This window comes from Coregonus clupeaformis, unplaced genomic scaffold (assembly GCF_020615455.1).
Source record: "Coregonus clupeaformis isolate EN_2021a unplaced genomic scaffold, ASM2061545v1 scaf0199, whole genome shotgun sequence".
Classification (NCBI taxonomy): domain Eukaryota; kingdom Metazoa; phylum Chordata; class Actinopteri; order Salmoniformes; family Salmonidae; genus Coregonus; species Coregonus clupeaformis.
Window position 1 is genome coordinate 1 of NW_025533654.1, and position 142,723 is coordinate 142,723.

At 44.8% G+C, this 142,723-nt stretch overlaps 5 protein-coding genes and 1 pseudogene across 7 annotated transcripts; 4 read left to right on the forward strand and 2 right to left on the reverse strand.

Moving 5' to 3' along the window:
• Positions 1-348: 348 nt before the first annotated feature.
• On the forward strand, positions 349-31,429 carry LOC121541965 (annotated as a pseudogene).
• A 6,665-nt stretch (positions 31,430-38,094) lies between these two features.
• On the forward strand, positions 38,095-42,746 carry LOC121541964 (40S ribosomal protein S14). Its single transcript, XM_041851376.1, has 5 exons — positions 38,095-38,187; positions 39,085-39,235; positions 39,429-39,590; positions 39,873-39,949; positions 42,637-42,746. Exons 2-5 carry the CDS (start codon positions 39,087-39,089, stop codon positions 42,702-42,704), a joined length of 456 nt encoding a protein of 151 aa, XP_041707310.1. The 5' UTR covers positions 38,095-38,187; positions 39,085-39,086; the 3' UTR covers positions 42,705-42,746.
• Positions 42,747-46,186: 3,440 nt separating this feature from the next.
• LOC121541961 lies at positions 46,187-49,337 on the forward strand. The gene is made up of 7 exons (XM_041851373.2): positions 46,187-46,380; positions 46,953-47,122; positions 47,314-47,384; positions 47,493-47,520; positions 47,651-47,860; positions 48,815-48,856; positions 49,018-49,337. Exons 1-7 carry the CDS (start codon positions 46,304-46,306, stop codon positions 49,023-49,025), a joined length of 606 nt encoding a protein of 201 aa, XP_041707307.1. The 5' UTR covers positions 46,187-46,303; the 3' UTR covers positions 49,026-49,337.
• Positions 49,333-61,928, reverse strand: LOC121541963 (SLC35A4 upstream open reading frame protein-like). Of its 2 annotated transcripts, none has more exons than XM_041851375.2 (4): positions 61,910-61,928; positions 53,668-53,745; positions 51,177-51,275; positions 49,333-50,947 (listed from the first exon to the last, which is right to left on the reverse strand). In XM_041851375.2, the coding sequence occupies exons 2-4, from the start codon at positions 53,680-53,682 to the stop codon at positions 50,750-50,752; spliced, it is 312 nt and encodes a 103-aa protein (XP_041707309.1). In that variant the 5' UTR covers positions 53,683-53,745; positions 61,910-61,928; the 3' UTR covers positions 49,333-50,749. The 2 variants fall into 2 exon arrangements, with proteins under 2 accessions (XP_041707309.1, XP_041707308.1); XM_041851374.2 differs by lacking the exon at positions 61,910-61,928 and adding an exon at positions 54,211-54,281.
• A 1,173-nt stretch (positions 61,929-63,101) lies between these two features.
• Positions 63,102-105,992, forward strand: LOC121541960 (amyloid-beta A4 precursor protein-binding family B member 3-like). 2 transcript variants are annotated; one of them, XM_041851371.2, is made up of 13 exons: positions 63,102-63,301; positions 94,970-95,157; positions 95,284-95,357; positions 97,166-97,217; positions 99,278-99,427; positions 101,137-101,264; positions 101,895-101,900; positions 103,653-103,767; positions 103,882-103,969; positions 104,073-104,156; positions 104,964-105,079; positions 105,302-105,481; positions 105,755-105,992. In XM_041851371.2, exons 1-13 carry the CDS (start codon positions 63,253-63,255, stop codon positions 105,980-105,982), a joined length of 1,458 nt encoding a protein of 485 aa, XP_041707305.1. In that variant the 5' UTR covers positions 63,102-63,252; the 3' UTR covers positions 105,983-105,992. The 2 variants fall into 2 exon arrangements, with proteins under 2 accessions (XP_041707305.1, XP_041707306.1); XM_041851372.2 differs by lacking the exon at positions 101,895-101,900.
• Positions 105,993-129,970: 23,978 nt separating this feature from the next.
• On the reverse strand, positions 129,971-142,708 carry LOC121541261 (vascular endothelial growth factor C-like). The gene is made up of 7 exons (XM_041850244.2): positions 142,147-142,708; positions 139,313-139,526; positions 135,227-135,417; positions 134,849-134,979; positions 133,556-133,659; positions 133,026-133,362; positions 129,971-130,667 (listed from the first exon to the last, which is right to left on the reverse strand). Exons 1-7 carry the CDS (start codon positions 142,243-142,245, stop codon positions 130,553-130,555), a joined length of 1,191 nt encoding a protein of 396 aa, XP_041706178.1. The 5' UTR covers positions 142,246-142,708; the 3' UTR covers positions 129,971-130,552.
• Positions 142,709-142,723: the final 15 nt, after the last annotated feature.

A 142,723-nucleotide genomic window follows, 5' to 3' on the forward strand; every position in this document is an offset into this window, starting at 1 on the left:
CGCTGAATGCTGTCGGGACCTGGGCCTGACCAGGTTACTGACTATGATGCCTGAAGTCTGAGATACTCAGCAGATATGGACTCACAAAATTTGGTATGGCCCAAGTAACTTTCACAGTTGGACCTTCCAACCAGACCAACCTCCTCGAAACACTCAGATGCATGAACATCCGAATATGAAATGGCTGGATCGCAGAGGAATACAGCAGCGGCGGTGGTGGAGGCCGTTGTGGTGGATCGTTACCTACAGCCCTGCCTTATGAGGCAAAGCGGTTCATCAGTCAGCAGGCCTTGGCCGCGGCTGATCTGACCGTGGAAGCTGTGAAGAAGTGCCAGGCCACAGCGGGAGATGCCTGAATGCTTCGAAAAGACCCCCGGTGCGGCCCCTGCCACAAATGGGAAGGACCCGTCAAGGGGCCCACAAGGTCTCGAACCCAGCCCGTCAGGACTTATCCCGGCTCAGAGGAGGTCAGAAACCCAGGCGGGTCCAAGAGAGTACACCAGGAGGAGGGAAGCTCGAGCAGTGTTACCGGTGTGGGAGATGGGACATATCTCCTGGCAGTGTGGAAACCAGCCGATGAACCTATGCCCTGCGATCCTCCAGCTCAGCACCCCACACCGGGGTTGCCTCGCCTCTTGGGAGTCGCCGATGGCGGCCCAGATCGACCCCCCCACCTGCCCGGTAACTGTGAATCACCATGATGTGGAGGCCTTACTGGATTCTGGTAGCCGAGGCACCCTGGTGCGTAAGGATTTGGTGGGCCCAAGGTGTCTGACCCCAGAAAGTCTCCCAGTTTCCTGTGTCCATTGGGGACACCAGAGAATACCCCATTACTGAACTTACAATGACCAGCACACCGGGAACCATACACACGGCGGCGGGGGTGGTTGATTCCCTCCCCGTTCCCTGTCCTAATTGAATGAGACTGCCCAACCTTTACCCACTCTGGAGAGTCTCAGGAGAGGATAACCCGAGTACCTCGGAAACGGAGAGAGCAAGACTCATCCTGGGAAGGCTCCGGTGCAATCCTCAGTCCTGCTCCCAGCCGGAGCTCTGATAGGGATGGCAGGTGCCCAGACAGAAGCACAGAGGCGGAGCTACAGAATCTGGACAAAGAACTGTCTGGTCTGAAGAGAGGGGACCGCTGAAGTATCGTTTGACAAAGCAACAGTTAGACATGAAGACGAGTTAGATATCCTCCAGGCTAAACTCCAACAGGGCTCCTTCCCATAAGCAATGGGAGGAGCTGGAGAGGCTGCGCAGGACCATCGAAGAGTGTGAGGAGACCCTGCGCAGTAATGAGAGGTCAGAAAGAGACGGGGGAGAAGTACAAGGTGTTGGAGAACAAAGAGATGAAGAATGCGGAGGCAGAGAGAGAAGGAACTGAAAGCTGCTCAGCAAAAGCTAAACTCTGCTAAAACCAAGGCTGATGCGTTCAGTAAGAAACTCAAGGAGAGACAACAGGAGGCTGAGTCCCTGGTCCCTGAAGGTGGAGGAGTTGAAGAGAGAGCAGGCCAGCACTTCCGCGGCAATGCAAGGGCGCCCTCTTCCGGTGATGCAGCTAACCGCTGCCTTTACCCAGCGGACGTCGGTCGAGGAAGAGGATGTGATATCACGAGAAGGCTGTGTCCTGGAGGGAGCGTTACATTCCCTGAGTGGCTGCAAACCCAGACAGCTATGGCTCCATCTGCTGGTATGGTAGGAACTCCCACCCCTCTATGGCGAAATCTTCCCACGCAGCTGAAACAAATGAGAGCTGATGACTGAAGGTTTTTGGGAAGGAAGAACCACAGTCTCCAAGCTGGGCTCTCTGGAGGACAAGAGTGCTGCACGTCCACTTCATAGGAATATAAGGATTTGGAGATACTTACCTTTGGGAAATACTCACCTTTGGATATATGCACCTGTGGAAATACGTGAGCCAGGACATTTTGGGGCGTTTTGCTGGGTTGGCCACTGGCTGCAACGTGGAAGACAGTAAGACTGAGGAAAAGTTATTTAGTAGAGAGGTATGATTTTGGATGTGGAAGACATCCCTGAACTGTCTAACCATAAGGAACCCGCAGAGAACAGTATTGTATTATACTGCGTTGGATTTCCCAAGACCTTTAATAAAATCCTTGTTTTGGTTGAACCTGGTCTCCTTGCACTATGAGCAATCCCGCTGAAAAGCTGTTTAGCCTCTCGTGGCGTCACAATACGTTTGCAAACATTTCACCACAAACCTGTTTTTGCTTTGTCATTATATAGGGTATTCTGTGGGAAATTGATGTGGGGAAAACATTTATTTAATCCATTTTTAAATTAAAGGCTGTAACGTAACAAAATGTGGAAAAAGTCAAAGGGGTCTGATATATTTTCCAAAGGCACTGTAAAGCTAAACAGATCGTTCTGCTCCCGTGATTGTGTGCTCAGATGCAAATCGGGTGTGTGTTGTTGTATTGTGTGTTTCAACTATGTTCGGATTAGAGGCTTTATATTTGGCTCCGAGCAATGGGTTCGCTGACAGACTACAGAAGTTGTGTGCACATTTTATTCTCCACAGTGTGATCTCTAGTTTAGGGGATAATGCCATTTAATCGCCTGAGCTGTCAGTGAAGTGGAAACAATGCATCGGAATAAAGAGTGTTCGTCATAGAGTGTCACCGAGCATTTATGACCCGGTGACGGTGTTTGGACGTTTGTGTATTTGATGAGTTGTTTGCTAAACTCCACTCCCCCATGTGTGTTGATATGTAATATGAAGTGTATTTATGTGCACGAAGTTGCTGCCCAGGCAGGCGTGTGGCTGTTTACTCACACCATCTTCTACAGCGAGCATCCTCGGAGGACCCAAGGAGCTGGACAAACTCGTTAACGGAGGGGAGCTCTTCCTCTTGCTCCCTCAACGGTGAGACCTGACAGCATCTCCAGGACTAAGCATCTGGAGAATGCTTATGGTTGCTTTAACCCTTTTTCCCCCTGAAATTAAATTTTTGCAACAGTTGTTGGAAGTGACATTTCAGACAGTGCGGAACCCGACTAGAGTGTTTTTTTCTCTGAACATTTTTCTGTGTTCATTTCCTTTCCTCACAGATCCAGCATCTTCGCATGGCCCACCCTGTCCAACTACGGGAGCGACCGTCTGGGGTCTGGTACACCTTTCAGAACCTGGTAGAAGTTCCTCCAGGAGTGGACCAACCTCACGGCTGGAGACCCTGGGCGCCTGTGCAGCTGGCTCAGCGCTACTTCAGATCTTCCCGAGGAGAGGGACCCCATCTGGCAGTGCATGCGTGTGTGTGTGTGAGAGGCCATGGGAGCTGTGGGTCACTGGGGTGTGGAACTCGGGGACTATCGCCGGCCATTGGGTGTGTGGAACTGCGGGGCTCTCATAAACCATTGGGTGTGTGGAACTGGGGACTATCATAAACCATTGGGTGTGTGGAACTTCGGGGACTATCATAAGCCATTGGGTGTGTGGAACTCGGGACTAATATAACTGTGGTCTCTTAGCTCAAGTGGTAGAGCATGGCGTGCGCCATGGGGATAGGGGAGTTCGATCCCGGGACTACCCATCGTAAATATGTATGCACACAAGACTGTAAGAGTCGCTTTGGATAAAGCGTCTGCTAAATAGCATATGTATTAGTATTATTGTGTAGAAACCATTGGGTGTGTGGAACTCGGGGACTATCATAAACCAGGCTGTCATTTGAGTTAGGCAGGGAGAGACTTTGATTTTGACTCCATTTCTTCCCTGCAATTGCAAGTCACTTTTGATTCAGACTCTTTCGTACAGTGCAAGTCCTTTTGACTCCAGACTCTCATTCGCCTTCTCACAATTGCAAGTCCCTTTTGACTCAGACTCCATTGCTTCTTACAGTACAAGTCCTTTTGATTCAGACTCCATTCTTGGTGGTTGGGTAACAGCTGAGGCTTCCCGCTGTTTCAAGGGTTTTGTGGAGTCTGCTGCCGCCAACCTATATCCTCAACACAGAAAAGAAGACCGGTTTCTTCCTAAGGCGACCAACTGCCATCTTGGCAGTTCACTCTATCCAATTGAGTTGTGCACAGAGTGTGAGTTAATATAGAGTTGTCACAGAGTGTAGAAGTTAATATGGAGTTGTCACAGAGTGTATAAGCGAGTGTGTGCCAGCGGCTCCCTTTGATGATCAGAGTAAACTGGTGCCTGCCTGGTCAGAGGTCTGCATCATCACAGCACTGTTGCCTTATATGTACCGGGATTAGTATGATACGCTAAGAGCCTCGCCTCATTAGCCATGAGCAGATGGGAGTGGGAGAGGGAAGGAGACAGATTGATTTAGGGCAGTTGGCAGATGCTGGACTTTGCCAGGGCTGCTCTGGACACTCTTCCACATGGTTGACACTGAAGGCTTTCCTCACACCCCAATGACAGCCTGCATCCGCTAATTAGGGTTCTTTCGTATCCCTTCTTGTACAAGCATAACTGAGCAAGGGGTGGTGTGGGAAAGCAAATGTTTGAGTCTGCTCCCCAAAGCTCTGTTAGACTAGACTAGTTGGGTTAATTTGAGCTGAATTAAAAGCACCCCTCCCCTTGGCACATTGTTGGTCCCACAGGGTGGATGCAGTTGCCTGGCTGGCGTTGTGCCACATGTTAGCGCCACTGGCCTCACTGCCCCCCACAGGCCTCACTGCCCCCCACAGGCCTCGCTGCTTCACCACAGTAACAAGTCCCCCTGTGCCAAGTCAGTGGTAGACTTTAATTACAAACAGACTGCACGCTAGATATGATACTATGAAGTGTGTTGTGTATGGAAGGGAGGAATAATGCTATATATTCTGAGCTGGCCAGGGCAAGTCATTACCTTATGGCAGCTCATCCTGAGGCATGCGTTCCTTCCCATGTTTACTGGGCGGGACTTCCAGGTGAACTAATTCTGCCCACCATGTGCCCTACAGGGTCCCCTGTGAGGACTAAAGGCACAAAGACATCTGGTCCAAGAGAAGACTATCGGCGATTCCCTACCTCATCATTGGACCACAGAAGACAGGTGAGCCGTAAACAAATATCATATTGTACAAAAAAACTAGCTATTTCATAAACAAGATTACCTGAGTTCAGTGATGCAACTTCACTCACAGCAATAGCAAGGATTTGAACCTAGCGACAGAGACATGACCTGAGCTCATCCCAGGTGCTAGGGCAGTGGTATTCAAAGTTGGAGGAACTGCAGTAGGGTGGAAAATTCAAAATAAAACAAATGTAACGTGGGGGGGGACAAAAATTAAGTGTATTCCAAACTGTATATTGTATGTGAAAATATACAGTAAAATATTTTTAAGAAGGCTAATTTGAAAAATAAAAATGTTATTGATAAATATTTCTTTGTTTACTTTTCGTTTTGATAAGAGATGAAAATGTATTAAATTTGAGGTTTAATACATTTAGGGTGTTGATGTAAAAATGTACCAATTTTAAGATTGTGTCATATTTTGGGTTTGGTCGTGAGAAAGTCTATGGAAAAAAATTGGGTTATTCTGGAAAAAATGGTCCCTACTGTAAAAATGTTGAACACCACTTTGCTGGGGGTTATAGATACTGTATGTCTGTTGTCCCAAATGGTACCCTATTCCCTTTGTAGTGTACTACTTTTCCTAAATAGGAATAGTGTCCCATTTACAGGACCCCAACTATGCTCCCGGTTAAGGCGTCGGCGTGCTTCGGTTCGGCTTAGGCCTATGCCTACTCCACTATAGAAGACCTCGCTTAAAAAAACGAGAAAAAGTAAGTGTCAATATACTTTTTGTCCATCTAGAGATACCTTAGCAGTATCCACTTCCTCCAAATAGTCAGAGTTAATCTGTCATAAATTGGCGTTTTTTTACAGAGTCGCGCGCAGTTCTATATCTTTCTAAGATGTTTGGTGCCGTGTTTCTCAAGTGAAAAAAACGATGCATGAAAATGAGCCGTCTCTTGTTGAATGACAACAAACACTTCATTGAAAAATCCCTACTGTTGACAATCACAGACAAAGGGCGTAGACTGTTACCAACTTTGGCTTGCCTCGAGAATAAATGTTGTGTGCACGAACAGCTGGGAAAAAAACCTAGACCAAAATCTAAAATAGAAAACGTCACAAAATGTTACATAATATATGCACAAACTGTTCCGAACTGCCCCGGCTCTCTCGGACACGGACACCAGGGTGTGGCTCCGGTCCCTAGATCCACTGCAAGGAGGAGAAGTTATTTCTCTGCACTGGCATGGAGCAACCTGACCTCTGTTTATTGACAGCCTGAGAGAGAAGGGATGGGAGTTGTTGTTGGCAGGGCAGCCATTTTACAGAGTGTCACACACTTTATTTCATTTATAGGTTCACGTAGGCAGGCAGGCCAAGGCAGCTGGGTTTTGTTGTAGCCTTGACTGCTCCCAAGTAAATGGGAATTCCAGGTTTACTCGTAGCCCTAATTAAACTTCTTGATATAGGTCTTAAGGGTGATAGCCCTCCTTACTGAGAGTGCTGTGAGCCAATGGCCCTGTTATCGTTTCAATAAAAATGGATTGGAGGGGTTGGGGCTGAGAGTAAATTTTCACTTCCACATTTTGTGACCTAATTGCACCAACATTCACTAGCGTCCTACGTCAGCCATCTTGTCTGTCAACTGGCTGACAGACAAGATTTCTGGAGTCATGGAGGCCGATGGCCCAATAGTATTAGGCTGATATTCAATATCTTAAAATTTGACATTTTTTGTGACAAATTTCCCAATTTATATCAATTTTAAAATAAAACAATGCATTAACTTTTGTTTTTATCAATCCTAACTACGTTAACATTGGTGGTAATGTTATTTGAATGGTAAATCTCTTGATAAACTAAGTCAATTAAGATGGCACATAACCTACTCACAATACAGGTGAATGCATATTCAATATGAGTGTGTGTGTATATATTGAGTTGAGCTTGTTTTGGCTGTTCAGTAGGATCTTAGTACAACAGATGACAAATACTACTGATTGCCTTCCAATTTGGGACTTACACTACATGGCCAAAAGTATCGTGGACACCTGCCCGTCGAACATCACATTCCAAAATCATGGCCATTAATATGGGGTTGGTCCCCCCTTTGCTGCTATAACAGCCTCCACTCTTCTGGGAGGGCTTTCCCACTAGATGTTGGAACATTTGCTGCGGGGACTTGCTTCCGTTCAGCCCACAAGAATTAGTGAGGTCTGGCACGGATGTTGTGCGGTGGGGCAACTTGTCGCAGTTCAAATTCATCCCAAAGGTGTTCGATGGGATTGAGTAGAGACTCTGCTTTTTGGGAGTCAAGTTAAAAAGATTTCAAATAGACATTTCTTGATATAAAACTTTTTAAGTTGCATGTATTTGAAAAAATATTGGTCAGTCCAAAATTGCTTTATAATTCTGTCACGGAAATAAATGTATTTCCTGTTGCAAATAAATTTACAGTTTCTATGCGCTGTAGTTTTCCATGTGGACCAATGTATCTGTGAATTCTGAAAAGCTATCCAAGGATTGTTCCATAGGGTTGTGTTTTTAGGGAGTGATATTGGTTCTTGTAGAATCCGTTTCATTTACTTCCATGTAGTTATAGTGTTCTTAACTCCCAAGTTAATGTTCTTAGCTTCATCTTTAGACATGTGAAAAGATTCTGGGGATGAGAATTTGCATCTTCCAATATGTACCAATTGTTCTGCTTTGGTGCATTTAACTACACTAGTGGACAAAACATTAGGACACAGACTGAACCAGGTGATCCAGGTGAAAGCTATGATCCCTTATTGATGTCACTTGTTAAATCTACTTCAATCAGTGTAGATGAAGGGGAGGAACAGGTTAGAAGGATTTTAAAGCCTTGAAACAGGTGAGACATGGATTGTGTGTGTGCCATTCCAGAAGGGGTGAATGGGCAAGACAAAAGATTGAAGTGCCTTTCAGCGGGGTATGGGTAGTAGGGAGCTAGGCGCACCGGTTGGGTCATGAACTGCAACGTTGCAGAGTTTTTCAAGCTCAACCGTTTCTTGTGTGTATGCAGAATGGTCCACCACCCAAAGGACATTCAGCCAACTTGACCCAGCTGTAGGAAGCATTAGTCAACATGGGCCAGCATCCCTGTGGATGCTCTCAAGCTTGTGCATCCATGCCCTGACAAATTGAGTCTGTTCTGAAGGGGGGAGGGAGTGACTCAAGGTGTTCTTAAATTTTGGTTACTCGGTATGTCAAGCCAAGTAAAAGCCCTGGTTGGCGGTTGAAACAATTCCTAGTCTGGAAGGTTAAAACCACCCTCTGGAAGATTTTTATTCTATCAGTTTTATTTGCCCATATAAAGTCTGTTATGACCTGAGTATACTTTCTTAAAACAATGTCTTCGGTCGGGGTGTTGGTATTACTGAGAAATAAATAAGTAACATTTGGAGCCATGCCATTTTGAAAAGGTTTATTCTACTTGTAAGATTTATGGGAAAATTGTTGTATTTAATTAGATCTGCTTTCATATTGTTGATAATGGGATTATGTTATCTTTATAAACTTGTTATTTGTTGTTACTTATTAAGCATCCTAAGTATTTTATATTTGTTGTGGTCCACTTAAAGAATTGCTGTAGATCATGAGTTATTATTTTCCTATTGCCATTATTTTGTTTTTTTCCATATTCATTTTATATCCTGAGATTATAGGGCATTCTGAAAATATTTTTAGCAAAGGCGGGCATTGGGTTTTCAATATTGATCAGGTATATCAGGAGATCATTTGCCAAATAAGTTTAGTTTATATTCATGTTTACCAATATTTAGGCATTTTAAAATCATCTAATCCGACTATCAACTGTCCAATTTCGGAAATCATCTAATCCGACTATCAACTGTTCAATTATACGGATATGATTGTGGCTGGTCAATCAGCACCCAGTAAATAGCTAACGTTACACGCCAAGTCAGTGGCTCGTGAGCGGAAAATTGTGCATGTTCAAAATGATGACTAGCTTCGCGTTAGCTGGCTACATGGGCAATTAGCTCTTATCTGATATCTTAGCACCATGTTTATCTAGCCGCTGCTAGCGTAGTAGCTAATATAGCTAGCTAGCTACTACCACCCCAACAGATGAAGGGTTAGTTATCCTTATTTTGCTAGCGGGTCACTAGCTATCTGCATAGCTAACTAGCTTATTGCATGCACGTCGACACAAGCCTTGTTATTAGTGAATTAAACTAATATTTACAACAGGAGTTAAATGTTGGTCTCTGTGTCAATTCAACCGTTTCTCAATACTATCCAATCAATCAATCAATTTTATTTTATATAGCCCTTCTTACATCAGCTATATCTCGAAGTGCTGTACAGAAACCCAGCCTAAAACCCCAAACAGCTAGTAATGCAGGTGTAGAAGCACGGTGGCTAGGAAAAACTCCCTAGAGGCCAAAACCTAGGAGAAACTAGGGAGGAACCAGCTATGAGGGGTGGGCGGTCCTCTTCTGGCTGTGCCGGGTGGAGATTATAACAGAACCATGCCAAGATGTTCAAAAATGTTCATACGTGACAAGCATGGTCAAATAATAATCAGGAATAATCTCAGTTGGCTTTTTCATAGGCGATCATTGAGAGTTGAAAACAGCAGGGTCTGGGACAGGTAGGGGTTCCATAACCGCAGGCAGAACAGTTGAAACTGGAATAGCAGCAAGGCAGGCGGACTGGGGACAGCAGGAGTCACCACGGCCGGTGGTCCCGACGTGTGGTCCTGCGGGCTCAGGTTCTCAGTTGGCTTTTCAGCCGATCATTAAAGTTGAAAACGCAGGTCTGGGACAGGTAGGGGTTTCGTAACACGCAGGCAGAACAGTTGAAACTGGAATAGCAGCAAGGCCAGGCGGACTGGGGACAGCAAGGTGTCAGCATGCCCGGTGGTCTGCGCGTGTGGTCCTAGGGCTCAGGTTCTCAAGAAAGAAGAGAGAGAATTAGAGAGCATACTTAAATTCACACAGGACACTGGATAAGACAGGAGAAGTACTCCAGGTATAACCAACTACCCCCCAGCCCCCCGACACATACACTACTGCAGCATAAATACTGGAGGCTGAGACAGGGCGGTCCGGAGACACTGTGGCCCCGTCCGAAGAAACCCCGACAGGCCAAACAGGAAGGATATAACCCCACCCACTCTGCCCAAAGCACAGCCCCCGCACCACCAGAGGGATATCCTCAACCACCAACTTACAATCCTGAGACAAGGCCGTATAGCCCACAGGGGTCTCCACCACAGCACAAACCAAGGGCGCCAGCCCAGACAGGAAGATCACGTCAGTAACTCAACCCACTCAAGTGGCGCACCCCTCCCTAGGGACGGCATGAAAGAGCACCAGCAAGCCAGTGACTCCCAGCCCCTGTAACAGGGTTAGAGGCAGAGAACCCCAGTGGAGAGAGGGGAACCGGCCTGGCAGAGACACGCTTCGTTGCTCCCAGAGCCTCTCCGTTCACCTTCACACTCCTGGGCCCAGACTACACTCAATCATATGACCTACTGAAGAGATAAGTCTTCAGTAAGGCTTAAAGGTTGAACCGGGTCTGCGTCTCTCACTGGGTGAGCAAACTGTTCCATAAAAATGAGATCTATAGGAGAAAGCCCTGCCTCCCGCTGTTTGCTTAGAAATTCTAGGGACAATTAGGAGGCCTGCGTCTTGTGACCGTGCGTACTTATTGGTATGTGCGGCAGGACCAACTCGGGAAAGATCAGGTGGAGCAAGCCCATGTACCGCTTTATGGTTAACAGTAAAACCTTGAAATCAGCCCTTGCCTTAACAGGAAGCCAGTGTAGGGAAAGCTAGCACTGGAGTAATATGATCAAATTTCTTGGTTCTAGTCAGGATTCTAGCAGCCGTATTTAGCACTAACTGAAGTTTTTTAGTGCTTTATCCGAATGCCGGAAATAGAACATTGCAGTAGTCTAACCTAGAAGTAACAAATGCATGGATTAATTTTTTCTGCATCATTTTTGGACAGAAAATTTCTGATTTTTGCAATGTTACGTAGATGGAAAAAAAGCTGTCCTTGAAACAGTCTTGATATGTTCGTCAAAAGAGAGATCAGGGTCAAGAGTACGCGAGGGTCCTTCACGGTTTTATTTGAGGCGACTTTACAACCCATCCAAATGAGGTGTCAGATTTAACAGAAGATCTCTTTGTTTCTTGGGACCTAGAACAAGCATCTCTGTTTTGTCCGAGTTTAAAAGTAGAAAGTTTTCAGCCATCCACTTCCTTATGTCTAAACACAGGCTTCTCGCGAGGAGCAATTTTGGGGAGCTTCACCATGTTTCATTAAATGTACAGCTGTGTGTCATCCGCATAGCAGTGAAAGTTAACATTATGTTTTTCGAATAACATCCCCAAGAGGTAAAATATATAGTGAAAACAATAGTGGTCCTAAAGCGGAACCTTGAGGAACACCCGAAATGTTACAGTTGATTTGTCGGAGGACAGACCATTCACAGAGACAAACTGATATCTTTCGGCGGTAAAGATCTAAACCAGGCCAGAACTTGTCCGTGTAGACCAATTTGGGTTTCCAGTCTCTCCAAAAGAATGTGGTGATCGATAGTGTCAAAGGCAGCACTAAGGTCTAGTAGACGAGGACAGATGCAGAGCCTCGGTCTGACGCCATTAAAGGTCATTTTACCACCTTCACAAGTGCAGTCTCAGTGCTATGATGGGGTCTAAAACCAGACCGAAGCATTTTCGTATGCATTGTTTGTCTTCAGAAAGGCAGTGAGTTGCTGCGCAGCAGCTTTTCCTAAAATTTTTGAGAGGAATGGAAGATTCGATATAGGGCGATAGTTTTTATCTTTTCGGGTCAAGGTTTGGCTTTTTTCAAGAAAGGCTTTATCACTGCCACTTTTTAGTGAGTTTGGTACACATCACGTTGGATAGAGAGCTGTTTATTATGTTCAACATAGGGGGGCCAAGCACAGGAAGCAGCTCCTTCAGCAGTTTAGTAGGAATAGGATCCAGTATGCAGCTTGAAGGTTTAAGGCCATGATTATTTTCATCATTGTGTCAAGAGATATAGTACTAAAACACTTAGAGTGTCTCTCCCGATCCCAGGCCCTCGCAGCGTCTAACAGATCCAGGACAGCTAAGCCCTGGAGGAATGCGCAGATTCAAAGAGGAGTCCGTAATTTGCTTTCTAATGGTCATGATCTTTTCCTCAAAGAAGTTCATGAATTTATTACTGCTGAAGTGAAAGCCATCCTCTCTTGGGAATGCTGCTTTTTAGTTAGCTTTGCAACAGTATCAAAAGAAATTTTGGTTGTTCTTATTTTCTCGATTAAGTTGGAAAAAGTGGGATGATCGACACAGGCTCTTGGTGCTGCACGGTGCTGTCTTTCAAGTAGTCGGAAGACTTCCAGTTTGGTGTGGCGCCATTTCGTTCCAATTTCCTGGAAGCTTGCTTCAAAGCTCGGGTATTTTCTGTATACCAGGGAGCTAGTTTCTTATGACAAATGTTTTTCGTTTTTAGGGGTGCAGCTGCATCTAGGGTAGTGCGCATGGTTAAATTGAGTTCCTCAGTTAAGTGGTTAACTGATTTTTGTCCTCTGACGTCCTTGGGTAGGCAGAAGGAGTCTGGAAGGGCATCAAGGAATTTTTGTGTTGTCTGAGAATTTATAGCACGACTTTTGAGTGCTCCTTGGTTGGGGTCTGAGCAGATTATTTGTTGCGATTGCAAAGCGTAATAAAATGGTGGTCCGATAGTCCAGGATTTTGTGGAAAAACATTAAGATCTACAACATTTATTCCATGGGACAAAACTAGGTCCAGAGTATGACTGTGGCAGTGAGTAGGTCCAGAGACATGTTGGACAAAACCCACTAGTCGATGATGGCTCGAAAGACTTTTCGGAGTGGGTCTGTGGACTTCTCCATGTGAATATTAAAATCACCAAAAAATTAGAATATGATCTGCTATGACTACAAGGTCTGATAGGAATTCGGAAACTCAGAGAGGACGCTGTATATTGGCCCAGGAGGCCTGTAAACAGTAGCTATAAAAAGTGATTGAGTAGGCTGCATAGATTTCATGACTAGAAGCTCAAAAGGCAGCGCCATTTTTTTTGTAAATTGAAATTTGCTATCGTAAATGTTAGCAACACCTCCGCCTTTGCGGGATGCACGGGGAATATGGTCACTAGTGTAACCCGGGAGGTGAGGCCTCATTTAACACAGCAAATTCATCAGGCTTAAGACATGTTTCAGTCAGGCCAATCACATCAAGATTATGATCAGTGATTAGTTCATTGACTATGACTGCCTTTGAAGTGAGGGATCTAACATTAAGTAACCCTATTTTGAGATGTGGGTATCACGATCTCTTTCAATAATGGCAGGAATGGAGGAGGTCTTTATCCTAATAAGATTGCTAAGGTGAACACCGCCATGTTTAGTTTTGCCCAACCTAGGTCGAGGCACAGACACATCTCAATGGGTATGGCTGAGCTGACTACACTGACTGTGCTATTGGCAGACTCCACTAAGCTGGCAGGTTGGCTAACAGCCTGCTGCCTCCTGCACCCTATTTCGCTGTGGGGCTAGAGGGAGTGAGAGGCCTATCTATGTTGGTAGATAAGATGAGAGCACCCCTCCAGCTAGGATGGAGTCCGTCCCTCATCAGCAGGTCAGGCTTGGTCCTGTTTGTGGGTGAGTCCCAGAAGAGGGCCAATTATCTACAAATTCTATCTTTTGGGAGGGGCAGAAAACAGTTTTCAACCAGCGATTGAGTGCTGAGACTCTGCTGTAGGCTGTCACTCCCCCTAACTGGGAGGGGCCAGAGAAAATTGTCTCGGTGCGACACATCTTTCTAGCTAATTTACACGCTGAAGCTATGTTGCACTTGGTGACCTCTGACTGTTTCATCCTAACATCTACACCTTTCTGTTGGAGAATGAGCTGACTTTCTGCTTGCTGGGCATTGTACAGTGCTCGTGGCTCAGGCGGTGAGTGGGGGCTGGCATAGCAGCAGTTTTGATATGTGGACGGTGTATCGGCAAAGCAGTTAGAGAAGGGCCGATAGGCGATAGACTAGAAAAGGCCAATATCGGCCCGATATATATCAGCTCGGCCGATCAACGGTCGTTCTCGGTCAACTTTACATCCACCACCCCTCTTTAACTGTCACTTCATCTCTAACTTAGTTGAGTGTTTTGGTCTTTATTGCTATTTAAAGCTTTGGCACATTTGAGATCGGTAGTAAATAGCTGTTCTAATTACCCAGAAATATGCACGTTTAGCATTTACATCAAATTGTATATTTATATTAAATCTATATTTGCATCACCTAATAGTAGCTATCTACATTTTGATATTAGTATGAGCAATACTAATGAAAACGTGTGTTCTCTGTGCAGGCACCACAGCCCTGTATCTGTTCCTGGGGATGCATCCTGATCTGACCAGTAACTACCCCAGCAAGGAGACCTTTGAGGAGATCCAATTCTTCAATGGCCACAACTACCACAGAGGCATCGACTGGTATGTGATTCCCCTTGTCCTACCCTAACATATTCATTGTCACCAGTCAGTTGGGCACTAATTCCTCTTCTCCAACACGTTTACAACATTCCTGGTTGTATTTTGGGGGGCAGCATGAATGAATGGAGACACATTGCTCCTGTAAACCACCATGCTTTTCATAGTATATTAAACCAACTGAGTTGCCCAGTTTTAAAACATATTCCAGTTAGTATTATTGGCTTTAGGGGAACATTTCATCCTTCAAAGGGAGAGGATTTAGTTCAACCCCCTCTGAGCTCAATCATTGATTAACAGAAAGCAGACAATTTGGATTTATGAATCAGACATGAATGTGTGTGGTGGGCTCAGTTGTGGAAGATCTTTCTTGTCTGCCAAGTCTGTGTCTGTCTCTTACTCCTGCTCAGCTAGTGACTGGTTTATGCTGGTGCAATCATATGTTTTATCCATTAAATTGCATAGTTATTGATGAAAAATGAAAGTAGTTTTGTGTTTAGGTAGGACTAGGCTGTTACGGTGACCGTATTACCGCCACACCGGCGGTCACGAGTCATGACAGCAGTCAAATTCCACGTGACCGTTTAGTCACGGTAATTACGCTTCTCCAAGCTCTGATGCTGCTGATGGTCATTAGTAGCCTACCAAACTTGCTAACTGCCTGGTACTCAGCACTCTATTGTCCCTCTAATCACTCTGACATCAATGCAAATGTTATCGAAAATCTAATCAAACACTTCATGAGAGCCCATAAACTCATGTTGCGCAACATTTCTATAGGCTATGCAATTGTGTGAGAAAACAGAGTGATGGCCTCTACTAAAAAGAGGAGGATCCCATCAGCTTACTATAAGCTAGGCCTACTATACAGTGCATTGGGAATGTATTCAGACTCCTTGACTTTTTCCACATTTTGTTACGTTACAGCCTTATTCTAAAATGGATTAAATATGACAGCCCGCTTTGAGTTTGCCAAAAGGCACCTAAAGGACTCTCAGACCATGAGAAACAAGATTCTCTGGTCTGATGAAACCAAGATTGAACTCTTTGGCCTGAATGCCAAGCGTCACATCTGGAGGAAACCTGCCACCATCCCTACGGTGAAGCATGATGGTGGCAGCATCATTCTATGGGGATGTCTTTCAGCGGCAGGGACTGGGAGACTAGTCAGGATCTAGGGAAAGATGAATGGAGCAAAGTACATAGATCCTTGATGAAAACCTGCTCCATAGCGCACAGGACCTCAGACTTGGAAGGTGAACCTTCGCCCCACAAGACAACGACCCTAAGCACACAGCCAAGAGAACGCAGGAGTGGCTTCGGGACAAGTCTCTCCCTGACAGTCTGTAATACCTACATGTTTCAAGCAGACCACCATAGTCCCTGTGCCCAAGAAAGCGAAGGTAACCTGCCTAAATGACTACCGCCCCGTAGCACTCACGTCGGTAGCCATGAAGTGCTTTGAAACGCTGGTCATGGCTCACATCAACACCATCATCCCGGAAACCCTAGACCCACTCCAATTCGCATACCGCCCCAACAGATCCACAGATGACGCAATCTCAATCACACTCCACACTGCCCTTTCCCACTAGGACAAAAGGAACACCTATGTGAGAATGCTGTTAATTTACTGCAGCTCAGCGTTCAACACCATAGTGCCCACAAAGCTCATCACTAAGCTAAGGACCCTGAGACTAAAGACCTCCCTTTGCAACTGGATCCTGGACTTTCTGACGGGCCGCCCCCAGGTGGTAAGGGTAGGCAACAACACATTTGCTACGCTGATCCTGTCCCCTCCTGTACTCCCTGTTCACCCACGACTGCGTGTCCAAGCACTACTCCAACACCATCATTTAAGTTTGCTGACGACACAATAGTAGTAGGCAACGATGAGACAGCCTATAGGGAGGAGGTCAGAGACCTGGCAGTGTGGTGTCAGGACAACAACTTCTCCCTCAATGTGAGCAAGACAAAGGAGCTGATTTGTGGACTACAGGAAAAGGAGGGCTGAACAGGCCCCATTATTATTATAATAATAATAATAATAATAATAATAATAATAATATGCCATTTAGCAGACGCTTTTATCCAAAGCGACTTAGTCATGCATGCATACATTATTCGTTTTTTGTGTATGGGTGGTCCCGGGGATCGAACCCACTACCTTAGCGTTACAAGCGCCATGCTCTACCAGCTGAGCTACAGAGGACCACCCATACACATCAGAGGACCACCCATACACATCAGAGGACCACCCATACACATCAGAGGACCACCCATACACATCAGAGGACCACCCATACACATCAGAGGACCACCCATACACATCAGAGGACCACCCATACACATCAGAGGACCACCCATACACATCAGAGGACCACCCATACACATCAGAGGACCACCCATACACATCAGAGGACCACCCATACACATCAGAGGACCACCCATACACATCAGAGGACCACCATCAACATCAACGAGGCTGTAGTCGAGCGGGTCGAGAGTTTCACGTTCCTTGGTGTCCACATCACCAACAAACTATCATGGTCCAAACACACCAAGACAGTCGTGAAGAGGGCACGACAACACCTTTTCCCCCTCAGGAGACTGAAAAGATTTGGCATGGGTCACCAGATCCTCAAAAAGTTCTACAGCTGCACCATCGAGAGCATCCTGACCGGTTGCATCACCGCCTGGTATGACAACTGCTTGGCATCCGACCGTAAGGCGCTACAGAGGGTAGTACGTACGGCCCAGTACATCACTGGGGCCAAGCTTCCTGCCATCCAGGACCTATATACTAGACAGTGTCAGAGGAAGGACCAAAAAATTGTCAGACTCCAGTCACCCAAGTCATAAACTGTTCTGTCTGCTACCGCATGGCAAGCGGAACCGGAGCGCCAAGTCTAGATCCAAAAGGCTCCTTAATAGCTTCTACCCCCAAGCCATAAGACTGCTGAACAATTAATCAAATGGTCACCCAGGCTATTTACATAGCTGTTTATTATCTATGCATAGTCACTTTACCCCTGCCTACATGTACAAATTACCTCGACTAACCTGTACCCCCGCACATTGACTCGGAACCGGTACCCCCTGTATATAGCCTTGTTATTGTTATTTTGTGTTACTTTTATTTTATTTTTTACTCTAGTTTATTTAGTAAATATTTTCTTAACTCTATTTCTTGAACTGCATTGTTGGTGAAGGGTTTGTAACTAAGCATTTAAGTATTTGGCGCATGTGACAAATAAAATTTGATTTGATTTGAATGTCCTTGAGTGGCCCAGCCAGAGCCCGGACAAGAAACCAATCGAACATCTCTGTAGAGACCTGAAAATAGCTGTGCAGCGATGCTCCCCATTCAATCTGACAGAGCTTGAGGGGATCTGCAGAGAATAATGGGAGAAACTCCCCAAATACAGGTGTGCCAAGCTTGTAGCGTCATACCCAAGAAGACTCGAGGCTGTAATCGCTGCCAAAGGTGCTTCAACAAAGTACTGAGTAAAGGGTCTGAATACTTATGTAAATGTGATATTTAATTTTTAATACATTTGCAAAAATGTCTAAACTTGTTTTTTACTTTGTCATTATGGGGTATTGTGTGTAGATTGAGGAAAAAATACAATTTTATCCATTTTAGAATAAGGCTGTAACATAAGAAAATGTGGAAAAATTCAAGTGGTCTGAATACTTTCCGAATGCACTGTATTTCTTTCTCAACTTTCCTAATATTAAGCACATTGCTTCTCTTTACAACAGGAGTATAGCCTACCTGGCTGGCATGAAAATGAACCACGGGAAAAGCGTCCTCCATTCGCTATTTAAGTGCATAGATTACTTTTTTTTCTTCCGCTGCCCCTGTTTGGAGATAAGTGCATGATAATAGTCCATTCTAAATCGAAACAAATTTCACACACGTATTATTTAGTATACAAGATTAAATCAAGAAGAGTGTGATGGGTGACAATATTAGTCACTTGTGAATGATGCCCAGCTTAAGGAAAGAAACAGCGCATGCTTTTTCCCCCAGACTTTTTCAAATCATAGTCTCACACCTCATGTAGCCTAGCCCATAGGCCTATATGTTTTGATAAGGTTTGTATCACAACTAAAGTTACATAAATAACTCAAAATTAAACATATAGGATGACCTGTTTTCTTTGTTAACCGCTCAACACAGAATAGCTGCATGTGCGCACTCCCTCAAATCGTTTGGCGAAAATAGCCATTCTATTGTATTCATCTATGTTCAATTGTATTCTTCATACTATAAAATAATGCCACAGAATTCTAAGCAAATCTTGTCTGCTAAATTAACTAGTGTAGCCCACAGCCATATGGCATAGCCAGATCAGGACCTAACATAAGGACAACTCAGAGTATGCTATTCTGTTCTTCTGAAATAGACTACATTTTCTTCATATCATGTTTCTTTAGACCTGTCTGAAATAAATAATGGATTTATTGTGATGGTGTAGGCTATATTACATGGATTTATTCGACTTTTTCAAATGTACAGTACCAGTCAAAAGTTTGGACACATTTTTAACATTTACATTTTAGTCATTTAGCAGACGCTCTTATCCAGAGCGACTTACAGTTAGTGAGTGCATACATTCTTTTTATTTATTTTTATACTGGCCCCCCGTGGGAAACGAACCCACAACCTTGGCGTTGCAAGCGCCAGGCTCTACCAACTGAGCTACACGGGACACACCTACTCATTCCAGGGTTTTTCTTTATTTTTACTATTTTCTACATTGTAGAATAAGAGTGAAGACATCAAAACTATGAAATAACACATATGGAATCATGTAGTAACCAAAAAAGTGTTAAACAAATTGAGATTTTTCAAAAAGCCACCCTTTGCCTTGATGACAGCTTTGCACTCTTTTGGCATTCTCTCAACCAACTTGACCTGGCATGCTTTTCCAACAGTCTTGAAGGAGTTCCCACATATGCTGAGCACTTGTTGGCTGCTTTTCCTTCACTCTGCGGACCGACTCATCCCAAACCATCTCAATTTGGTTGAGGTCAGGGGATTGTGGAGGCCAGGTCATCTGATGCAGCACTCCATCACTCTCCTTCTTGGTGAAGTAGCCCTTACACAGCCTGGAGGTGTGTTGGGTCATTGTCCTGTTGAAAAACAAATGATAGTCCCACTAAGCCCAAACCAGATGGGATGGCGTATCGCTGCAGAATGCTGTGGTAGCCATGCTGGTTAAGTGTGCCTTGAGTTCTAAATAAATCACAGACAGTGTCACCAGCAAAGCACCTCCACACCTCCTCCATGCTTCATGGTAGGAACCACACATGCGAAGATCATCCGTTCATCTCCTCTGCGTCTCACAAAGACACACCGGTTGGAACCAAAAAATCTCAAATTTGGACTCATCAGACCAAAGGACAGATTTCCACCGGTCTAATGTCCATTACTCGTGTTTCTTGGCCCAAGCAAGTCTCTTCTTCTTATTGGTGTCCTTTAGTAGTGGTTTCTTTGCAGAAATTCCACCATGAAGGCCTTATTCACAGTCTCCTCTGAACAGTTGATGTTGAGATGTGTCTGTTACTTGAACTCTGTGAAGCATTTATTTGGGCTGCAAGTTCTGAGGCTGGTAACTAATGAACGTATCCTCTGCAGCAGAGGTAACTCTGGATCTTCCATTCCTGTGGCAGTCCTCATGAGAGCCAGTTTCATCATAGCGCTGGATGGTTTTTGCAACTGCACTTGAAGACATTTTCAAAGTTATTGAAATGTTCCGTATTGACTGACCTTCATGTCTTAAAGGAATGATGGACTGTTGTTTTTCTTTGCTTATTTGAGCTGTTCTTGCCATAATATGGACTTGGTCTTTTACCAAATAGGGCTATCTTCTGTAGGTGTGTTGGGTAGTAACCACAACTGATTGGCTCAAACGCGTAAAGAAGGAAAGAAATTCCCCAAATTAACTTTTAATAAGGCACACCTCTTAATTGAAATGCATTTCAGGTGACTACCTCATGAAGCTGATTGAGAGAATGCCAAGAGTGTGCATAGCTGTCAAGGCAAAGGGTGGTTATTTGAAGAATCTCAAATATAAAATATATTTTGATTTGTTTAACACTTTTCTGGTTACTACATGATTGTATTTTGTGTTATTTCATAGTTTTGATGTCTTCACTATTATTCTACAATGTAAAAATAAAGAAAAACCCTGGAATGAGTAGGTGTGTCCAAACTTTTAAATGGTAGTGTAGATGTTACAAAAGTCTGCATCAGTGGTTTGTAGGCTATGCATCGAAGCCAGGAGATGCTAATTGTTTATGTTAATTAACGGACAATTACCATGAGACCGGCAGTTATTTCCTTGACAATCAAACAAATTTTCATGACCGCCACAGCCCTCGGTAGGACATTGGTATTTGTGATGTATTCATAGACTTAGATAGACAGCTCTCATGCCCCAAATACTTTTTTAACATGGACAGCGCCATTGGGGACTTTCACCCTTTTGAAGTAGTCAACTGTGTGGGACTTCCTATGAGTTAAGGAAGGATCACATAATTCCGTCCAGGTCATCAGAAGAGATCAGTCGATTAATTATACTCCTGAGCAAACATTCCATTAACTGCATGGGGCAGTAAATCACTAACCTTGGCTTTTAGCTGTTAAGACAACACACTCCTGGTGGCAGTATGTGCACCCTTTCATAGAAGTAGTAGATGAACTTGACCCCTACTACCATACCCCGTTCAAAGGCACTTAAATCTTTTGTCTTGCCCATTCATCCTCTGAATGGCACACATACGCAATCCTTGTCTCAATTGTCTCAAGGCTTAAAAATCCTTCTTTAACCCATCTCCTCCCCTTCATCTACACTGATTGAAGTGGATTTAACATGTGACATCAATAAGGGATCGTAGCTTTCACCTGGATTCACCTGGTCAGTCTGCGTCCTAATGTTTTGTACACTCGGTGTATGTATCGGGTCCAGTGGCCTTGTTTAAACCCCTGTCTGTGTGTCTGTCTGTCTCTGTCTGTGTGTCATGATTGACAGGTACATGGAGTACTTTCCCCTACCCTCCAACACAAGCTCAGACTTTTACTATGAGAAGAGTGCCAACTACTTTGACTCAGAGGTGGCTGCACGGCGGGCAGCTGCCCTCCTGCCCAAGGCCAAAATAATCACCATCCTCATCAACCCTGCAGACAGGGCCTACTCATGGTACCAGGTGAGCCTCCTTCCCTCCGAGTAAAACCTCTTCCCACTGTTCCATTTCCAACACCAGACTATATTATAGGGATAGCAATTGGGTGAAATGCTGTGGGTGGCTTGAGGGTAGCATCACTCCTTTTCCAGGTCAGATGTACTGCTGATTTCCCTTGAGCTTGGAAATAAAGTAGCGAATAACCTGGTGCAGAAGTAGGTGATGTACCGGTTTGTACGAGTGAGAAATTAGTTGGAATGCCCTTTGCAAGGACACAGAGCTCTGGATTAAACTGACAAGGTGGACTTATTGTGATGTCATATCTGTCTGCTCTGCCCCCAGCACCAACGTGCACATGACGACTCAGTCGCCCTGAAGTATACTTTCCATGATGTCATCACTGCTGGCCGCGACGCCCCCATCAAGCTGCGGGTGCTCCAGAACCGCTGTCTGGTGCCGGGTTTGTACGCCACCCATCTGGACCGCTGGCTTAGCCACTACCACCTCAGCCAGGTAGGTTTGTCCATCTGGGTCCCATGTTCATGCTCATGTGTGTTTGCAGATTGTTCATAAGCATGTGGTTAAATGTGAACAAACATTGATTTATTCAGTCTGTGTCTATATGTACATGGTTATTAGTACAGTGGGTGTGTATAAGTTGTTGTTGGTATTTGAATTTGAGACCGCTCAGCTAGTCTGACATACTGTGGTGTTGTAAATGTGGTTCCTCAGATCCTGGTTCTGGATGGTCAAGTGCTGAGGACGGAGCCTGCTGCAGTGATGGACAAGATCCAGAAGTTCCTTGAGCTGACAAACACACTGAACTACCACAAGATTCTAGCGTGAGTGTCTTATTAGCCATTGCAAACATTATATACCCCTGGCTTTGCTAGAGCCAACATCACTATTGTAGAAAACTCATGGCAAATGAAGGTTTTTGTTTCGGCCTGGTAAAGTTGTCAGTTGGACTACTGTCATCACCGCTATCGATGGCAAGCAAATCAAACTATATTTGCATATAGCCATCTAGTTTATCCCCTGAAAGTTAGCTTGTTAACTAGCCATATTGATGTGATCTGTTATTAGCTAGCTAGCCAATTTGATGTGGTCCATCAATCAATCAATGTAGCCTATTTTGTCTGTCAGCAGCAATCATGATTGAAGTCTAGGCCTACATTGGTTGGAGAAAAAAGCACATTAGGTCTACTTAACACTATACAGTTGAAGTCGGAAGTTTACATACACCTTAGCCAAATACATTTAAACTCAGTTTTTCACAATTCCTGACATTTAATCCTAGTAAAAATTCCCTGTCTTAGGTCAGTTAGGATCACCACTTTATTTTAAGAATGTGAAATGTCAGAATAATAGTAGAGTGATGTATTTCAGCTTTTATTTCTTTCATCACATTCCCAGTGGGTCAGAAGTTTACATACACTCAATTAGTATTTGGTAGCATTGCCTTTAAATTGTTTAACTTGGGTCAAACGTTTTGGGTAGCCTTCCACAAGCTTCCCACAATAAGTTGGGTGAATTTTGGCCCATTCCTCCTGACAGAGCTGGTGTAACTGAGTGAGGTTTGTAGGCCTCCTTGCTCGCACACGCTTTTTCAGTTCTGCCCAAATATTTTCTATAGGATTGAGGTCAGGGCTTTGTGATGGCCACTCCAATACCTTGACTTTGTTGTCCTGAAGCAATTTTGCCACAACTTTTGAAGTATTCTTGGGGTCATTGTCCATTTGGAAGACCCATTTGCGACCAAGCTTTAACCTCCTGACTGATGTCTTGAGATGTTGCTTCAATATATCCACATAATTGTCCTTCCTCATGATGCCATCCATTTTGTGAAGTGCACCAGTCCCTCCTGCAGCAAAGCACCCCCACAGCATGATGCTGCCACCCCTGTGCTTCACGGTTGGGATGGTGTTCTTCGGCTTGCAAGTCACCCCCTTTTTCCTCCAAAAATAACGATGGTCATTATGGCCAAACAGTTCTATTTTTGTTTCATCAGGCCAGAGGACATTTCTCCAAAAAGTACGATCTTTGTCCCCATGTGCAGTTGCAAACCGTAGTCTGGTTTTTTTATGGCGGTTTTGGAGCAGTGGTTTCTTCCTTGTTGAGCGGCCTTTCAGGTTATGTCGATATAGGACTCATTTTACTGTGGATTTAGATAATTTTGTACCTGTTTCTTCCAGCATCTTCACAAGGTCCTTTGCTGCTGTTCTGGGATTGATTTGCACTTTTCGCACCAAAGTACGTTAATCTCTAGGAGACCGAACGCGTCTCCTTCCTGAGCGGTATGACGGCTGCGTGGTCCCAAGGTGTTTATACTTGCGTACTATTGTTTGTACAGATGAACGTGGTACCTTCAGGCGTTTGGAAATTGCTCCCAAGGATGAACCAGACTTGTGGAGGTCAACAATTTATTTTCTGAGGTCTTGGCTGATTTCTTTTGATTTTCCTATGATGTCAAGCAAAGAGGCACTGAGTTTGAAGGTAGGCCATGAATACATCCACAGGTACACCTCCAATTGACTCAAATGATGTCAATTAGCCTATCAGAAGCTTCTAAAGCCATGACATCATTTTCTGGAATTCTCCAAGCTCTTTAAAAGCACAGTCAACTTAGTGTATGTAAACTTCTGACCCACTGGAATTGGGATACAGTGAAATATAAGTGAAATAATCTGTCTGTAAACAATTGTTGGAAAAATTACTTGTGTCATGCACAAAGTAGATGTCCTAACCGACTTGCCAAAATTATAGTTTGTTAACAAGAAATTTGTGGAGTGGTTGAAAAACTAGTTTTAATGACTCCAAGTGTTTGTAAACTTCCGACTTCAACTGTATGTGTACCCAACTGTACAAAGTTTCTACCGGTAGCTTGCAAAGTAAATATTATCAGCTAACAGTACATTGGCAAATGCCCCCATTCTACTGCTTGAGCCCACAAAGGATGGGAAATTAAGCTAAACCACTCATACTTGTCAGGTATAGTTCACTTTTATTCTATATCACTCAAATATCCAATTAATGGTGGCCAATACTGAGAGATTTCAAGGCTACCCTCACAAATCTGAAATTACATAAATGATTTATTTATTTTTACTGATCATGAAAAGCATGCAGTTCCTTGCTGTATAACTCTGATAATGTGTGCAATTGTTTGGCGTTGAATAATCAGAAATTAGTAGTTCTGACTATGTTCTTCAAGAGGTGATGATATAACCAAATAATTAATATTCATTTAACAATCCCGGCACGCCGTTATTAATGGTTTTAGTGGAGCTGGGGATCTCCTTGCCCCCCAACAGGCAAATCGAACGCTCTGCACCTTATTGTGACATTTGATTGATAATGACCTAGTGGTCTATTAACTATACTGAACAAAAATGTAAAGTGTTGGTCCCATGTTTCATGAGCTGAAATAAAAGATCCCTGAAATTTTCCATACACACAAAAAGCGTATTTCTCTAAAATGTTGTGCACAAATTTGGTTACATCCCTGTTAATAAGCATTTCTCCTTTGCCAAGATAATCCATCCACCTGACAGGTGTGACATATCAAGGAGCTGATTAAACAGCATGATCATTACACAGGTGCACCTTGTGCTGGGGACAATAAAAGGCCACTCTAAAATGTGCACTTTTGTCACACAGCACAATGCCACAGATGTCTCAAGTTTTGAGGGAGTGTGCAATTGGCATGCTGACTGCAGGAATGTCCACCAGAGCTGTTGCTAGAGAATTGAATGGTAATTTCTCTACCATAAACTGCCTCCAATGTCGTTTTAGAGAATTTGGCAGTACTTCCAACTGGCCTCACAACCGCAGACCACGTATAACCACGCCAGCCCAGGACCTCCACATCTGGCTACTTCACCTGTGGGATCATCTGAGACCAGCCACCCAGACAGCTGATGAAACTGTGGGTTTGCGCAAACTGTCAGAAACCGTCTCAGGGAAGCTCATCTGCGTGCTCGCCAGGGTCTTGACCTGACTGCAGTTCGACGTCGTAACCGACTTTAGTGGGCAAATGCTCACCTTCGATGGCCACTGGCACGCTGGAGAAGTGTGCTCTTCACAGATGAATCCTGGTTTCAACAGTACCGGGCAGACAGCGTGTATGATGTTGTGTGGGCGAACGGTTTGCTGATGTCAACGTTGTGAACAGAGTGCCCATGTTGGTGGGGTTATGGTATGGGCAGGTATAAGCTACGGACAACGAACACAATTGCATTTTATTTATACATTTTGAATGCACAGAGATACTGTGACGAGATCCTGAGGCCCATTGTCTTGCCATTCATCCGCCGCCATCACCTCATGTTCAGCATGACAATGCACGGCCCCATGTTGCAAGGATCTGTACACAATTCCTGGAAGTTGAAAATGTCCCAGTTCTTCCATGGCCTGCATACTCACCAGACATGTCACTCATTGAGCATGTTTGGGCTGCTCTGGATAGTCGTGTACGACTGCGTGTTCCAGTTCCCGCCAATATCCAGCAACTTCGCACTGCCATTGAAGCGGAATGGGACATTCCACAGGCCACAATCAACAGCCTGATCAACTCTATGTGAAGGAGCTGTCGTGCTGCATGAGGCAAATGGTGGTCACACCAGATACTGACTGGTCTTCTGATCCACGCCCCTAAAATCTTTTTAAGGTATCTGTGACCAACAGATTCATATCTGTATTCCCAGTCATGTGAAATCCTTAGATTAGGGTCCAATGAATTTATTTCAATTGACTGATTTCCTTTTATATGAACTGTAAATCAGTAAAATCTTTGAAATTGTTGCATTTATATTTTTTGTTCAATGTAATTTACTGCATACCGCATGGCCAAAACTCCATCCCACCAAAACAGGCTGAAATTTCTGGTCGTTTTTTTCAACCAGCTCTTACACTAAAAGGTCATTATCGTCATTTTCCAACCTCCGTGTGGAAGTGTATATATAAACACAGGAAAATCAAGTTTTTGACTGCACTGGGCCTTTAAAGCAGGGATGGGCAACTTTGATGGGGGCCACAAAAAAATCTGAACTCATGAGGGGCTGCGGTTGCTCGTGGGTCTGTGTACCCACATCCATCTCCCGCCACATTGTGAGCAAAAACAAATGAGTGGCCCCTCTTGACAACGGAGAGTATGTTTTTGCCATGGGGTGTAGAGAAAATGTTGCAATTTTAGAACTCATTTCATGCAATTCTACTCATTTTGCCATGGGCCATAGAGGAAAATGGGCTGTTTTTACAGCTGATTTCCTACAATTCTAAACATTTTGACATAGGGTGGAGAGAAATGTTTGCAGTTTTTACTATGATGTCTGAGTGAGACTAACTAACAAAATCAATTTGGGCCCAACAGCAGGTCATTTTACCATTTTAGTTTAGATAGTTTAGCGGCCAGCTAACTTAGCAATCAAAAAATGTTTTGCTGATATGGGCTAATTGACTGACTATCAGTGACTGACATAAGAGAAAAACTGTTGATGCTCAACCAAATTTCGAAATTGCACCTTGTGTATTCTACTCTTCTAACTTGCAACAGTAAGTTGAGACGCCGTCTGAGTTGCTTAAAACATTTAAATTAAATAAAAAATGTTGGGGAAATTCATCCGAAAGCCTTCAAAATGGTGCGGGCCTCCAGTTGCCCATCCCTCCTTTAAAAGCATTGAGCTGGCCAACACCACCGTGATTGTGAAGGAACCTATCTTTTCAGTCGGAGCGGAGGTGCTTGGTTTGTGAACAGCTTTGATGTGATTTTCAGAATGCGCTCTTCTGGAGGGATTACCATCACTTTGACATCACCATGCCAACCTATACCCTTTCTTCTGCCTCCCCCTGTTCACCAGCCCCCCTATATCTGTTTCTGCCTCTTGATGCTTGACCACATAATTACCCTGCCAAACTGCAGCAAACAGCCACATCCTCCTGTGGACAATGGATATGGTTTGTCCCGCGTCTCTTCAGTAAACACCAAGAGCCGCAAACATCCGTTCAGGATGTTCCCTTTTTGATTAGGTCGATGAGAATTAATTTTCAACATTTTGACTGGCCCACCTCCATTGTATGGTTCTGTGTTCCTCTGTCACCAGGTTTGATCCCAAAAAAGGGTTCTGGTGCCAGTTGTTAGACGGAGGGAAGACCAAATGTCTGGGCAAGAGTAAAGGACGGAGATACCCCGACATGGACACGGATGTAAGTTATTATGGAACATGTACACAAACATAACAAAAACAACGTCTGCCTTTCCCTCAACTTAAAAACATACAATTATTCAACATAAAGATGTCACCTTGACAAGCAAGTATTTTTTTATATAGTTGAATTGTCTCTCCTAGAGTAGATTTTATAGAAGAAAAATATTTCTTTCCTATACAGTCAGTGGTGCTTTATGGTCTCATTGCCTGCCTGTCTGTGACAGCCTCCGCTCAACTTCTCTCAGGCTGGGCATGGAAAGCCACCGGATCTGTCAGTGTCTAATGAGCAGCCATAGAGAGGAGAGGGGTGTTGAGGGGGACAGGGTGGGCACTGAGCTCAGGTCCTTGAAGTTACCTTGACTGCGTTGGCACAGACACCTCGGGGGTAATTAGCTGGGATGACAGGGCTCATGAGACACACAGAGCAGAGCTGCAGTGCCCGCTGCCTGAGTTACTCAGTAGTCTGGACAAAAACTCTCTCTGAAAACTAAGTTAACTAAAGGTCATTAAATGTGATGTTGTTCCCTGGGCATAAGAGTTAGATACACATCATAACATTGAAGATTGTCATATAATTTCGATATCAAAAATAGCTGCAAGCAGCCATATACATTTACCTTTTAGTTATTTAGCAGACACTCTTATCCAGAGCGATTTACAGGAGCAATTGGGGTTAAGTGTCTTGCTCAAGGGCACATCGACAGATTTTTCACCTAGTCGGCTCGGGGATTCGAACCAGCGACCTTTCGGTTACTGGCCCAACTCTCTTAACTGCTAGGCTACCTGCCGCCCCATATATAGGGGTTCAAGCTTTGGCCGCCCAGCGCCACCATCAGGAGAAATTGGACACATCACCCTTGGATCAGCTTCTTCTGTACTTACCACATTTGCCAAATATCAGAACTCAAAATCAAACATCCCGCAGTATGCTTTTGATGGATTTTGTACCGTTTTAATGTTGACTACTTTAAACGTCTTCTACTCCAGAACCGCTTGACCGATCGGCACCAACTTTGGTATGTAGCATCTATAAACCCATGTCTTTAAATATTTTCCAACACTCTAGTTCAAACAACATAAGCCAATGAGCTTGCATTCATGTTTTTTCCTGTCCAACAGCACCCTCATGAGGCCAAACTGAACCATACTCTACAGGTTAGCTAGACTCGCGTCCCTGAGCATGTGTGCCAAATTCCATGACGGAGTCAAACAGATCATGAGATATGAATATGTGCCCGTTATAGCGTCAGCATGTGGTGGATCTAATTGTTATTGCGTATGTTTAGTCTTGAACAGTGTTTGGAACATGTGTATAACGTTTTGTTTCAATACGAATAACCGTGTCTGATTTTATATGCATTTATGTGCCCGGTCACGCCCACTTAAATGTTTATTGGTCAGTAGCAGCCATGTTGTTTATGATGCTAGTCTGTAAAAACATGCGTTGTGAGACCTTGGTCCATATATGCCATGTATCAAGTTTCGTGCAGATCGTTCATTCGTGCCAGAGGAGTAGCTTTAAAAAAGATATATACAAAATGGCGGAAAATCCATCATGGCAGACCTTAAGGGTCCTTGAGGCAAATTTGTTCCTTGTGAGGAGAGGGACCTATGTACTGAATTTCAGGACTAGGTCAAACGGGGTGAGGGGCGTGAGCTTTCAAAGTTAGCATTTTCAATCACTTGTTATAGCGTCCCCAATTGCCATTGCATGAGATGTGTGGCCCTTGACCCTTTACCATCATGCAAGGTTGCAACCTCCTAGGCCCGACCATCTCACAGGAATTTGAATTTTTTCACCAAATCGGCAGAAAAAGGAAAGTAATCAACAGCAACCAGTACAGTAGGGTTTCACCCAGCTTCGCTGATTAACCCCTAACTAAATGGGCAACTGCTGTATCTAGGGTGGGAGCTACAAACTATGTATGTTTATTAAAAAATGTATTGTAGCTATATGACCCTATATTTGACACACACTCTCTCTCTCTCTCTCTCTTCCCCTGTTATCCTGTGGCAGTCTCGCTCCTTCCTTAGGGAGCATTACAGGGAGCAAAACATAGAGCTGTCCAAGCTGCTCTATAAGATGGGCCAGCCTCTACCCAGCTGGCTCAGGGAGGAGCTGCTCCACGCCAGGTAGCCTCAGCATGGCCGTGGACACAAGGACAGAGACGCCACCCCAACCTGACCCCCCCCCCCACAGAGGGGGACGCACGTGCTCGCCCCTCGGCTCCAGCCATTCACCGCCACGCAGGCTGACCAGGAGCTGAGGAAGCAGGAGAGACACAGACCCCACCCCCCATGCCAAATCAACCCAGCGGCTCCCAGTGGCCCCCATGTTCCCTAGCTTGGGGTGTGGGCCCTCAGGAGGGAAAAGAGGCAGGGGTGAAGGAGAGACAAGAACTGAGTTTAGGATTGTTCTACTTCTTTCTCAGAGAGAATGACCAAGTGCCCGTCACGGGCACATGGACACAGCAACACTGGGGCAAAGAGAGAAGAGGGAGGGATCGAAGAGATGCATCATTCCCTCAAAGGGGACCGATGTTCTTGTTCCGTCACTGACGTGTGCACTCTCTCACACAGACAGACACAGAGGGAAGGAGGAAGATGTCATTTCTCTGTGCCTGTCATGAAAAATACATTAGCCAATAATGGATATTCAAGTGCCAGAGTGGAATGTTCATTTGAAAGTATTTCTGAATTTATATTTTCATAATTAACACTCATATATTACTGGATGTCTGTATTTGTTTCCGAGTTATGGTTACACAACACAACTGTCGAGTCTTGTATGTTCCTTTTAACTGTTCCATGTTTTTAATCTGTGTTCATCTGAAACCTAACTGGAGCCCATGTATTGCTACCACAGACCACACTGACCCTTGACCTTTATCAAGTAAAATTACCTTTGGCTGTCTGAGACCTTCAATTGAATCAATCCACAGTGGATTAAAAAAGTGAAATATATACTGATACTTCCAAACGAGACAAGCTGGGCTTGCCTTGGTCAGTGGAATGTTCCCGCTTGTCCTTGGTTGTAACTGCCTTAATAATGAAACCCATTCCTAAATACAGCTGACCCCACCGTGTCTGTAGACTGCAAACTGAACATAAATGTGACATGAGAAATGTAGCTGCGTGTTTAAAGCCCATAAGGTGGACACTGCAATTTATCACTCTGAGGAGACAAGCATCATCATCATCATCATCATCCGACGTGTTACTGCACCGAGCAGATCTCTATTTCCACTAGTGATGGTAGAGGAGCATGATGTTGACTCTTTAAAAATGGATTTAACATTCATTTTGACAGCTGGTCAGTGTTATAATCCACATAATAATTCACATTTCCTGTTGCTGCGGGATTATTTTCCTGCTGTAGCAAACAGGCTCAAATTAAGATCCTACGTCTGTAAGTTTGCAGTAATGCGCCTCTTATATTTGCACTTCTCATTCTTATCAAATGCCTTATCAATTTAAGACTAAATTATGTCTTGTATAATTGATTAAAAACATTAAAGCACTACATTTTTATTTAACCTTTATTTTGACAGGGAGTTGATGCTGAGACTAGGGTCTATTTTCCAGGGGGCCCCTGCATAGCACCACAATACACATCAAAATACAATATATACATTAAACGACATTAATTTACACATTAAAATACACGTTATTATACACAACAGTACATGAAAAGCAAACATAATCATAAACAGACACGTTCTTCAGTAAAAAGGTCCCCTAATAACCGTCTGAAAGGCCCTAGAGCAGGGTTCTTCAATCCTGGTCCTGGAGGGCCGAAACACTTCTGTTTTTTATTTCTACCTGGTAGTTAATTGCACTCACCTGGTTTTCCCAGGTCTGAATTAGCCCCTGATTAGAAGGAGAGGATGAAAAACAGAGGTGTTTCGGCCCTCCAGGACCAGGATTGAAGAACCCTGCCCTAGAGGCACCAATTCTTCAGATGTTAAAGTGTATTGTAGATCATTCCACACGTAAGGTGTAACAAAACTAAAGGCAGGTCTACCCAACTCAGTGGAGATCGAAGGGATCTACAGAGTTGTCCATCCCTGAGCCTGAGTCCGGTAGCCCGTACATCGATAGGTTTAACGATGAGGTAAGGACTCCTGGTCTTTCCCAACTTAGCTCAACTCAAGCTAAATCCCCTCCCCCCTGATTTCTTCCTCCTATTGTTCCTGTAAAACTGGGCCAAGTGGGAGAGTAGAATAGAAGGATATCTGTTGATTTACTCCACTGGGGAAGTATACTGGTTCCCTTAGTCCTAATGTCCTAGTTTACAGTTACAGACAACGTCACAGTCTCCCCTTTCACCTAGAATGACTTTGCCACATGCTAAATCCAACACAGGATGTTGAGGGTCGTCGGTCAACATGGCTCTAGCTCGCCAGCATTTAGCTGCAGTGGTGAAGTTGATTTAGTATTTAGTATGCCCTTTGACAGTTGGTAGTGTTAAGTGGCCGCCTGTAAGAAGTGGTCCTTATCTGTCCCTGTAGGACGGCTCTTAGAGGTTCACACTGTGTCCCGTCATCCTCATGGTTTTATTTATCACCACAGCTTGTGGTCCTAGCTCATTTCAAAGTGTCCAATCAGGAGAGTTTTAGTGTGTTCTGTAAAGACTGAAATTTGGATTTTGAAGCTGCAAAATCTAACATTCTGAGGAGCTGGTGTTTTTCTATACAGGACACACAGGGCTTTCTTTTCTCCTGTTATTAGTCAAGGTTAGAGGAATGTGAACTCGCATTGTTTTATCTCTATTAGTTGCTATACAGATCTAAAGAATCTAAACATATCTGGGGGCTTAATTAAATGTTATTGTATTTCAGTTCCAGTGTGTCCATGCTCTCCTAGAAGCACAATATTTATTTCTCAGCACTAGCTGTTAGAAGAAGGTTCTGGTACAACTTTCCTGTTAAGGAGAACAGTCCTTGTTTGTGTGAGGGATTTTGCAGGGCTCCATTTTGTATTTTGTATTACTTGGACTCATGTAAAGAAGTGTGGATTTACGGGTCCATTCTAGATTAATTGTATTTAAGGTACTGAATCATGCACCTTGTGTGGTGACACACGGATGCACAAATGCTGCTCTCATTTCAATTTGCTCGAGGAGCTGTTATATATTCACGTTTCCTTTTTTGTCTTGAGCTATTTTACAACTTCCTGTGTCTTGAGCCATTTTACAATGCAATATGTGGTACAAGTGTTCTGGTTCAGAGTATCAGGGAGGGTGTTGTGTTGTTCCAGCCTATACCTGACAGTCAGGAGATGAGCCCAGCGTGTCCCCATGTCTGTGGGCTGATCCTTCTCTACCCCACTCACTCAGCAAAAGTCCCAGTATTGTACTTTCAAAGATTCTGTATGATGTTGGACATTTAATGAGTAGTTAATTCATGGTTAATGTTGGACATTAATGAGTAGTAATCGTTAATTAACTATAAGGAAATAATCATCATCTGGACTGTACAATCAACCAATTGTTGTTAATATTTTTTTATTGTTGGTAGCTAATATTTTTGTGATTTTTTTTTTAATTTACAAATAAAGAAACCACTGTCTTTTTAACTTGTTGTGCATCTTCATTTTCTATGTAGTTGATGATGATCTCTTGGAGCAAAGTAAAGTAAGCTATTGGCCAGGAGAGGGAGCATGTGGCTCATAGACTGTAAATTGGTTTCTTAGCTGCCAAATGACAGTAAATCCAACCTGTATCCCTATCAGCTGTCCTTCACAGCACTGCAAGCACAAACCTCAGCAATCTGTCCCTACTAAGCGCAATATTAACACATTTCAGATCATAGTTGGCAGATTCAACATACATTATATATACAAGGGTATGTGGCCACCCCTTCAAATCAGTGGATTCGGCTATTTCAGCCACACCCGTTGCTGACTGGTGAATAAAATCGAGCAATCTCCAAATTCTAACATAGACAAACATTGGTAGTAGAAATGGCCTTACTGAAGAGCTCAGTAACTTGATAACGTGGCACTGTCATATGATGCCACCTTTCCAACAAGCCAGTTTGTCAAATGTCTGCCCTGCTAGAGCTGCCCCGGTCAATTAAGTGCTGTTATTGTGAAGTGGAAATGTCTAGGAGCGACATCGGCTCAGCCGTGAAGTGGTAGGCCACACAAGCCCACAGAACGGGACCGCCGGGTGCTGAAGCGCGTAGTGCGTAAAAATTGTCTGTCCTCGGTTGCAACACTCATTACCGAGTTCCTAACTGCCTTTGGAAACAACGTCAGCACAATAACTGTTTGTCGGGAGCTTCATGAAATGGGTTTCCATGGCCGAGCAGCCGCACACAAGCCTAAGATCACCATGAGCAATGCCAAGCATCAGTTGGAGTGGTGTAACGCTCGCCGCCATTGGACTCAGGAGCAGTGGAAACGCGTTCTCTTGAATGATGAATCACGCTTCACCATCTGGCAGTCCGACGGACGAATCTGGGTTTGGCAGATGCCAGGAGAACGCTACCTGCCCCAATGCATAGTGCCAGCTGTAAGGTTTGGTGGAGGAGGAATAATGGTCTGTGGCTGTTTTTCATGGTTCGGGCTAGGCCCCTTAGTTCCAGTGAAGGGAAATCTTAACGCTACAGCATAAAATGACCTTCTAGACAATTCTGTGCTTCCAACTTTGTGGCAACAGTTTGGGAAAGGCCCTTTCCTGTTTCAGCATGACAATGCCCCCATGCACAAAGCGAGGTCCATACAGAAAGGGTTTGTCTATCGGTGTGGAAGAACTTGACTGGCCTGCACAGAGCCCTGACCTCAACCCCATCGAACACCTTTGGGATGAATTAGAACGCCGACTGCGGGCCTAATTGCCCAACATCAGTGTCCGACCTCACTACTGCTCTTGTGGCTGAATGGAAGCAAGTCCGAGCAGGTGTCCACATACTTTTGTTCATGTAGTGTAACATTCCTTCATTATTCCCTCAGGTCAATGATAGATTTCACCAATCGATTTTAAACTCAACCTTTTGATACAATATCATCTGATTTAACACTTGCACTTTGGTTGCACTGCACACCACCCCCATGTCAATGTACAGATTGAGAGGGTTAAATGGGCATCTTAGCCAATGTGTAATTTACATCAATTAAATTACAGTGGTCCTAATTTCAGCAAGCCCGAAGAGATAGGCCTATATAAGAAAATGATATTACCAGATTGTAGGAAGTGGTGCCAAACAAGTCATATTTCTGGATAAAGTCTTTACAGATACAAAAACTGACATTTAGATGGATGAAAATATGTGCTAAAATGAAGTGACGCATCTTGCATGGGTGATTTAACTTGATCCATTCCTATTACATAAACAGTATCCATGTTGGTGGATGTCTGAGTAATCTAGTGCATGTCCAGAGTACAGCTCAATCTCCTGTTGACACTAAATTGATGCTTGACTGAGCAGAGCCCTGTGCTACTACCACTGACATCCATCATCCCAGAGTGCACCTTGGCCAACATTGGGCTTTCAATCATCCTGGCATTCAGAATGAGCTGAAACATTAACTGCACACACTGATAATTTACTTCAGGGTTTCACCGCCAACTGGCTGGGTATTTCATAGAAGGTGACACTTTCTGTCACAGAATCCCGATGCTTATGAGGACTGTGTGCTCTCGTTCTCTGTGGCCAACGTAAGACATTTAAGCATGTTAACCCTCGCAAGGATGCCGGCCCAGACGGCATCCCAAGCCGTGTCCTCAGCGCATGTGCAGACCAGCTGGCTGGAGTGTTTACGGGAATATAAATCTCTCTATATCCCAGTCTGTTGTCACCACTTGCTTCAAGATGTCAACCATTGTTACTTTACCCAAGAAAGCAAAGGTAACAGAACTAAATGACTATTACCCCGTAGCACCTACTTCTGTCATCATGAAGTGCTTTGAGAGGCTAGTTAAGGACAATATCACGTCCACCGACACCCTAGATCCACTACAATTCACATATCGGCCCAACAGATCAATGGACAATGCAATCGCCATTGCACTGCACACTGCCCTAACCCACCTGGACAAGAGAAATACCTACTGTATGTAAGAATGCTGTTCATCGACTACAGCTCAGCCTTCAACACTATAGTGCCCTCCAAGCTCATCACTAAGCTCAGGGCCCTCTGTCTGAACCTCTCCCTGTGCAACTGGATCCTGGACTTCCTGACGGGCTGACCCCAAGTGGTGCAGGTAGGCAACAACACCTCCACCACGCTGATCAACAGAGGAGGTTGGTGGCACCTTAATTGGGGAGGACGGGCTCGTGGTAATGGCTGGAGCGGAATAGGTAGAATGGTGTAAAATACCCCAAACACATTGTTTCCATGTGTTTGATGCCATTCCATTTGCTCCGTTCCAGCCATTATTATGAGCCGTCCTCCCCTCAGCAGCCTCCACTGGTGCTCAGCTCCCTCCTGTACTCCCTGTTCACCCATGACTGCGTGGCCACGCACGTTTCCAACTAAATCATCAAGTTTGCTGACAACACAACAGTGGTAGGCCTGATTACCAACAACAATGAGACAGCATACAGGGAAGCGGTTAGAGCCATGGCAGAGTGGTGCCAGGAAAATAACCACTGCCTCAATGTCAACAAAATGAAGTAGCTGATTGTGGACTACAGGAGACAACAGAGAGAGCACGCCCCCATCCTCATCGATGGGGTTGCAGTGGAGAGGGTCAAAAGCTTAAAATTCCTTGGCGTGCACTTCACTGACAACCGGAAATGGTCCCTTCACACAAACTGCGTGGTAAAGAAGGTGCAACAGCGCCTCTTCAACCTCAGGAGGCTGCAGAAATTTGTCTTGGCCCCCAAGACCCTCACAAACTTCTACAGATGCACCATTGAAACCAGGTTGGGTACCCAGAATCATTGAAAACTGGTCACTTTAATAATATATACATACTGTTTTACCCACTTTATATTTGTATTTACTGTATTCTAGTCATGGCCCATCCGATATAGCTATTGCTGTACACACCTTTTCTATTCATATGCTGGCCTTACTGTCTTTACACACTATTATATGTATTTATATTCCGGTCTCTGACATTGCTCGTTCTGATATTTCTTAATTTTTCTGGATTATGTGTGTATTTTTTATTTATTTTTTGCTAGGTATTACTGCACTGTTGGAGCTAGAAACACAACCATTTTGTTGCACCTGCAATAACATCTGCAAATCTTTGTATGCGACCAATAAACTTTGATGTGATTCTTAGATGGTAGCCTCTTGGGTGATTCGACTCAGCCATAGAGATAGATAGAGGACTCTACTGCCCAAATTCCTGTTTTAGCATGGGCAGCGCCATTGAGGACTTTCACCATTTTGAGGTAGTCAACTGGGTGGGATTTGCTATGGGTTATGGAAGGACCACATAACTCCATCCAGGTCACCAGGATGGATCAACCAATGGATTATACTCGTGAGGAAACATTCCATAAGTGCAGGTGGCAGTAAAACACCGACCTTGGTTTTATACCTGTTCAAACAACACACTAGTTCAGTGGTTCCCAACTCCAGTCCTCAAGAACCCCCAACAGCACACATTTTTTTGTAGCCCCGAACAAAAAACACCTGGTTCAGCTCATTGAGGGCCTGATGATTAGTTGACTAGTTGAATCAGGTGTGCTTGTTGGGAGCAGATGTACTTGTAACAGATGTGATTGCGGCTATAAATCATTTCTAAAGATATAATGTGACTCGGCCCTTTTGAATAAGTTAGTCAATGAAAATTAAATGTCTCTAAAGACGAAAAAGGCAATGGGTCATCATTATTATCCACAAAAACAGTAAACCCTTTGAAAAACATGCGCGCTTTGATCCAGAATCTTCTAAATACATTGCAGGAATAAGTAAGATAAGGAATACATGAATTAGGTGTGAGATCTAACATGTTTATTATTTTCCATAAACAAATATGTAGGTCCAATACCTGGACTCTTCTTTAATGTAGTGAAACAAATTGTATAATTTGGCATAGTATATGACAGGACGAAATAGCATAAATTATATATATATATATATTTTTTTTTGGGGGGGTTGAAATAGCAGAATTTCACAAATTGAAAATTATGTGTAAATGATGCTGTGTACCTGTAAAAAAAAAAAAAAGGCCGGCCCTTTCCAACCTGATTGCGTGCTGTGCACATACAAACCGCTTGGAGGCAGTAAAGAGCGAGATCCACTTCCGGGGGAAAAAAAGATTGAACTTTGAACCCGGTTGCGAAAGTTCTTTCCTTTCCTGTTTCGGCTTTACTAGAGACACACACAGGTAAATTATCGCAGAATTGTTATCCAAATGAATCCTCATTCCCTTAAAGTATATATTGGCCCTTGTCTTTGTAATCGATAAACTAAACGTTTATAGCTAAGGAAAATGTGCGATTTGTCCGAAAATAGGTCTTGAAGTTTGTGGATTATACTACTTTAGTGTAGGCTGGAAAAAGCGATTTTCATCATCGCAAGGCCTGAGAATGTCGCTTGCTGGAGCACATTGAGTGGTATTCATGTAGAACTAGTTATTACAGCCATATTGTCCACAATGTCTTCACCCGTGTGCATCTTTGCTGCTGGGAAGTGGTATCTATGCCTTTTAATTGTACCGGAGTGTCATGTGGAGTGTAGCTTGCTCATGCCAACTGTAACCTTAGCTAGTTAGTTAATGTAACTAGCTTGCTGTCGCCGTGGTTGTACCGTGCTAGCCAGGTAGACTATGGGGCTACTGTAGTTTTTAGTCTTTATATTGTTGTGACAAGCACACATGGGTTCGTATGGAAATATTGTCGTTTTATACATTCTGGTGTCTGGTAGCTAATAAGGTAGCTAAGGTTAAGGCCACTCCACTGGCGTGTGTTGCCATGTGATGCTTGTAAATAACGTTAACTAGTAGTTACTGGTCAGTTAAGGTAATGGTTGACATTTTGCCAAGTGTTCTCATTGTGCACATAACTAGTGAGTGACACTTCAAATACAGCAATTCAAAAGCATCTTGTGGTGAAGTTATTTATCCATCCCCTACCAGGAGTCAGGATGTAGCCAGTTCGCTAGATATGGAAACGTTACTCTCTCCACCTGCCAGGCCTCAATCCGGGATCTTGCTTGGATGCTAATTCCAGGATTGGTAACTGATGCTTAAACTAAATGCTGACAAACGTGCTTTCCTTTGCAGCTATGGCACCTCGCAAGGGTAAGGAAAAGAAGGAAGAACAGGTCATTGCCCTGGGACCTCAGGTTGCCGAAGGCGAGAATGTCTTTGGAGTCTGCCACATCTTTGCATCCTTCAATGACACCTTCGTTCATGTCACTGACCTCTCCGGCAAGTAAGTACTGAAGGCATTAGAACGGTGCATGCTCGGCTTTGGAAAATATTAAATCTGTCTAGTGACCGAATACATTTTCAATCAACCTGCATGTTTCTTACAGCAATCGATGTCCATCACATTATTGTCTGTGCAGTGTTGTTCAGCTTTGGTTTGAAACGCTTTGCCCTAAACATGTCCCTGCACCTTCCAGGGAAACTATCTGCCGTGTGACTGGTGGTATGAAGGTGAAGGCCGACAGAGACGAGTCCTCCCCCTACGCCGCCATGTTGGCCGCACAGGATGTGGCACAGAGGTGCAAGGAGTTGGGAATCACTGCCCTGCACATCAAGCTGAGGGCCACTGGCGGCAACAGGTAATGAATCCCTCCCTCTGTTCACTGAAGCGCTTGTTGCTCCGTCAGACCTCGTCTTTTGTACATCCTTGTTGCACAGTGCTTGATGCAGCTAAATCGTTTTGGTAGGGCACATTGTGTCCTTTTGACGACTACTCTTGTTACCGCTGTAAATGGACAGATGAATTTAGAAGCGCAGTCTCTATTTTGCTTAGTCTTCTGAGTTGTGCAACTGGATTTGTCAATAGTCGGCTATGCATTAGATTTGTCTTTTGTGCAACAGTGTGAACGTTTGCATTTCAGAACCAAGACCCCTGGACCAGGAGCACAGTCTGCTCTCCGTGCCCTGGCTCGTTCTGGCATGAAAATCGGACGCATCGGTAAGCTTTAGCTCAGCCGCCCTGTCAGGAGAATCTGTTCTAAATTAGATCATTTATTTGATATACCAATGTTTCCCAACCCTCTCCTTGTACCAATGGATTGTCCCGTCCACATGTTAGTTAAAGCCCCTGCACTGACGGACGTGGCTGAGTCAACTAATCAAGGAGAGGGTTGGGAAACACTACCGTGTGTCTGCATATTTCATGCATCAAGGGTGAAATGTACTGGTTGTATGATGTTTTCCAGAGGATATAGATGTTTCAGTTGGGAAATGCTTTTTCTACTGGTCTTTGAATACTACCGTATTTTCCGCACTATAAGGCGCACTTAAAAGCCTTTCATTTTCTCAAAAAACGACAGTGCGCCTTATAATCCGGAGCGCCTTATGTATGGATCAATTGGTTAATTGGTTGATCCATACTGGTTGTACACGGCGCTCAAGGTGCTCTGTCAAAAATGTTTCAGTATGAAAAACCAATAAAAACAATTTAATAATAATGAAATGTTTCAGTACGACTGGTAAACTACAAAGCCGCACCACTTGCAGCATTACGGTAGCCAGTACACACCGGTATTGTGCTTACTCACAGTCCCACACCACTTGTGTGTGTATAAAGACCCCAAAATGGCACCTTTCAAGAGACACGCTTACGACGCAGAGTTCAAGCTCAAGGCTGTCGGTCATGCAGTAGAATATGGGAATAGAGCAGCAGCGAGAGAATTCAACATTAATGAATCAATGGTACGGAAATGGAGGAAGCAAGAAGATGACCTGCGCCAAGTAAAGAAGACTAAACAGAGTTTCCAGGGAACAAAGCGAGATGGCCACAGTTAGAGGACAAACTCGAACAGTGGGTTGTTGAACAGAGAGCAGCAAGTAGAAGCGTCTCTACAGTCACTATTCGAATGAAGGCAACAGCGCTAGCACGGGACATGACAATCGATGAATTTCGAGGCGGTCCTTCTTGGTGCTTTCGTTTTATGAAAAGACGTAATCTCTCCATCCGCACACGAACTACCGTCTCGCAGCAACTGCCAAAAGATTACCAAGAAAAGCTGGTCACTTTCCGCGCATACTGCAAAAATAAGATCACTGAAAAGAAGATCCGGCCAGAGCACATCACCAACATGGACGAGGTTCCACTCACCTTTGATATTCCCGTGAACCGCACTGTGGAGAAAACGGGGACCAGTACGGTGTCTGTACGTACCACAGGGAATGAGAAGTCATCCTTCACTGTAGTTCTCGCCTGCCAGGCTAATGGCCAGAAACTTCCACCCATGATTATTTTCAAGAGGAAGACCTTGCCAAAAGATAACTTTCCAGCCGGCGTCGTCATCAAAGCTAGCCCGAAGGGATGGATGGATGAGGAAAAGATGAGTGAGTGGCTGAGAGAAATTTACGTCAAGAGACCGGGTGGCTTTTTCCACACAGCTCCGTCCCTATTGATCTACGACTCAATGCGCGCCCATATCACCGATGCTGTCAAAAAACAAGTGAAGCAAACTAATTCGGAGCTTGCCGTCATTCCGGGTGGATTAACTAAAGAACTCCAGCCGCTAGATATTGGTGTCAACAGGGCGTTCAAAGCTAGACTGCGAGCTAAGTGGGAGCAGTGGATGACAGAAGGCGAACACACGTTCACCAAGACGGGGAGACAGCGCCGGGCGACTTACGCCACTATCTGCCAATGGATCGTGGATGCCTGGGCTGATATATCGGTCTCAACTGTGGTCAAAGCTTTCACGAAGGCAGGAATAATATCTGAACTGCCAGGCAACAGCAGCGACACTGACTCGGATAATGACGAGAGGGAGCCGGGCAGGTTGGATGCCGTAGTCGCCCAACTGTTCAATTCGGACACTGAAGAAGAAGAATTCGAGGGGTTCGTGGATGGGGAATGAACTGAAAAAGTGAGCTTTACGTGTTATATGTAACTGAACAATGTTGAGTTATGCACTAACGTTTGATTTAGTGGTATCAGACTGTTTCTTTTACTACGTGTTTACTGAATCAGGGAAAGGTTCCCCTCCACGTTTGGGAGAAGAGTGAGCAAGGCTGGGAGATATTGTTAATATGCACATTAACGTTTGAACAACATTACCATGGGAGTGAACGGAGTTGTCAGAACGCTTAATAAAGTTTGACTTTATCTGACTGTTTTGTTGACATTCCTTTTAGCACAGCTCCATCTAGTGGATGCATAACGCAACCCCAGTCAATTCGTTTGACTACAGTATCTTCTATTCTATGCGCCTTATAATCCGGTGCGCCCTATATATGAAAACAGTTCTAAAATAGGCCATTCATTGAAGGTGCGCCTTATAATCCGGTGCGCCTTATAGTGCGGAAAATACGGTACATGTGAAACAATTCAACTATTCTAGTGGCCTGTTTTGTTGGAGTCTCTTGAACAAGGTTGTGTAATTTACATGCATGCACTCGCATGCTTATGTCACAACCATGTCATTTGTACAACTTTTAGTCATATAGCAGACGCTCTTATTCAGCGTTACTTGAAGTTAGCGAGTCGCTCTGTCTCATGTCGGCCAAGTGTATGCGTCTGTTCAATGCCCTTCAGACAATATTCATTAAACATTTAAAAATGAGGATGTCAATGAATCAGGGATTCGATGTACAAGTCTGTTATGCATATGAAGACCAATGCTCGCTTTCTCCTTGCAGAGGATGTCACCCCTATTCCATCAGACAGCACCCGCAGAAAGGGAGGTCGTCGTGGGCGTCGTCTGTAAATGTGCTTTGAGTTTTTCACTCAATAAAAGGTTAATTCCAAACGCTGCTTTTGTCTGGTTCTTCAGTGTGTTTTCTATTTGTTGCAAGTCTTTCTAGGAAGAAAAATATATATATATTTATTTCCACACTGAGGATGGAATAATATTGTGGAAATTAGGGTCATGCCCTTTTAGTGTACAAGCTTTTCTGAAAAGTGCCTGAAATTTCAGCCTGTTTTGGTGGGATGGGGTTTTGGCCTGCCTGGGGACATCACCAGGTGATACATCGGTTAATAGACCAAAGAGTTCCAAACCTCAGCCACTAATGGTTAGTTTTCAGTTTTCCACTCTGACAGTCTTAGCGAGATTCTTGCTTGAGAAATTGCTCTTTGCTAAGAGACATTTTTTTGGACAATTTTTATTAAATAATCACAAGGTACTTAGGTACCCAGAAATGATTTGATGGTGAAATAAAATCTTGCTGAGCCACTGCATTGTTTTGCCAAAGCTTTGCTTTATTCCAGTTAATCCATACTGCCGGAAGTCGATTTGTTGGACCATTCAAAACGTGCCTCAATACCCCAATCCAAGCCTTTTAAATTAACAAACTTCCCATTTTATAGATAATTATTTACATAAGAACAAAATGTAATTTACATTTTAGTCATTTAGCAGACGCTCTTATCCAGAGCGACGTATAGTTAAGAGTGCATAAATTTTTCATACTGGCCCCCCGTGGGAATCGCACCCACAACCCTGGCGTTGCAAGCGCCATGCTCTACCAACTGAGCTACCGGAGGCCTGTAGCCTGTAATATTACTCTAGTGACAAACATTTCTGGTTGTACTACATACTCTTAATCCGTCTGGGAGAACCAGGATGTCTATCAGGAAAGGGGGATAACCTAGTCAACGGAATGCATTCAACCAAAATGTGTCTACAGCATTTAACCCAACCCCTTAATCGACGTCCGCGCCAAGGGCAGAACGGCAGATTTTTCTTCCTTGTTGGCTTGGGGATTTTAACCAGCGACCTATCAGTTACTGGCCCAATGCTCTTAACCGGGTTTCCCAAACTCAGTCCTGGGGCCCCCCTGGGTGCATGTTTCGGTTTTTGCCCTAGCACTACACAGCTGATTCAAATAACCAACTCATCAAGCTTTGATTATTTGCATCAAATCACGTTTTATTTGTCACATGCGCCGAATTCAACAGGTGTAGACCTTACAGTGAAATGCTTACTTACAAGCCCTTAACCAACAATGCAGTTTTAAGAAAGAATACAAAAAAAATGAAATAAAAGTAACAAATAATTAAAGAGCAGCAGTTAAATAACAATAGCAAGGCTATATACAGGGGTACCGAGAATGGGGAGTGCTAGGGCAGAAACCCTGCGCTAGGCTACCTGCCGCCCTTGAGTTTACACAGGCAGCCCAATTTATGATGATCTTTTTCATGTTTCTCTGCCCAGGCATTGCTGACGCATGCCAGATCTTACAACGCCTGGATAGGTATTTAACGTACCGGCTAACTATACTGAACAAAAATATAAACGCAACATGTAAAGTGTTGGTCCCATGTTTAATGAGTTGAAGTAAAATATCCCCAAAATGTTCCATACGCACAAAAAGCTTATTTCTCTAAAATGTTGTGCACAAATTTGTTTACATCCCTGTTAGTGAGAATTTCTCCTTTGCCAATATAATCCATCCACCTGACAGGTGTGGCATATCAAACAGCATGGTCATTACACAGGTGCACCTTGTGCTGGGGACAAAAGGCCACTCTTAAATGTGCAGTTTTGTCTCACAGCACAATGCCACAGATGTCAAGTTTTTAGAGAGCGTGCAATTGGCATGCTGACTGAAGGAATGTCCATCAGAGCTGTTGCCAGAGAATTTAATGTTCATTTCTCAACCATAAGCCACCTCCGTTTTAGAGAATTTGACAGTACGTCCAACCGGCCTCACAACCGCAGACAACGTGTAACCATGCCAGCCCAGGACCTCCACATCCGGCTTCTTCACCTGCGGAATCGTCTGTGGCCAGCCACCCAGACAGCTGATGAAACTGGAGTATTTATGTCTGTAATAAAGCCCTTTTGTGGTGAAAAACTCATTCTGATTGGTTGGGCCTTGCTCCCCAGCCAGGGTGGGGAGGGCATATAAAATCCATAGATTAGGGCCTAATGAATTTATTTCAATTGACTGATTTCCTTATATGAACTATTTGTAGCATGTTGTGTTTATATTTTTGTTCACTATACATGTTACAGCAATCTGTCACGTCGAATATGTGGTACGCAACCATTAGTTGATGCATGCAATGTCTGAGCAGGGGAACGCGACCTTTGTAACTGCTTTGTAGCGTAACTCGATTGGGTTATTATCCTTCATTGGCCATCTTTTTGACCTTTCGTCCAATGTACTAATCATTGGTTCCAAATAATTAAGCGTGGTGCATATTTTCAAGTAAATTACTAGAAATTATCTTTGGGAGATTTCTAAGTGTGACACTACTAGGGGAATACCACTGCCAGAGTCTATTATCCCTGAGGTGCAATTCATTTTGCAGCACATAGTAAAAACAATGGACACATTAACAACAAATACAGCAATATGTACACAAGAAATATACCCCTAAACCAGACAAGAATAGTAAATCCATACCTAAACGGTACACATTGAGGGATTGTAATTTACTCAAATGTTAGGTCCCATTAACACAAAACCTACTTCACTTTTCTCTAGTTAAGGAGCTGGTTTCCCAGACACAGATTTATCCTTAAAAAGCATACTCAATGGAGAATCTCAATTTAAATAGTTTTTAGTCCAGGATTAATCTGTCTGGGAAACCTGCCCTAGAAATTCCAACTAACCATTTGATCTATTGAACAAATCCATTGTTTTCGGTTAATCACAGATTGTCCATTATATTGACCAGATACTTAAGTGGCCACTCTGACAATGAAAATAAATGTTTTAAAAATGGAAGGCATTCGGGAGGCAAAATCAGATTGGATCGTTCTAGAGAAGGTAAATACGCGTGTGAACAACAGAACTAATAGTGTTTTTCTCAAAATTGCCGTGATGTCACGTCTCCTACTCATAGCAGTACACTCATGACAACCTTAGCATTAAGAAACTTATATTCGATCAAATAAGACACACGTAACAAATAAGTAGTTATTTTTTTTGTTAACCAAATTCGACAGTCTTATTGACCTCCATGCAAAAACTACTTGCTTGGTGAGCGAATAAATCGAAGAAAAAAAAGGCCTCCTACTGGAGAAGAGAGGTTCTGGTCACAGTTATCCCTCGCGTCGCTTCTTCCTCTGGGTTAGTCGCTGCAGACACCTAAATTATTGTATTTCCCCTTTGTGTTCAAGAAAATATGCCACCAACAACTGATGATGCTGATCAAGTCAGCCAATCAGAAATACTTTAATGAAACCAAACATGTCCAACCTGAACTTCCCTTATGAATCAGGGACTTTCCTTGAATTTGACCAATCTTACTTTCCCTTCTCCTCGGACAGATTATAAACTGTGTCTTGTTTTGGGTGAGCCATTTCAAATTGAAAACCAATTTAAAAGGTTGTAACAGAGAGACTGCCGCAGGATGTCTGAGCCACAGAGAGAGCGCCTCATCACAGCTCCCAGCGAGCAGACTGCAATTAATGTAGGAACTACATCAGGGTAAGGAATATTACATACTTTTTCTCTTGTCAATGTTTTTATTATAATTGTATAACATTTACAGGGTCATTTCAAATGGGCCATTTTGTTTATTTTATTCTTCCCGGGGGAAAGGAAACAATGATCAAACTGACAAAAAGTACTTTTTATTAGCCAGACTAAGCATTACCATCACCACAACGCTGGCTAAACGCCCATCTAGATATAAATAATTTTTTAGCAGTATTAGTTTTAATCTGTGATTACATAAATGTTGTCTATATATATGCTGATAGATTTTAGCATCGTTTTAATGTGATTTAGAATCTAGATTAATTCCTGAAATTTAAAATGGGTGTCTGCCCAGCAACCCCTGACGTCATTTTTGTTGTGAAAACAATTTACCATCATAAACAAGGCATGATTTAGTACGGTCTAGTAATTGATTAAAATCTTATTTATTTTTGCCACGTACACATTTATATTGTTTACTGTAATAGCGGAGTTATACGAAAAGTCCCATCCATCAGCCTTATAACAAAGCAATAAAGCATCCATCATATTCTCCATTTTATATTCTGTCTCCTTCACAGAGGGTCAAACAAGAGGGCCTTCAAGATAGCTGGTTTCACCCTCCTGGCCTGCCTGCTCATTGCTGGTCAGGCTCTGACTGCCTACTTCATCCTGGGCCAGAAGAACGACATTAAAGACCTGCAGGAACAGAGCAACTCCCTGAAGAAGGAGCTGGGTCATGGGCACGCTGGTGAGACTATGCTCCCCTCAGGACCTGGTCCTGTAATGTTCTAGTGTTAGCTAATGGCTATCACAGCTACACCCTTTATTTGAGGCCTTTTTAACAGGAAATGAGTGAACTAACACTCCACAAGATACTGCATCTTATTGTAGGCTAAACTTTGTAAATCTATAAGAAAGTTTCTCACTTTCTGTCTACAGCTGCTGTCCCCATGGAGCTGCATGTGCCGATGAACACCATGCAGTTGCTGACCGATGAGTCTGCTGATGAGGTCAGTCTTCAGCTATGGAAATTACGTGTTTAAACCATGATTAGCGTGCTTAACAGTCTCTTGAATATACCTTTATTCTCAGTTCTGTCTTTCTACTTCCCTTTCCAGGGGACATCTACCCAGGGGCCAAAGGAAGGTATGAAATGTTATTCATTGACATTTCAACTGTCATGCCAGTAAACCCCCCTTTCAAAGCTCCCCCAGCCCCCTCTTTCTCTCACTTCCTCTCTCATCATATAACATGTAGACACCTTTCATCCACACAGGACCAGGCTCTGCCACCCAGTGTCAGCTGGAGTCAGCAGGGTTGAAACCAGAGGGGCTTGAATCCTTCCGACCCCAGTGTGATGAGGGCGGCAACTACCTGCCCCAGCAGTGCTTGGACGCCAAACGCCTCTGCTGGTGTGTGGATGCCAGTGGGAAGCAGCTCTCTGGCACCCTAACCAATGGACCAGCTAGGTGCGGCGCCACATCTGGTAAGATCCTGTTTGAAGTTGAAAATAGATATATATATATTTTTTTATTATACTCAGATGTTGGGTCCCATAAACACAAGACCCACTTCACTCTTCTCTACTTTAGGGACTGGTTACCCAGACAAAGATGAATCCTTAAAAAGCATGCTCAATAGAGAATTTCCATTGGAATAGTTTTTTTAAAAAATCCAGGTGTAATCTTAATCTGTGTCTAGAAAATTGGCCCTAGAAGTTTCAACTAACCATTTGATCTCTTGAACAAGTGTATTATTTTTAGTTGCAGCAGAGACAAGTTATTTTAGTTCCCCTTTTTGTTCAAGAAAATCTTTCACTAACAACTGATGATGCTGATCAAGTCAGCCAATCATAAATACTGAAATGAAACCAAACAATTCCAACCTTAACTTCCCTTATGAATCATGGACTTTCCTTGGACCTGACCTGACCAGTCTCAGTTTCCCTTTCTTTGGGCTAGATAGATAGATATTCATGGATTTTTGTGAATTAATCCATGGTGATGAATGCTCTTAGATTATGAAGTATTCATACTAGGGCTGTCAGGGTTAATCCGTTAACTCAAATTAACTTTTTGTAATGTTATGGCACAATTTGTTTTAAATGCGATAATTCGCATTGTCTGAAAGCGTTTAAAATACACTGAAAACATCCTAAATACATAATCTATTCAGCAAAAAACAACAGTGCGATGTCAAAACTAGTTCACATTGAGGTTAGAGAAAGTGCTTGATCAATTTACCTGATTTTGCGTACCATTACTTGGAACAAAATCAATATTCTTGTAATGCTTTTTGTATAAAAATATCTTAAATTACAGTTCAATTCAAGCAAATTATGAATTTGCGATTAATCACAGCAAATCCTGCGATTAACTTGATTACATTTTGTAATAGTTTGACAGCCCTAATTCATACCCATTTTTACTACCTTTTGCAGCACTCAATCATGTGATGGCCATACATGACGTGATGCAGAGTGGTAAGTATCCTGTGGCAGGGACTCTTCCACTAAAATAGGAAGAAATTCATTGTTGACTTTTCTTCAAAACATGCCTTGTTTGTTTCTTCTGACTACATGTGTATGCTGTAAGGAACTATCTGGCTATTCTGTTGGTAATGTACATTTCTCTTTATTTACAGATGAGTAAAAACCATTGAGCTGTGAGGACCAGTAAAACTGTCCCATTACACATCATATCTACATTTAAGCACTTCCATTCGGAATACCCTGATTCTGTGGAAATGTTAAATAATCCAGCACAGGGATTTGGAAACTAACAAGTTCTCTTTTGTTGTATTTTCTCTATGGGTCTATTTAATTAACCTATGATATTTTATATAATAAGGCCAGGTGTACTAACTGCTGCTCACTGCTAACCATTTAAAAAAAACGGAGATTAGGCCAACCAAGATGTGTAACTGTCATTCTAGCTAATAAAATAAAGTCAAAATAAATGCCACTGAAATGAAACACTTTATTTAAAGGGCTGCCATATAATTGAAGTTTCATACCATTTCAAGTGTACAAACCAAAGCAAAAGAAAATGCACCACTCCATTTTGTCACTACAAGAACAGACTAACATACATCACCTGACATAGCAAACGTCATGTATGGGGGAAAAAAAGGAAAACCAATTATAAATGCTCTGGTGTTGGTGACTTCTCATTTCACTGTTCCTGACAGTTTTTTAGATTGCATGTTAATGTTGAGAACATTAATAACAGTGACGCATCTCATTCCATTAGGCTCTCCAACATCTGTCAGTCTGGTGATAATGGCAGTGGTTTTCAAACCTCTCCTCGGGGATCCCGAGAAGTTTCTAAATGTAGCCCTGAAATAACTCACCTGATTCTGATTCACCGATTCAATGGCTTGATGATTAGTTGAACCAGGTGTGGAATATTTAAAATACATGGAATGGCTGGGGGTCCCAGAAGCGAGGTTTGAAAAACCCCTGAGCTAGGAGACTACAACCCACTCTCTAAGGACAATATCATTCATCTAATAGTGCATGGCTCAAGATTGGGCCTAGTAAACAAGTATTGTGGTAAATCTGAAACTTGTCCCATGTAGTACGTCCTGGCTGAGAAGGCAGTACTGGACATTAATATAATTGCAATGCCTGATCCAGATGTCCAGGGTTATATCAGTTGGTATACGGATTTACTTTGCTAAATCACAGGAACCCCTGCCAGGACCACCTGACCAACATGGATGCAAACTGCAGGTCGATAGTTCCCCTGTAGAGGTCCCTGTGTACCATTATATAGACTGCATTGTGATGTACTCAGTGTACAGAACTATCAAGCAGACACTAAAGACTGGTATACTAGGAGCAGGTCAATATGGGTTTACAGTGACCTAAAAGTCAGAACATAGGCAGAGAACTTGCTAGGGACAGATTAGTAGATATTGACATAATATTATCATAGTCATGTTTAACATATGGGTACTACAGTATGTTATAAATATCATTTGGGTATAATAACAAGGTTAGATGGTTGATCTACAAGCAAGACTAAATAGAAAGCTGTCCTGAGGAAAATAAAACCTCCCCCCTACAAAGAACCCATTGCATAAAAGGAACAATGTTATCTTTCCAGTTAATATACAAAATATAAGTCCCTCCATGAGTATTGCACACATTGCAAGAGATGATTGTAAAGATGTGATGCATAATTCAAGCAACCATGTTGGTTTTTCCTACATTTCTCCTCACAAACACACATATCATTTTTCTGAGTTCAGTACCATTTTGCAATCTAAAATTGAAGGCTTTGGAGTGGGGTAATTCAATTGATCTTTTTGAGGGGGCAAGGGGGTGGTTTATTGGTTCAGTGATCCATCTTCTCCCCCAGAACCAGGGCTGCTATTTGCCGGGTCCTTTTAGAGAGTTGAAAAAGTCTTTCAGGGTTTGCTCGATGTTGGGCACTCCAAAGTTTTGAGCTGCAAAGACGCCTGTGCAAGTCCCAAGGATCACGCCCAAAACCGCGGAGGATCGCAGCCTAGACACGATATACCCTGCCAAGAAGCCCTTAAGGAAAGGAGAGGCCAGCACACTGCCACCCTGGAACAACAAAAAGTCACCCTCATGTTTGAAACACACAACAAACAGGTATGGGGTTGTTCTTCTGAGGCCCATCTGACCGTTTGACAAGATGAATGGAAAAAGTGTACTCCATCTGCACATAAACAGACCTGATCTATAACAACTACAGAAAAGTGAGGGTTTGTATGAGGTCATGTTTGCGTGAGCCTGAGGCCTGCATGTGTGTGTCAGACATCTGACTGCTCACCTGTGGGATCCCAGCCTGTACTTCCTTCTCCACACGCCGCTGAATGTCCTCTAGCTGGTCCTTAAGCTCTGCCAGGTCCTTCAGCTGTCTCAAGGGGTCCTGTTGTAGTACACGTCAAAGGTAAATTATCAACAGCAAGCAAAGCATGATACATATCAAACATGATTTTAGTTAATATATGAATCTTCTATAAATATGTGTGGTTGGTCATATCCTGAGTGCCTACTGATAACTGAAAAAAATCTATAATGACAATATTAAGAGACAGAATAAAGCAGAATCAAGTAATTCTTTGGTACAAAATGTGTGCCCCAAAACAAGAAAACAGGGCCAGCCCGCCCGCCCATTAGGCAGGATTAGGCGGCCGCCTTTGGCGGCAGATCGACGAGGGCGGCTTTTTCTGTGCTAAACTGACCAAGACTCACATCATTCTGCCGAGAAACAATGACAATGTCTGTCAACCAGTGGCATATGGGCTTTTATCAGCCTGTGATAAGCAGTGCCCACTTCGTCAAAGTCAAGGGCGCAAAATATTTCACTTGTCTATTCCCAGCCCGCCTCTCCAGGGTGCCATTGGAGAGACGCATCGCTGCGGCGCTCCACCAACGTTCCGTCAAAGAAATCATCAAACATAAATCATGTAGCAGATACAGCCTATGGTAGAAAGAGTATGGTGTGTTCTGTAGCCTACAGGCTGGAGATAAAATGTATGATAATGTAATGAGATGGAGACTTTTTACATCATGCAGGTTTCTCAGATCAAATAGCCTAACCTAAATGGCGCCCAATCAAATAAACAAACGCACTGCCATGTTAAACAACATATCCTAAAAACAGGCCAGGTCAAAGTAAAATGGACAATATGGAATTAACAATCAGGATACTCACAACTGCTGTCCAGGAGTTTCACCCCATAGGCTAAATTGTCATGGTTTAAAGTTGGTATCCGTATATTTTTGATAAGCTGATCATAGCAAAAAAATGTAAATATTTCTGCATTTCGGCTGTGTAAACACATTGACTCTTTTTGCAAATAGGCTCAGCATAACTCCTGATAAAGTTGGGAGCTGATATTCAGAGCTTAAATAGCCAAATTGATTAGTCACAGGAATCAGGACTAATAAAGCCAATGCAACTGCCTGTTATACAAACGGTAGGCCTAACACATGGATAGATGGGCATTCATAAAATTCCATTGGGGCTCCAAGTGGCGCAGCGGTCTAAGGCACTGCATCACAGTGCTAGAGGCGTCATTACAGACCCCGGTTCGTGATCGAGAGTTACACATGGCAGCGCACAATTGGCCCAGCGTCGTCTGGGTTAAGCAGTTTTTTTGGGCTAATCGCGCTGTAGCGACTCCTTGTTGCGGGTGAATGTGTTTCCTGCGGCGGGTGTTAAGAAGCGCGGTTTGACGGGTTATGTTTCTGGAGGATGCATGACTCGACCTTTGCCTCCCGAGCCCGTTGGGGAGTTGCAGCGATGAGACAAGATCGAAATTGGGGATAAATTGCAGGCTGGCATGGTATGCTACACCCCAGTAAGCACGGACCAATGCAAACGTCTTTTTTTTGTGCAGTCCGGACCAGCCTTGACGTCTGTTTGGTTCAGGTTTTATTTGGTCTGGCTCAGCCTTGATTTGGCCCAAACATAGACCTCTATGTTTGATTCAGTTTTGGTGTGGTCCTGACCGGCCTTGATTTCAACATCCATGAACATTGATTTTTGGTCCGATCCAGACCAAATCTGAACCAATCATAGACGTCGGTCTGGACCAACCTTGATTTGGCCCAAACATAAACGTCACAGATGGTTGGTAGCGACTCAACTGGGGAGGACCGGCTCATGGTAATGGCTGGAGCTGAATCAGGGGAATGGTATCCCTCCCCTCAGCAGCCTCCTGTGATGGATGTCCATGTTTGGTTCAGATTTGATCCAAACATATACATATATAAATTACGTATTTTCGCCTTTCATTCAGAACCTAAATTTAACCTAACTTCAACGTCTGGAAAATACGAATTTTCAACGTCCTTTTGCTTACTGGGACTATTCTAGTTTTGGTCGCCCCTCGGCAATGCGTGTTAATGTAGTTAACGTTACTGTTTTACTTTCTTGATGGACTATTGATTACTCTAGACTAGGGTACACAGCACAGTTTGACAGCTCATGGAAATTATACAGGCAGTAAATATGGCTTATGAGTAGAGTATCGTGTTTCTATTCTACATTCTTACAGACATCATACCCAGCATAATAACGGCAGCAGTCGCCTAATGGACCAGTAAGTCAGGTTGCTGATACGAATGTAATGTTTAGTTAGCTAGCTAGCTAGCAAGCTAGCGTGACAGCTCCTCCGCAAAAACATAACGTTAGCAAAATAACGGTCATGGTATCTACACTGAACAGACCTGAAGGTAACTAACGTTAATAAACAAGTGCTACAACTGCGAATAAAAGCCCAGATTTTAACTCCCCAATTTACGGCACTAACCTTGTCGTCCGCCATGTCTTCAAATCAATGCTCCTTCAGTCTGTGCCACAGACTTATGACTGGGCTCGATTTTCTTTCCTGCTCGAAGGCATTTTGTTATTGATTTTATTTTTATTTAACCTTTATTTTATCAGAGAGTCATACTGAGTCCAAGGTCTATTTTACAAATGAGCCCTGAATTACAGAAATTACCAAATGCAAGCAGAAAGAAGACGAGGACATAAAAAACAAACACATTCATCAAGGTCCTCAATAAGCTTTCTGAATTGCCATGCTAAGAGGCACTAAAACATCCCATCAGAATGCCGTGATTCTGGAAGACGTGTGACTGAAATCAGTGCCGAATGTTTTTACTCTGCTTTCTTGCTACATCGGTGTTGCATTATTGTCACGATGTGTCAATGTTTTAGATCTAGCTATCTTTATGACATTGAGGCCATTCCTGTAGCATGTGCACAGGTAACAGGACATGCCCGGCATGTTTTATTATTAGTACAAATCAACTAATTTGAAACCATTAATAATTTTCGGAGTTGGACAAACTTTTTTGAAACGAGGGCAAATTTGTATTTGCCTGGCTACGCAACTCCTTGCTCCGGCCAAACGCAAAGCCACGTTCACTGACGTTAGTTTCGTCTCATCAATGAAGTATGTAGCCAACCAGAGATATAAGAGAAAGGAGGAGATAGTAATCCCATTGTGCAATGAATGGAGAAACGTATAACGCCACACCTAGCAGACTGTTGACCAATCGCGTTCAAGTTGTCATGCTGCGTCAAGCGGTTGCTAAGCCAATTATCACCCAATCCATTCTCAAATGCAGCGTTCAAAACAACTGGGAGCTCGGAAATCTCCGACTTCTGACTTCAGGGCTTTCAAGACAACTAGGAACTGGGAAAAAAACGAGCTCCAACTGGGAAAAATATTTTCAACAGTCATCCAACTCAGGAACTCTGGCCTCTTTCTAGAGCTCAGACTTTCTGACCTGAAGATCACTGACGTCCTTATTTGACCTCATATTTTTCAGAGTTCTCAGTTGTCTTGAAAGCACCGAAAGTCAGGGCATTGGTGCTTTCAAGAGAAATGGATTGATGATCTTCAGGTCAGAAAGTCGGAGCTCTAGAAAGATAACTGAGTTTCCGACATGGAATTCCGAGTTGAATGACCATTCAAAAAGATTTCTCAGTCAGAGCTCGTTTTATTTCAAGTTCCCAGTTGTCTTGAAAGCATTTACATTTTAGTAATTTAGCAGACGCTCTTATCCAGAGCAACTTACATGAGCAATTAGGGTTAAGTGCCTTGCTCAAGGGCACAGACAGATTTTTCACCTAGTCGGCTCGGGGATTAGAACCAGCGACCTTTCGGTTACTGGCACAACGCTTCGGAACCACTAAGCTACCTGCCGCCCCCTGAAGTCAGAAGTCTGAGATTTCCGAGTTCCCAGTTGTTTTGAACACAGCATATGAGTCTAGAAACCTGCCTGTTTCCCTCGAAAGAATGTGTAATGGCACGATTCCAAAGCTATACGATATTACAGAGAACAAGGTGATTATCTCACATCTCTGAAAAGATTTGTAATGTTGTACTTCTTGTTCACAAAATAGAGCCCCACAGTGGAGGTGTCATAGTACCCATAAAACATAGCGGTCAAAGGTCTGTGTTTCGTGTAGGCTTACCCCTGCCATGATGTTTCGATAACCATGTAAATCTCTCTTGGACAAGGTGACTTTTATCAATATATTCATCTCTATTTACTGTCAGATTCGAAAATGCTAATTAGCATCAAAGTAGACATCATGCAAAACTACAAATCTCGCAAGCTCCTGCACGTCATCGCTAGCTGACACCTTTGCTAACAGGAATTGTGTCAATTTCACAGAATTGTCCATTTTTAAAAAATGTAACCAATTCATTCATTACAACATTTAGCTAACATTAGATAGTTAATCCAGAGATTCTTACCTTTGCCTCGATTTATCAGTCTCCTCCAGATCCTCATGGCATTTGTAGTTCTATATTGTAATGACCTGACTAGATCATAGAAGAACAACTGTCCAGACAGAGGATTGAGTTTACGAATGGACGGTTTATTAAACCAACTTTATACAGGCTACTGTTTGGCCGTAGCCCACGCCAAATAAATGAAAGATAATACACAAGCCAATCGTGACCTTCTCTTGTGAAGCCCAGACGTAAAAAGAGAGAGAACAAAGGCTAAACCTGGTCTTAACTTCCAATGCTCCATCCCCCTGCCCAACCCCTCTCCACGCCACTCCGCCAACCGCCAGGATGCCCGGCATCAGAACATTCCAGGCATTCCCGTGATTGGCAGATAGCAGGTTGATTGACATGTCGGACCCCGCGAACACTGGGTACTGGTAGGTACAACACAACCATCTACTAGCCTAACACATAACACACAGCTGTCTGTGCGGGTCGCTACACAGCCCCCCACCACAAAGTCCCTCGTCCCCGAGGAACAAACAAAGTCTCTGAAGCGACCCGGAGGTCTCCTTTGCCTGCGTGGCTGTGATGGCCGCATAGTGCCCCTCTGGGAACCAGGGGATGAAAGCAAGGACATGGGGGGACAAGGAAGCGGGAACGGGTAGCCACAGTCCGTGGCTCTGGGGAACCACGCGGTGACACAGGGGAGTGGGCTGTCTGGAGCCTTGTCTGCGGCACCTGGGGGTGGGTGCCTGGAGAATGTCATTGCCAGAGAGGGGGAATTGTGGGGGTTCCTGGGGTTTGGGGAGAAGAGGCCCCTCTATATGGGGCTAACCTGTCCCGGTGCAGTGTCACCTTTCTCCCCCTGGGAGGAAGCTGCACCCGGTAAACAACCTCCCCTACCCTCTCCAGGACACTGCAGGGTCCCACCCAGTGACTGTCCAACTTGGGGCATCTGCCTTTTTTCCTTAGCGGGCTGTAGACCCAGACCAGCTCCCCAGCCACAAAGTGCCTTCCCGGGTGTGCACGTCATAGTTCCTCTTCTGCCTCACACCTGCATTCAGCAGCTGCTCTCGGGCGAAGGTGTGGGCTGTCTCCAGGCGGTCCTGGAGTCTCCGGGCATACTCCGGCCCGGGGAAACATGAGGGCTATCCAGGGGGCCGACCAAACGCCATGTCCGCAGGGAGTACGGATCTCTCTCCCCAGCATGAGGAGGGCAGGTGTGCAGGAGGTGGAGTCTTGGACAGCGGAGCGGCATGCCATGAGGACCATAGGCAGGTGCTTGTCCCAGTCACGCTGGTGTTTGGAAGAGACGATGGCCAGCTGCTGTCCAAGCGTTTTGTTGAAGCGCTCCACAAGGCCATCACTTTGAGGATGGAGAGGAGTAGTGCGGGTCTTGTGCATACCCAGCCTCTCACACATGGTGGCGAACACACGGGACTCAAAGTTTCTGCCTTGGTCGCTGTGGATGGACTCTGCAGCTCCAAACCTGCTGAACATCCCCGCTGTCAGGGCGTCGACGATGGTCTCTGCCTCCTGGTCAGGCAGAGCATAGGCCTCGGGCCATTTTGTGAAATAGTCCATGGCCGTGAGCACCCAGCGGTTTCCACTGTCTGTGGTGGGGAACGGCCCAACTACATCCACTCCCACCCTCTCCATGGGAGCCCCCACTGGGAACTGTTGGAGCTGAGCATGGAGCGGCCTGGGGGGCCCTTTCTCGCTGTGCAGTTGTCACAGCGGCGGCAAAAGTCTTCCACATCCCTCTTGTGCTGCCCCCCAGTAAAAGCCCTGACGGAGGCGGCGCAGTGTTTTTGTGACCCCAAAGTGTCCAGTCCCCACCCCCCATGAGTACTCTGGAGCACAGCCTCCCGCAATGCTTTTGGGACCACCACCTGCCACCTCTCCTCCCCCGTAGCTGACTCCTTCCATGCCCGCTGTAACACGCCATCAGCCAGCCGCAGTCGCTCAAACTTTGACCACAACCCTTTGGTCGCGAGTGAGAGTGCTGTCACCTCTTCCCATGGTGGCCTCACCTGCGCCTCTACCCACTGTAGCACTGGCTGTAGGTCTGTGTCCCGTCCCTGCTGCTGCCCCCATTCAGCCACGTCGACAGTCTGCAGCTCACAGCAGACAGGCCCGCTCGCCCGACACACTGTGGCACAGACCCCCTCCTCTGCACACAGCTCTCTCTCCCGTCCCTCTCTCCGTTCACAGTGGCGGCAGCCGTCTGCAGTACAGGGCCGGCAGGGACATGGCGTCGGCGTTGGAGTGGCGTGCCCCTGCCCTGTGCACCACCGTGAAGTCATACGGCTGAAGCTCCTCCAACCAGCGTGCCACCTGCCCCTCTGGCTCTCTGAAAGACATGAGCCACTGGAGAGCAGAGTGGTCAGTCCTTACAGTAAAGGGCAGACCACCCAGGTAGTACTTGAAGTGTTTGACCGGAAGCCACAACAGCCAAGAGCTCCCGCCCGGGTGACACAATGTGCGGCGCTCATGTTTGTCAAATGTTTTGCTGAAGTACGCCACCACTCTCTCCCCCTCTGGCCCCACCTGGGCCAGCACCCCCACCCATGCCCACATTGCTCGCGTCTGTGTCCAGGATAAAGGGCAATGTGAGGTCAGGGGGGCGAGCACGGGGCCTCGATCAGTGCACGTTTGAGGGTGTTGAACGCCTCCTCACACTCCACTGTCCAAGTGAAAGCCTTGTCCTCCATGGTGCTGATCCCCTCCTTCCCCACTCGGTGGCCCAAGAAGGACACCTCTCTCCTCATGAAGTGGCACTTCTCGGGGTGGAGCTTCAGACCTGCGGCAGCCACCCTCTCCAGCACACACCGTAGCGCCCCCAGGGCTGACTGGAAGGAGCTGCCATGGGCCAGGATGTCATCGAGGTATACCAGACACTGCTGTCGGGGGATGCCATCCAGCACCCTGTCCATCAAACGCTCAAAAGTAGCTGGAGCGTTGCACAGGCCAAAGCACAGGACCTTGAACTGCCAGTGTCCTCTGTTAGTGGAGAACGCAGTTTTGGCTCTGGCCTCTGGGGAGAGGGGCACCTGCCAGTAGCCACTGCGGAGGTCTAGTGAGGAGAACCAGGAGGACCCCTAACCAGGTCCAGCGACTCATCGATACGTGGTATGGGGTATGAGTCCTTCCTGGTTACCTCATTCAGCCGCCTGTAGTCCGCACAGAACCTCAGCTTGCCCCCTTCTTCGGAACCATGACGACTGGCGCCGCCCAGGGGCTGTCTGAGGGCTCAATGAAGTCTGCCCGCTGCATCTCCAACACAGCCTTGTCTGCCGCCTCCTGGCGTGCCAGCGGGATACGGCGGGGACGCATCTTGATAGGTCGAGCATCACCTGTGTCGATCTCATGCTGCACCAGAAGAGTCTGACCCACCTCTTCCTCACTCAGCGCAAAGCTGTCTCTGAATTCAAACAGCAACTGCCACAACCGTTCCTGCTGCTCGGGGTCAAGACCAACACAGTTCCTCCCCCATATCTCCCTCACTGCAGACAGTGTCCTCTCCCCTCCCATCTGGGGTAGCTGGGCTGGGGGCGCGGCCCCGGGCTCACAGAGGCGGTGTCATGGAGGTAGCTGGGGAATGTAACACAACGCCATAGGTGACAGGGGGGCTGGGGAAAAGTCACACACAGATGTGGGGGAGGGGGGCAGCCATGAGTCTCTGCTGCTTTAACTGTTGGAGTAAAGGGTTTGTTGGGTTGAGTGAATGTGACATTAGGGGGCCATGGTGACCTCCGGCCCTCCCTGGAAGCTCAGTGTGCCCCTATTTAGGTCTAACTGGCAGCCTGTGCTCCTAAGAAAGTCCAACCCCAGGATACAAGGGTCCTGCACAGCCGCCACCCACACAGGATGACGCACAGTCCTGCCCCCTACTGTCAGAGTCATTATTCCCTTCCCTTTCATGGGTGCCAGCTCACCTGTGACTGTGCGGAGCTGCACAGTTGTAGGCTCACACTGAGTCCAACCTGGCACAATATCTGGCCTCACCAGGGGTTACTGTGGACCCAGTGTCCACCAGGGCGGAGCAGGGCACCCCCTCCACAGTGACAGGGACATGACAAAAGTCCCCAACACAGGTCCGGCCCACCACAACAACAGGCTCCATCCGCTTGCCCACGTCTGCTTCTGGGGAAGTGGAGCCTTGCTTCTCCGTCTGTGCCGGTGGGCTCCTCCTGAAGAAGATGGTGGTTGGGATAGAAAGCCAGGGGTCCGCACTACCCGGTCTATGCGGACCCCGAGCCGTTTCCCTGAGCTCTGGGGACATGGGGCAATCTCTGCGCAGATGGCCTGGCTGGCCACAACCCCAGCAGACCCTGGGACCAGGGCATGTGTTTCGTGCCGCCTGTAGCGTCACAGCACGAATGAGTTCTGTCATTTCAGCCACCCATGCAGGCTTTTCCGGCTCCGGGCTGCTCTGCCCCCCAGCTCGCACAGAGGGTCTGTCTCCCTGCACCCCCACCAAAGCCCCAGCTGAAGCCCCAGCCCACACCAGCTCCCTCTCTAAAGCCATCTCCAAGGCTACCTGCAATGACTCAGGATGAGCCAGCTGGGTCTGTATGCGCAGCTCCGTAGGAGAGAGCGCCTGTATGAACTGGTCCCGTGCTAGCTCGCTCTGCACGGAGGGGGCATGTGAGCATATGCCCGCTGAGAGAGGCTCTCAATGTCATTAGCTAGCACCCGTAGAGGCTCTCCAGGCTGCCTGCGTCTATTACTCAGTTCGGAGCGCAGTAGCCCGGGCTGTACACACTGTCCATAGCGCCTCCTCAGTGCTCCCACTAAAGCAACATAATCACGTCTGTCCTCGGGGCTAATCAATATCAAACAGGCCAGAGCTTCATCCGTGAGGCATAAAGCCAACTGCAGTGCCCTTTCTTCATCCGACCACCCCCTACAATGAGCTAACAGTTCAAACTGAGCATGAAATGCTTCCCAATCCGCCTTACCGGAATACTTCGGGGTCTTAATAGATACGGGCGCAGCCGGGAACGGCGCCGCCATGTTTGTTTACATCCTGAGCCCCCGATTCCTCGTCCCGCCGCGTCGACGTCACCCCTTCGGTCCGCCCACCAGAATCCCCCGCGAAACGCAGTCGACGAAGCACTCATGCCCGCTTCAGCCGCCATCACTCTAACGCCCTCCCTCAAGCGGCCTCTGGGCTCCGATGCCCTGGCGATCTCCTCAGCCAGAACCCCCGACGTCCATGCACACGCACCTCCTTGGCCATAATCGTCCCCTACCTCCACCTTCACTTCGGATTCCCTCGAAGCATCTTCAACCCCGTTCTCACCTACGGTAGCTAGCCACAGAAGTCAGCTAGCTAGCTGGCTAACTTTTATCAACGTTTTTACTTCTGACACCAATGTAATGACCTGACTAGATCATAGAAGAACAACTGTCCAGACAGAGGATTGAGTTTACGAATGGACGGTTTATTAAACCAACTTTATACAGGCTACTGTTTGGCCGTAGCCCACGCCAAATAAATGAAAGATAATACACAAGCCAATCGTGACCTTCTCTTGTGAAGCCCAGACGTAAAAAAAGAGAGAACAAAGGCTAAACCTGGTCTTAACTTCCAATGCTCCATCCCCTGCCCAACCCCTCTCCACGCCACTCCGCCAACCGCCAGGATGCCCGGCATCAGAACATTCCAGGCATTCCCGTGATTGGCAGATAGCAGGTTGATTGACATGTCGGACCCCAGAACACTGGGTACTGGTAGGTACAACACAACCATCTACTAGCCTAACACATAACACACAGCTGTCTGTGCGGGTCGCTTACAATATGATAGCCACATTAGCAACTAATTAGCATTTCATTTGTTGGCGGTAAATACAGGGAAATATATTGATAAAAGTTACCTTGTCCTAAAGAGATTTACAAGGTTATCAAAATGTCACGTCAGGGTAAATTACACGAAACACAGCACTTATTTTAAGTGTTTCTAAAATCCCCTATGGGAAAAAAGAATGGTGGAAAAACGATTGGAACCATTTCGCTGTCTGATCCCTAGGTTTTATGGGTATTATGACTCATACTGTGGTGCTCTATTCATGCTAATGTTGGGTTTTTGAGCTAGCACCCAATACACTCCAATTCACTCCTTGAAGGAGTGCTCTTCTTGTCCCAGAATCGCCCATTGACGACGCATGGGCAAGTACACAATGGCGTTAATGCAATTCCAATGGAGTTTCCCATCTCCTCAAAAGTATCTCTGAGCGAACATAGAGCAGAGGAATAATTCAGTTTTGTCGTCAGGCAAACTTTGTATCACCTGCATAGAATGACCGCGCAGCGCGCGCTCTCTCCTCATCATGTGCCATCAAGGGGTTCATGCTACGCGCGAGCTGGGAGGTGGTTGTCACGGCAACCCAAGTGGAGGTTAGAAAAGGATGACGCAAGCTGGCTGGACGATGACGGATAGTGTGACCCTTCAAGAGGTGGATGCTGATTAAGGTGGACCATAGAAATAATGTAGAATGGAACTATAGACCATGTGGTGCCAATGGCAGTCATAAATGTTTTTCACTTTCCGTATAATCATGCTCAGTACAATTTATGCTAGGCTATATGCAGCTAGGGAGTTTAAAATAAATGTAATTCATCCATTCATCAGATTCTACTGGCCAGACTGACATATACAATCTCTCTGCCTTACATTGCCCTGCTGAGCCAACCTAGAACATGGCCCCTAATTTTTGCTCTGTTGATTTGTGGAGACTGGGATAATGATCACTTTACTGCCAGATTAATAGCCATCAGTTTAATTACACTAAAACATTACATCTAGGGAAAATAGATGGGTTTAGAAAAGCTGCAGCAATTGCTGTCAAGGGAGGCTGTTTATAGAACACCCTTTCTCCCAATGCCTTAGCATAGAGATGCAACCATTAGGAAAGTGAAGATTTACAGTAGCCATTCCTGTATTCTGTAAAAATTAAATGTTGCTGGCATTGCTATCAAAAAGCACTCTCAATGTTGTCCTCTCAAATATTTATTTTTCCAGTAGACCATGACAGATGCGGGTTCTTTGTGTGGGAGAGATTTATGTCACTAATCTTCCTGAGACATCCCATTTACACAGAGAGGTGTGTGTATCCCATCTCAAATTGAATTAAATCCTATTAGAGCTCCCTCGCTACAGACACTAGATATAGGCTACACCAGTCGCATGAACTGTTTGAGAAAGTGTGTTTGTTTTGGTTTCTGTATTATTGCCATTTTATTGGCCTCCATGTTCCGGTAGTAATGTATTTATTCTATATTCTAGAAAAGTATGATTTTGTGTCTGTTTGCTGGTCTGCACTTCGCCCTTATCCTTAAAGTACCTTTTCTTTGCCTCCTGCCCAGCCATCCTTAAGGCACAGAGAGAGAGAGAAGGAAGGGGTGGGGGGAAAGAGGAGGGGGAGTGGCAGAAGCTGCAGGCACCACTGAGCACAATACAGAGAGAGAGAGAGAGAGAGAGAGAGAGAGAGAGAGAGAGGGGAGAGAGTGACACAGACAGATATAGAGAGTGGAGTGAAGATTTTAATCCTCTTGGCATATGAGTGTGTCCCTGGCCGCTTGGAATGTATTGCAGCTAACCCAGGGGCCAGGACGGAAGGAACACCTCTCACCATGCTGGGGAAGGATTACATGCTCGCCATCATCATAGTCAATTATGACGGTGAGTAGGCCACACACACACACTTAAACACACAATGTCCTGGACTCCTCCAGACTTTTTTCTCTCATCCCTCGTTCCTCAGAGGAAGAGGAGGAGAAGAGGAGACACCCGGTCAAGGAGGAGTGAGCTCATTAAGGCCAGCCAGGCATTCTGTCCCACAAACACTGAAGAGTGATTCTTGGCAATACATGGACAGTTTGAAGGTTTATGAAGATTGAGTTAGATGATTGTGAGTTTGTTGAGAGTTCAGGTAGTGAACTATAGTGCCTCTGTTAGACATTGAACATGTGGATCTGTGAATGTTTTGTATTTAGCTTTGTATTAATGTTAAAAATGGTGATGGTGGGGATTTCACTAGCAGTGAGGCATCTTATATGTATCAGTGATGTATGTTGCTTCTGAGCAGTTTCATATATCACAGTATTACTAGCTGGTCTTGCTCACAACATTATTGGATAATTTCTCCCTCTAGAGTCCCTCTTTCTAGACAATTTACAGTTTCCCCTTGCAATACCAAACGTCTGTCTAGTGAGTCCAGTTTGCAATGTGGTCCTTGAGGGCCTACATGAATTCACTGGATGGTTGGTTAAAATTCTGTGCACCCGTTTGTTTGCCGCCGATCTTCATGTAATTCTTAGATTTTGTGGTATTAAAATATATCATGCCATCAATATCATGCCATCATTTTGAAATGGAGAATGTGTTTGTACGATTGTTTAGGTGAGTTTAGTCAAATTTTCTGTTCAACTGAGTGTTCCTCACCCTCCCCACACACAGTAAAACAAAAACCAGCCCAGAGATGTTATTTATAGGACAGGATGTGTTGTTCACCTGGGTGACGGTGTGGGTTGCCATGTGACTTGGTGTTGTCTTGGTAACTGTTGCCCTCCTGGTGTAAGGAGCGGCTGTCAGTTTGTATATTATGGAGAGTATTGGATAGGACAGTAGCCAGTAGAGGCACAGTGTTTTGTTGTAAGCACAAAGGACAGTGGAGTCAATGGAGAGTCAATAATGAGTTTGATGACTAAAACGTTGATATTACAATTAATGATTTATTCTACGTTATGTTATTGTAGTAATGATTAAGTAAATATCAAATCCAATACATATTGGTGAGCAACAGCATTGTTAATATCCTCTTAATAGGCTATAGAAGGCTTGTCCCTCTGTTGTTTAACCTTGTTTGTTATGAACATTTCCCTCATTCATAAGAAAAAACACCACATGTTTCCCAAACAAAGCATCTGTCTTAACTGGGTATGTCATTGCTCCCAAAATAACTCTCCTCGAAAGAGGGGGCAGGAGAGAGGGAGAGTGGGGAGCGAGCGAGAGGGCGTCATCCTTATAATGGGCACGATAAACAGGGTCACTCAGTGTCAATACTGGTACAGTTTGTTGGAAAATAGGCTCTGCAATAGTAGCCTAATGTTAGTGTAGTATACATATTGTTCTGGGCAAGGGTTTTGGTGATGGATTATTTGACTGGTAAATCCAATGTAAAAACCTGGTATATTGTTGAGTCAAGGATATACATTTTATATGATGGAGAGTTCGGGTGTGGATTCGTATATGAGTGTGTGTGACTGTGTGTTGGAGAGGGTTAGGGTGGAGAATGGAGTCCTCATAGAACCCTGTGGAACATAAAACTGGTCCCATATCTGTACAGTTTGTGCTTTAACCAACTTCATCTGACTTTCGTTGTCATGCCATGTATGGGTTGGGTTGGCACATAGGCTACAGATCAACATCCAGCCTAGTGGCGCGTGGCATGGCTGGCAGGGAAGCTATAGCCATCATGATCCCTGATTCAGAGCTGAATCCCAGATTGATGTTGATGTTGTGGCCCTTAATCCCTCTGGCAGATAGAGCCCAGCTCTGACCTTGCACAGACACACCGCTGGTATTACTCTTTCTCTCTCTCTCTCTTCTCCAGATGTACCTCCTTCTCCTCCAGATGTACCCTCTCTCTCTCTCTCTCTCTCTCTCTCTCTCTCTCTCTCTCTCTCTCTCTCTCTCTCTCTCTCTCTCTCTCTCTCTCTCTCTCTCTCTCTCTCTCTCTCTCTCTCTCTCTCAATTAATTCAATTTCAATTTAACGGCTTTATTGGCATGGGAAACGTATGTTAACATTGCCAAAGCAAGTGAAATAGATCATAAACAAAAGTGAAATAAACAATAAAATATTAACAGTAAACATTACACTCAGAAGTTCCAAAAGAATAAAGACATTTCAAATGTCATATTATGTCTATATACAGTGTTGTAACAATGTGCAAATAGTTAAAGTACAACAAGGTTGTATTTACAATGGTGTTTGTTCTTCACTGGTTGCCCTTTTCTTGTGGCAACAGGTCACAAATCTTGCTGCTGTGATTGCACACTGTGGTATTTCACCCAATAGATATGGGAGTTTATCAAAATTGGATTTGTTTTCTAATTCTTTGTGGGTCTGTGTAATCTGAGGGAAATATGTGTCTCTAATATGGTCATACATTTGGCAGGAGGTTAGGAAGTGCAGCTCAGTTTCCACCTCGTTTTGTGGGCAGTGTGCACATAGCCTGTCTTCTCTTGAGAGCCAGGTCGGCCTTCGGTGGCCTTTCTCAATAGCAAGGCTATGCTCACTGAGTCTGTACATAGTCAAAGATTTCCTTTATTTTGAGTCAGTCACAGTGGTCAGGTATTCTGCCATTGTGTACTCTCTGTTTAGGGCCAAATTGCATTCTAGTTTGCTCTGTTTTTTTTTGTAAATTCTTTCCAAAGTGTCAAGTAATTATCTTTTTGTTTTCTCATGATTTGGTTGGGTCTAATTGTGTTGCTGTCCTGGGGCTCTGTGGGGTCTGTTTGTGTTTGTGACCAGAGCCCCAGTACCAGCTTGCTTATCACTCTGTAGGTGATGGCTACAGTATGTTATGGAAGGTTTGGGAATCGCTTCCTTGTAGGTGGTTGTAGAATTGAACGGCTCTTTTCTGGATTTAGATAATTAGCGGGTATCGGCCTAAATCTGCTCTGCATGCATTATTTGGTGTTTTACGTTGTACACAGAGGATATTTTTGCAGAATTCTGCATAAAGAGTCTCAATTTGGTGTTTGTCTCATTTTGTGAATTCTTGGTTGGTGAGCGGACCGCAGACTTCACAACCATGAAGGGAAATGGGTTCTATAACTGATTCAAGTATTTTTAGCCAGATCCTGATTGGTATGGCGAATGTTATATTCGTTTTGATGGCATAGAAGGCCTTTCTTGCCTCGTCTCTCAGATCATTCATAGCTTTGTGGAAGTTACTTGTGGCGCTGATTTTTAGGCAGGGGTATGTGTCGTTTTCTGTATACTCTAGGGCAACGGTGTCTAGATGGAATTTGTGTTCGTGGTCCTGGCAACTGGACCTTTTTTGGAACACCATTATTTTTGGTGGACTAGCTCGTTTCTGCGGGTCACGGGAATAACAGTCACATTCATCCGCATGCATCGATCTAATGCACATGTACAGCGCACACAACAATATCACGTGAAATCTCTCTTCCCCGGTTAGCTCATTGGATCAGCTGGTTTAGAGCAGTAGTTGCTATAGGGACTGATCACGCATTGCAGACTCACTCTATGGGAGTCATCAATAATTCACTAACATTGTCTCTCTGTCTCTGTCTCTGTCTCTGTCTCTGTCTCTGTCTCTCTCTCTCTCTCTCTCTCTCTCTCTCTCTCTCTCTCTCTCTCTCTCTCTCTCTCTCTCTCTCTCTGTCTCTCTTTCTCTCTAATATACAGTAACTCGTTCAAAATAGCATGATAAGGGCTTTACTTTAAAGATCAACATTTTAAATGACCAACAGCAGAATTAATTATTACTCCTCTGTATCATTAGTGTTGAGAGAATACGCCAATACTTCATGGGCTTCATGGACTCCACTATTCATTAGAAAGCTCTCTGAGTAAGAAAAACCATTACAGATCCATGCGAAACAGTAAACAAGGGTCATTTTGTGTACTTGTGTCAACATCGAAAAAGGTTTAATCAATACTACTCACTTACCATGGGAATTAAATGCACAGCACATTTAATCTGTTATTGGAAATAATTTTACAGTGGAGACTGGTTCAGGGCAGGGTACTGGACGGAGGCCGGCTAGTGGTGACTGTTAAACAGTCTGATGGCCTGGAGATAGAAGCTGTTTCTCAGCCCTTGGAACAGAGTCTCCCGTAGAGATGGAGCCATTGGAACAGAGTCTCTCATAGTCTCCTATATGAACAGAGTCTCCCATAGAGATGGAGCCATTGGAACAGTCTCTCATAGTCTCCTATATGAACAGAGTCTCCCATAGAGATGGAGCCATTGGAACAGTCTCTCATAGTCTCCTATATGAACAGTGTCTCCCATAGAGATGGAGCCATTGGAACAGAGTCTCTCATAGTCTCCTATATGAACAGAGTCTCCCATAGAGATGGAGCCATTGGAACAGTCATAGTCTCCTATATGAACAGAGTCTCCCGTAGAGATGGAGCCATTGGAACAGTCTCTCATAGTCTCCTATATGAACATAGTCTCCCATAGAGATGGAGCCATTGGAACAGTCTCTCATAGTCTCCTATAGACCCCAAAAGGGCAGGACATTCACTCTGTACAGTAGGAAGTCAGAGAGGTACGATGATGCTATCTAGGAGAGGATTGGTGCCACTATCTTGGTGAATGAAGTCAGTTGCATGGAAGACGATGATTCACTATGTTTTGGATTTCATATTGAGGTAATATGAGGATTATCCATAATCAGCCCTGGTGTCAGGTTATATAATACCAAATACCTTGACTTAAGCTACGAACTCAGCGTAGCAGTAAGCAGTGTAGCAGTAAGAACTCAGCGTAGCAGTAAGCAGTGTAGCAGTAAGAACCCAGTGTAGCAGTAAGAACTCAGTGTAGCAGTAAGAACTCAGTGTAGCAGTAAGAACCCAGTGTAGCAGTAAGAAACCAGTGTAGCAGTAATAACTCAGTGTAGCAGTAAGAACTCAGTGTAGCAGTAAGAACTCAGCGTAGCAGTAAGCAGTGTAGCAGTAAGAACTCAGTGTAGCAGTAAGAACTCAGTGTAGCAGTGTAGCAGTAAGCAGTGTAGCAGTAAGAACTCAGCGTAGCAGTAAGCAGTGAAGCAGTAAGAACCCAGTGTAGCAGTGTAGCAGTGTAGCAGTAAGCAGTGTAGCAGTAAGAACTCAGTGTAGCAGTATGAACCCAGTGTAGCAGTAAGAAACCAGTGTAGCAGTAAGGACTCAGTGTAGCAGTAAGAACTCAGTGTAGCAGTAAGAACCCAGTGTAGCAGTAAGAAACCAGTGTAGCAGTAAGAACTCAGTGTAGCAGTAAGAACTCAGTGTAGCAGTAAACAGTGTAGCAGTAGGAAAACACTGTGTAGCAGTAAGAACTCAGTGTAGCAGTAAACAGTGTAGCAGTAGGAAAACACTGTGTAGCAGTAAGAACTCAGCGTAGCAGTAAGCAGTGTAGCAGTAAGAACCCAGTGTAGCAGTAAGAACTCAGTGTAGCAGTAAGAACCCAGTGTAGCAGTAAGAACTCAGTGTAGCAGTAAGAACTCAGTGTAGCAGTAAGAACTCAGTGTAGCAGTAAGAACTCAGTGTAGTGTAAAATAACTCAGTGTAGCAGTAAGATACCTGTGTAGCAGTAAGAACTCAGTGTAGCAGTAAGAACCCAGTGTAGCAGTAAGAAACCAGTGTAGTAGTAAGCAGTGTAGCAGTAGGAAAACACTGTGTAGCAGGAATAACCCAGTGTAGCAGTAAGAACTCATTGTAGCAGTAAGAACCCAGTGTAGCAGTAAGAAACCAGTGTAGCAGTAAGAACTAAGTGTAGCAGTAAGAACTCAGTGTAGCAGTAAGCAGTGTAGCAGTAGGAAAACACTGTGTAGCAGTAAGAACTCAGCGTAGCAGTAAGCGGTGTAGCAGTAAGAACTCAGTGTAGCAGTAAGAACTCAGCGTAGCAGTAAGAACTCAGTGTATCAGTAAGAACTCAGTGTAGCAGTAAGCAGTGTAGCAGTAAGAACTCAGTGTAGCAGTAAGAACTCAGTGTAGCAGTAAGAACCCAGTGTAGCAGTAAGAACTCAGCGTAGCAGTAAGCAGTGTAGCAGTAAGAACTCAGTGTAGCAGTAAGAACTCAGTGTAGCAGTGTAGCAGTAAGCAGTTTAGCAGTAAGAACCCAGTGTAGCAGTAAGCAGTGTAGCAGTAAGAACCCAGTGTAGCAGTAAGAGCCCAGTGTAGCAGTAAGAGCCCAGTGTAGCAGTAAGAACCCAGCGTAGCAGTAAGAACTCAGTGTAGCAGTAAGCAGTGTAGCAGTAAGAACCCAGTGTAGCAGTAAGAACTCAGTGTAGCAGTAAGAACCCAGTGTAGCAGTAAGAACCCAGTGTAGCAGTAAGAACCCAGTGTAGCAGTAAGAACTCAGTGTAGCAGTAAGAACCCAGTGTAGCAGTAAGAACCCAGTGTAGCAGTAAGAACTCAGTGTAGCAGTAGGAACCCAGCGTAGCAGTAAGAACTCAGCGTAGCAGTAAGCAGTGTAGCAGTAAGATCCCAGTGTAGCAGTAAGAACCCAGTGTAGCAGTAGGAACCCAGTATAGCAGTAAGAACTCAGTGTAGCAGTAAGAACTCAGTGTAGCAGTAAGAACTCAGTGTAGCCGTAAGAACTCAGTGTAGCAGTAAGAACCCAGTGTAGCAGTAAGAAACCAGTGTAGCAGTAAGAACTCAGTGTAGCAGTAAGAACCCAGTGTAGCAGTAAGAAACCAGTGTAGCAGTAAGCAGTGTAGCAGTAGGAAAACACTGTGTAGCAGTAAGAACTCAGCGTAGCAGTAAGCAGTGTAGCAGTAAGAACTCAGTGTAGCAGTAAGAAGTCAGTGTAGCAGTAAGAACCCAGTGTAGCAGTAAGAACTCAGTGTAGCAGTAAGAACCCAGTGTAGCAGTAGGAACCCAGTGTAGCAGTAAGAACTCAGTGTAGCAGTAAGAACCCAGTGTAGCAGTAAGAACTCAGTGTAGCAGTAAGAACCCAGTGTAGCAGTAAGAACCCAGTGTAGCAGTAAGAACTCAGTGTAGCAGTAGGAACCCAGTGTAGCAGTAAGAACTCAGCGTAGCAGTAAGCAGTGTAGCAGTAAGATCCCAGTGTAGCAGTAAGAACCCAGTGTAGCAGTAGGAACCCAGTATAGCAGTAAGAACTCAGTGTAGCAGTAAGAACTCCGTGTAGCAGTAAGCAGTGTAGAAGTAAGATCCCAGTGTAGCAGTGAGAACTCAGTGTAGCAGTAAGAACCCAGTGTAGCAGTAAGAACCCAGTGTAGCAGTAAGAACCCAGTGTAGCAGTAAGAACCCAGTGTAGCAGTAAGAACTCAGTGTAGCAGTAAGAACCCAGTGTAGCAGTAAGAACTCAGTGTAGCAGTAAGAACTCAGTTTAGCAGTAAGAACTCAGTGTAGCAGTAAGAACTCAGTGTAGCAGTAAGAACCCAGTGTAGCAGTAAGAAACCAGTGTAGCAGTAAGAACCCAGTGTAGCAGTAAGAACTCAGTGTAGCAGTAAGAACCCAGTGTAGCAGTAAGAACCCAGTGTAGCAGTAAGAACTCAGTGTAGCAGTAAGAACCCAGTGTAGCAGTAAGAACCCAGTGTAGCAGTAAGAACCCAGTGTAGCAGTAAGAACCCAGTGTAGCAGTAAGAGCCCAGTGTAGCAGTAAGAACTCAGTGTAGCAGTAAGAACTCAGTGTAGCAGTAAGAACTCAGTGTAGCAGTAAGAACACAGTGTAGCAGTAAGAAACCAGTGTAGCAGTAAGAACTAAGTGTAGCAGTAAGAACTCAGTGTAGCAGTAAGCAGTGTAGCAGTAGGAAAACACTGTGTAGCAGTAAGAACTCAGCGTAGCAGTAAGCGGTGTAGCAGTAAGAACTCAGTGTAGCAGTAAGAACTCAGCGTAGCAGTAAGCAGTGTAGCAGTAAGAACTCAGTGTAGCAGTAAGAACTCAGTGTAGCAGTATAGCAGTAAGCAGTGTAGCAGTAAGAACTCAGCGTAGCAGTAAGCAGTGTAGCAGTAAGAACCCAGTGTAGCAGTGTAGCAGTAAGCAGTGTAGCAGTAAGAACTCAGTGTAGCAGTAAGAACCCAGTGTAGCAGTAAGAAACCAGTGTAGCAGTAAGAACTCAGTGTAGCAGTAAGAACTCAGTGTAGCAGTAAGAACCCAGTGTAGCAGTAAGAAACCAGTGGACTCAGTGTAGCAGTAAGAACTCGTGTGAGGTGGGGTGGGGTAGCAGTAAGAACTCAGTGTAGCAGTAAGAACTCAGTGTAGCAGTGTAGCAGTAAGCAGTGTAGCAGTAAGAACCCAGTGTAGCAGTAAGCAGTGTAGCAGTAAGAACCCAGTGTAGCAGTAAGAGCCCAGTGTAGCAGTAAGAACCCAGCGTAGCAGTAAGAACTCAGCGTAGCAGTAAGCAGTGTAGTAGTAAGATCACAGTGTAGCAGTAAGAACCCAGTGTAGCAGTAGGAACCCAGTGTAGCAGTAAGAACTCAGTGTAGCAGTAAGAACCCAGTGTAGCAGTAAGAACCCAGTGTAGCAGTAAGAACCCAGTGTAGCAGTAAGAACTCAGTGTAGCAGTAAGAACCCAGTGTAGCAGTAAGATCCCAGTGTAGCAGTAAGAACTCAGTGTAGCAGTAAGAACTCAGTGTAGCAGTAAGAACTCAGCGTAGCAGTAAGCAGTGTATTAGTAAGATCCCAGTGTAGCAGTAAGAACCCAGTGTAGCAGTAGGAACCCAGTATAGCAGTAAGAACTCAGTTTAGCAGTAAGAACTTAGTGTAGCCGTAAGAACTCAGTGTAGAAGTAAGCAGTGTAGCAGTAAGAACCCAGTGTAGCAGTAAGAACCCAGTGTAGCAGTAAGAACCCAGTGTAGCAGTAAGAACTCAGTGTAGCAGTAATAACCCAGTGTAGCAGTAAGAACCCAGTGTAGCAGTAAGAACCCAGTGTAGCAGTAAGAACTCAGTGTAGCAGTAAGAACTCAGTGTAGCAGTAAGAACTCAGTGTAGCAGTAAGAACCCAGTGTAGCAGTAAGAAACCAGTGTAGCAGTAAGAACTAAGTGTAGCAGTAAGAACTCAGTGTAGCAGTAAGCAGTGTAGCAGTAGGAAACACTGTGTAGCAGTAAGAACTCAGCGTAGCAGTAAGCGGTGTAGCAGTAAGAACTCAGTGTAGCAGTAAGAACTCAGCGTAGCAGTAAGCAGTGTAGCAGTAAGAACTCAGTGTAGCAGTAAGAACTCAGTGTAGCAGTGTAGCAGTAAGCAGTGTAGCAGTAAGAACTCAGCGTAGCAGTAAGCACTGTAGCAGTAAGAACCCAGTGTAGCAGTAAAAACCCAGTGTAGCAGTGTAGCAGTAAGCAGTGCTCAGTGTAGCAGTAAGAACCCAGTGTAGCAGTAAGAAACCAGTGTAGCAGTAAGAACTCAGTGTAGCAGTAAGAACCCAGTGTAGCAGTAAGAAACCAGTGTAGCATTAAGAACTCAGTGTAGCAGTAAGAACTCAGTGTAGCAGTAAGCAGTGTAGCAGTAGGAAAACACTGTGTAGCAGTAAGAACTCAGCGTAGCAGTAAGCATTGTAGCAGTAAGAACTCAGTGTAGCAGTAAGAACCCAGTGTAGCAGTAAGAACTCAGTGTAGCAGTAGGAACCCAGTGTAGCAGTAAGAACTCAGCGTAGCAGTAAGCAGTGTAGCAGTAAGATCCCAGTGTAGCAGTAAGAACCCAGTGTAGCAGTAGGAACCCAGTATAGCAGTAAGAACTCAGTGTAGCAGTAAGAACTCTGTGTAGCAGTAAGCAGTGTAGCAGTAAGATCCCAGTGTAGCAGTAAGAACTCAGTGTAGCAGTAAGAACCCAGTGTAGCAGTAAGAACCCAGTGTAGCAGTAAGAACCCAGTGTAGCAGTAAGAACCCAGTGTAGCAGTAAGAACTCAGTGTAGCAGTAAGAACCCAGTGTAGCAGTAAGAACTCAGTGTAGCAGTAAGAACTCAGTTTAGCAGTAAGAACTCAGTGTAGCAGTAAGAACTCAGTGTAGCAGTAAGAACCCAGTGTAGCAGTAAGAAACCAGTGTAGCAGTAAGAACCCAGTGTAGCAGTAAGAACTCAGTGTAGCAGTAAGAACCCAGTGTAGCAGTAAGAACTCAGTGTAGCAGTAAGAACCCAGTGTAGCAGTAAGAACCAGTGTAGCAGTAAGAACCCAGTGTAGCAGTAAGAGCCAAGTGTAGCAGTAAGAACTCAGTGTAGCAGTAAGAACTCAGTGTAGCAGTAAGAACTCAGTGTAGCAGTAAGAACACAGTGTAGCAGTAAGAAACCAGTGTAGCAGTAAGAACTAAGTGTAGCAGTAACAACTCAGTGTAGCAGTAAGCAGTGTAGCAGTAGGAAAACACTGTGTAGCAGTAAGAACTCAGCGTAGCAGTAAGCGGTGTAGCAGTAAGAACTCAGTGTAGCAGTAAGAACTCAGCGTAGCAGTAAGCAGTGTAGCAGTAAGAACTCAGTGTAGCAGTAAGAACTCAGTGTAGCAGTGTAGCAGTAAGCAGTGTAGCAGTAAGAACTCAGCGTAGCAGTAAGCAGTGTAGCAGTAAGAACCCAGTGTAGCAGTGTAGCAGTAAGCAGTGTAGCAGTAAGAACTCAGTGTAGCAGTAAGAACCCAGTGTAGCAGTAAGAAACCAGTGTAGCAGTAAGAACTCAGTGTAGCAGTAAGAACTCAGTGTAGCAGTAAGAACCCAGTGTAGCAGTAAGAAACCAGTGTAGCAGTAAGATCCCAGTGTAGCAGTAAGAACCCAGTGTAGCAGTAGGAACCCAGTGTAGCAGTAAGAACTCAGTGTAGCAGTAAGAACCCAGTGTGCAGTAAGAACCCAGTGTAGCAGTAAGAACTCAGTGTAGCAGTAGGGGCCCAGCGTAGCAGTAAGAACTCAGCGTGGCAGTAAGCAGTGTATTAGTAAGATCCCAGTGTTAGCAGTAAGAACCCAGTGTAGCATTGGAACCCAGTATAGCAGTAAGAACTCAGTTTAGCAGTAAGAACTTAGTGTAGCCGTAAGAACTCAGTGTAGCAGTAAGCAGTGTAGCAGTAAGAACCCAGTGTAGCAGTAAGAACCCAGTGTGCAGTAAGAACCCAGTGTAGCAGTAAGAACTCAGTGTAGCAGTAAGAACCCAGTGTAGCAGTAAGAACCCAGTGTAGCAGTAAGAACCCAGTGTAGCAGTAAGAACTCAGTGTAGCAGTAAGAACTCAGTGTAGCAGTAAGAACTCAGTGTAGCAGTAAGAACCCAGTGTAGCAGTAAGAAACCAGTGTAGCAGTAAGAACTAAGTGTAGCAGTAAGAACTCAGTGTAGCAGTAAGCAGTGTAGCAGTAGGAAACACTGTGTAGCAGTAAGAACTCAGCGTAGCAGTAAGCGGTGTAGCAGTAAGAACTCAGTGTAGCAGTAAGAACTCAGCGTAGCAGTAAGCAGTGTAGCAGTAAGAACTCAGTGTAGCAGTAAGAACTCAGTGTAGCAGTGTAGCAGTAAGCAGTGTAGCAGTAAGAACTCAGCGTAGCAGTAAGCAGTGTAGCAGTAAGAACCCAGTGTAGCAGTAAGAACCCAGTGTAGCAGTGTAGCAGTAAGCAGTGTAGCAGTAAGAACTCAGTGTAGCAGTAAGAACCCAGTGTAGCAGTAAGAAACCAGTGTAGCAGTAAGAACTCAGTGTAGCAGTAAGAACCCAGTGTAGCAGTAAGAAACCAGTGTAGCATTAAGAACTCAGTGTAGCAGTAAGAACTCAGTGTAGCAGTAAGCAGTGTAGCAGTAGGAAAACACTGTGTAGCAGTAAGAACTCAGCGTAGCAGTAAGCATGTAGCAGTAAGAACTCAGTGTAGCAGTAAGAACTCAGTGTAGCAGTGTATTAGTAAGCAGTGTGCAGTAAGAACCCAGTGTAGCAGTAAGCAGTGTAGCAGTAAGAACCCAGTGTAGCAGTAAGAGCCCAGTGTAGCAGTAAGAACTCAGTGTAGCAGTAGGAAAACACTGTGTAGCAGTAAGAACTCAGCGTATCAGTAAGCGGTGTAGCAGTAAGAACTCAGTGTAGCAGTAAGAACTCCAGCGTAGCAGTAAGCAGTGTAGCAGTAAGAACTCAGTGTAGCAGTAAGAACTCAGTGTAGCAGTGTAGCAGTAAGCAGTGTAGCAGTAAGAACTCAGCGTAGCAGTAAGCAGTGTAGCAGTAAGAACCCAGTGTAGCAGTGTAGCAGTAAGCAGTGTAGCAGTAAGAACTCAGTGTAGCAGTAAGAACCCAGTGTAGCAGTAAGAAACCAGTGCAGCAGTAAGAACTCAGTGTAGCAGTAAGAACTCAGTGTAGCAGTAAGTACCCAGTGTAGCAGTAAGAAACCAGTGTAGCAGTAAGATCCCAGTGTAGCAGTAAGAACCCAGTGTAGCAGTAGGAACCCAGTGTAGCAGTAAGAACTCAGTGTAGCAGTAAGAACCCAGTGTAGCAGTAAGAACCCAGTGTAGCAGTAAGAACTCAGTGTGCGTAGGGACCCAGCGTAGCAGTAGAACTCAGCGTAGCAGTAAGCAGTGTATTAGTAAGATCCCAGTGTAGCAGTAAGAACCCAGTGTAGCATTAGGAACCCAGTATAGCAGTAAGAACTCAGTTTAGCAGTAAGAACTTAGTGTAGCCGTAAGAACTCAGTGTAGCAGTAAGCAGTGTAGCAGTAAGAACCCAGTGTAGCAGTTAGAACCCAGTGTGGCAGTAAGAACCCAGTGTAGCAGTAAGAACTCAGTGTAGCAGTAAGAACCCAGTGTAGCAGTAAGAACCCAGTGTAGCAGTAAGAACCCAGTGTAGCAGTAAGAACTCAGTGTAGCAGTAAGAACTCAGTGTAGCAGTAAGAACTCAGTGTAGCAGTAAGAACCCAGTGTAGCAGTAAGAAACCAGTGTAGCAGTAAGAACTCAGTGTAGCAGTAAGAACTCAGTGTAGCAGTAAGCAGTGTAGCAGTAGGAAACACTGTGTAGCAAAAACTCCAGCAGAAGGCGGTGTAGCAGTAAGAACCCAGTGTAGCAGTAAGCAGTGTAGCAGTAAGAACCCAGTGTAGCAGTAAGAGCCCAGTGTAGCAGTAAGAACCCAGCGTAGCAGTAAGAACTCAGCGTAGCAGTAAGCAGTGTAGTAGTAAGATCACAGTGTAGCAGTAAGAACCCAGTGTAGCAGTAGGAACCCAGTGTAGCAGTAAGAACTCAGTGTAGCAGTAAGAACCCAGTGTAGCAGTAAGAACCCAGTGTAGCAGTAAGAACCCAGTGTAGCAGTAAGAACTCAGTGTAGCAGTAAGAACCCAGTGTAGCAGTAAGATCCCAGTGTAGCAGTAAGAACTCAGTGTAGCAGTAAGAACTCAGTGTAGCAGTAAGAACTCAGCGTAGCAGTAAGCAGTGTATTAGTAAGATCCCAGTGTAGCAGTAAGAACCCAGTGTAGCAGTAGGAACCCAGTATAGCAGTAAGAACTCAGTTTAGCAGTAAGAACTTAGTGTAGCCGTAAGAACTCAGTGTAGAAGTAAGCAGTGTAGCAGTAAGAACCCAGTGTAGAAGACCCAGTGTGAGAGAGCCCAGTGTAGCAGTAAGAACTCAGTGTAGCAGTAATAACCCAGTGTAGCAGTAAGAACCCAGTGTAGCAGTAAGAACGCAGTGTAGCAGTAAGAACTCAGTGTAGCAGTAAGAACTCAGTGTAGCAGTAAGAACTCAGTGTAGCAGTAAGAACCCAGTGTAGCAGTAAGAAACCAGTGTAGCAGTAAGAACTAAGTGTAGCAGTAAGAACTCAGTGTAGCAGTAAGCAGTGTAGCAGTAGGAAACACTGTGTAGCAGTAAGAACTCAGCGTAGCAGTAAGCGGTGTAGCAGTAAGAACTCAGTGTAGCAGTAAGAACTCAGCGTAGCAGTAAGCAGTGTAGCAGTAAGAACTCAGTGTAGCAGTAAGAACTCAGTGTAGCAGTGTAGCAGTAAGCAGTGTAGCAGTAAGAACTCAGCGTGGCAGTAAGCACTGTAGCAGTAAGAACCCAGTGTAGCAGTAAAAACCCAGTGTAGCAGTGTAGCAGTAAGCAGTGCTCAGTGTAGCAGTAAGAACCCAGTGTAGCAGTAAGAAACCAGTGTAGCAGTAAGAACTCAGTGTAGCAGTAAGAACCCAGTGTAGCAGTAAGAAACCAGTGTAGCATTAAGAACTCAGTGTAGCAGTAAGAACTCAGTGTAGCAGTAAGCAGTGTAGCAGTAGGAAAACACTGTGTAGCAGTAAGAACTCAGCGTAGCAGTAAGCATTGTAGCAGTAAGAACTCAGTGTAGCAGTAAGAACCCAGTGTAGCAGTAAGAACTCAGTGTAGCAGTAGGAACCCAGTGTAGCAGTAAGAACTCAGCGTAGCAGTAAGCGTGTAGCAGTAGTAGATCCCAGTGTAGCAGTAAGAACCCAGTGTAGCAGTAGGAACGAACCCAGTATAGCAGTAAGAACTCAGTGTAGCAGTAAGAACTCTGTGTAGCAGTAAGCAGTGTAGCAGTAAGATCCCAGTGTAGCAGTAAGAACTCAGTGTAGCAGTAAGAACCCAGTGTAGCAGTAAGAACCCAGTGTAGCAGTAAGAACCCAGTGTAGCAGTAAGAACCCAGTGTAGCAGTAAGAACTCAGTGTAGCAGTAAGAACCCAGTGTAGCAGTAAGAACTCAGTGTAGCAGTAAGAACTCAGTTTAGCAGTAAGAACTCAGTGTAGCAGTAAGAACTCAGTGTAGCAGTAAGAACCCAGTGTAGCAGTAAGAAACCAGTGTAGCAGTAAGAACCCAGTGTAGCAGTAAGAACTCAGTGTAGCAGTAAGAACCCAGTGTAGCAGTAAGAACTCAGTGTAGCAGTAAGAACCCAGTGTAGCAGTAAGAACCAGTGTAGCAGTAAGAACCCAGTGTAGCAGTAAGAGCCAAGTGTAGCAGTAAGAACTCAGTGTAGCAGTAAGAACTCAGTGTAGCAGTAAGAACTCAGTGTAGCAGTAAGAACACAGTGTAGCAGTAAGAAACCAGTGTAGCAGTAAGAACTAAGTGTAGCAGTAACAACTCAGTGTAGCAGTAAGCAGTGTAGCAGTAGGAAAACACTGTGTAGCAGTAAGAACTCAGCGTAGCAGTAAGCGGTGTAGCAGTAAGAACTCAGTGTAGCAGTAAGAACTCAGCGTAGCAGTAAGCAGTGTAGCAGTAAGAACTCAGTGTAGCAGTAAGAACTCAGTGTCAGTGTAGCAGTAAGCAGTGTAGCAGTAAGAACTCAGCGTAGCAGTAAGCAGTGTAGCAGTAAGAACCCAGTGTAGCAGTGTAGCAGTAAGCAGTGTAGCAGTAAGAACTCAGTGTAGCAGTAAGAACCCAGTGTAGCAGTAAGAAACCAGTGCAGCAGTAAGAACTCAGTGTAGCAGTAAGAACTCAGTGTAGCAGTAAGAACCCAGTGTAGCAGTAAGAAACCAGTGTAGCAGTAAGATCCCAGTGTAGCAGTAAGAACCCAGTGTAGCAGTAGGAACCCAGTGTAGCAGTAAGAACTCAGTGTAGCAGTAAGAACCCAGTGTAGCAGTAAGAACCCAGTGTAGCAGTAAGAACTCAGTGTAGCAGTAGGAGCCCAGCGTAGCAGTAAGAACTCAGCGTAGCAGTAAGCAGTGTATTAGTAAGATCCCAGTGTAGCAGTAAGAACCCAGTGTAGCATTAGGAACCCAGTATAGCAGTAAGAACTCAGTTTAGCAGTAAGAACTTAGTGTAGCCGTAAGAACTCAGTGTAGCAGTAAGCAGTGTAGCAGTAAGAACCCAGTGTAGCAGTAAGAACCCAGTGTAGCAGTAAGAACCCAGTGTAGCAGTAAGAACTCAGTGTAGCAGTAAGAACCCAGTGTAGCAGTAAGAACCCAGTGTAGCAGTAAGAACCCAGTGTAGCAGTAAGAACTCAGTGTAGCAGTAAGAACTCAGTGTAGCAGTAAGAACTCAGTGTAGCAGTAAGAACCCAGTGTAGCAGTAAGAAACCAGTGTAGCAGTAAGAACTAAGTGTAGCAGTAAGAACTCAGTGTAGCAGTAAGCAGTGTAGCAGTAGGAAACACTGTGTAGCAGTAAGAACTCAGCGTAGCAGTAAGCGGTGTAGCAGTAAGAACTCAGTGTAGCAGTAAGAACTCAGCGTAGCAGTAAGCAGTGTAGCAGTAAGAACTCAGTGTAGCAGTAAGAACTCAGTGTAGCAGTGTAGCAGTAAGCAGTGTAGCAGTAAGAACTCAGCGTAGCAGTAAGCAGTGTAGCAGTAAGAACCCAGTGTAGCAGTAAGAACCCAGTGTAGCAGTGTAGCAGTAAGCAGTGTAGCAGTAAGAACTCAGTGTAGCAGTAAGAACCCAGTGTAGCAGTAAGAAACCAGTGTAGCAGTAAGAACTCAGTGTAGCAGTAAGAACCCAGTGTAGCAGTAAGAAACCAGTGTAGCATTAAGAACTCAGTGTAGCAGTAAGAACTCAGTGTAGCAGTAAGCAGTGTAGCAGTAGGAAAACACTGTGTAGCAGTAAGAACTCAGCGTAGCAGTAAGCATTGTAGCAGTAAGAACTCAGTGTAGCAGTAAGAACTCAGTGTAGCAGTGTATTAGTAAGCAGTGTAGCAGTAAGAACCCAGTGTAGCAGTAAGCAGTGTAGCAGTAAGAACCCAGTGTAGCAGTAAGAGCCCAGTGTAGCAGTAAGAACTCAGTGTAGCAGTAGGAAAACACTGTGTAGCAGTAAGAACTCAGCGTATCAGTAAGCGGTGTAGCAGTAAGAACTCAGTGTAGCAGTAAGAACTCAGCGTAGCAGTAAGCAGTGTAGCAGTAAGAACTCAGTGTAGCAGTAAGAACTCAGTGTAGCAGTGTAGCAGTAAGCAGTGTAGCAGTAAGAACTCAGCGTAGCAGTAAGCAGTGTAGCAGTAAGAACCCAGTGTAGCAGTGTAGCAGTAAGCAGTGTAGCAGTAAGAACTCAGTGTAGCAGTAAGAACCCAGTGTAGCAGTAAGAAACCAGTGCAGCAGTAAGAACTCAGTGTAGCAGTAAGAACTCAGTGTAGCAGTAAGTACCCAGTGTAGCAGTAAGAAACCAGTGTAGCAGTAAGATCCCAGTGTAGCAGTAAGAACCCAGTGTAGCAGTAGGAACCCAGTGTAGCAGTAAGAACTCAGTGTAGCAGTAAGAACCCAGTGTAGCAGTAAGAACCCAGTGTAGCAGTAAGAACTCAGTGTAGCAGTAGGAACCCAGCGTAGCAGTAAGAACTCAGCGTAGCAGTAAGCAGTGTATTAGTAAGATCCCAGTGTAGCAGTAAGAACCCAGTGTAGCATTAGGAACCCAGTATAGCAGTAAGAACTCAGTTTAGCAGTAAGAACTTAGTGTAGCCGTAAGAACTCAGTGTAGCAGTAAGCAGTGTAGCAGTAAGAACCCAGTGTAGCAGTTAGAACCCAGTGTAGCAGTAAGAACCCAGTGTAACAGTAAGAACTCAGTGTAGCAGTAAGAACCCAGTGTAGCAGTAAGAACCCAGTGTAGCAGTAAGAACCCAGTGTAGCAGTAAGAACTCAGTGTAGCAGTAAGAACTCAGTGTAGCAGTAAGAACTCAGTGTAGCAGTAAGAACCCAGTGTAGCAGTAAGAAACCAGTGTAGCAGTAAGAACTAAGTGTAGCAGTAAGAACTCAGTGTAGCAGTAAGCAGTGTAGCAGTAGGAAACACTGTGTAGCAGTAAGAACTCAGCGTAGCAGTAAGCGGTGTAGCAGTAAGAACTCAGTGTAGCAGTAAGAACTCAGCGTAGCAGTAAGCAGTGTAGCAGTAAGAACTCAGTGTAGCAGTAAGAACTCAGTGTAGCAGTGTAGCAGTAAGCAGTGTAGCAGTAAGAACTCAGCGTAGCAGTAAGCAGTGTAGCAGTAAGAACCCAGTGTAGCAGTAAGAACCCAGTGTAGCAGTGTAGCAGTAAGCAGTGTAGCAGTAAGAACTCAGTGTAGCAGTAAGAACCCAGTGTAGCAGTAAGAAACCAGTGTAGCAGTAAGAACTCAGTGTAGCAGTAAGAACCCAGTGTAGCAGTAAGAAACCAGTGTAGCATTAAGAACTCAGTGTAGCAGTAAGAACTCAGTGTAGCAGTAAGCAGTGTAGCAGTAGGAAAACACTGTGTAGCAGTAAGAACTCAGCGTAGCAGTAAGCATTGTAGCAGTAAGAAATCAGTGTAGCAGTAAGAAATCAGTGTAGCAGTGTATTAGTAAGCAGTGTAGCAGTAAGAACCCAGTGTAGCAGTAAGCAGTGTAGCAGTAAGAACCCAGTGTAGCAGTAAGAGCCCAGTGTAGCAGTAAGAACTCAGTGTAGCAGTAGGAACCCAGCGTAGCAGTAAGAACTCAGCGTAGCAGTAAGCAGTGTATTAGTAAGATCCCAGTGTAGCAGTAAGAACCCAGTGTAGCATTAGGAACCCAGTATAGCAGTAAGAACTCAGTTTAGCAGTAAGAACTTAGTGTAGCCGTAAGAACTCAGTGTAGCAGTAAGCAGTGTAGCAGTAAGAACCCAGTGTAGCAGTAAGAACCCAGTGTAGCATTAAGAACTCAGTGTAGCAGTAAGAACTCAGTGTAGCAGTAAGCAGTGTAGCAGTAGGAAAACACTGTGTAGCAGTAAGAACTCAGCGTAGCAGTAAGCATTGTAGCAGTAAGAACTCAGTGTAGCAGTAAGAACTCAGTGTAGCAGTGTATTAGTAAGCAGTGTAGCAGTAAGAACCCAGTGTAGCAGTAAGCAGTGTAGCAGTAAGAACCCAGTGTAGCAGTAAGAGCCCAGTGTAGCAGTAAGAACCCAGCGTAGCAGTAAGAACTCAGCGTAGCAGTAAGCAGTGTAGCAGTAAGATCCCAGTGTAGCAGTAAGAACCCAGTGTAGCATTAGGAACCCAGTGTAGCAGTAATAACTCAGTGTAGCAGTAAGAACCCAGTGTAGCAGTAAGAACCCAGTGTAGCAGTAAGAACCCAGTGTAGCAGTAAGAACTCAGTGTAGCAGTAAGAACCCAGTGTAGCAGTAAGAACCCAGTGTAGCAGTAAGAACCCAGTGTAGCAGTAAGAACTCAGTGTAGCAGTAGGAACCCAGCGTAGCAGTAAGAACTCAGCGTAGCAGTAAGCAGTGTAGCAGTAAGATCCCAGTGTAGCAGTAAGAACCCAGTGTAGCAGTAGGAACCCAGTATAGCAGTAAGAACTCAGTGTAGCAGTAAGAACCCAGTGTAGCAGTAGGAACCCAGTATAGCAGTAAGAACTCAGTGTAGCAGTAAGAACTCAGTGTAGCCGTAAGAACTCAGTGTAGCAGTAAGCAGTGTAGCAGTAAGAACCCAGTGTAGCAGTAAGAACTAAGTGTAGCAGTAAGAACCCAGTGTAGCAGTAATAACCCAGTATAGCAGTAAGAACCCAGTGTAGCAGTAAGAACTCAGAGTAGCATTAAGAACTCAGTGTAGCAGTAAGAACCCAGTGAAGCAGTAAGAAACCAGTGTAGCAGTAAGAACTCAGTGTAGCAGTAAGAACTCAGTGTAGCAGTAAGAACCCAGTGTAGCAGTAAGAAACCAGTGTAGCAGTAAGAACTCAGTGTAGCAGTAAGAACTCAGTGTAGCAGTAAGCAGTGTAGCAGTAGGAAAAACACTGTGTAGCAGTAAGAACTCAGCGTAGCAGTAAGCAGTGTAGCAGTAAGAACTCATTGTAGCAGTAAGAACTCAGCGTAGCAGTAAGCAGTGTAGCAGTAAGAACTCAGTGTAGCAGTAAGAACTCAGTGTAGCAGTGTAGCAGTAAGCAGTGTAGCAGTAAGAACTCAGCATAGCAGTAAGCAGTGTAGCAGTAAGAACCCAGTGTAGCAGTAAGAACCCAGTGTAGCAGTGTAGCAGTAAGCAGTGTAGCAGTAAGAACTCAGTGTAGCAGTAAGAGCCCAGTGTAGCAGTAAGAAACCAGTGTAGCAGTAAGAACTCAGTGTAGCAGTAAGAACTCAGTGCAGCAGTAAGCAGTGTAGCAGTAGGAAAACACTGTGTAGCAGTAAGAACTCAATGTAGCAGTAAGCAGTGTAGCAGTAAGATCTCAGTGTAGCAGTAAGAACTCAGTGTAGCAGTGTAGCATTAAGCAGTGTAGCAGTAAGAACCCAGTGTAGCAGTAAGAACCCAGTGTAGCAGTAAGAACCCAGTGTAGCAGTAAGAGCCCAGTGTAGCAGTAAGAATTCAGTGTAGCATTAAGAACTCAGTATAGTGTAAAATAACTCAGTGTAGCAGTAAGATCCCTGTGTAGCAGTAAGAACTCGGTGTAGCAGTAAGAACCCAGTGTAGCAGTAAGAAACCAGTGTAGCAGTAAGCAGTGTAGCAGTAGGAAAACACTGTGTAGCAGTAAGAACTCAGCGTAGCAGTATGCAGTGTAGCAGTAAGAACTCATTGTAGCAGTAAGAACTCAGTGTAGCAGTAAGAACCCAGTGTAGCAGTAAGAACTCAGTGTAGCAGTAAGAACACAGTGTAGCAGTAGGAACCCAGTGTAGCAGTAAGAACTCAGTGTAGCAGTAAGAACTCAGTGTAGCAGTAAGAACTCAGTGTAGCAGTAAGAACCCAGTGTAGCAGTAAGAACTCAGTGTAGCAGTAAGAACCCAGTGTAGCAGTAAGAACCCAGTGTAGCAGTAAGAACCCAGTGTAGCAGTAAGAACTCAGTGTAGCAGTAGGAACCCAGCGTAGCAGTAAGAACTCAGCGTAGCAGTAAGCAGTGTAGCAGTAAGATCCCAGTGTAGCAGTAAGATCCCAGTGTAGCAGTAGGAACCCAGTATAGCAGTAAGAACTCAGTGTAGCAGTAAGAACAGTGTAGCAGTAAGAACTCAGTGTAGCCGTAAGAACTCAGTGTAGCAGTAAGCAGTGTAGCAGTAAGAACCCAGTGTAGCAGTAAGAACTCAGTGTAGCAGTAAGAACCCAGTGTATTAGTAAGAACCCAGTGTAGCAGTAAGAACCCAGTGTAGCAGTAAGAACTCAGTGTAGCAGTAAGAACCCAGTGTAGCAGTAAGAACCCAGTGTAGCAGTAAGAACTCAGTGTAGCAGTAAGAACTCAGTGTAGCAGTAAGAACCCAGTGTAGCAGTAAGATCCCAGTGTAGCAGTAAGAACCCAGTGTAGCAATAAGAACCCAGTGTAGCAGTAAGAACTCAGTGTAGCAGTAATAACTCAGTGTAGCCGTAAGAACTCAGTGTAGCAGTAAGCAGTGTAGCAGTAAGAACCCAGTGTAGCAGTAAGAACTCAGTGTAGCAGGAAGAACCCAGTGTAGCAGTAATAACCCAGTGTAGCAGTAAGAACCCAGTGTAGCAGTAAGAACTCAGTGTAGCAGTAAGAACCCAGTGAAGCAGTAAGAACCCAGCGTAGCAGTAAGAACCCAGCGTAGCAGTAAGAGCCCAGCGTAGCAGTAAGAACCCAGTGTAGCAGTAAGAAATCAGTGTAGCAGTAAGAACCCAGTGTAGCAGTAATAACTCAGTGTAGCAGTAAGAACTCAGTGTAGCAGTAAGAACTCAGTGTAGCAGTAAGCAGTGTAGCAGTAAGCTCTCAGTGTAGCAGTAAGAACTCAGTGTAGCAGTAAGAACCCAATGTAGCAGTAAGAACCCAGTGTAGCAGTAAGAACCCAGCGTAGCAGTAAGAGCCCAGCGTAGCAGTAAGAACCCAGTGTAGCAGTAAGAACTCAGTGTAGCAGTAAGAACTCAGTGTAGCAGTAAGAACTCAGTGTAGCAGTAAGCAGTGTAGCAGTAAGCTCTCAGTGTAGCAGTAAGAACTCAGTGTAGCAGTAAGAACCCAGTGTAGCATTAAGAACCCAGTGTGGCAGTAAGAACCCAGTGTAGCAGTAAGAACCCAGTGTAGCAGTAAGAACTCAGTGTAGCAGTAAGCAGTGTAGCAGTAAGAACTCAGTGTAGCAGTAAGAACTCAGTGTAGCAGTAAGAACTCAGTGTAGCAGTAAGAACCCAGTGTAGCAGTAAGAACCCAGTGTAGCAGTAAGAGCCCAGTGTAGCAGTAAGAACTCAGTGTAGCAGTAAGAACTCAGTGTAGCAGTAAGAACCCAGTGTAGCAGTAAGAACCCAGTGTAGCAGTAAGAACCCAGTGTAGCAGTAAGAACTCAGTGTAGCAGTAAGAACTCAGTGTAGCAGTAAGAACCCAGTGAAGCAGTAAGAACCCAGTGTAGCAGTAAGAACCCAGCGTAGCAGTAAGAGCCCAGCGTAGCAGTAAGAGCCCAGTGTAGCAGTAAGAACTCAGTGTAGCAGTAAGAACTCAGTGTAGCAGTAAGAACTCAGTGTAGCAGTAAGAACTCAGTGTAGCAGTAAGCTCTCAGTGTAGCAGTAAGAACTCAGTGTAGCAGTAAGAACCCAGTGTAGCAGTAAGAACCCAGTGTAGCAGTAAGAACTCAGTGTAGCAGTAAGAACCCAGTGTAGCAGTAAGAACTCAGTGTAGCAGTAAGCAGTGTAGCAGAAAGAACTCAGTGTATCAGTAAGAACTCAGTGTAGCAGTAAGCAGTGTAGCAGTAAGAACCCAGTGTAGCAGTAAGAACTCAGTCTAGCAGTAAGAACTCAGTGTAGCAGTAAGAACTCAGTGTAGCAGTAAGAACTCAGTGTAGCAGTAAGAACTCAGTGTATCAGTAAGAACTCAGTGTAGCAGTAAGCAGTGTAGCAGTAAGAACCCAGTCTAGCAGTAAGAACTCAGTGTAGCAGTAAGAACTCAGTGTAGCAGTAAGAACTCAGTGTAGCAGTAAGAACTCAGCGTAGCAGTAAATACCAAGTGTATCAGTAAGGGAGCTGTCTCCCACCTGTGCACTAGGACTAGTTTACATCACACAGACTCAGGATTAGGACTAGGCTACATCACACAGACTCAGGATTAGGACTAGGCTACATCACACAGACTCAGGATTAGGACTAGTTTACATCACACAGACTCAGGATTAGGACTAGGCTACATCACACAGACTCAGGATTAGGACTAGGCTATATCACAGAGATTCAGGATTAGGACTAGGCTACATCACACAGACTCAGGATTAGGACTAGGCTACATCACACAGACTCAGGATTAGGACTAGGCTACATCACACAGACTCAGGATTAGGACTAGGCTATATCACAGAGATTCAGGATTAGGACTAGGCTACATCACACAGACTCAGGATTAGGACTAGGCTACATCACACAGACTCATGATTAGGACTAGGCTATATCACAGAGATTCAGGATTAGGACTAGGCTACATCACACAGACCCCGGATTAGGACTAGGCTACATCACACAGACCCAGGATTAGGACTAGGCTACATCACATAGACCCCGGATTAGGACTAGGCTACATCACACAGACTCAGGATTAGGGCTAGGCTACATCACACAGACCCCAGATTAGGACTAGGCTACATCACACAGACCCAGGATTAGGACTAGGCTACATCACACAGACCCAGGATTAGGACTAGGCTACATCACACAGACTCAGGATTAGGACTAGGCTACATCACACAGACTCAGGATTAGGACTAGGCTACATCACACAGACCCCGGATTAGGACTAGGCTACATCACACAGACTCAGGATTAGGACTAGGCTACATCACACAGACTCAGGATTAGGACTAGGCTACATCACACAGACCCCGGATTAGGACTAGGCTACATCACACAGACTCAGGATTAGGGTTGGGCTACAATACACAGACTCAGGATTAGTACTAGGCTACATCACACAGACTCAGGATTAGGACTAGGCTATATCACAGAGATTCAGGATTAGTACTAGGCTACATCACACAGACTCAGAGCCATTGTTCTGATCTCAAGCAGCAGAATTAGGAGTCAAGGCTCTACTCTACTCTGGTATGACCAGTGACAGCCTCAGCCATTGTAATATACAGTAATGGTTGGTGACAAGTATACTTAGTAGGCCCATTGGACTGAAATGTACAATAATGTTTTAAAGCAGAAAATATCCATTCCTTTAGAACTGTCATGCATTACTGTGGCTCACTGATGCTAGTTCTTAGAATCCCTCCCTGTATGACTCATTGGTTTTAAAAAAATGGGAGAAGGCAGGCTACATTAGGAGAACGCTGTGGGAGAAGGCTGGCTAAAATGGGAGAACTCTGTGGGAGAAGGCAGGCTAAGGTGGGTGGGAGAAATCTTTGGGAGAAGGCAGGCTAAGGTGGGAGAACTCTGCCAAATTGTCTCCTCTAGTGGCCATGTTCTCAGGGCTGGGATGAATTGTAATTATGCACACAGCTTCTTCATCCCCCGGAGATGCTGTACTGATTGGCCCATCAATCAGCCTGTCAAATGGGCTGAATAGTGGTGTCATCCAGAGCCTGGCCCAGTCCTTAGCCCCATGCCCAGGAGGCCTGCCTGCCTGCCTGCCTGCCTGCCTGCCTGCCTGCCTGCCTGCCTGCCTGCCCACCTGCCTGACTGCCTGCTTGCCTGCCTGCCTGCCTGCTTGCCTGCCCACCTGCCTGCCTGGCTGCCCACCTGCCTGCCTGCCTGCCCACCTGCCTGCCTGCCTGCCCACCTGCCTGGCTGCCTGCCTGCCCACCTGCCTGCCTGCCTGCCTGCCTGCCCACCTGCCTGCCTGCCCGCCTGCCTGCCTGCCTGCCTGCCTGCCTGCCTGCCTGCCCGCCCGCCTGCCTGCCTGCCTATAAACCCCCTTATAAAGCCTGGAGAGTTCTGCCTCCATCTCTCTCTAACACTGCTGTCTCTTATTGATTTTCTCTCCCTGTAACAGGGTTCAGCTGATCTGTTCCTGGGTCTAATCTTCTCATGCTGTCTATTCCAGGGATGCGTGGCGTTGTTTTTCATTGTCAGACACAGGGGTGACCAGGGTTAAACAGCGCGATGAATGGGGATGAGATGTACAAGGCAGAAAATCCAGTGGTGTAAAGTACTTAAGTAAAAAAACTTTTACTCAATTAGTATTTTACTGGCTGACTTTCACTTTTACTTGAGTCATTTTCTATTAAGGTTATCTTTACTTTTACTCAAGTATGACAATTTGGTACTTTTTCCACCACTGATGAAATCATGTCAAATTAATTTGGGTCAAGCAACAAATGACATACCAGACTTAAAGAAAAACTGGCAAAGAAAGTCTCTTTAATTTAGACTTTCTTTGATTTAGCCTAAATTTGATTTAGCCTCTCTTTCTCTCTCGTTCCGTGTTAACACAGAGACACTGTGGCATGCTGCTGAGAGAGAGACACCCATGCCCAGGCTACCCTGGTTGCATCCCAAATGATGCCCTATTCCCTATGTAGTGCCTGGTCAAAAGTAGTGCACTACATAGGGAATAGTGTGCCATTCTCTGGTCAAAAGTAGTGCACTACATAGGGAATAGTGTGCCATTCTTTGGTCAAAAGTAGTGCACTACATAGGGAATAATGTGCCATTCTCTGGTCAAAAGTAGTGCACTACATAGGAAATAGTGTGCCATTCTCTGGTCAAAAGTAGTGCACTACATAGGGAATAGTGTGCCATTCTCTGGTCAAAAGTAGTGCACTATATAGGGAATAGTGTGCCATTCTCTGGTCAAAAGTAGTGCACTACATAGGGAATAATGTGCCATTCTCTGGTCAAAAGTAGTGCACTACATAGGAAATAGTGTGCCATTCTCTGGTCAAAAGTAGTGCACTACATAGGGAATAATGTGCCATTCTCTGGTCAAAAGTAGTGCACTACATAGGAAATAGTGTGCCATTCTCTGGTCAAAAGTAGTGCACTACATAGGGAATAGTGTGCCATTCTCTGGTCAAAAGTAGTGCACTACATAGGGAATAGTGTGCCATTCTCTGGTCAAAAGTAGTGCACTACATAGGGAATAGTGTGCCATTCTCTGGTCAAAAGTACTGCACTACATAGGGAATAGTGTGCCATTCTCTGGTCAAAAGTACTGCACTACATAGGGAATAGTGTGCCATTGTCATAAGGTGCTGAAGGTGGGTGTGGTGTAGGAATCAGGCACAGGACGCAGAGGCTCAGTTCAAAGGCTTTAGTGCAAAATTCACACAAACAAAAGCACAATAAGCCTGAAGGCGAATACCAGGCGCACACAGGCGACAAAATAAACTGCGCACAAAACATGTGCGAAGAAACCACTCCAAACACTGGAGGGAAAAATGTAGCTCCAACACGTAACAGAGGCGCAATCACACACAAACACAGACACACACAACGAGAACTAAATAGAACACTAACGAGGACTAACTAGACACAGGTGTACAACATTAAGACCAAACCAAACGAACATGAAACATAGATCGGTGGCAGCTAGTACTCCGGGGACGACGACCGCCGAAGCCTGCCCGAACCAGGAGGAGGAGCAGCCTCGGCCGAAACCGTGACAGTACCCCCCCTTGAGCCGTGCGCCGACCCCGGCCTCGGGGACGACCAGGAGGACGCGGAGCAGGGCGCGCGGGATGGTCCCGGTGGAACTCAGACAGGAGAGATGGGTCTAGGATGTCCCTCCGCGGCACCCAGCACCGCTCCTCCGGGCCGTACCCCTCCCACTCCACGAGATACTGGAGACCCCCCATCCGGCGTCTGGAGTCCAAGATGGACCGAACGGTGTACGCCGGAGCCCCCTCGATGTCCAATGGGGGGCGGAGGAGTCTCTCCTATCTCATTGTCCTGGAGTGGACCAGCTACCACCGGCCTGAGAAGAGACACATGGAACGAGGGGTTAATATTCTTATATTCAACAGGTAGATGTAACTTATAACACACCTCGTTCAATCTTCTCAGGACTTTAAAGGGGCCCCACAAACCGCCGACCCAGCTTCCGGCAGGGCAGGCGGAGGGGTAGGTTTCTGGTAGAGAGCCAGACTCGATCTCCGGGTGCGTACACCGGCCCCTCACTGCGGTGGAGATCGGCGCTCGCCTTGTGACGACGGACGGCCCGCTGCAGGTGGACGTGGGCAGCGTTCCACGTCTCTTCCGAGCGCCTCATGCAATCATCCACCGCAGGGGCCTCGATCTGGCTCTGCTGCCACGGTGCCAGAACCGGCTGGTAACCTAATACACATTGGAAAGGGGTTAGGTTGGTAGAGGAGTGGCGGAGAGAATTCTGGGCCATCTCGGCCCAGGGAATGTAACGCGCCCACTCCTCAGGCCGGTCCTGGCAATAAGACCTCAGAAACCTACCCACATCCTGGTTGACACGTTCTACCTGCCCGTTACTCTCCGGGTGGTACCCCGAGGTAAGGCTAACCGAGACCCCCAAACGCTCCATAAACGCTCTCCACACCCGGGAGGTAAACTGGGGGCCTCGATCAGACACTATATCCTCGGGGACCCCGTAATGCCGGAAGACGTGGGTAAATAGGGCCTCAGCAGTCTGTAGGGCAGTAGGAAGACCCGACATAGGGAGAAGACGACAGGCCTTAGAGAAACGGTCCACAACGACCAGGATGGTGGTATTCCCCTGAGAGAGGGGAAGGTGTGTTACAAAATCCACCGAGAGGTGGGACCATGGTCGTTGTGGAACGGGTAGGGGCTGTAACTTACCCCTGGGCAGATGTCGGGGCGCCTTACACTGGGCACACACCGAGCAGGAGGAGACATAAACCCTCACATCCCTAGCCAAAGTGGGCCACCAGTATTTAGTGCTAAGGCAATGCACTGTCCGGCCGATACCCGGATGTCCAGAGGAGGGTGACGTGTGAGCCCAGTAAATGAGTCGATCCCGAATCTCGAGCGGAACGTACTTCCGACCCTCAGGACACTGTGGAGGGCTGGGGTCGTGCACTAACGCTCGCTCGATTTCGGAATCGACCTCCCACACCACCGGTGCCACAAGGAACGACTCCGGTAGTATGGGAGTGGGCTCAACGGACCTCTCCTCCGTGTCATACCGCCGGGACAGCGCATCTGCCTTACCATTCTGGGAACCAGGGATGTACGTGATTTTAAATACGAACCTGGTGAGAAACATACTCCATCGAGCCTGGCGAGGGTTCAGTCTCCTCGCTGCCCGGATGTACTCCAGGTTCCGATGGTCAGTCAAAATGAGGAAAGGGTGTTGAGCCCCCTCAAGCCAATGCCTCCACACCTTAAGGGCTTGAACTACAGCTAACAGCTCCCTGTCCCCAACGTCATAGTTACGCTCCGCCGGGCTGAGCTTCTTAGAGTAAAAAGCACAGGGGCGGAGTTTAGGTGGCGTGCCGGACCGTTGAGAGAGAACGGCCCTATACCAGCCTCAGACGCGTCTACCTCAACCTGAAAGGGTAATGCGGGATCTGGATGCGCCAGCACCGAGCCGATGTAAACAGGTCCTTCAGTCTCCTAAAGGCCCTGTCCGCATCGGCTGACCACTGCAGTCGCACCGGACCCCCCTTCAGAAGGGACGTGATGGGAGCTGCCACCTGTCCAAAACCCCGGATAAACCTCCGGTAGTAATTCGCAAAGCCCAAAAACTGCTGCACCTCTTTTACAGTAGTTGGGGTTTGCCAACTACGCACAGCGGACACACGATCCACCTCCATTCTCACCCCTGACGCGGACAACCGATAACCCAAAAAGGAGACCGACTCCTGGAAAAACAGACATTTCTCTGCCTTGACATATAGGTCGTGCTCCAACAGCCTCCTCAATACACGACGCACCAGGGTTATATGCTCGGCTCGGGTAGACGAGTACACCAGAATGTCATCAATGTACACGACCACCCCTTGTCCCTGCATATCCCGGAATATCTCATCTACGAAGGATTGGAAGACTGATGGAGCATTCATCAACCCATATGGCATGACGAGATATTCGAAATGACCTGACATGGTACTAAACGCTGTCTTCCATTCGTCACCCTCCCTAATGCGCACCAAGTTATACGCGCTCCTGAGATCCAGTTTTGTGAAAAACCGCGCTCCATGCAATGACTCCGTCATGGTCGCAATCAGAGGGAGTGGATAACTGTATTTCACAGTAATCTGATTGAGACCACGGTAATCAATGCACGGGCGCAACCCTCCATCCTTCTTTTTCACAAAAAAGAAACTCGAGGAGGCGGGAGAAGTGGAGGGCCGAATGTATCCCTGTCTCAAAGATTCGGCTATATAAGTCTCCATAGCTTTTCTCTCCTCTTGAGACAAAGGATACACATGGCTCCGTGGGAGCGCTGCTCCTGCCTGGAGATCAATCGCACAATCCCCCTGTCTATGAGGAGGCAACTGCGTCGCCCTAGTTTTGCTAAACACGAGAGCTAAATCCCCATATTCAGGCGGAATGTGCAGTGCGGGCACTTGGTTTGGACTCTCCACCGAAGTCGCCCCCACGGAAACACCCAGACATCGCCCCTCGCACTGAGCAGACCACCCATCGAGAGCCCTCTGTTGCCACGAAATAGCAGGGTTGTGGGTGCTTAACCAGGGAATCCCCAGCACCACTGGGTACGCAGGAGAGTCGATCAGATACAGCTGTATAGTCTCCTCATGACCCCCCTGCGCACACATCCGAAGTGGCGCTGTGATCTCCCTGATCAACCCCGACCCCAACGGACGGCTATCTAAGGCATGAACGGGAAAAGGTTTGTGAACAGGTAGGAGAGGGATCCCTAACTCAAAACAAAACTTCCGATCAACAAAATTCCCAGCTGCGCCTGAATCTACGAGCGCCTTATGCTGGGAATGAGGTGCAACCTGTGGAAAACACACAGGTATACAAAAGTGCGCAACAGAAAGCTCTGGGTAAGTGGGACGTCTACTCACCTGGGAGGCCCCCCCAGTGCGTGGCCTGTTGTCTTCTCCCCCGGAGAACCCTCCCCAGCACCTGGCCGCAGTGTGCCCTCCACGACCGCACTTGGTGCAGGAGACAGGCCCCCTCGGGCTCCTCCTACTCTGTTCTCTAGCGCCGGCACCCCCGAGCTCCATAGGGCTCGGCTCGGAGGCGCCGGAGGGCGGAATGGACGGACTCCCCTCGGGACGTCCACGGGTGGCCAGCAGGGTGTCCAGACGGATGGACATATCGACCAACTGGTCGAATGTAAGATGGGTATCCCTGCAGGCCAACTCACGTTGAACGTCCTCTCGTAGGTTACATCGAAAATGGTCGATGAGAGCCCCTCATTCCACCCTGCATCAGCCGCTAGAGTCCGGTACTCTAGAGCGAACGCCTGCGCGCTCCTCCTCCCCTGTCTCAACTGGACTAGACGCTCCCCCGCCGCTTTGCCCTCAGGTGGATGGTCGAACACGGCCTTGAAGCGGCGGGAGAACTCTGCGTAGGTCACGGTGTTGGCGTCCATTCTCCTCCACTCGGCGTTAGCCCACTCCAACGCCTTGCCCGTGAGACAGGAGATGAGGGCGGAAACGCTCTCGTATCCCGAGGGCACCGGGTGTACAGTGGCCAGGTAGAGCTCCACCTGCAGGAGGAACCCCTGACACCCGGCAGCTGTTCCGTCATACGCCCTCGGGAGCGAGAGCCGAATCCCCCTGGGTTCCGAACCTAGGACTGGTGGACCGACCGATGGGGTGGGCAGGATAGGTGGAGGTGTGGGTACCCGGCTGGCCTCCCATCGGTGCAAGGTGTAGATTACCTCCTGTAGAGCGGTCTCCAGTTGTCGAATCTGGCCATCTTGTCCACGGATATGCTCCTCGAGCGACACAGGCGTCTCTGCCGATCCTGCTGATTCCATTATGGTGTGTGATTCTGTCATAAGGTGCTGAAGGTGGGTGTGGTGTAGGAATCAGGCGCAGGACGCAGAGGCTCAGTTCAAAGGCTTTAGTGCAAAATTCACACAAACAAAAGCACAATAAGCCTGAAGGCGAATACCAGGCGCACACAGGCGACAAAATAAACTGCGCACAAAACATGTGCGAAGAAACCACTCCAAACACTGGAGGGAAAAATGTAGCTCCAACACGTAACAGAGGCGCAATCACACACAAACACAGACACACACAACGAGAACTAAATAGAACACTAACGAGGACTAACTAGACACAGGTGTACAACATTAAGACCAAACCAAACGAACATGAAACATAGATCGGTGGCAGCTAGTACTCCGGGGACGACGACCGCCGAAGCCTGCCCGAACCAGGAGGAGGAGCAGCCTCGGCCGAAACCGTGACAGCCATTCTCTGGTCAAAAGTACTGCACTACATAGGGAATAGTGTGCCACTTGGTACAAAGCCCTCGTGTCACCTCTGACCCACTTCTCGCTTTCTCTTATTCCTCTCTGCACATTTTAAATAATTGACCCCCTGATTTACTTCTTTGCCCTTTCCAAACACAATTCTGTCCCATCGCATATTCAATGTTAGGAGAAAAACAAAGGCGACGAGCCTCAGACACTGGTTTTGCCAGCCAGCCCTGTGTGATGCGGAGAGACTGTTCTGAATTCTACTCTGGTAATTGGTAGATTTAGCATGTGGCCAGATGATCTCACACGCCCAGCTTTGCTCTCCTCTGCCGGTCACGTGTAGCAGGGCCGTGAGAGCAAGGCCAGCCGTGGGGCTTACATAGGCTTTAGATTGGGTGAGGCTAATGCTAGATGCCGATGGGATGCAGCCCCCTGTGTACGATGGACCCCAAAGAGCAGTGTTCATGCTAGAGCCAGCTGCCATTATGAACCTAATGGAATACAGACTGGACTCTACTGTTTCATTTCTCAGGGTTGTTGTCTTTGTCATCCTCATCACATGACACCAAATGCAGTGTAATATTGACCATGAGTACTTCTTCATTAAAGATGACTGACTGTCCCTTCTCATCGTCGTGCTCCCTGCCTGTTCTGTGTTCTTCAGACAACATCTGGGACGACCCGAGCCTTGATCTGGACTCTGACCTGCCGTCAGGGTGGCGCACCATCCGGGACAGCACCGGCACCTACTACTGGCACGTGGCCACTGGCACCACCCAATGGCAGCACCCGTCCTACAGCGCCGAGGAGGACCAGAACTCCATCAATGGCATCGCTGCCACGGACATCAAGGTTAGGGCTTCAACGTCTAAATGAAGTTCAGTCTCACTGTTTGACTATGGCTGCTTTATACTGAATGTGGTTCCATCAGACAGGAAGGATCACACCTCTAATAATGACCCATGTCCTCTTTTCCAGAGCCTGGAGGCTGGGGGCAGACGTGGATCAAGGGCAAGGCTGACAGAGAGTCCAGTGGCCTCCATAAATGACAGGTACTCCTTGAAAATCCTCTGCAGACCCAAACCAACACTCATTCACCTGTGCAAGCACTGTAGCCTTGTTACTGGCTTAGGCTCTCCATGGTGGAGTAATGAGTACTTTTCAGTTGTGTGATGAAGGTTATTCTACAAGGTGAATGGGTTGATGAGGTACATTTCTATCACCTGCAGATCAGCATGCTTAGGGAGCTCTTTGAAATAAACTACATTGATTGATGATGTAATCAAACGAGAGGGATAGTGTGTTTGATGTATTCTCTCTCTCTCTCTTTTAATCTGTTCGATGGCTCATGATGGCTTCGCTTGCCTGGGAATGTGACAGACCACATATCCCTATGCCTCCCTATGCCTCCTGGAATACTACCCATTATCCCATTCTCTGTGTTCTGATCAGAAGCCTGCCATATTTGTCCCCGGGCTGATAACGTCAGGAATAGATAAGTCCTCTGGGCTGATGGGACATCCATTTAGGCCCTAGTTCTGCACCACACTACGTCATATCATTATTACAGTTCAGCCATTGTACCATGATCTGAATACATACAAGTGAATAGGGAAAATACTGTTCGATGTAGTGCCTGAGGATGAGTCTTAACCATCTGTGGCACAAACCAGTGTTCTTAGGTTTCTTTAGCATAGATGGGTTGGCTGACAAGATCACGGAAATGATGCATACGCATTGATTTGTGGCCGGAAGCCATGCTTTGTTACGATTCTGAACGGTCATATCGCTAGCAACAACGAAAGGAGCTGCCTTGTGGGGAATCGTAGGTGGCTCGTTTCAGCTCGTATATTTTTATTGATACCATGTCTTGTTTTGAGGTGTTTTGACTGATGTCATGTCTACGCTAATATGGCCAAAAAATTGCTAGCTAGCTGTAACGATGTATTTGAGAGACAACAAGTGCTCATAGTGCAAATGTATTTATGTTTTCAATAAACATTGGCAACAATCTAAGCCAACCCCGTCTGTTTTGCCCCATAGTTGCGCACGCGTCAGTTTTGTTGCTAAACAACCAACACGCCTATACAGCAAGGTCAAATGCATCTTAGATCACCTTGATGGTTGTTCGTAGGTTCTTTAATATTATATATGGCTACCTTGCCTTTTACCATTTAAGGGTAAAAGCACTTAATAATTCAGTTATCTGGAGTTAATTTATTGTAGCATCCCCTTGAGGGTCCCTGTGTCCTGTGTGACGTTTAGAGGTTATTGAGCCCACCAATAAACACAGTTTCTGCTGCAGTGGTTATGTGTTGACACACGGGAGCTTAACGTTCTGTATGGACAGAGATTGTGGAGAATAGTGAAACTCAGCTCGCTGGGTGTAGCATGAAGAAATGCATAGGTCTTAAATGACACAATCCTATCCTACTCTGCTTCACCAAAGAGTGTAATGGAAAGGGAGGGAGAGTCTTGGGCCCCTGGTTGCACGAATAGCAGCCCCTTGTGATCGTCTCCAGTCAGCTGTATCAGGGAGGCTAATGACTAACAACTCCACCTCTGAGTCAGCCAGCGTGAGGTGATCAGAACAGCTCTCTGTTTATTTCTGATCATCCATGACCCACACAACAGCTGTTTCCCCATCAATGGCAGACACGCAGGCAGCATTTACTTTCAAAGTCAAACACAAACAAACAGATAAACAAAGAACTAGATTATAACATCGTATAATACACCATACCAAACAGCGTCATACAGGGCAGCAGGGAGGGATGCAGAAAACGCTACAGCGTAATTTGTGCTGTCGTCGTGGTAATCCTTCATGTCATTTGACTGTTCTGCTAATATCCCCCCACAGGGTCTCCTGGCAGGACGATTATTTCTGCACCAACATGGATCCTGACTCCAAGGTAGAGTGGGCTTTGATGTTGTCCAATTCATAGAAATACAGTAGAATCCTTAGAACGGGCCTTCCCATTTGACAAGCCTGTTAGAATCCTTAGAACGGGTCTTCCCATTTGACAAGCCTGTTAGAATCCTTAGAACGGGCCTTCCCATTTGACAAGCCTGTTAGAATCCTTAGAACGGGCCTTCCCATTTGACAAGCCTGTTAGAATCCTTAGAACGGGTCTTCCCATTTGAGACAAGCCTGTTCTATAGATTATATTTCTATGGTTCAAATCCCTCTTCTTATGCACACACCAAAACAGCATGTTCTGACCAATAACATCCATACCCAATACCAATTATTTGGGGTGTAAACACTTTTACGGTCCCCCAGAGAATACTAATGTATTTTAGCTGATTTTTAACTCTAACACTATTTTCTGTAATTTATTATTTGAGGGTTAAAAGGGACCACATTTATAATGTTAGCGTTGATCAATATTTGTTGTTTTTTGTCCAGGCTAGGCAGCTCTTAAAGGAATTCATATACCATGTCCACTAAAAAGATTTGAGAGTCATCTCTTAAGTCAGGGAGGAGCAGTATTGATGGACTGTAGATACATGTATTATATGGATGCATCATGTTGATATACTGTAGATACTGAAAGCACTTAACCCTTTATACTCTGTACATTATTATCTAGTCTGAATCTAGTCTCAGTTTACTCCCTTCTTTCTGTCTCCTTCCCACCTCTACCATCCACTCCTCTCCCTCCTGGGCCTGTTGGTGTGGTGTGGTTCTGTTGGTGTGGTGTGGTTCTGTTGGTGTGGTGTGGTTCTGTTGGTGTGGTGTGGTTCTGTTGGTATGGTGTGTCTGTGTTGATATGGTGTGGTGTGGTTGTGTTGGCATGGTGTGGTTGTGTTGGCATGGTATGGTGTGGTTCTGTTGGTATGGTGTGGTGTGGTTGTGTTGGCATGGTGTGGTGTGGTTGTGTTGGTGTGGTGTGGTTCTGTTGGTATGGTGTGTCTGTGTTGATATGGTGTGGTGTGGTTGTGTTGGCATGGTGTGGTTGTGTTGGCATGGTATGGTGTGGTTCTGTTGGTATGGTGTGGTGTGGTTGTGTTGGCATGGTGTGGTGTGGTTGTGTTGGCATGGTGTGGTGTGGTTGTGTTGGCATGGTATGGCATGGTGTGGTTGTGTTGGCTTGGCATGGTGTGGTTGTGTTGACATGGTACGGTGTGGTTGTGTTTGCATGGTGTGGTGTGGTTGTGTTGGTGTGGTTGTGGTTGTGTTGGCATGGTGTGGTTATGTTGGCGTGGTGTGGTTATGTTGGCATGGTGTGGTGTGGTGTGGTTGTGTTGGCGTGGTTGTGTTTGCATGGTGTGGTGTGGTTGTGTTGGCGTGGTTGTGTTGGCATGGTGTGGTGTGATTGTGTTGGCATGGTGTGGTGTGGTTGTGTTGGCATGGTGTGGTGTGGCTGTGTTGGCATGGTGTGGTTGTGTTGGCATGCTGTGGTTGTGTTGGCATGCTGTGGTTGTGTTGGCTTGGTGTGGTTGTGTTGGCTTGGCATGGTGTGGTTGTGTTGGCATGGTATGGTGTGGTTCTGTTGGCATGGTGTGGTGTGATTGTGTTGGCATGGTGTGGTGGGGTTGTGTTGGCATGGTGTGGTTGTGTTGGCATGGTGTGGTTGTGTTGCCTTGGCATGGTGTGGTTGTGTTGGCATGGTATGGTGTGGTTCTGTTGGTATGGTGTGGTGTGGTTGTGTTGGCGTGGTGTGGTTGTGTTGGCGTGGTGTGGTTGTGTTGGCATGGTGTGGTTGGCTTGGTGTGGTTGTGTTGGATTGGCATGGTGTGGTTGTGTTGGCATGGCATGGTATGGATCTGTTGGTATGGTGTGGTGGGGTTGTGTTGGCATGGTGTGGTTGTGTTGGCATGGTGTGGTTGTGTTGGTGTGGTTGTGTTGGCATGGTGTGGTTGTGTTGGCATGGTGTGGTGTGGTTGTGTTGGCATGGTGTGGTGTGGTTGTGTTGGCATGGTGTGGTGTGGCTGTGTTGGCATGGTGTGGTGTGGTTGTGTTGGTTAGTGTTTTGCGGTGCGCTCCCTGGGCTGGGTGGAGATTCCAGAGGAGGAGCTGACCCCGGGGAAGAGCAGTCTGGCTGTCAATAACTGCATCCAGCAGCTGTCCTGCAGCAAGGCAGAGGGCCACGATGACACACTGGGCGCCTGGGGAGAGGTGAGAGAGGAGACGTGAGCAAGACGGGTGGGTGGGGGGAGAAGTGAGGGTTGAGAGAGTAATGGTGGGGGGGTTAAGAGAGTAATGGTGGGGGGGTTAAGAGAGTAATGGTAGGGGGTGAGAGAGTAATGGTGGGGGGATTGAGAGAGTAATGGTGGCGGGGTGAGAGAGAATAATGGTGGGGGGATTGAGAGAATAATGGTGGGGGGGATTGAGAGAGTAATGGTGGGGGGATTGAGAGAGTAATGGTGGGGGGGATTGAGAGAGTAATGGTGGGGGGGGATTGAGAGAGTAATGGTGGGGGGTTGAGAGAGTAATGGTGGGGGTGAGAGAGAATAATGGTGGGGGGATTGAGAGAGTAATGGTAGGGGGGTTGAGAGAGAATAATGGTGGGGGGATTGAGAGAGTAATGGTGGGGGGGATTGAGAGAGTAATGGTGGGGGGGATTGAGAGAGTAATGGTGGGGGGTTGAGAGAGTAATGGTGGGGGGTTGAGAGAGTAATGGTGGGGGTGAGAAAGAATAATGGTGGGGGGGGATTGAGAGAGTAATGGTAGGGGGGTTGAGAGAGAATAATGGTGGGGGGTTGAGAGAGTAATGGTGGGGGGGTTGAGAGAGTAATGGTGAGGGGTGAGAGAGTAATGGTGAGGGGTGAGAGAGAATAATGGTGGGGGGATTGAGAGAATAATGGTGGGGGGATTGAGAGAGTAATGGTGGGGGGGATTGAGAGAGTAATGGTGGGGGGATTGAGAGAGTAATGGTGGGGGGATTGAGAGAGTAATGGTGGGGGGTTGAGAGAGTAATGGTGGGGGGTGAGAGAGAATAATGGTGGGGGGGTTGAGAGAGTAATGGTGGGGGGGTTGAGAGAGTAATGGTGAGGGGTGAGAGAGAATAATGGTGGGGGGATTGAGAGAATAATGGTGGGGGGGATTGAGAGAGTAATGGTGGGGGGATTGAGAGAGTAATGGTGGGGGGATTGAGAGAGTAATGGTGGGGGGATTGAGAGAGTAATGGTGGGGGGGTTGAGAGAGTAATGGTGGGGGTGAGAGAGAATAATGGTGGGGGGGATTGAGAGAGTAATGGTAGGGGGGTTGAGAGAGAATAATGGTGGGGGGATTGAGAGAGTAATGGTGGGGGGGGATTGAGAGAGTAATGGTGGGGGGGGATTGAGAGAGTAATGGTGGGGGGGTTGAGAGAGTAATGGTGGGTGGGGGTTGAGAGAGTAATGGTGGGGGGGGTTGGAGAGAGTAATGGTGGGGGTGAGAGAGAATAATGGTGGGGGGATTGAGAGAGTAATGGTAGGGGGGGTTTAGAGAGAATAATGGTGGGGGGGTTGAGAGAGTAATGGTGGGGGGGTTGAGAGAGTAATGGTGAGGGGTGAGAGAATAATGGTGGGGGATTGAGAGAGTAATGGTGGGGGGGAATTGAGAGAACAATGGTGGGGGGGATTGAGAGAGTAATGGTGGGGGGATTGAGAGAGTAATGGTGGGGGGTTGAGAGAGAAATGGTAGGGGGGGTTGAGAGAGAATAATGGTGGGGGGATTGAGAGAGTAATGGTGGGGGGTGAGAGAGTAATGGTGGCGGGGGGTGAGAGAGAATAATGGTGGGGGGATTGAGAGAGTAATGGTGGGGGGTGAGAGAGTAATGGTGGGGGGTTAAGAGAGTAATGTCCTCCCTGTCCTCTCTGTCCTCTCTCCCTGTCCTCTCCCAGGGCCAGGACATGATGATGGTTCTGAAGAAGGATACCCTCAGCCTGATGGACCCAGTGGACCGCAGCCTTCTCCATTGCCAGCCTATCATTAACATCCGCGTGTGGGGCGTGGGCTGCAACAACGGCAGGTGGGCCAACCTGGGGAACGTATGGGCAAATACTCCCCAGTCCTCTCTCCTTCTCTTTTTGTTATGGTCAGTGTTGGTACCTGTAGTTACATGTTGAAATACGGTATAATATGGTGAACTGACCAACTAAGCACAATGCTCTTGGGTTGTTACGTCAGGGAAGACTGTGTTTAAAGTTTTTGTTATTGTTTATACTTGATGACATGGAAATATTACATTGAGTGAAGAAAGTAACTTATTTATAAATGAGTTTTTATGTGGGCTATACAGCCCTGGGTAAGGTTAGTTATTCAGGGTAGCAGACATTTTAGACCTATTGTAATACACTGGGAGTTGAGTGGATCTGAGGGCAGTTATATTTGGCAATGTTCTTGCTGGAGAAAATTCAGGCATTGACCTGTTGGCAGTAGAATAGAATAGCCCTGAGGAAGAAACGTGACAAGGTTCGAGAATAAGAAGGACTGAAACTACAGAAAATAAGTCAGTATAGCGGTACACCATTTCTACTGACAGTAGGCTATGTTATATGATGATCATAGTTATGAAGCAATCCAACAGTTTTGTCTCATAGTTAAGGTAGTTGTAATAATTAACTTTCTTTCTTTTTTTAAATGCCACTCATGAAAACAGAAACAGGTAATCACTCTTTTCTTGGTCAACTCATTTTCTGTTGACATGCCATGTGTGACTTTACCAGCTTGCATCAGGGTCTCAATGAAAAGCTCAGTGTTCCAGTAGGTTCTGTGTAGGTTCTGTAGTCAAACTGTATATTGTTGCCTCATCAATAATGTAACATGCTTCTGCCGACACATAATGTCCCTGTGAATGTCTACGCTGTTTCTCATGCATGTTCAAAGAAACCCCTGTCCATTTCTTTCCTCGATTTCTATCGAACGTTATTTCTTATGCAGTGTGTGTACCAAGCAGTTCTGTCCTTGTCTCACAACAAATGCCCACCCAGCCTTATCCCAGACTGTTGACTTGCCTTATTCCCAAATGAATACTGCTGATGATTGATCTATAAAGTGAGAATCATAATGGACTCTCTTCCTGAGGAAAATGTTGCTCAAACTGCAGCATTAATTAGAAGCCATAGTGATTGCATTCCTCTGAGAGCTGAGTGGAGGACGCATCAATGTGTAAATTAATGTAACAAGCTTTTCTACAACAGTTGGATGGGCCTTTGTGAAGATAAATGGACAAGGAGAGCTTGCTGGGTCATGTCCAAGTCTCTTTCCTTTCTGCTGTGCCAACCAGGGTCGAACTGCAAGGTCGCATCTGCCACTGTGACAAATACGCTCCATTTACACCTGGCTTTTACTGTATTACACCCGAACAAAATACATGGATTACCTGTCATAAAACAGCTCCCGTTCCACTGTGGATGGAATACAGAATATTGTACACACACACACACACACACACACACACACACACACACACACACCCTACTGTTTGTGGGCCCACCGCTGATGCCAAAGAGAAGCTCATCTGTTATTCCCTCTGACTCTAGTGTTTTCCCTCAATATTTGAGTTCCTTTCCCAGGCATCAGCACGTTCTGGTGCGCCAGAGCTGTGGCCTACACAGCAGCACTGTTGCTCCTGATTGTTTTAAGTGGGGAAACCCACTGAGGATGTCACGGAGACAATAGAGAAAATTACACCTCTAAATGCAACACTCACCAAGCCGTTTCCCAAATAGCAACTGCACATTGGACACAGAACAGTTCTTCATTAACTAACTATTTGTCCGAAGGTTTACAGTACAATGTCAGTTGGGTACTTTTGCTCTGATATGTGATTACAGATCATGACTCTTTAGTCCCTTTCTGATACGAGAACTTGGTGACAGAGCAATACATTCCCTGTCCCTGTTGCTTAACGTGCTGAGAACAATGTCTGTCCACATGGATCATTGGTATTTATAGACCTCTGACATCTGACACGGCCTGGCCCTATCAGCTCCTGAGGGACGCTGTCCGAGGTCACATCCCCCCATCTCTTCTGCAATATGAGCCAGAGTAACTGATAGTGTCAATGTTAAAATTGTTTGTGCTGTCTGTCTTCAGTGCTCAGTTGCTTAGTAGTCGTTGGATGATTGTGCACTTGATCAAACGAACTGATGATCCTGGCTGGTGCACCATTAGCTTTAGTTCAGTGGGCTAACGCAGTCATGTTGGAGTAGTGCAGAAGATGTGTCACATGTATTCAATATGGCTTTGAATTCCTTCCCATTCTCAGTCATACTAATGTAATTATATTGTTATACATACAGTACCAGATCACCAGGTGAAACAGGAAGTCAACTAACCTCTCCACAATCCAGACATATAGATAGGTGCATGTACTCTGTGCTAATCTTTGCTGTTATGTTCTGTTCCTTTCCAGAGACTTTGCCTTCGTTGCCAGTGACAAAGACACCTGTATGCTGAAGTGCCATGTGTTTCGCTGTAACGCCCCAGCAAAAACCATCGCCACGGCTTTGCATGAAATGTGCTCAAAGGTAACCACAAACTCAAGCATAGGAAGTGGTTTAACACCCCTTTAGCCCACCATAGTAGTTTAGGTTCATTCTAGAGTGAGCCAGTGTGAATGCTGTGTCTGTGTGTGTGTCCAGATCATGGCAGAGAAGACCACTAGAAGCCCATTTATGGCCCGCTCCCTCACCATGGAGAGCATCTCCCCTGAGGACCTGCCACGCCAAGGTACAGTAGCCCACAGAGCCCTTCAGTTACAGTCTGTAGGGGTTTTATAAACTCCATAATATGGTCAATCATATGACTAACTGATTTTAATTTTTTGCTGCAGTGGACTTCCTGGATGCAATGAGGCAGAGGGTGCAGAAGTTTGAGGTGCAGTACATTGGAAACCTGCCCGTCTCCAGGGCGATGGGTACTGTATTCTAATCTCATCTATTATTAAACTGGCAAAATACCATCAAACTTTTCATCTATTGATTTATTAAACTAGATGAAAGAAGAGAGCCAATCTTCCCGTTCCTATAACAACCTTGAGAGTTAACAGGAGAACTCAGGATCTGTAATATCTCATCAACAGATATAGAGGATTAGACAGCAGCAAGGACTCTCAGGCGTGTTTGAAATTGGGTCTGGATAATTAAGAGACAGAGAACATCGTCTCATTATTATCAGCAAATACGCCGAGTTACGTTGTGATTGTGAAGCTAGCTGCTAGCGCCGGCTAGCTAGCGCTCAGGGTCACTGTGTCAGTTGGCAGTCCCTAGGCGAGGCGCAGTCGCTGTAACACAGCACTCTGTCAGAAAATAGAGTATTCATTACAGGCTCCAAAACGGTAGCATCCATCAAGGTGCCCTGCCTGCCTGCTGTTAGCAGGACCAGCTGACTGACCGACATAGAGCCGGTCCCAGATGGGGTATTATGGTCCACTGAGGTGTTCTTAGTGATGATGACAAGCCATTTGTCCTCATTTGAGATCACACACATGAGCTGATGAGCCCATAGATTAACGATCACTGGAAGTTAGACAAGGAAATCAGTTTGGTACAACGGAAAAGTCCTTGACACTCTGAGCATGTTCTCTCACAACAGAAAAGAGCAGAGAATACCACTAGAAGCCTGTCATGGCCCGCCATAGTTTCCCTCGCTTTTGGAGGTCACTGTGGCTGTGTTGTTGCTGAAGCAGCTGTATTAAGGTCCACTATGTGGGATCCTCTGGCAGGTATGGAGGTGCTGAACCGGGCCATAGAGAGCATCATGAACACCTCAGACAGTGACGATTGGGAGCCCATCGTCATCCACATCTCTGACACTGTCCTGTCACTCTGGAAAGGAGAGGTGAGGAGGAGAGGAACTCAGGAAACCTGTAAACACCAGTGGTCAGACCAATCAATGAGATTACAACGTTTCTCTGGCTACCTGTTTCTCTCTCTCTCTTTCACTTTTTCTTTTAGACTTTTGTCTCTCTCTCTCTCTCTCTCTCTCTCTCTCTCTCTCTCTCTCTCTCTCTCTTTCTTTCTTACTTTCTTTCTTTCTCTACCTCTATGATTTCTCTTTCAGGATGGAGATGATCCATTTTGGGAATGTCAAGTGCGTTTGCTGACCTTTCTGGGTGTGGGCCATGATACACACACCTTTGCAGTGATAGTGGACGGCGGAACGCAGCGATTTGAGTGTCATGTTTTCTGGTGTGAGCCAGACGCAGGGATCATCTCTGAGGCTGTGCAGGCTGCGTGCATGGTGAGTGACTTAGTTAGGGGTCACCCTGAAGGATGAAACACAATGATGGAGAACTAACGTGCAAAATGGCTTCTGTAGACACAGAGGTGAAGCTGGCATGATAAATACTTGAATTTATACATGCTATCATGGCTGAATGATTAATATTTTAAAGGGAATTGGCAGAGAATGGTAGAGAATGTCATGGAGTCATGACTCATTTACGGGATCTTTCTAACATGAAAAGGGAAATTATGGTCACTGCTTAACATGGCTCCATTGTGCCCCCTGCAGGTCCAGTACCAGAAGTGCTTGGTGGCCCAGACTCCACCACCCAGGTCCAAAATGTGGCGGGCGGGTTCCAAGGTGAAGCGCGCCAACTCCATGGATGGCTTCACTTTCCCAGCTCCCCGTCACCAAGGACTGTCCCCGCCCAAGGCTGGCTCCTCCACCACCAAAAAGGGCATGCTGGCGTTTTTTGAGACTTTCAGAAATAAACAGTCAGCAGTTTCCACACCATAACAACCAGAGAGGGAGGGAGGGAGGGAGGGAGGGAGGGAGGGAGGGAGGGAGGGCACATCAGATTTAGGGGACGAATAGAATAAGTAGCTAGAGGGAGGAAAAGACAGATGGAACGACAGACGGATAACCAGCTATTTGAATGTGAAGTTTGAAGGCTAGCTGAGTTTCGATTTTAACAGGCAGGGATGGCCATTATCTGAAAAAAAGAAAAAATAACTGGCAGCATTTCTGCTTCTACTGTGTTTCTGTGAGTATATAACATACCTCACCTAGGCTGGTTTGTGGTACAGTTTTAGAAAATAACATGGAGGTGCTGTACTCTCACATTCCATAACTTTCTTGTCAAGGAAGACATTGTTTAAGTCACTAGGATCTAAACTTGTACTTTTATGACAAAATACAAACAAATACACAACAATGACCCCCTGCTTCTAAGTGAAACATACAGTAGCAAAAAAATATGGTGCAATAATGGACAACTCTTTAATATAGTTTTCTGGTACTGAACATCAGCAAAATGTAACAGTGACTTGATTCTTGTACAATGAATGTAGTTAGATAGGTTGTATTAAATACATATACTGTTATTTCTAATAAATGTAAAGTAATCTTTAACTTCAGATATATTCATCACAGTGTGTTAATCTTATAGCTTTGTAGTCCTGACATTTGACAACAAATACCTATCAAAGTCCTCTAATGTGAGATTAGGCGTCATAAAGATGGGACAGAAGATATCACACTATATTTTCCTCCATTATTGTAATTAGACATCATGACAAAATAATTAGATCGTTGAACATCCTAGGCCCCAGTTTGTCAACAGCAAATGAAGACCATCCAGATCTGGGCTTTGGTCCAACTCTCTATTTTGCAACGTACTCAGACAGAATCCCTTTAGCCAAGAGTGGTGCCAGTCATACAGTGGCCTTCCCATTAGAGAGAAAGAGAAGGTGTTTTAGTGCAAGTTCTGTTCAGAAAAAAAGTTTGTGTTAGTACATACTGTACAACACAAAAAGCTTTGAAAAATGTTGAAAATCAAAAAAAGCTTAGATTTAAAAAGGGAGACAGTGCTATTTTAATCCAACAGTTTGCTTGAAGCCTCCCAAAGCTTTACAGAAGCACTGCATGCTTTCGGACACGCTTGAGAATGAAATGCTTTGCTCAGGTACTTTCCATGCTTCTGGTGATGAAAAAAAATACAGACTCTCACAAGTAAAAGTGAAAAACACTTAGAAATCAGGACAATGTCTAAACTCTAAATGCAACCAGTCACCACCACTGAAAGCTTGTGCTACGTTGTTCCTAATGAAGGACATACTAAACAGCATTTTCACTAGAGGAAACACAAAAAAAAACACAGAATTTATATCACTGTTGTGATTCACCCCAAAAAAACAAACTTATTTGCACTGCATTGAATGAAATATGTAAGGGGTTATCAGCACTTGGTTTAATGCATGCTGATTTTCAAAGTTACTTGCGATAGTATACTAGGCCCACATTATGCTGTGAAACACTTGGACACAAAAAGAATGGCACTTCAGAGAGGTCATGCTATATACTACTGATATGCAACAGCTCCTCGCCCATTCTAAATATGTATTATATAACAACACAACTCAGGTCTCCTTATTAAGGATCATGTCAAAGTTGGGGAAATGAAAAGGTAGAGCTTTGGCAATATAAGAACATGAATGGAGAAGTGATATCCTTATTATCCAGGAGAATTAGTTAGAGGTATTGGTTAGAGGTAATGTCATAAAATGGTCATATAGCACCTTGAGAATATTTTGTTTTTGCAATTTATACTAGTAAATAAATATGTCTCTCTCTATATATTTACTGTACTTTAGCACAGAAGAAAATAGGATGTCATGTAAATGCTATTTTTTTTAAACTGTGATTATTTTGCACAGTTGTACCTAACTAGGTCCACATTGTGGTGGTCTATGCTGGAATAATAAATTGCTTGTAAATCCTGTTATTTTCTGGTTCCTGTGTGTGAGATTAATCAAAGTTGATCTTCAACTCCTCTTACAAAGAGCCTCTTATTTCAACATGAAGTCTAGTCTCATTACCCTGAATCTGGGCACTCCACTCTACATGAAGGTATCCATTGATTAGAAGACCAAAATGAACACATTCCCTCCATGTTATTCTATTCTAATCGATTATATCGCTCACTGAAGGGGAAACCCAGACACATCACAGGGGCTATAAAGCTGATGTATCCATTTAGAACCGGGATCATCAACTAGATTCAACCACGGGCCAATTTTTTCTTGAGCGGATGATCGGGGGGCCGGAAAATAAATACAACATATTTTTAGACCGCAAATTGACCGCAAGAAGCCCAAACAGATATAATATTTGACTAAAACATAATCCTTTCAAACCTTGATTACATTTGGGGACATTGCCCTGCATAGGGCACTGTCTTTCCGATGTTAAAATGGGTGTCCTGATTATCTGTGCTCATTCAAAATCCCGACCTGACCACATTCCATCATGGCCACCTAATCGTCCCCCTCATTCCTAATTGGCATGCAGTGCATTTGGAAAGTATTCAGACCCCTTGACTTTTTCTACATGTTGCTACGTTACAGCCTTGTTCTAAAATGGATTAAAGAAAAAAAGATCCTCATCAATCTACACACAATACCCCATAATGACAAAGCGAAAACAGGTTTTTAGACATTTTAGCAAATGTATTAAAAATAAAAAACAGAAGTACCTTATTTACATAAGTATTCAGACCCTTTCCTATGAGACGCAAAATTGAGCTCAGGTGCATCCTGTTTCCATTGATCATCCTTGAGATGTTTCTACAACTTGATTTACCTGTGGTAAATTAAATTGATTGGGCATGATTTGGAAAGGCACACACCTGTCTATATAAGATCCCATAGTTTACAGTGCATGTCAGAGCAAAAACCAAGCCATGAGGTCGAAGGAATTGTCCGTAGAGCTCCGAGACAGGATTGTGTCGAGGCACAGATCTGGGGAAGGGTACCAAAAAATGTCTGCAGCATTGAAGGTCCCCAAGAACACAGCGGCCTCCATCATTCTTAAATGCAAGAAGTTTGGAACCACCCTAGACTCTTCCTAGAGCTCCTCTGTGGAGATGGGAGAACCTTCCAGAAGGACAACCATCTCTGCAGCACTCCACCAATCAGGCCTTTATGGTAGAGTGGCCAGACGGTAGCCACTCCTCAGTAAAAGGCACATGACAGCCCACTTGGAGTTTGCCAAAAGGCATCTAAAGGACTCTTAGACCATGAGAAACAAGATTTCTGGTCTGATGAATCCGAGATTGAACACTTTGGTCTGAATGCCAAGCGTCACGTCTGGAGGAAACCTGGCACCATCCCTATGGTGAAGCATGGTGGTGGCAGCATCATGCTGTGGGGATGTTTTCCAGTGGCAGGGACTGGGAGACTAGTCAGGATTGAGGGAAAAATGAAAGGAGCAAAGTACAGAGAGATCCTTGATGAAAACTTGCTCCAGAGCACTCAGGACCTGGGGCGAAGGTTCACCTTCCAACAGGAAAACGACCCTAAGCACACAGCCAAGACAACGCAGGAGTGGCTTCTGGACAAGTCTCTGAATGTCCTTGAATGGCCCAGCCAGAGCCCGGACTTGAACCCGATCGAACATCTCTGGAGAGACCTGAAAATAGCTGTGCATCTAACCTGACAGAGTTTGAGAGGATCTTATCGTGTCGCGTCGAATGCTGGTGCTCATTGCTGTCAAACAAAGGAGTCCGCTCATACTGAACCTGGATCATAAGTTTTATTTATATCACAAGCTTTCAGCATGAGTTACAGACTTGCAGGGTCTGGAGAGCAGTGTCCTCGAATTCTAATGGCTGCTCTGACTCCCTCTTTGTCTAGCTCATACTTATAAACAATGGCAGAATATGGGTTGCTCCCTCTTCCGTCCAATCACCGGTCTCCCCTGGGGCGTCACCCTACAACTGCTACTTTTGAACTAAGATAAACATATTTTCTTTGTCCCTCTAGAATAGTCATAATCTTTAATACACTACAATCTGCAGAGAAGAATGGGAGAAACTCCCCAAATACAGGTGTGCCAAGCTTGTAGCGTCATACCCAAGAAGACTCAAGACTGTAATTGCTGCCAAAGGTGCTTCAACAAAGTACTGAGTAAAGGGTCTTAAAACCTACGTAAATGTGATATTTCCGTTTTTTATTTGTAATATATTTGCAAATATTTCTAAAAACCTGTTTTTGCTTTGTCATTTGGGGTATTGTGTGTAGATTTATGAAAAAAAAAACGATTTAATCAATTTTAGAATAAGGCTGTAACGTAACAAAATGTGGAAAACGTAAAGGGGTGTGAATACTTTCCGAAGGCACTGTATGTCAGTCCTCACCTATCCATCTGATAGCTGATGTGTGGTGAGAGTTCTGGCACAAAAATGGTTGCCATGCATCACTGAGGTGGGTGCTACACATTAATGGTGAATGAGGTGAGTTTCCCTCTACTATGTAAAGCGCTTTGAGTACCTCAGTTGGTAGAAAAGAGCTATATAAATTCAATCAATTATTATTATACGATCACATATTTACATTTTAGTCATTTAGCAGACGCTCTTATCCAGAGTGACTTACATGAGCAATTAGGGTTAAGTGCCTTGCTCAAGGGCACATCGACAGATTTTTCATCTAGTCGGCTCGGGGATTAGAACCAGTGACCTTTCCGTTACTGGCACAGCGCTCTTAACCACTAAGCTACCTGCCACCCTAAGTCTCTCTATTATGCGTGGGAATACTTGGGAACAGATTTCCTAAATTAAATCCACTTGGAGCTGATTTCCTGATGTTTTTACAGTCTTATGTCCAGCAATGAAAATTATATTAAAAAAATTAATAATAATAATTAGCTCAGAAAACTTAAAATCACATATGATTTGGCCCACGGACCGCCAGTTGCGAGACTCCAAATATTGTAGTGAGAGGAAGTCCAGTCATGGGTAGTGGGAGAGGATGGAACTAGTTGAAACTGGGCCGACATTCTGGTAATTTTCTCATTGATGAAACATCTGATCTCAATGAAAGTTTCTGTTCCCAAAACTAGGATCTGTTACAAACACAGTGCACTACGTTTTATAGACTTTACGTTTTGCCAAAGTTTCAAAAACAATTGCGTTGTTTAGAAGGAGTGCAAGGTCGAATTGAGCTTGTGCACATGCGCATTTTCCTAACAGAAATATGCAAATAAATGCTACAACGCGCCAATAGGCTTTGCTCACATCATTGCTTGTTCTGCCCACTATGATTCATTTGCTTCCACTGTAACACACACAGATGAACTATCTTGGGTTACTTATAAACATATTTGAATATATTCTACTGACCAACCGGATATGAGTTATGTCAATGTTCAACATCCTGTCCGGCCCGATATAGGGAGGTTGTTATTTGCAGATGATGGGGCCTTATGGAAGAGGGGAAGAAATGTGCCATACATAGTCAGGAAGGTACAGGAAGCAATTGATGAGGTAGAGCGGTGGGCATTAATGTGGGGATTCAGGTTCTCTGTAGAGAGAACTCAGACAGTGTTCTTTACCAGGAGGAAGGTGGGAGATGAGGTATGCTTGAGGTTATATGGGAGAAACTTGGAGAGGGTGGGGGCCTTCAGGTTCCTTGGGGTATACTTTGATACTAGACTGACCTGGGCAGAACACGTTGAGAGAGTGGTGGGAAAGTGTAAGAAGGTAGTAAATGTGATGCGCTGTCTGACGGGGAAGGCGTGGTGGGCTGGACGTTCCTCATTGAAGACCATGTATGGAAGGGAGTTTAGTCCAACGGTAGTTATTCCTGTAAATCCACCATGGCTACTCCCGCCTCCAGTAGTTGAGCTAGAAATGTTGGAGAGATTACAGAAAGATAGGGAGGGGGTTGATCCAGCTGATTTCTTTAAGAGACATCTGGAAACAGTGTATCAGGATTTTGTGGCCATTTACACAGATGGTTCAAAAGATCCAAGGACAGGACGTACTGGGTCAGCATTTGTAGTGCAGGAATGTGGGGTGGAAGTCAGGAAACGTATTACAGATCATCTGGCTGTATATACGGCGAAGCTGATGGCCATATTGTTGGCCTTTCAGTGGGTGGAGACAGCTAAGCCAGACAGAATAGTTATTTACTCGGACCCATGTGCAGTGTTAATGAGTCTCCAGTCCTTTAGCTTACGTAGCAGACAAGACCTGCTTTATGAGGTGCTACAAACCCGTGGCAGGATTAAACAGATGGGTATTCAGATAAGATTTACTTGGGTTCCAGCCCATGTGGGGGTGGAGGGGAACGAGGCAGTAGATGAACAGGTTAAATAAGCACTTAGTAGTGGAGATGTTGATGTTGAAGTGTCAATGAGCAAGGCAGAGGCAAAAAGACTGATATATATACAGTGATGGTGCAGAGATGGCAGGAACAGTGGAATATAAATAATAAGGGAAGGCATTTATTTCAGGTACAGAGGAAAGTCGGGGAGGGGAGGATGGCAGGAAGGGACAGAAGAGAGGAGGCTATTTTTACAAGATTAAGGGTGGGACACAGCCAGTTGAATAAGACATTAAACGTGATAGGAAAGCATCCATCAGGAAAGTGTGATTATTGTCAGGAAATAGAGACTGTGGAGCATGTATTGCTACAGTATGGGCAGTATCAGAGGGAAAGAGAGAGGATGAGATTTAGTATGAGGGAGAAGGGGATACAGGAAATTAGTTTAAATAGTATATTGAGCAGAACATCATTAGATATAGTCTCAAATATTTTGTTATCTTTTTTAAGAGAAACGGGGTTGGCAGGTAGGATTTAGTTTCTCCCTGTCTCTGGCCCACATTCCAGTACGGTAGGTGGAGGTAATGCACCATAATGTTGGGTGCCAACCGCCGATAAACCCCACTGAAGAAGAAAAATAACATCCTGTCCACGTGTCCCGGAAAAACAAGTCGGGAGTTTATTTTATTTTATGAAAAAGCTAGTTTGATAGTTAGCTTGCTAGCTAACTAATCTAACAAAGTTGTAAAAACATTTTGAAAATGCTTTTGCATAGACTTAATGCTACCTCTTAATAATATAATAATAATATGCCATTTAGCAGACGCTTTTATCCAAAGCGACTTACAGTCATGTGCACATACATTTTTTACGTATGGGTGGTCCCGGGGATCAAACCCACTACCCTGGCGTTACAAGCGCCATGCTCTACCAATTGAGCTACAGTTCGTTATTTCCCCAGTGCTTTATGATATCTAATTTGAGTATGACTACCTGTACATCACATTATGTTGGTGATGATTATAATCATAGTCAGTTGTGTTCATGTGTACTGTTATGACTGAATGAATACTACTAGCTAACTGGTAAATGGTTGTTTCATCCATGTTCTCATATTCTGATAGGTGTTTTGAAATAAAACCCTCTCTGGCTTTATTGCACAAGGCAACGAGGAGCGGGGCTGGAATGACCCTCCACAGTTCCTGTACGGGTTGCAGACAGCAGCACAAGGTGGACCCAAGAGGACCCCTCTCAACAAGAGAGTGCCCCCACATCAACTCACTAGATCCCCCTGTACGTTCTAGACTCTGAGAGAAATGTATATATTGCACCTTGAACACGTTTTTAAATCCATTAATATTTTGAGTACTTTGATGTCTACTCAGGGGTTGTGTGATTGTCTTTCTGATGACTGGAATTTCCCTAGATGTCAGAGAAGATAATGAATCATCCTGGTTCTATTTATCCACAGTAGTGGTGCGCGGGTCAGCTGTTTGTTCACCCGCACCCGCCCGGAATTGCGATCAACCCATACGCAACCGCCCGACTATATGTGATAAAGTGAAAATCTGAGGCCCTAACCCGCAAATATAGAAAATGCGCTATAGGATACAGTCAAATACTGCAGAACCATTTTTTGACAGGGGGTGCAGTTTTTTTGTTGTTGCCTGATTTGAGATATGTTTCCGACATTTTATAATATAGTAATATGCCATTTAGCAGACGCTTTTATCCAAAGCGACTTACAGTCATGCGTGCATACATTTTTTTTTGTGTATGGGTGGTCCCGGGGATCGAACCCACTACCTTGGCGTTACAAGCGCCGTGCTCTACCAGCTGAGCTACAGAGGACCACATTTTGGTAGGCAATTTGTTAGTCAACTTGTCTATAATTAGATACATGTAGCTTCTCTTTTGTCAAAAGTTGCCCTAGAAGACTAAATAAACCATTGCTCAACAGATTAATGTAATAGATTGAATGAATGCTTCAATCTAGTTGACATCGGTGAAGTTCTCTGTCATCTGTCGCGGGTCAAAGACGTTTAGGGGGAGAAAATAAAACAAAAACAAACGGGAAAGATTTTATTTGCAAAATGTCCAAATGACATCAGTTTGACCGGTTGTAAGTAAAAAGAAAGCTGTGAAAACGACCCAACGTGTTTCTGATAAGATTTCAGTTCAGCTTCGATGCATATTTTATGTGGTTGAAATGATATCAGCTTTTATTATGCATTTATAATGAAGACAGCACCTCTACAGATCGTATCTAACTGAGCATTGCATTCTCTCAAGATGCAAAAAGAAATAAATCATATTTCTCCACTCCTGTTCCCAAGTCCAAATTTTGCCTACATTTGGTGTATAATTTTACTGCAAGAAATGCTTAATTCTGCAGGAGTTATTATTAAGGCTATAGCCCTATTCGCACGGGACTAGTATTACTAGAGAACGTTGGTTATGTATTTATTACCCCAGAATGTCCGTTATTCCAGGGGATGATTCGGATGTGATAAGTTTTCCAAACTGCCCCCTGTAATTCTTTATTTTTCATTTTTTTTAAATAAATTGAGAGTTATGATGGAAGCCTGGAAGTTTTATTTCTATGTTGAAGATATTTCAACAAGTCCAGGCGATAACAGGCTACACTGATAACTCGAGCTTGGTTTCTAAACCATACCAAACCATCTTTGGTATAGTGTCGCCATAATATGTTGATTGATGAAGTGTGATCATAACCCTAATTGCTCCTGTAAGTCGCTCTGGATAAGAGCGTCTGCTAAATGACTAAAATGTAAATGTAATAATCATTAGGATATTTTAGCGATCCACAGTAGAAGACGTCCTAAATACCCACCAGCCTTCAGATGTGAGCTAAACAGCTAGGCCTAACTTGCACTTGATATATGCGTTTTTAGGCTATGGATGAGAAAGTTAACTTGTTCAGAACTTTTAGTTGCGTGGTATGCTGCTTTGCGATATATTAACAGCAAGGGTTGCATTAAATAGACTCGATATTTTTTTATGATGCATTTGGTGATGTTCAATTCATTCGCTCAAAACGTATAAACAAACACAGGACTTTAGAGTTAACAGGTTATTCTGGTTAGTCAATGTCCAGATTTCAGTTTCCATTAACCCATCTAAACAGTAGGCTACAGTTCCCTTGACATGCCATAGGCCTATTTGAAGTCCTGTCTTTTGACTGTAGAATTTGTATAGCGCCTCACAATCATCACACATGACATAGCCGGCACTGCTATCATCCTCTTTTACCACTTCAACAAATCTTTTCCAAACATGACTTTTCTGGCCCTGCCTTCTATTTATTTTCAACTCTCCTTTCGCAGCTTTTGTCTTATTGAATTAAACCGCCCCGCGGATATAACCACGGGGACTGCGGGTTCTGAGTCAACCCGCGCATCACTAATCCACAGGTCCTGTCCCAGGAACTTCTTCACCCTCAACAGTTCCAATGACTCCTCCTACCAACCCACTGGCCCCACCTCCATGTAGTATGAACACGCCCCCTCTGCCATGTCAGGTCGCAGCCCCTCCTGTTGGTGGGATGATGATGATGGCCACACCTCCACCACCTTGCCATGTGGTAGAGCACACAGAGTCTGCCAGTGGCCAATCAGAAAGTGAGCCAGACCTCGATGATGTAGTTACTCTTCTCAACTGGGCACTGACAGCTTGTAGACACAAGTCAAAGTAAGAAGGATTTCTCTAGCTCTAGAATTCCCAGCCAAGGTTGACACCATTTACAAATAGCATTGTGTACAGTTGAAGTCGGAAGTTTATAATAATAATATGCCATTTAGCAGACGCTTTTATCCAAAGCGACTTACAGTCATGCATGCATACATTTTTTTTTTTTTTGTGTATGGGTGGTCCCGGGGATCGAACCCACTACCTTGGCGTTACAAGCGCCGTGCTCTACCAGCTGAGCTACAGAGGATGTTTACATACACTTAGGTTGGAGTCATTAAAACTTGTTTTTCAACCACTCCACAAATTTCTTGTTAACAAACTATAGTTTTGGCAAGTCGGTTAGGACATCTACTTTGTGCATGACACAAGTAATTTTTCCAACAATTGTTTACAGACAGATTATTTCACTTATAATTCACTGTATCACAATTCCAGTGGGTCAGAAGTTTACATACACTAAGTTGACTGTGCCTTTTAAACAGCTTGGAAAATTCCAGAAAATGATGTCATGGCTTTAGAAGCTTCTGATAGGGTAATTGACATAATTTGAGTCAATTGGAGGTGTACCTGTGGATGTATTTCAAGGCCTACCTTCAAACTCAGTGCCTCTTTGCTTGACATCATGGGAAAATCAAAAGAAATCAGCCAAGACCTCAGAAAAAAATTTGTAGACCTCCACAAGTCTGGTTCATCCTTGAGAGCAATTTCCAAACGCCTGAAGGTACCACATTAATCTGTACAAACAATAGTACGCAAGTATAAACACCATGGGACCACGCAGCCATCATACCGCTCAGGAAGGAGAAGCATTCTGTCTCCTAGAGATGAACGTACTTTGATGCGAAAAGTGCAAATCAATCCCAGAACAACAGCAAAGGACCTTGTGAAGATGCTGGAGGAAACTGGTACAAAAGTATCTATATCCACAGTAAAACGAGTCCTATATCAACATAACCTGAAAGGCCGCTTAGCAAGGAAGAAGCCACTGCTCCAAAACCGCCATAAAAAAGCCAGACTACGGTTTGCAACTGCACATGGAGACAAAGATCGTACTTTTTGGAGAAATGTCCTCTGGTCTGATGAAACAAAAATAGAACTGTTTGGCCATAATTATGTTTGGAGGAAAAAGGGGGTTAATTGCAAGCCAAAGAACACCATCCCAACCGTGAAGCATCATGCTGTGGGGGTGCTTTGCTGCAGGAGGGACTGGTGCAGGAAGGAAAATGATGTGGATATATTGAAGTAACATCTCAAGACATCAGTCAGGAAGTTAAAGCTTGGTCGCAAATGGGTCTTCCAAATGGACAATGACCCCAAGCATACTTCCAAAGTTGTGGTAAAATGGCTTAAGGACAACAAAGTCAAGGTATTGGAGTGGCCATCACAAAGCCCTGACGTCAATCCTATAGCAAATTTGTTGGCAGAACTGAAAAAGCATGTGCGATCAAGGAGGCCTACAAACCTGACTCAGTTACACCAGCACTGTCAGGAGGAATGGGCCAAAATTCACCCAACTTATTGTGGGAAGCTTGTGGAAGGCTACCCGAAACGTTTGACCCAAGTGAAACAATTTAAAGGCAATGCTACCAAATACTAATTGAGTGTATGTAAACTTCTGACCCACTGGGAATGTGATTAAAGAAATTAAAGCTGAAATAAATCATTCTCTCTACTATTATTCTGACATTTCACATTCTTAAAATAAAGTGGTGATCCTAACTGACCTAAGACAGGGAATTTTTGCTAGGATTAAATGTCAGGAATTGTGAAAACTGAGTTTAAATGTATTTGACTAAGGTGTATGTAAACTTCCGACTTCAACTGTATGTAGTTCTGTAATTTCGGTTAACCCAAAACTAAAATCTTGTGTAATTTTGTCAGATGTCGTCTGGCCACCAGAGCTTCGTAGCTCTGTTATTGTGCACTGGGTGAAATGACACTCACTGCTTTACCAACCGAAATGCTGAATGTTTGACATGTGCCCCTTGCAGAAACAGGTGTGTGATGATGTGGCGAAGCGCCTGATGTTCTTTGAGGACATGTGGAGGTCTGGGAAGTTGTCACTTCCTGTTATGCGAAGAATGAATGGACTGGTGCAAGGTAGGAGAACCTGTTTACTTTGATAGATGATGTCATATTTCTACTGAGGAAAAATACAAGGGTCAATAAGAGGGTCACCCATTTATATGAAAGAAATTAGTTAAACAAATGTGGTTCAAATTACCCAAAACACCTGTGATGCTCCTGTCTTTGTGCTCCTGTCAGAGTTGAAGACCTGTAACTGGGATGCTGCTGATGAGCTCCATCGGGCTCTGATGGTGGACCATGTTAACGAGGTCAGTCAGTGGATGGTGGGGGTCAAACGTCTCATCGCTGAAACGCGCAACTTGAACCCAGATCTTCTGCACAGACAGGAGGTAGACCAGAGTCTAGACACCAGCAGCACTGTCACGAATTCAGCCGAGGCTGCCCCTCCTCCTTGGTCGGGCAGGCTTCGGCGTTCGTCGTCACCGGAGTACTAGCTGCCACCGATCGATGTTTTCTGTGTTACACTTGTCTTGTCTGTATTGATCACACCTGTTACCCATTATGTTTAATTTGTTTCCCTATTTTACCCTCTGGTTCCCTCATGGTGTTGTGCGTGATTGTTCGTTGTTTTGCTGTCTTTTGGTGAGCCGGTATTTGCTCTTCCCTGCGTGGAGGATTTGCTCTGCTATTGTTGTTCTAGTAAAGAACTTTGTTATTATAGTTCTGTGTCCTGCGCCTGATTCCATCCTACCGCTACACCCAGACGCATGACAAGCACCGCGAACTCCGACTAGATCAATAATTACACTTTTGGAACCTTTCTATTAGGTTGTGGAATCATGAGGACTTACTGTTGTCCTTGTGAAAGCCGTTGTAACACTCACTTTTGCTTTTGTATTGGGAGATTGCACATATTTTGACATGGGTTTCCTGTAGTTATGCAATGTGCATATTTAAAAATATAAATTTTTGAACATTCTATGAATTGCATTTGATTGCAGTGTCAATTGCTATTACCGAGATCCACCAATTCGGACAATACAAAGATAGCTTTATCACTGTCGACACAGTCTTTCCCTGTCGTGTCTTGTTTGGTTAAGGTGCTTACAGTACCAGTCAAAAGTTTGGACACCTACTCATTCCAGGATTTTTCTTTATTTTAAAAATGTTCTACAAAACTATGAAATAACACATGAAATCATGTAGTAACCAAAAAAGTGTTAAACAATTAAAAAATAAACATATATTTGAGATTCTTCAAATAGCCACCCTTTGCCTTGATGACAGCTTTACACACTCTTCGCATTCTCTCAACCAGCTTCATGAGGTAGTCACCTGGAATGCATTTCAATTAACAGATGAGCCTTGTTAAAAGTTAATATGTGGAATTTCTTTCCTTCTTAATGCGTTTGAGCCAATCAGTTGTGTTGTGACAAGGTAGGGGTGGGGGGGTATACAGAAGATAGCCCTATTTGGTAAAAGACCAAGTCCATATTATGGCAAGAACAGCTCAAATAAGCAAAGAGAAATGTCAGTCCATCATTACTTTAAGACATGAAGGTCAGTCAATATGGAACATTTCAACAACTTTGAAAGTTTCTTCAAGTGCAGACCATCAAGCCTATGATGAAACTGTCTCTCTTGAGGACCGCCACAGGAAAGGAAGACCCAGAGTTACCTCTGCTGCAGAGGAGTTACCAGCCTCAGAAATTGCAGCCCAAATAAACGCTTCACAGAGTTCAAGTAACAGACACATCTCAACATCAACTGTTCAGAGGAGACTGCGTGAATCAGGCCTTCCTTCATGGTGAAATTGCTGCAAAGAAACCACTACTAAAGGACAACAATAAGAATAAGAGACTTGCTTGGGCCAAGACACACGAGCTGGTGGAAATATGTCCTTTGGTCTGATGAGTCCAAATTTGAAATGTTTGGTTCCAACCGCCGTGTCTTTGTGAGACGCAGACTAGGTGAACAGATGATCTCCGCATGTGTGTTTCCTACCGTGAAGCATGGAGGAGGAGGTGTGATGGTGTGGGGGTGCTTTGCTGATGACACTGTCTGTGATTTATTTAGAATTCAAGGCACACTTGACCAGCATGGCTACCACAGCATTCTGCAGCGATACGCCATCCCATCTGGTTTGCGCTTAGTGGGACTATCATTTGTTTTTCAACAGGACAATGACCTAACACACCTCCAGTCTGTGTAAGGGCTATTTTACCAAGAAGGAGAGTGATGGAGTGCTGCATCAGATGACCTGGCCTCCACAATCACCCGACCTCAACCCAATTGAGATGGTTTGAGATGAGTTGGACGCAGAGTGAAGGAAAAGCAGCCAACAAGTGCTCAGCATATGTGGGAACTCCTTCAAGACTGTTGGAAAAGCATTCCAGGTGAAGCAGGTTGAGAGAATGCCAAGAGTGTGCAAAGCTGTCATCAAAGCAAAGGGTGGCTACTTTGAAGAATCTAAAATCTAAAATATATTTTGATTTGTTTAACACTTATTATGGTTACTACATGATTCCATATGTGTTCTTTCATAGTTTTGATGTCTTCACTATTATTCTACAATGTAGAAAATAGTCAAAAATAAAGAAAAACCCTAGAATGAGTAGATGTGTCCAAACTTTTGACTGGTATTGTACATCAAAGGTCGCAGTAATATCATATTTATCTGGGCCATTCTCTCTTGTACCGTCGTGGTCAAAAGTTTTGAGAATGACACAAATACTAATTTTCACAAAGTCTGCTGCCTCAGTTTTGATGATGGCAATTTGCATATACTCCAGAATGTCATGAAGAGTGATCAGATGAATTGCAATTAATTGCAAAGTCCCTCTTTGCCATGCAAATGAACTTAATCCCCAAAAAAACATTTCCACTGCATTTCAGCCCTGCCACAAAAGGACCAGCTGCCATCATGTCAGTGATTCGCTCGTTAACACAGGTAAGAGTGTTCATGAGGACAAGGCTGGAGATCACTCTGTCATGCTGATTGAGTTTGAATAACAGACTGGAAGCTTTAAAAGGATGGTGGTGCTTGAAATCATTGTTCTTCCTCTGTTAACCATGGTTACCTGCAAGGAAACACGTGCCGTCATCATTGCTTTGCACAAAAAGGGCTTCACAGGCAAGGATATTGCTGCTAGTAAGATTGCACCTAAATCAACCATTTATCGGATCATCAAGAACTTCAAGGAGAGAGGTTCAGTTGTTGTGAAGAAGGCTTCAGGGCGCCCAAGAAAGTCCAGCAAGCGCCAGGACCGTCTCCTAAAGTTGATTCAGCTGCAGGATCGGGGAACCACCAGTGCAGCGCTTGCTCAGGAATGGCAGCAGGCAGGTGTGAGTGCATCTGCACGCACAGTGAGGCGAAGACTTTTGGAGGATGGCCTGGTGTCAAGAAGGGCAGCAAAGAAGCCACTTCTCTCCAGGAAAAACATCAGGGACAGACTAATATTCTGCAAAAGGTACAGGGATTGGACTGCTAAAGACTGGGGTAAAGTCATTTTCTCTGATATATCCCCTTTCCGATTGTTTGGGGCATCCGGAAAACACCTTGTCCGGAGAAGACAAGGTGAGCGCTACCATCAGTCCTGTGTCATGCCAACAGTAAAGCATCCTGAGACCATTCATGTGTGGGGTTGCTTCTCAGCCAAGGGAGTGGGCTCACTCACAATTCTGCCTAAGAACACAGCCATGAATAAAGAATGGTACCAACACATCTTCCGAGAGCATCTTCTCCCAACCATCCAAGAACAGTTTGGTGACGAACAATGCCTTTTCCAGCATGATGGAGCACCTTGCCATAAGGCAAAGTGATAACTAAGTGGCTCGGGGAACAAAACATCGAAAGTTTGGGTCCATGGCCAGGAAACTCCCCAGACCTTAATACCATTGAGAACTTGTGGTCAATCCTCAAGAGGCGGGTGGACAACAAAAACCCACAAATTCTGACAAACTCCAAGCATTGATTATGCAAGAACGGGCTGCCATCAGTCAGGATGTGGCCCAGAAGTTAATTGACAGCATGCCAGGGCGGATTGCAGAGGTCTTGAAAAAGAAGGGTCAACACTGCAAATATTGACTCTTTGCATAAACTTAATGTAATTGTCAATAAAAGCCTTTGACACTTATGGAATGCTTGTAATTATACTTCAGTATACCATAGTAATCCAGGCTCTGTCGTAGCCGGCCGCGACCGGGAGACCCATGGGGCGGCGCACAATTGGCCCAGCGTCGTCCAGGGTAGGGGAGGGAATGGCCGGCAGGGATGTAGCTCAGTTGGTAGAGCATGGCGTTTGCAACGCCAGGGTTGTGGGTGCGATTCCCACAGGGGGCCAGTATGAAAAATAAATAAACAAAATAAAAATAAAGTATGCACTCACTAACTGTAAGTCGCTCTGGATAAGAGCGTCTGCTAAAAATAAAAAAAATAAAAAAATAGTAACATCTGACAAAAATATCTCATAACACTGAAGCAGCGAACTTTGTGAAGACCAATACTTGTGTCATTCTCAAAACCTTTGACCACGACTGTATAATCTCCCTTGGACAGCCTTGTAAACAGTATTTTGCTGGAGCTAAGATGAAGATCACTTAATTCGTCCAATTGTACATGGTACTATGTATTATTCCTGATGCATGAGAAAGCTTAACAGTTTATCGTTTTCAATGATCTGTCATCCCCATGTGCTGTACATAATCATAAGAGCAATAGCTACAATAACAATATGAAAGCCCATGATCTACTTCTGTTGGCAGTGGCATTGCACTTTAACATGGACCAAACACGAGAAGACCAAATAATTCCGATTTGTGGTGAAAGTGTTCCTTTTTTTTTTTCATTTAGTTATGTATCAGGTAGGTTAATGCATATTATCACAGACTGTTATTTTTATCTGTTCTCCAGTTAGACAAAAAGGATGTTCCATCTTTTCATACTGGTTGGTCTTCCTCTATAGAGACAGACGCCAGGAGAAGCCACGAACACTCACCAATAGGTGGCGTCTTAGGCCTATTTATCACTGTGTTGCAGGGAGCTGTGATTTCTAGAGAAACTTGGGCACTTTATGAGATGGGTGGACACAAGATTTTCAGTCTTCATTTAATAGAGATGAGGTGTGGCTTTGTTTTGACCGAGTGAGGACTGTGACAACAACAACGTTGTTTATTGTTGCTAAGTGAGACTGTTTATTGTTGCTAAGTGAGACAGTAATTCAAGTGAACTCATTACGGATAATGTCATCCATCTGAAATTTGTCCCAGTCTACATATGAAAGATTGGAGCATGTTTGTGGAAAGAATATGTTGGAGTAAAGTTTGAATGTTTCAATCAAGTAGTAATTGAGCCGTCTGTATCATGGAGCCTCTCCTTTGTCATTGTTGAATGAACGTGGGTTTAAAGCAGGAGAGATGGTCCTCTTTGATCATGGAATGGTTTATTCAGATCTCCTGTGCTTTGTTCACAGATGCTGATTGACTAATACAGTCTTGTTCACAGCTGTTGATTGACTAATAGTCTTGTTCACAGCTGCTGATTGGCTAATAGTCTTGTTCACAGCTGCTGATTGACTAATAGTCTTGTTCACAGCTGCTGATTGACTAATACAGTCTTGTTCACGGCTGCTGATTGGCTAATAGTCTTGTTCACAGCTGCTGATTGGCTAATAGTCTTGTTCACGGCTGCTGATTGACTAATAGTCTTGTTCACAGCTGCTGATTGACTAATACAGTCTTGTTCACGGCTGTTGATTGACTAATAGTCTTGTTCACGGCTGCTGATTGACTAATAGTCTTGTTCACAGCTGCTGATTGACTAATACAGTCTTGCTTGGATTGTGTAGTGGGAGAGAGTGCGATTGCATGTTGGCAGGGTCAAGGTTTTGTTCAGTACAATCTGTGTTTACTGATTCCCAATACTGTATCTCTCTGTGGTACTGAATAACCTGATGCCTGGGTTGGGGCAAATACTGTAGCTCTCTGTGGTACTGAATAACCTGATGCCTGGGTTGGGGCAAATACTGTAGCTCTCTGTGGTACTGAATAACCTGATGCCTGGGTTGGGGCAAATACTGTATCTCTCTGTGGTACTGAATAACCTGATGCCTGGATTGGGGCAAATACTGTAGCTCTCTGTGGTACTGAGTTTTCTGCACAGAAAAGGAAAGCTACAATTTTGTAAATGCAGATAAAATATTCTTATTGTAAATTCTGCTTGTCTACAAATTATTTCGTGCTTCAGTTGCACTTCTCCACTCAGATGAAATATCTTAGCTCTCCTCATTGGATCACTAGTGATGGGCATTCCGAGTCTTTTCGGTGATCCAGCTCATTTGGGTCCGTTCACTTAAAGTCGGCTTATTTGGCTGCCAAATGGCTCTTGGTTCAAAATCCTTAAAAGTCGACTTAGAACCATGATTTTCAGAACCATCTAGAACCAATCTCCAATGTAAAGCTCAAAAAGTAGTCTACTATTATGTCAGATGAAATACATTTTTACCTGGGCAAATGATTAGATCACCTTTTTCTTTTTAACGCATTGCAAAAATGAGCGTGAACCAGAATGTATTTGTATTTATTATGGATCCCCATTAGCTGTTGCTACTCTTCCTGGAAAAAATGAAAAATTAAGGCAGTTGTACATTTAAAAAACATTACAATACTTTCATAACAGTTTTCACAACATATTAAGTTTTCATGTATGCAGAGGCAAATTAACGTCTCTTTCACCGATGCGATTCGGTTCCCGACGTTCACCAAAAAGATCAGTTCAAAAAGAGCCCTTCGTTCACGAACAACCCATCACTATGGATCACCAGACAGCGCTCTGACTGATGTGTAGGCTACCTTTCTACAGTACCTTCCTCCTGTGTAGCTTTTCTACAGTGGCACATTTAAAATGCAAGACTACCATCAACCAAAACATTATGAAATGTAGCTGGCTGCATTCTTTTTTATGGTAAACATTAGAAATATGATGGCCATGCATCGTTTTAGAAAAACATACCTTGCTTTTACATTGTAAGCCAATTTACTTATGTGTGGCTGCCAGCCAAATAGCGTTGCACTCCTGTTGTCATTGATGAAAACAATTTTCTGCCAAATGTGTTGCGCTAATGTATTTTGTGTGAAGAAAAGTTATAGTTGCACGCCCCTTATCACTCCACTCAATTGAAGCAAACAAATACTGACTTTCAATATAAAACTCAGGTGAAATGGTTTAAAACACAGATTGTATGATGGTCTGCGTTTTGAAAATGCAGATTTCTGAAAGCTAATGCGACCTCTGTGAAGAGCCAGATTCCTAGGTTGGGGCTATAATCATATTACCTGTCCACCTGGGAGCTATAACCCAACGCTTCGCATTGATATAATCTCTAAATTCTCCTTCAAGTTCCTCTGCGTACACATCTCCGACCACACGGACACCGTGGTGAAGAAGGCATGACAGCGACTCACCATCGAGAGCATACTATCAGGCTGCATCACAACTCCACCGCCGCTGACCGCAAGGCGCTATAGAGGGTGTTACGCTCAGCCCAACGCACCGTCGGGTGCACACTGCCTGCCCTCCAGGACACCTACAACACCAGGTGTCGCAGGAAGGCCAAGAAGATCATCAAGGACCTCAGCCACACGAGCCACGGCCTGTTCACCCCGCTTCCATCACTCATACACGGGCAGTACAGGAGCATCATGGCAAAAACTGTCAGACTGGCCAATAGCTTCTACCCCCAGACCATCAGGCTGCTGAATAGCCACCACTAGTCAGCTACCTGCTCCCCCTGTTCCCCTCCTGCCCCCACCCCCCAATGGACATTTATCATTGTTACAGGTGTAAATATGTACACCCCAACACAGTCGTGAAGAGGGCACGACAACTCCTCTTCCCCCTCAGGAGACTGAAAAGATTTGGCATGGGCCCTAAGATCCTCAAAAAGCACCATTGAGAGCATCTTGACTGGTATGGCAAATGCTCGGCATCCGACCGCAAGGCGCTACAGAGGGTAGTGCGTACGGCCCAGTACATCACTGAGGCCAAACTCCCTGGCATCTAGGACCTCTATACCAGGCGGTGTCAGAGGAAAGCCCTAAAAATTGTCAAAGACTCCAGCCACCCAAGTAAAAGAGTGTTCTCTCTGCTACTGCACGGCAAGTGGTACCGGAGAGCCAATTCTGGGACCAAAAGGCACCAGAAAAGCTTTTACCCCCAAGACTGCTGAACAGTTAATCAAATGGCTACCCGGACAATTTACATTGACCTTTTATTATTTATTTATTTATTTATTTATTTTCATTGTTTTGTTATTGTTTTTATTGTGTTATTTCCTTTTTTTATTTAGCAAATATTTGTCTTACTTTTTAACTTTGCATTGTTGGGAATGGACTCGTAAAGGAACCATTTCACTGTAAAGTCTACATCTGTTGTAGTCGACACATGTGACCAATACATTTTATTTTATTTGTATATATTATTATTATTATTATTATTATTATTATTATTGTTGTTGTATTTTTATTATTGCTTCAATCACTTCGCACTGTTGGAGCTCGGAGTTGAAGAATTTCAGTGTACCCTGCTATTAAATCTGCGACCCTGTGCTTGTGACTAATGAACTCTGTTGTAGGCTAATCATGGAAGGCTGGCAGTACCACAGCTCTGGCACAGCAGTGTTGTCACAAGGCCTTCTGCCAAAACCACTCCCCTGTCATTATTTATTTGGTGAGAACATAAAAAATACTGGGAAGTGAACTTGAATGTAATGAAAGGAATGTGCATTTACACTGTTGATTTCAACACATACTGCATAGTCTACAGTGCAAGCAGACACTCGCTGTGGAGGTTGAGAAACGCTCTCATGTTATCACACACATGCCAGTGCATCGCCACTCCTTAAATCCTGAGTGGCTGGCTGTTGTGTCGGATGTTTTCTCATCCAAGCAATGGTGGATTGAATGGTGAAACACCTTTCTTGGATTAGCACTTACATTTCCTGATTCTTCTCCTGATTACTGGTAGGTGGTTGTTTTCATTCCACAAAGTGAACTTGCGTGACACATTCCAAAATCCTGGCCAATGTGAATGCATTAACATGATCTGACACAGTTACACCTATAGAAACAGTTTCATGCTAGAGTTAACTGATGCTATTTCTTTGCATCTTGCCCAGATCTTAGTTTGGTCTCCATGGTGTGTGTGGAGGAGACTGTTTACATTCATTTTCTTTTAAAAGTCAAGTCTACCACCAGCTACAGTATATGATAGCCTCCCTACTGTCACTTTATTTTTACTTCTGCTCTTTTTTTCTCAACACTTTTTTGTTGTTGTTTTATTCTTACTTTTTTGTTTAAAATAAATGCACTGTTGGTTAAGGGCTGTAAGTAAGCATTTCACTGTAATGTCTGCACCTGTTGTATTCGGCGCATGTGACCAATAAAATTTGATTTGATTTGATTTGATTTGATTTGATCAACTGTTGTAAAGTTTCCCTGTTAGCTCCCGAGAAAAGGCAAATCATTTTTATTTTGTTCAACAACTCTTCTATGTGTTAAATTTGTTCACCAACCATTTTGTTTGCACTGTTACTTGTAGCGGAAGGTCATATCTATTACGTCATCCATAACACAGCTCCATCAGCCTCACAGTCGCAGCCGGTATATCTTCTGCAATGACAAATAACTAAAACACTTCCTTTAGAGAGCAACAGACAGAGCTCCAGAAATCAGCAATATTTCTTAAAACATAGCCCGCTGGGCAAAAACTAGTTGAATCAATGTTGTTTCCACGTCATTTCAACAAAATAACTCAATGTGATGACATTGAATCAACGTGGAAAACTGATTGGATTTGCAAAAAGTCATCAACGTAAGGGAATTTCATATTTTTTTCAGCCACACTTTTAACCTAAATCAAATGACATGGTGCCATTTTTTTTGTTGATTTCACATTTAATTCATGTTAGTTGACAACTCTACCAAATGTAAATCAAAACTAGATGTTGATGTCTGTGCCCAGTGGGGGGTGTCAGGCTCATGAGACCTCTATGTTTGAACGGGTGGTGGAGGAAAGGAAATTGACAGGAAATCCATACTTCTATTTGGTTGTACATGTGAAGATACTGTGAGACTGAGTTGTCCATGCTGCTGTAAACTGACTAAAAGAAGAACCGACAACCAATCACAGTAATCCTGCTGGGCTGTTAAACTCCCTCTCTCCAGATGAGGGGCAAAGCAAGTCACTCTCTCTCTCCCGCTGTGGCGGTGATTTCTGAGACCATAGGCACTCATACACCCCTAGCAGCACTAATACACTTCCAACATCTTTGCTGCTACCTCTCCATTTGAATTGTAGACAGCTGGTTTCAATTTTATACTGCCACTTTGTACTTCTCTCTGTCAGTTATTTTTCACTGAGGTGAGAAGTAGTAAATGAACTTGTCCAGCGTCTCATAATGTGTGCCAAAACTACAGGTTGCTGCAATGAGTTGTTTATTCAGAATAATTAATGATGATTATTAAGACTTCACAGGGCAGATTCAGACTTGACTATCCTGGCCACAGGCATAACATAGTATCTTTACTACAATTGAAACCTAGAGGATACAGGAAGGGCATCAAAGAAAACTGTGTGTCTAACCATTCCTCCCCCTCAATCATAGTAACTGTTGATGGATAGTAGGAGTTGTTGCTTCAGGTTTAGGAACAACACAAGACAGGAAGAGTTGACGGAAAGTAAGAGTTGCTGCTCCAGGTTTAGGAACAACACAAGACAGGAAGAGTTGACGGAAAGTAAGAGTTGCTGCTCCAGGTTTAGGAACAACACAAGACAGGAAGAGTTGACGGAAAGTAAGAGTTGCTGCTCCAGGTTTAGGAACAACACAAGGCAGGAAGAGTTGACGGAAAGTAAGAGTTGCTGCTCCAGGTTTAGGAACAACACAAGGCAGGAAGAGTTGATGGAAAGTAAGAGTTGCTGCTCCAGGTTTAGGAACAACACAAGGCAGGAAGAGTTGACGGAAAGTAAGAGTTGCTGCTCCAGGTTTAGGAACAACACAAGGCAGGAAGAGTTGACGGAAAGTAAGAGTTGCTGCTCCAGGTTTAGGAACAACACAAGGCAGGAAGAGTTGACGGAAAGTAAGAGTTGCTGCTCCAGGTTTAGGAACAACACAAGGCAGGAAGAGTTGACGGAAAGTAAGAGTTGCTGCTCCAGGTTTAGGAACAACACAAGGCAGGAAGAGTTGATGGAAAGTAAGAGTTGCTGCTTCAGGTTTAGGAACAACACAAGGCAGGAAGAGAAAAGGTCATGTCATGAGATGAATTTACACTTTAAGATTGAGATGTAAGCCTTGAAATTGAATGGCTTTTCCTTGTAGAGAGATTCACAATATTTAACCTTGTAAAAATAAAGAAAGTTACCTTTCCGCTAACAAAACATGTATCACCCTTGACAAAAAGTGAAGTCAACCGCGTAAAGTACTGTCTCTACTCTGTAGGCCTATGTATAAACCAAACTATTTGGATTATCACAAACAGAAGCTACTATCACTGAGTTTAGCTATGCAGTCCTGTGTCTGTACAGAGGGATGTGCTGTGGATGGCAGTTTCTACAGTCACAAGCCAGCCGAGAATTAGATCTCTCTGCAATTCACCTCGATATAGTGTTTATTGTTCCAAACACATAAGGCTGGTATGAGGAATTTGAGACAAAGGTCTTGGATCCATTTTCACTGCAATTGGCGTGTGTGTTTTCAATGCCTTTCTTTTGTGATTGGAGACATCACATCACACTCCATGGTGCCAGTCTGGTCTGGTTCCCAAAGTCTGTTGCCAAACTTCTTGACATGCAACCAATGCCCTTTCTAACACACTCTTATCAAACACACACCGTACACATTTACCAAAGCTAATCAAGTTTGTATTTTATTTTATCAATAGCATGTATATTAAATACGATACAAATTGGATAAGACATTTAAAAACACTTTTTTCATTTTTTCATAGGACAGTCACACGTTTTGTACAATACTGTATATGCATGGGTCTTACATTTCAGTCTTTTGTCTTCCTTCTCATGTCAGGGTGTTTCTTCCCAGTTACATCATGGCATTGTCATCTCAGAGAGCTGCAGGGTAACTTTCAATAAATATAAATGTCAGATCATCGAAAATGATTTCCTTTTATTGGAAAGAAATCGATTTTTTTTAAACTCATTTTAACAGCCGCACATAATTCATCTGAGGCGGTGTCAATAATGTCCATGATTCACACCATGACCTGCAGTATCCAGGCGACTGCATCATTTTGATAAATGTGGAACGGCGAGTGTGCTTCCTTTTATGTTCCCTGGTCTGAAGATGGAGAGCCTTTTGATCATGGCCTATAAGGAGAATTTATAAAAAAAGATTCCCCTAGTCTAGCCTCCATCTACCGGCTGTATATTGCAAACACACCGCCTCGTTTCCACCAAACAGTTACAGTACATTGGCCCTGGAGTTTGGCGCCAGTGCTGATAACACCAACTTTGTCAGTTCCACTCCCCTGACCTCATGTGGTTGGGTATGCACTGGCAGACGTAGTGGCTGTAGTAGAAGCCTGTTGGACAGTTGTTGTGTGGCTTTCTGCAGGGCAGCCGGTAACAGCTTGGTGGAGGGGAAGAGAAACAGACAGAACGGTTTGTTTTACATAATGTACTGTAGTTTCAATATAACTGTGGCCCATGTGCATGCCCCTGCGTGTGTAGGCTACTTATGCGCGTGCGTGTAATCTGGGACCAATCCCCATAGCCGTAATGACTCTTTCCGGTGTAAAAAAAAAAAAAATCTCGCAGGAGAGGGGAATTCTGTGCTTACTGGAAAATCTCTTTACTCCATTCCAAAGAAATGTGTCAGGTGCCTTGCCTCAGCTTCATTTTAAGGGAAGGAAGCAGGATATTAATTATCTCGCTAGAGTTGTTCTTCATATTAAAGCCTTATTATCGGGAAGTGTGAATAATATTTGTATAGTTATCATTACGTTTAACAGATGTGCAGAACTGTGAACTATGTGAATTTGACGGTTCACTGAAATGTGTATTGCTCATTATACCCATACAGTATTTAACATGATACCATTCAGTATTTAACATGATACCATTCAGTATTTAACATGATACCATTCAGTATTTAACATGATACCATACAGTATTTAACATGATACCATACAGTATTTAACATGATACCATTCAGTATTTAACATGATACCATTCAGTATTTAATATTATACCATACAGTATTTAATATTATACCATACAGTATTTAACATTATACCATTCAGTATTTAATATTATACCATACAGTATTTAACATTATACCATTCAGTATTTAACATTATACCATTCAGTATTTAAAATTATAAAGCGGATGGCTCGAGCCCTGAATGCTGATTGGCTGAAAGCCATAGTATATCAGACCGTATACCATGGGTATGACAAAAAAATAATTGTTACTGTTCTAATTATGTTGGTAACCAGTTTATAATAGCGTTGCGTTGTGCCTAAGAACAACCCTTTGCCGTGGTATATTGGCCATATACCACACCCCCTCAGGCCTTATTGCTTAATAATACCATACAGTATTTAACATTATACCATTCAGTATTTAAAGCTGCAATATGTAACCTTTTGAGCGACCCTACCAAATTTACATAGAAATGTGAGTTATAGATCTGGCATTCTCATTGAAAGCAAGTCTAAGAAGCAGTAGATATCTTCTATGTGCACTATTTCTATGCTTCCCATTCAAAAGTTTCATTTTTGCGTCTTCTACTTTCGTTTTTGTACACCAGCTTCGAACAGCTGAAAATGCTATGTTTTTGGTTATTCAAAATACACTGTTCTCGGTTGCAACACTCACTACGAGTTCCAAACTGCCTCTGGAAGCAACGTCAGCACAATAACTGTTCGTCGGGAGCTTCATGAAATGGGTTTCCATGGCCGAGCAGCCGCACAAAAGCCTAAGATCACCACGTGTAATGCTAAGCGTTGGCTGGAGTGGTGTAAAGCCAGCCGCCTTGAACTCTGGAGCAGTGGAAACACGTTTTCTGGAGTGATGAATCACGCTGTACCATCTGGCAGTCCGGTGGACGAATCTGGGTTTGGCGGATGCCAGGAGAACCCTACCTGCCTGAATGCATAGTGCCAACTGTAAAGTTTGGTGGAGGAGGAATAATGGTCTGGGGTTGTTTTTCATGGTTGGGCTAGGCCCCTTAGTTCCAGTGAAGGGAAATCTTAACGCTACAGCCTACAATGACATTCTAGACGATTCTGTGCTTCCAACTGTGCTGGCAACAGTTTGGGGAAGGCCCTTTCCTGTTTCAGCATGACAATGCCCTCGTGCACAAAGCGAGGTCCATACAGAAATGGTTTGTCGAGATCGGTGTGGAAGAACTTGACTGGCCTGCACAGAGCCCTGACCTCAATCCCATCGAACACCTTTGGGATGAATTGGAACGCCGACTGCGAGCCAGGCCTAATCGTCCAACATCAGTGCCCGACCTCACTAATAAACTAATACTCTTGTGGCTGAATGGAAGCAAGTCCCCGCAGCAATGTTCCAACATCTAGTGGAAAGCCTTCCCAGAAGAGTGGAGGCTGTTATAGCATCAAAGGGGGGGACCAACTCCATATTAATGCCCATGATTTTGGAATGAGATGTTTGCCGAGCAGGTGTCCACATACTTTTGGTCATGTAGTTTATATTTCACAGCGGTTTAGATGGTACAATGATTATCTTGTTGTGTTTTGCTCTTTTCAAATTAAATTAACTGTACCTATAACAGTAATAGCTTTTTGTTCCCAAGCTGTCCGATCCCACTTGGGTCAAACAACACGTATTATTACCTTGGCCACCGTGACAGCATCATAGTTCTGGGAAAAGTACTCGGGTGGTTTTCTATAAAGGTCTATGGGGACGTCCAGCATCATATGAAATGTCTTCTGTTTCTGTTGTACTATTTCTTACCTGCAGTTGTGTGCGTTGAACCTCTTGCCCTCTAGCAGGCAGGTCTGAGGGCTATCCCTGCACTGGCACAGGCACGTCTCTGGGTTGAGAGGCTGGCTACGGGGGCACTCTGCCCGGCACACACAGCCACACATCTCTGGGTCCCAGCGCTGGTTGGCTGGGCAGGTCACCAGGGCGGGCTGGTCCTCACAGAGACACTCACAGGACGCCTGGTCTAGACGCCAGCCCGGCCCACAGCTGGCCTCCGTCAGACCGTTCTGACAGACACACTCACAGCTGTCCTCGTCCAGGACTTTGTTGGGGCCACACAGCGCCAGCAAGGCCGACTCCAGGGGTTCTGCACCAGATGGTGGAGAGGAGAGATGCTATTGAGTGTCCCTTATTGACAGATGTCATGTGGTTTAGTACATTTCACTTCAATGTATATCGTCCTAATTTGCCAACTCTCTGACCTATGAGGTATCTCTGGGTGTTGGCGAACAGAAACGACTGTACTGGGGTTGTATGGGTATGGGGTCAGTTTAACTTACCCAGCTCTCTCTCAGAGAATAAGCTTGTGTCCATGGGAACACACAGGCAGCTGTTGGGGTCCCAGACCAGTCCTCTACTGCAGGGAACATCTGGCGGGGAACACCTGGAGAGGGAAGCAGGGACACACAGGCCAGGATCAGATCAGAGGTCTTTTCTTGGCTTAGGGGGGACTGCTTGGCTACTCTCACAAAGCATTCCTGTGAAGGGGTTGGACATCATGGGCAGTCTGTGGCTCCTCCCTGTGAGAGGGAATTCAATCCCCTGGCCCTCCTCCCTGTGAGAGGGAACTCAATCCCCTGGCCCTCCTCCCTGTGAGAGGGAACTCAATCCACTGGCCCTCCTCCCTGTGAGAGGGAACTCAATCCCCTGGCCCTCCTCCCTGTGAGAGGGAACTCAATCCCCTGGCCCTCCTCCCTGTGAGAGGGAACTCAATCCCCTGGCCCTCCTCCCTGCGAGAGGGAACTCAATCCCCTGGCCCTCCTCCCTATGACAGGGAACTCAATCCCCTGGCCCTCCTCCCTGCTGGCCTTGGCCTGGCAGACAGCCTACACACAACAGTCTGGAGCAGTTAGGCTGGACACAGGGAGAGGAGAGCAGGGGGAAACATGGCCTCTTCCACATGGCCTCAGTTCAAAGGCAAATGCACACGCAAAGCACTTTTGACCAAATATCTCATGATCTAGCTCATTCTCTTGCATCGCCACACCCTTGTTGCTGTCCACATCAGATAGGATCAGATGGAAGGTCTCAGTATCCTTGGCTAAGTCAGTCAGCTATATTAGTACATTGCACCTTCTCACAAAAAATTTACATATACATTTTAGTAATTTAGCAAACGCTCTTATCCAGAGCGACTTAATAATATAATAATAATAAGCCATTTAGCAGACGCTTTTATCCAAAGTGACTTACAGTCATGTGCGCATACATTTTTACGTATGGGTGGTCATGGGGATCGAACCCACTACCCTGGCGTTTCAAGCGCCGTGCTCTACCAATTGAGCTACAGAGGACCACAGGAGCATAGACTTTCAGGAGGGTTAAGGGCCTTGCTCAAGGGCATATGGACAGAATTTTCACCTAGATGGCTCGGGGAGTCGAACCAGCGACCTTTTGGTTACTTGCCCAACGCTCTTAGCCGCTGGGCTACCTACCTAAAATATGATGAACCAAACATACTTCCTTAAAAACTGTATTGCTTAATGATAATTAAGTGTGTGTGTGTGTGTGTGTGTACACATTGTATCTGGATCGGCAGGGGCAGATGTGACTACTCCTCACTACTCACTCACACGGTGAGGTGGGCTGCGGCGGCCCTCCTGATGACAGAGTGCAGGGGCCTCTTGGACAGACACCCACAGGACGTGTGGTTGACGAACGCCACCATCACCACAGAGCGTTCACGGTGAGTCAACTCCACCAGCTGAGTCCACAGGAGAAACAACACTGTGTCAATGACTAAAGTTTCGGATTTGTGGTCTCTCTTATATCCTTTCTTACAGTGTACTATGAAACTACAACGCACTTAAATAGATATGTTGAAACATGTTAATAGAATGTACTTACTAGATGTATTACAGTGTTACTACACAGGCATAAGAGCAACTTTACTTGAGTGTTAGCATCGTTAAACATTTTGAATGATGTCTAGTTTGTCCTCTGTTGCTCACCGTCTTGTTGCTGTAAGTATAGCTGGTGTTGGTGCAGTAAAGACCCTCGTGGGTACAGCAGCCCCCGCAGCGGTGCACAGACACACAGCGAGGCACGTAGAAGTGACTGGTGCTCTCTGGGTACTCTTTAGACACCTCCAGACACACCTCCCGAGGGGCACACATGGTACGCTGGATCTCCTCCAGAATGACTGGGGATGAATGGAGGAACATTAACAGACTGGTTATCAGGTAGGATTGGAGGGACATTAACAGACTGGTTATCAGGTATGATTGGAGGGACATGAACCGAGACAGATTATCAGGGATGAATGGAGGAACATTAACAGACAGGTTATCAGGGATATAAAGAATATCCTGACTGATATGGAATAGAATAGAACATCAGGAACATTCTGTTCTTGACCATCTTAAGTCACCCATCTAATAATGCTGCTGCATTAGGATTAGGCTATGTTGCTGAGGTAATTGGTTGGTTGCAACATCAAAGACATCGTCCCCACACCTACAATTAGATTTTTTGTAATGGTTAATTTTATTTTGGAAAGCCCATCCCAATAACCACAGAGCCACCCAATAAGCCACATTATGTTGGAAATATAAGATTCATGTCATTTTATTAAATATTTAATTCAACAAATAATTTCCTTTTTAGTGCAATTTCTGTTGTCAGATGACCACCATACATAATTATGTGAAATTTGTCTCGGTAACTCAATATGAGAAAAACAGACAGCAATGTCTCAGTTTTATTTTTATTTATTTATTTCACCTTTATTTAACCAGGTAAGCCAGTTGAGAACAAGTTCTCATTTACAACTGCGACCTGGCCAAGATAAAGCAAAGCAGTGTTTAGCAACATGAGTGAAGGAGGCTTTGTTGTGAAATAGGAAGCCGATTCTAGATTTAACTTTGGATTGGAGATGCTTAATGTGAGTCTGGAAGGAGAGTTTACAGTCTAACCAGACACCTAGGTATCTGTCGTTGTCCACATATTCTAAGTCAGACCCGCCGAGAGTAGTGATTCTAGTCGGGCGGGCGGGTGCAAGCAGCGTTCGATTGAAGAGCATGCATTTAGTTTTACTAGCGTTTAAGAGCAGTTGGAGGCTACAGAAGGAGTGTTGTATGGCATTGAAGCACGGACGCAGGCAATGAGGCAGTGATCGCTGAGATCCTGGTTGAAGACAGCGGAGGTGTATTTAGAGGGTAAATTAGTCAGGGTGATATCTATGAGGGTGCCCATGTTTACGGATTTAGGGTTGTACCTGGTAGGTTCCTTTATAATTTGTGTGAGATTGAGGGCATCTAGTTTAGATTGTAGGATTTTAGATTGTGTTAAGCATATCCCAGTTTAGGTCACCAAGCAGTACGAACTCTGAGAATAGATGGGGGGCAAGCAATTCACATATGGTGTCCAGGGCACAACTGGGGGCTGAGCAAGCGGCAACAGTGAGAGACTTATTTCTGGAAAGGTGGATTTTTAGAAGTAGAAGCTCAAACTGTTTGGGCACAGACCTGGATAGTATGATAGAGCTCTGCAGGCTATCTCTACAGTAGATTGCAACTCCGCCCCCTTTGGCAGGTCTATCTAGACGGAAAATGTATTTCGGGATGGACATTTCTGAATTTTTGGTGGCCTTCCTAAGCCAGGATTCAGACACTGCTAGAACATCAGGGTTGGCAGAGTGTGCTAACGCAGTGAATAACTCAAACTTAGGGAGGAGGCTTCTGATGTTAACATGCAAGAAACAAAGGCTTTTACAGTTACAGAAGTCAACAAATGATAGCGCCTGGGGAGTAGGAGTGATACTGGGGGCTAAAGGACCTGGGTTAACCTCTACATCACCAGAGGAACAGAGGAGGAATATAATAAGGATATGGCTAAAGGCTTTAAGAACTGGTCTTCTAGTGCGTTGGGTACAGAGAATAAAAGGGGCAGATTTCCGGGCGTTGTAGAATAGATTCAGGGCATTATGTACAGATAAGGATATGGAAGGATATGAGTACAGTGGAGGTAAACCTAAGCATTGGGTAACGATGAAAGAGATAGCATCACTGGAGGTACCGATTGAGCCGGTCTCCGAGTGTATGGGGGGTGGGACAAAGGAGCTATCTGAGGCAGGTTGAGTGGGACTGGGGGCTCTACAGTGAAATAATACAATAAGAACTAACCCAAACAGCAATAGGCAAGGCATATTGACATGGGAGAGAGACATAACGCAATCACAGGTGTTATTCGAGAGAGCTAAGACAACAACTAGTAATGGCGACGAAAGTTTGGGCTGAGGATAAACAGATAAACAGGACAGGGTACCGTGTAAAGGAACAGTCCAGCAGGCATCAGCTGTGTAGCTGAGTAATCATAAGGTCCAGTGAACAGCAATAGGTGAGTCTGGGAGCAGTTCATAGGCTGCTACAGCACAGGCAAGCAGGAGGCACGGCTGTTGTTTGCCTGTGCTAGCGGGCCGGGGCTAGCAGATGGATCTTCGTGGTCGTCGCAACGGGAAGTCTGTTGAAACCACATCAGATGATTATGTCGGCAGACCAGTCGTGATGGATCGGCGGGGCTCCGTGTCGACACTAGGAGGTCCCGTCCGGTTGACAGAGAGGTAGATGAGATGGGCCTGGCTCAAGGCTAGCTCAAGGCTAACTGGTGCATCGGGACAGTGGTGATTATCCAACAACAGCTATTTGGTTGCAGCTAGCTGGTGCTTCGGGACAGTGGTGATTAGCCAACAACAGCCATTCGGTTGCAGCTAGCTAGTTGCGATGATCCAGTGTTAAGGTCCAGTGATTCAGTGATTCCGGCAGAAAATCCTATATGCTCTGGGTCGATAGCACTCTGTGCAGACCGATAATTGTCCAGGCTAGAGCTGGCTGGTAGGTAGTGCAGGCTACGGACAGTGGTGAAGACCGCTAACGGTGGCTAATAGCAAGTAGATGGCTGGCTAGTTTCAGCCGGAGGTTCTTGATAAAAGGTATAAAGAAATAATAGAATCCGTTCCACATTGGGTGAGGCGGGTTGCAGGAAAGTATATTTAGTTAAAGGATGGAAAGTGAGATAGAGAAATATATACGAAAAAAAGACAAAAAAACTGAAAAACAGGCTATTTACACAAGGACACAACAGAACACACGACCGCACTGCTACGCCATCTTGGACACAATAGGTGTGTTACCTCAAGTCCGCCACCAGGTACTCAAAGAGAGGATAATGAGAAAAGCTAACCATCAATGATACGACCTTTTAAACTTTATAGCGTCTGTCCAATAAACGTCCATTATATTGTCTGGGGAAAAGGACTCAATAGGTGTGTTACTGTTACTGTACCTGCTATTTCATCTTGGGATGTCTCTTGTAAAGTATCATTGTGAAATGTCTTCGAATTCAATATGGCCTCCTTCTGACTGGCATTTGGTCGTGGTCGATTGTCCGGCATGAGTGGTTTCTTTAGAAGAGCTTTAATCACCGGGTCTGATTGGTTTCTTTAGAAGAGCTTTAGTTACTGGGTCGGATTGGTTTCTTTAGAAGAGCTTTAGTCACTGGATCTGATTTCTTTGAATTGTTTCTGGCATCATTTCATGGAGGTTGGGTATGGTCAATGAAAGACAATGGAGCAAGATCAACAGTTGTGTAATGTGCCGTTTCTACCACTTAGCATCAGGAGGGAACTGAGGTCAGGCCACCTTATATCATTGTCCTTTATGTTGTAGTGGTCCACTCAGCTCTCCAGGAATACCTACATCTTCTGGGATGAGCTCCTGTGATCAGGAAGCAGACACAGCTATTCTGTGCTGACACCCTGAATCTCTGCGTTAAACTGGAGCACACAGCAAGAGAACACACATTCTCTAATGAGTGGGGAGGGGGGGAGTGAGGGGCCTCTTTAACTGTTAGGAAAATAAACAAAGGCCTTTCTCTCTCCTTTTAACAAAGACACACAGCTGTACTGCTCCCATCTGTGGGTTTGGGGAAAGAGAAATGGGGTTATCACGCTAACATTTGCCCCCTGTGGGATGGGAAGACAACTTTCTCTCTCTATTGGTGTAGGCTGTTATGAGGGCCAATCAACTGAAGAGCCTTACCGTCAATGGTGCCATCAGACTTGTACAGTGCCTTCTCCCTTGTCTTGCCCCAGGCCCAGACATTGTCTTCAGCATGGAGAGGAGGGGAGGTGCGGTGGGCTTTCCTGCGTAGGCAGTGCTGCACCAGACTGTACTCTGGGTACAGCAGCTCCACCAGCTCGTCCACATTGGACACTGTGTCTAAACCACTGAGGCCCTCCACAACCAGTGGGGCCTGTCGAGGAACAAAATGAACTATGAGAACAACAAATTAATGTATTTGATCTAACAAAATTCAATTACAAATAATTCAGTTGATCATGCACTACAATATTTTATCTAAAGATGACAGATGAGTATCTCAACAGAGTTTATTGAGTATCTCAACAGAGTTTATTGAGCGTCTCAACAGAGTTTATTGAGTGTCTCAACAGAGTTTATTGAGCGTCTCAACAGAGTGTATTGAGCGTCTCAACAGAGTTTATTGAGCGTCTCAACAGAGTTTATTGAGCGTCTCAACAGAGTGTATTGAGCGTCTGAACAGAGTTTATTGAGCGTCTCAACAGAGTTCCTCAACAGAGTTTATTGAGCGTCTCAACAGAGTTTATTGAGCGTCTCAACAGAGTTTATTGAGCGTCTCAACAGAGTTTATTGAGCGTCTCAACAGGGTGTATTGAGCGTCTCAACAGAGTGTATTGAGCGTCTCAACAGAGTTTATTGAGAGTCTCAACAGAGTGTATTGAGCGTCTCAACAGAGATGATTGAGTATCTCAACAGAGTTTATTGAGCGTCTCAACAGAGTTTATTGAGCGTCTCAACAGAGTTTATTGAGTGTCTCAACAGAGTTTATTGAGCGTCTCAACAGAGTGTATTGAGCGTCTCAACAGAGTTTATTGAGCGTCTCAACAGAGTTTATTGAGCGTCTCAACAGAGTTCCTCAACAGAGTTTATTGAGCGTCTCAACAGAGTTTATTGAGCGTCTCAACAGAGTGTATTGAGCGTCTCAACAGAGTTTATTGAGCGTCTCAACAGGGTGTATTGAGCGTCTCAACAGAGTTTATTGAGTGTCTCAACAGGGTGTATTGAGCGTCTCAACAGAGTTTATTGAGCGTCTCAACAGGGTGTATTGAGCGTCTCAACAGAGTGTATTGAGCGTCTCAACAGGGTGTATTGAACGTCTCAACAGGGTGTATTGAACGTCTCAACAGGGTGTATTGAACGTCTCAACAGGGTGTATTGAGCTTCTCAACAGGGTGTATTGAATGTCTCAACAGGGTGTATTGAACGTCTCAACAGGGTGTATTGAGTGTCTCAACAGAGTGTATTGAGTGTCTCAACAGAGTGTATTGAGTATCTCAACAGAGTGTGTTGAGTATCTCAACAGAGGTTATTGAGTATCTCAACAGAGTGTATTGAGTATCTCAACAGAGTGTATTGAGTATCTCAACAGAGTGTATTGAGTATCTCAACAGAGTGTGTTGAGTATCTCAACAGAGGTTATTGAGTATCTCAACAGAGTGTATTGAGTATCTCAACAGAGTGTATTGAGTATCTCAACAGAGTGTATTGAGTATCTCAACAGAGTGTATTGAGTATCTCAACAGAGTTTTTTGAGTGTCTTTACAGTGTTGTTGTTGTATCTCTCCGAGTTTTGGTAAAGCTAGACTGGTACTTTATCAGGGAAACTGAGCCAGTATGGGAAAACTAAGCAATGCAAGATCATCTTTTTTCCATTGAGATTAGCCAAGTTCTTTCTTTGAGAATAGGAACAAGGTTATTATGTCTGTTACAATCAAAGTTCTGCGTATTCCGATGAAAGCCTTGAGTTCACTATCGGACTATATATAAAAGTCCACATCCCACTAAACAACAAATATATATATATATATATATATATATATATATATATATATATATATATATATATATAGCTGCTTCTTATGTTGTTTAGTGGGATGTGGACTTTTATGTAACCCGTTTGTGTGATGTCGGATCCACTGGACTTGGAACGTGCAAATGTCATCCCTTGTGGCTGACCTTAAGCTATCGCTCATATCACCTAACACGAGGCCATCCCCTTGGCAACATGAGGTCATGACTGACCAATAGATAAACAGTGCATCCATCCCACATGATCTGGCATATTCTTCAGAGTGAATGTTTGTCATCACACCCAACCTATTGTCAGTTTACCTCACAATTTAAACAACGTAGCCACAACTCTGAATGGCTCTTGAGTCAATTGTAACCATAAAAAGTCACTTTGCTTGTGTTTCAAACAAATCCTCACTGGACTCTATTGTCTAATTGGACAATCCCTCAGTCCCTCTCTCCATTCAACCTTTTCAAAGGCAGACATGTCTGTCTAAAGGTATGGCCTACCACCCTCAACAGGGAAAATAGACATGCACAGCATGATTTATTCATTCATTCACCTTCAATGACGCACAATGTAGCCACAGAGGAGGAGGTTTTATTGTCAAATAAAGACACACCCACTATAGTGAAACCAACAACTAAGCCCTGAGCAAGGAGTGTGGGAAACTGCCTGTCTTGTCTGTTTATTGAATGATAGAGATCACTTTAGTCAACAAACTGATTGTCAACAAACTGATTGTCAACAAACTGATTGTCAACAAACTGATGTAGTCAACAAACTGATTGTCAACAAACTGATGTAGTCAACAACACTAGTCTAATACTTTCACAGGCCTATTTCTGTACTGAAATCAGAGTTCTGTGCATAATAAAGGTTCACCATGCAGAAAAGCGTAATCTGGTGAATTCTTATCTGTACCGTTAACGTACTATATGACACATAATCCAAGAGCAGCAACCGGTTATTAGTTACTCACCTCTGTTTCCTCCTCGCCTGGGTAATACTCATCATAGTCATATCCATGAGTGAGATTGGTGACATTGAGAATCCATATGACTAAAGATAACATCCACATAGTGTGTCGTTGATGATAGGGGGAGCAGGAGGAGGACGAGGGGGAGATGATGAAGGATCAGCTAATGCCCCACAGTTGAACTCTCATCCCACAGAGCACGAGGATTTCCTCTTCCCTTAGCCAGGAACGGACCTTGAGTAAAATGAGGCCCGTAGAGTGCCTTTCAAACACAGCATTTTCCCCCAGGAAGGATCTTCTTCCACTTCATACAGCATGTATCATTGTGTTCTTTCCAAGTGTTTCCATCGCTACTCCCTTGAAACCTCTGCCATCGAGTTTCCCTCTGAAGGCTTTGTATTTGGAATCAGATTCTTTGTAGGTTAGGTTAACCAGAAAAGAGGTGTAGAGATTGAGAGGACAGGTCCCATAGACGTCCTGCAGGTCCAGATGTGGTGAGAGAGTGCAGTCTGTCTCATGTGAAGCTGGAGTACAGAGGAGGTGAGGGCAGACATGTGTGACAGCAGACAGGCTCCCTCGG

What these genes read in the sequence shown, in the direction of transcription:
- LOC121541261 (XM_041850244.2), bottom strand. Translation starts at nt 142,245, where the DNA reads ATGTGGATGTTATCTTTAGTCATATGGATTCTCAATGTCACCAATCTC. An exon ending in ATACTTACAGCAACAAGACG is followed by an intron (nt 134,980 to 135,226) that starts GTGAGCAACAGA and finishes CTGTGGACTCAG; the next exon opens with CTGGTGGAGTTGACTCACCG. An exon ending in GCCGCAGCCCACCTCACCGT is followed by an intron (nt 133,660 to 134,848) that starts GTGAGTGAGTAG and finishes TTCCCTCTCCAG; the next exon opens with GTGTTCCCCGCCAGATGTTC.
- LOC121541964 (XM_041851376.1), top strand. Translation starts at nt 39,087, where the DNA reads ATGGCACCTCGCAAGGGTAAGGAAAAGAAGGAAGAACAGGTCATTGCC. An exon ending in GTCACTGACCTCTCCGGCAA is followed by an intron (nt 39,236 to 39,428) that starts GTAAGTACTGAA and finishes TGCACCTTCCAG; the next exon opens with GGAAACTATCTGCCGTGTGA. An exon ending in AGGGCCACTGGCGGCAACAG is followed by an intron (nt 39,591 to 39,872) that starts GTAATGAATCCC and finishes TTTGCATTTCAG; the next exon opens with AACCAAGACCCCTGGACCAG.
- LOC121541961 (XM_041851373.2), top strand. Translation starts at nt 46,304, where the DNA reads ATGTCTGAGCCACAGAGAGAGCGCCTCATCACAGCTCCCAGCGAGCAG. An exon ending in AATGTAGGAACTACATCAGG is followed by an intron (nt 46,381 to 46,952) that starts GTAAGGAATATT and finishes TCTCCTTCACAG; the next exon opens with AGGGTCAAACAAGAGGGCCT. An exon ending in TACCCAGGGGCCAAAGGAAG is followed by an intron (nt 47,521 to 47,650) that starts GTATGAAATGTT and finishes TCATCCACACAG; the next exon opens with GACCAGGCTCTGCCACCCAG.
- LOC121541960 (XM_041851371.2), top strand. Translation starts at nt 63,253, where the DNA reads ATGCTGGGGAAGGATTACATGCTCGCCATCATCATAGTCAATTATGAC. An exon ending in TGCATGAAATGTGCTCAAAG is followed by an intron (nt 103,768 to 103,881) that starts GTAACCACAAAC and finishes GTGTGTGTCCAG; the next exon opens with ATCATGGCAGAGAAGACCAC. An exon ending in TGAGGACCTGCCACGCCAAG is followed by an intron (nt 103,970 to 104,072) that starts GTACAGTAGCCC and finishes TTTTTGCTGCAG; the next exon opens with TGGACTTCCTGGATGCAATG.
- LOC121541963 (XM_041851375.2), bottom strand. An exon ending in TACAGGCTGGGATCCCACAG is followed by an intron (nt 50,948 to 51,176) that starts GTGAGCAGTCAG and finishes TTGTTGTTCCAG; the next exon opens with GGTGGCAGTGTGCTGGCCTC.